This window comes from Cibotium barometz, chromosome 26, assembly GCF_041138505.1.
Source record: "Cibotium barometz isolate CiBa-2024 chromosome 26, ASM4113850v1, whole genome shotgun sequence".
Taxonomy (NCBI): Eukaryota; Viridiplantae; Streptophyta; class Polypodiopsida; order Cyatheales; family Cibotiaceae; genus Cibotium; species Cibotium barometz.
In genome coordinates this window covers 15,482,876-15,589,395 of record NC_141071.1, presented here as the reverse complement: position 1 = coordinate 15,589,395, position 106,520 = coordinate 15,482,876, and the positions used below count along the sequence as shown (strand labels likewise).

General features: G+C 42.1%; 1 protein-coding gene across 1 annotated transcript; it reads left to right on the top strand.

The window, feature by feature from the left end:
• Positions 1 to 31,998: 31,998 nt before the first annotated feature.
• On the top strand, positions 31,999 to 91,704 carry GLY2 (Metallo-hydrolase/oxidoreductase superfamily protein). The gene is made up of 7 exons (XM_086820324.1): positions 31,999 to 32,161; positions 65,932 to 66,054; positions 69,852 to 70,013; positions 90,556 to 90,634; positions 90,768 to 90,881; positions 91,094 to 91,270; positions 91,380 to 91,704. The coding sequence occupies exons 1-7, from the start codon at positions 32,115 to 32,117 to the stop codon at positions 91,452 to 91,454; spliced, it is 777 nt and encodes a 258-aa protein (XP_086676450.1). The 5' UTR covers positions 31,999 to 32,114; the 3' UTR covers positions 91,455 to 91,704.
• Positions 91,705 to 106,520: the final 14,816 nt, after the last annotated feature.

Below are 106,520 nucleotides of genomic sequence, written 5' to 3'. Positions count from 1 at the left end.
TCAGGGTAATGGTAACTTTGGCTTGTGTAAACAAAGACAGAAGCAGGAACTTGGGGCTGTTGGGTTTTGGGAGTGTGTTGTGACTCATGCGATGTGGATGTACAGAGTGGATGTATAGACGGGTTGTACTCCAGTTTTGGACATGGGAGTTGAATTTTCTAGGGTTAAAAGTTGGCCTTTGGGTAGATATATGGTTTTCTTCATGGCTATGTGGTGCAGAGCATGTGTAAGGCGAGAGAAAGTGTAGAAGGTCGCAGGCAAAGGGTTATGGCTTGGTGCAAGAAGGGGTTCTGCATGCAAACAGGTAGATACACCAAGATTAGTTGGATTTTGGGGGGGGGGTTAAAAGAGTGAGACTGCGTCATGTTGCTCTCAGCACTTGAGATGAATCTTTCATGATTGTTTGGAGAGGGGCGATGCTATGATGGTGATGGATGCTCAGGTAGTGGATTGGTGGTTCTATCGCCTGAATGAAGGGATTCGATGGCATTGATGCGTGGTAGGGTTGCAGGCGGTAGCCTTTGACTGGCTTCTAGAACCGTTTGCTGTTAAGTGTGCCGAGAAGGAAAGTGCCGTCATAGAACTTTTCGATGATCCAGAACGGTCTTGCCCACTGGGTGGAGCTTCAGTTTTCCGGGATGTAGACCCATGAGAGATTGAAATAAGAGTCTGGATCTTCTTCCTTGAACATCCGAAACTTGGAATGATGATTGACCCATTTCTTCCTTCTTTTCAGAACAAGTGTGGTGACATAGAAACTCTTGAAGCGTACTTCGTTCAGTGCAAGGAGCTCGTCTAGGCAATGCTGAAGAAGGGACTCTTTCAGGCCTAACTTTTATGCAATGGCCATGCAAAGGCTTGGCACTAGGAATTCCATTGGTTCAACTGCCTTGGTGACATAAACTAGTTTGAACGGGGTCATTCCGATCGAAATCTTGTAGGTTGTGTAGAATGTCCACCATAAAGCTGAATAAAGGTTTTCATCCCAGTCATTTTGATTTTGATTGACCAACTTTGTGAGGATATTCTTGAGGATTTTGTTGGTCGATTCAGCTTGACCACTGGCTTGTGGATAGTACACTGTGGAGCGTTTATTAAATGATGAGATGCTGGGTGACCAGTTCTTTGATTACATCATTGACAAAGTGCTTGCCTTGGTCACTAATCAACTTGAAATGAGATATTTATCATCTCATACAAGAATTTGGCAGTTGATTGTGCTATGTTATCCCAGATAGTGCGGGATTCTACCCATTTGGTGTTGTATTTCTACTAGGATACACTTGTGGTTGGCCGATAAAACGGGCTGGGGGCTTAAATGAGCCTACAAAGTCGAGGCCCCATTTTTAGAATGGTTCTAGGGGGAGGATTGGGTTGTGTGGCATCCTGTCTTCATATCAGTTGGTTGGCTAAGATGTTGGTATACGCCACATTATTTGGCCCATTTGTATGCACCACCAAGTACTGTTGGCCACCAGAGACCTGCTTGGAGGATTTTCCTCCTGCTCTGCTGGTGATATCTCCGACAAAGTGCCCTCCACTGATTCCTTGGTGAGCTTCTCTATAAGGACAACATCTTGCTCATGTGGTGGGATACACCTCCAAAGGATTTGGTCGATCCCTTTCTCGTATAGTTGGCTAGCTATGACTTGGAAGTGCCGGGTGCAAATTGCAATCCGCTTCAACTGATTTCTGGAAAGATTATCCTCCATTAGACCTGTGACAAAAAATGTTAGCATTTCATCATACCATGTCTGGGGGGGATGGGGATGACTATGTCAGTTGTGAATAGCTCAGCATCTAGTAGGTCATCTGCTACTCCGATTGGGGCTTCTCCCGACTCAAGTCGGGATAAATAATCTGCCACTATATGATTGGCACCTGGGGTGTGCACTATTGTGAACTCAAATTCTTGGAGTATTAGTATCCATTTGGCTAGCTTTCTTGCTAGACTCTCCTTATCTACCAAATATAGCAAGGCAGAGTGATTCACACATGAAAGATAAATTTATTACCCACCAATAGGTATTGCCGAAACTCGGTTATTACTGAGTAGATCATGCCAAGGGATTCTCTCTGTGTGGTTGAGTAGTTCCTTTCAGCATTAGAGAGTCTTTAACTAGCGTAGTAGATAGGCTGGAACCATTTCTTCTCGGCCTTTTGCATTAGCAAACTGCCAATTTCGACATCAGAGGCATCCACAAAGACATAAAAGGGCAGGTCCTAGTTTGAGGGTTGGACAATCGATGCTTTTTATAGCATAAGCTTGAGACACCGGAATGCGATGTCACATTCCTCTGTCTAGTTGAAATTTGCCTGCCTTAACTGCTTGGTCAAAGGTGTTTTGATCATGGGGGCTGCTACATGGGCAAGGTATCTGAGCATTCGGCTATGCCATCTGACTTGACCCAAAAATCTTCTCAGCTCTTTCTCATTTGTTAGAGTTGGGGCTTTCCAGATCACCTTGACCTTGGCCAGGTTGACTACTATTCCTTCTTTGGAAATATTGTGGCCTAGTAGCATTTCGCTTTGGACAACAAAGGCACATTTGGTTGGATTCAGGCTTAACGTGGAGAGTTTGCATTTGGCCAAGCATAGCTATAGGTGCATCAAATGTTGAGATGTTTTGGCAAAAACACTGAAGTCATCAATGAATACTCGCATAAAGGTGGTCAGGAAATCAACAAAATTTCTTGGACCATGCATTGAAATGTGGCGGGAGCATGCTTGAGGCCAAAAGTCATGATGTTTGATGCAAAAGCTCCCCATTCTGTGATGAAAGCTATTTTCTCCCGATCTTTATGGGCCATTTGAACTTGACTATATCCATTAAACCCATCTAGGAATGAATACAACTCCTAGCTTGCTATAGCATCAAGCAAGGAATCTGTGGAGGGATGGCAAGGGAAAAGGATCTAAGATGATTGCTACATTTAGCTTCCGATAATCCCAAGGCATTACTACCTCAAGTCCATACACCATCTTAAATGGTGTGCAACCAATTGTAACTTTGTATGATGTGTGATAGGACAATAAAGTTGCTGTGAGTTTAGACTCCCAATCAATGTATCGAGCCTCGATAGTCTTTGCCAATATCGAAATAAGAACCTTTGCTTTCTGCTTGGCTGTTTGCATGTGGGTAATATGGCATTGACTTATGGGTGAGTGATCATGAATGTGTTAGTGAGATTTTTTATTACATCATTGATGAAATGCTTACCTTGATCACTCACTAGCTCAAATGGACATCTAAAGTAGGTAATGATTTCGTATAGAGAAACTTAGTAGTCATCATGGCATCCTCTTTTCGTGAAGCTCTTGCTTCAGCCCATTTGGTTACATAATCTGTGGTGGCAACAATGATGAAGCGTGCTTGTGTGCCATGTGTAGCATGACTAATAGGGCTAATGAAATCTAAGTCCCATTTAAAAAAAAATGGTTGACTTTGATAGGATATAGTGGCATTATGTCCTTCCTATGTGGCTTTACACAATGTTGGCACTCGTCACATCCCTTGACAACAACTAGTGCACAATCTTTGAAGAGCGTGGGCCACCAACACCCCAATTGGACTATTTTTCTTATTGTAACGTTGCCTACGAAGTGTCCACCAGCTACCCCTTGGTGTGCTTATTTGATGATGTATAAGTATTCATCCTCCCTGGGGCAGCATCTTAATATATCATCCTTATCTCATCTATATAAAGAGTTCTGCAATAGCTTGGTAAGGTGCACTCTCTTTTAGCAACTTTCTTGCTAAATCTTTTCTCAGTTTCTTTTCTTTTGGAAAACCATTAGCTAAAAAGTTAACGATTCTCTCACTCCATTCCAGAATAGTCTCAACCTTGAATAGTGTAGCATCCTGTAACTCGTCATCAACCCCGCTTGGTGCTTCGTCATTAGGTATGTAGGATAGATGATCCGCCAAGACATGTTTCCAGTCCTTACAACCAGTGTAAAATTAAACTCAAGAAGAATCAATAACCACCTTGTGATCCTTCTTGTTTGTTTACTAGATACAACAAAGCTCGATCAATATAGAAAAAATTTTGTTAGCATGAAGATAATGCCGAAATTTCTTTACAGCATAAACCATTACTAACTCTTCACGCTTAGTGGTGGTGTAATTGATTTCAGCTTCATCTAGTTTCCGACTTGCAAAACTAATAGGATAGTCCAATTTGTGCTAGAACGCATCCAGTTACGAGGTTAGAGGCATCAATGTGTACATGAAAGATGAGATCCCAATTAGGTGTTCGCAAGATTGGAGCACTGGCCAAGGCTTACTTCAATGCATCATAAGCTTGTTGACACTCCTCGGTCCATATAAATACAATCAAAAGCTTGTACCAAGAACAAGCTATTTCTGCATAGAAAAGAATAAACCGACGGCAGTTGTAGGCTGTAGCCGACATGGCCCATGAATCTTTATACTCCCTTGTAGTTTGTTGGTGGGGCTAATTCCAAGATGACCTTGATTTTTCTCTCATCAGTGAAAATCCCATTTTTGGACACTATATGCCCAAGAATAACTCTGTGTTTCACCCAAAATTGGCATTTGTAAGGGTTTAAGGATATGCGATAAAATTGACATCTTTCAAACACCCTTTTTAGTAAGCATGCTCAGTACTCTTTCCAAGACGAATGAATTCACAAATCATCCAAGAAAGCTTCGAGAAAATTTCTAAAGAATTACTTAAAAGAAATATTCATAAGTCTTTGGAACATGGCTGGTGGGGTGGTTAGACCGAATGGCATAACTCTATAAGTATATACACCATGCTAAGTGACAAAGGCTGTTTTTGCTTGGTCCTCACGTGCGATCAAAATTTTATTATAGCCAGAGTATCCATCCAAAAAGCTATACGCCTCCTTGCCCGGCAACTCGTTTGAGCACATGTTCTTAATATGGAAAGGGGTAGTGATCCTTGCGCGTGGCACGGATCATTCGTAGGGCACAACCTTAGGGAGCTCCTCACCACCATCTGGTGTAACCCATGTAGATCCTCTAACTCCCCAGCTATCACTTGTAGCCATTATATGTATCCAATTTAGATCATCTTCAAAATTAATAGCTTGTTTTTTAACATCTTTGTAGGGTGGGTCCTTCCCTACATTGGTCTCTTCTCTACAAGTATAGCAGTATTGGAAATGGGTTGAATGGATGGTAGTATTAGATCTCTGGTCAAATGGTCCACCACTACCCATTGGATGTACGTGACTAGTCACTAGGTCTCCCTGAGTCTACTCTAAGGATTGAGTCATCAAATTGTAGGTAGACATGGTTTTTAGACCAATCATGGGTGGACGATTTTAGCTTCATGCCTAAATGGTCTTCCTAAGATCATTTCATAAGAATCGGGCTGCTTGGAAAAGTCCATCATAATGAACGTATGCCTCACTCGATGTTTCAACACCTTGATCTTAAGATTCCGTAACATCCCCATTGGTTTGGTATCATCAGCCATTTTAAGCACAATATTTGAGAGTTCAAGCCTAGGTTTGGCCAATTTTTCCCAGCATTTTTTGGTGATTATACTGACTCCCACACCACCATCAAGGACTCCCATTACTATAATGTCCTTGGTGGTGCAGTGCATATTCATCACGTGTATTCATCACCTTAAAGTATTAATCCAATTTATTCAATGGAATTTTGACCATTGATTTGGTGTACTCATCCTCTACTTGGGTTCTTGGATTCGCTATGACTTGAGTCGGTGAAATTCCATAGTAGGGTTGAGTCTTGTGGGTTTCTACAAATGGTGGTAGTCTTATGTTAAGTTCTCCACTTAAAAGAGCTTTTAATGATCTGAAGAGTTCGGGATCTCCACAAAGGCACTAGTCATCGTGGTCTTTGTTTCAGAAGCCATGAACTCCAACAATTTAGGGATGTTCAAGGGAGTACCCATCACCTCTCTATTGCTCTGCTGATAATGAAATTTCTACCTCTTGAACGGGTTCAGGGTTTTCATACTTAAACATTTTCCTAAAGAGTTGAGAATCTATGCTTGGAACAGGTGAGTTCTCACTGACCTCAAGGTATATTTAAGGGTTTGTGGGTTACGACGATCATCTTTAGGTTATTTGGATGCACAGTGTTTGAGATGTTTACTTGTTTTGTTCTTGGTTCTAACTCCTCCTGTTTATGTGTGACCATATTCCCGAGCTCATGAAGTTGTTCTAATTATTTTACAGGGTCGGGATATGAACCAAGTTTCTCTTTGTTTAGTTTCTTGGGGTTTTTAATCCCTTTCTTTTTTGGTCTCCTTAAGTGTTGTTTGAGTGTCTCTAGTTTGCTCAAAACTAGCACGTGTCCACTTAATCGGAATCCTCATTAATATCATTCATGTAGGTTAGTTTGTCAGGTGTTCCCAAGTTCACTCATTTTGTTTTCTTCGTTTCCTCTCCTTTTATAGATTTCTTTCTTCTATGGCCCCTCTTCTTTTTGGATCTTGCTCTACTGAAGTAGTTTGGTTTTCTACTTTCTTTTCTACAACATGTGTGTTTTGAGCCATGAGTCTCATTATTGCATTCATGGATGGGTTAGGATTTCTCAAAATTGATCTTTGAGTTTGCCCACCCACTCCAATCATGTTGAGAGGTGTGATGGTAGGACCATTCTGCTGATTTATAACCACCACTTTCATTGGGAAATCTTTGATCCAATGATCCATGCCGCAATGGTTCCTATGGTTATAGGTGGCAGGTTGGAAGATGCAACTTGGGTGATTGGTTGGTTTCTAATGGGACACTTATTAGAGATTTGGTGTGGTCCCTGAAAATGATAGCATTGAAGAGGCATACTCTTAAGAGTAGAGTTGATGTCTCGACCTCTTCCTTTTGCGGCTAATTAGCCTAGATAAAGCTTTGTGGAGTCCTCAACGACATGTGAGGCATTGTCCAAGTCAAACTTATAGTCTAGACACTCAAAAGGTTCCTCAAAGACCTATTTGATTCAATGGTGTGATCCTCAGGGTTAGAGGTTGAGGTCCCAAAACTGGTGGAGGTAACGACACATTTTGGGCATTGTAAATCCCCCTTGAAATAAGTTCTTGTGTCGTTTGATCAGCATTGGGTTGAGATGCTACATAAGCGCGCACACACACACACACACATATACATACATATACATACATATATATACATATGTATAGATATACATACATATATATACATATATATATATACATATGTATAGATATGTATAGATATATATATGTATATATATATATATATATACATATATATATCTATACATATATATGTATAGATATATATGTATATATATCTATACATATATATATCTATATATATACATATATATGTATAGATATATATATGTATAGATATATATGTATATATATCTATACATTGTATATATATCTATACATATATATATCTATATATATACATATATATGTATAGATATATATATGTATAGATATATATGTATATATATCTATACATATATATGTATAGATATATATACATATATATCTATACATATATATATCTATACATATATATGTATAGATATGTATAGATATATATATGTATAGATATATATGTATATATATCTATACATATATATGTATAGATATATATGTATATATATCTATACATATATATGTATCTATACATATATATGTATAGATATATATATGTATAGATATATATGTATATATATCTATACATATATATGTATAGATATATATGTATATATATCTATACATATATATATCTATACATATATATGTATCTATACATATATATGTATAGATATATATATGTATAGATATATATGTATATATATCTATACATATATATGTATAGATATATATACATATATATCTATACATATATATATCTATACATATATATGTATAGATACATATATATGTATAGATATATATATGTATAGATATATATGTATATATCTATACATATATATGTATAGATATATATATATGTATAGATATATATACATATATATGTATAGATACATATATATGTATAGATATATATATGTATAGATATATATGTATATATATCTATACATATATATATCTATACATATATATGTATATATACATATATATGTATAGATATATATATGTATAGATATATATACATATATATCTATACATATATATGTATAGATATATATACATATATACATATATATGTATAGATATATATATGTATAGATATATATACATATATATCTATACATATATATATCTATACATATATATGTATATATGTATATATATATATGTATAGATATATATATGTATAGATATATATATGTATATATATATATATATATACATATATATATCTATACATATCTATACATATGTATATATATATATATATATCTTGGAGCTCTCTCTCTTTTTGGCTGTGGAGTTGAACGTGGGCTCTCAGCACCCTCAGAAGAAGATGTGCAACTCTTTGGGGGGTATCATAGCATGGAATCCTCAACACGTGAAACGCTACGAATTATGGTGGATAAGCGAGGAGCAGATTGCCAGTCCGATTGCGCTCAACCAAGAGTAATTGCTCGTCTATCAACGTCGCTTCAACCATCATCAAGGGCGTTGGCGGGCAGGCCATAACGTGTGTGGCCCAACACCGCCAAGCATAGCCAAATTGGCGTCAGCGCAGCTAGCCAACTATACCGGCATCACAATCGCATGTGACTTTTGATGAAGCGCAGCCAGCCAGTAAGTCGCATGTCGCCTGAGAGTCGCCAATCGACTTTGGGCACGTAGAACAACGTGCAGCACAGGTTGCCTTTACCAGTCGACCAGCCATCCTCAACCATCATCGGTTGGTCGTTTTCTTGAGAGTTGGATTGAAGGATGCGTTCAACACTTTCTTACAAAAGTGGCAGGACTTGCATCGATCGCATCATACTCTAGAGGATATATGTATGCTTGAAGTGAGCTTAATTCTAGGAGGTAAAGTGGTGGATGAGCTTGGAGTTCGAAAATCGGCCTACTACATGGGCTGAATTTGAAAATGCATTCATGAAATAATTTCTTCCAGAAAATGAGATTGATCGTAATTGGGAAGCATGGGCCAATTATGAGATGAGAAATCTCACATTGACTCAGTACATCTCCAATTATAGAGAAATTATTCTCAAGTTGAAAGGAATGGATGACACTATTGAAAAAATCGTGGATTAGTTTTAGACTATAAGAATTAAGTTAAACAAAATGAGCCGAAAACTTTAGAAGAAGCAATTAAGTTTGCTCAAATTTTTGACGATGCTATCGAAAAGAAAAAGCGTGCACAAAATGCACAATGGACATCTAATGTGTTCGAAGATTCCAAGCATCAAAATCAAAATAAACGAAAGGGACCTAACCAAAAGAATGACCAATTTAAGAAGACTAAAGGACCACAAAAGTTTCTAAAGCATGAAGATTTCGAAAGAGCTAAAAAAAAAAATCTATGTTTTCATTACATTGAAAAGGGTCATAGTAAACTATAGTGTCCCAAGCTAAAAGAAAATGAGAAAAATCAGCGTGATCAAAGTAAAGAAAAGCAAGTGCACACTATTCAAGTGCTTCCTCTACAGACTTCTCGTAAGTTTAAAGAGATTCAAGTTTATCATGCTAACATAGGGTAACTCCAAAAATAGAAGGGACCATGAATGACATATTTATGTAAATGGCTTCTTCCTATTAGCCCTTACTTAATCCTCCCTAACCAAAGAGATTTAAACCTTGGCCTATATTGAGCCAGTTTTGGCCCTAATGTCTAGGATACGCTCAAGTGGGGTGAGTAGTATGTATTTGACCATTTTCTCAAGAATAAGCTCTTATTTATCCTACACCTTCCTCACAAGCTCTTAGTCTTGTTTCATTTTCTCCTCCTCTAACATGGGGTTAGGGTACTCTTTGAGTTTCTTAGGAAGTTTTGTGTAGTCAATGTAGTCAAACGGCTCCTTTTCTTTGGAAAGAGGTGGTTTGAGCGAGAGATCACTCATTGTTTCCACAAGGAATATAGCTTTGGAGCTCTCATCCGAACCACTTTCAATAGTCACAACATCTTGTCCTTAACAAGACAATTGATGGTGTGTTACATTTCCACATGTTTTCTCCTTAACAAGACAATTGATGAACCCATGATAATAGAGATGAAGAGATTGAGGGGGTATAGAGTACTTGAGAGGGTGAGAGGGAGAGAGTGGAAAGAGTTTGAGGGAGAGAGGGTGGTAATTATGTTTGAGAGAGGAGAGGGGAGTGGAGGGTGAGAGGAGGGTTTGCGATGGGGAGAGGGTGACGATTAGAAGGGGGGCGAGAATAGCCTTTGAGAGGGTAAGAGGGGAGAGGTGGGGTTTCTAGGGGGCCGTTTGAATGGTGCCTGCTACATGGTGGCAAGCACCACATGGATTGCATGCATAACACATGTATATGTAACACACATGGCAACGCCAACATGTATTGTTGGAACACGGGCAATACACGTGGCACACCATGTGTATTGCTCGAACGTAGGCAATACATGCCACGTGTATTGCCCAAACTCGAGCAATACACGTGGCATAGACATGATGGCACTGCCACTTGTATTGCTTGCACATGGGCAATACACGTGGCATGCCACATGTATTGCCAGGGTGATGACAGTACACGTGGCAACGCCATGTCTACATCATGTGTACTACCCATGTTCGGGCAATACACATGGCCTTTGCCACATGTAATTATCCACATGGCAAATGCATAATCCTCGTGGTGGCCACAGGTGATGGTACGCATCATCCATCGATAATAATATCCTACTTAGAAATACCCTAAAAGGAAATATAACGATGGAAAAGTAGGTAAAACCTCCACCTAGACAAGTGCACTCAATGAAAAAATTACCACTAAATGGTGTTTGGAAAATCAAGGAGGTAGAGGTTTACCATGAGGATATCATACATTGTATGTTGTTTGTATCATTAGCTATGTGGTAACCCACTTTCGGGCCTCGTGACTAAATGAAAATGCATAATAAAGATAAGAGCTCAAGATATCAAAAAATGTAACCTCAGTGGAAGCAACCTCATTGTGCGTTCACTTCAGAGAGGACAAGAAAATCCCATGGAAGTCATGTCTCTCTCTCCCTCTCTTTCGCACACTCTCCCTCCCTCTCTCTCTTGATGGAGGGAGGGAATCTTTTTGGAATTCGCTCGCCCGATTCCAAAAAAGTGCTTACTAGAAAATGTTCACCAAATAAATCCCTTGGCTCAACCCTTCTCTCTAGAACGATGTTAGGTGGCTCAAATTGTCATACTATAAATTCTTAAAAGCAATCAGATAACTAGCTACAGCTCCCACATGGAGAACTCATTAACTCTTATCATACATTAGGCCAAGAAATTCTAGTGTGAGTAATAACTAATATGACAGTATGTATATTATCCCACATCATAGGAGAAGAGCAGACCTAAAAATGTGCGAAAGTAGATAAGGCCTAAGAATCATGCCTCCTTCCATCAACCTTCCTACAGTCTCTTGGTTAAGGAGCTACTGTTTTTCCTTAATTGTTTAGCCTATAAGTGATAGAGCCCTAACTTCAACTTCTAAGTGTTTAGAATTGTAAGGCTTATTAAAGCCGTCAATTTAAACCTCTTAAGTATAATTTTTGTTCTTTTGGTGCAGATAGGACCTTTGAAAGTTTATAGGTAGTCTCCAATGTTACACAAAGAATTAAAGCATAGATCATCTTCCAATGTTATACATGTACTATTATTGTACATATACTATTATAATAGCAGTACGTATGTGGGAATAAATTATCAACACGTACAAAAATCTAGAGTGGTCAAGTACATACCATTATTGTACCCATACCATTAGAACATTATCATTACATGTTCTAATAGCCATTGGTATATTCATGGCAATAGGAATTTACTGAGTATTCGTTTGCAATGTTACTTAAATCTAAACACCCCCTCTTAGGTTGAAATTAATGGGGGGGTGTTCCAAGTTGTACTTACGTCAATCTAATAATGAACGAAATATACCAATATTTTTAGGGTTAATTTTCCAAGTATTGAAGTAGTATTCGACCTGTAAACTATGAGCCTAATGTAGTCTGACCTTTAAATTGTGTATTTGACAAGCTTTTACCAATTTTGACCAACTTTGACCATGAATATCTTTCAACTTTCACATTGGTTTTTGAAGCAAAAATGTTGGCTTAAAAATGTAAGCTATCTAATATATCTCCCTTCATGGTGTATGGGTTATTTTAGTCCTTTCCATTCTTTGAAGATTACATGGATCCAACCAAATGAGACCATGAAATTCTAACAATGAAGTCCAAGGTGGAGGAAGTAAGAGGTGTTGGCAAAGGGGGTGGGTGTGTGTGTACATGTGCACATGCGAGAGAGAGAGAGAGAGAGAGAGAGAGAGAGAGAGAGAGAGAGAGAGAGAGAGAGAGAGAGATAGGTTCTTTTTTGCCTCACAATCAATCAAAGTCATAAGAAAAATTTTGAGTTTTTTTTAAATTAGCTTTTGTTTTTTGAAAAAAGATCATGTCAGCAAAACAACCATGAGGCTTTATATTTTTATAATATTAAAGTTTGTTTGCCTTATTTTATCTTGAAAATTTTTGAAAAAAGATCATGTCAGCAAAACAACCATGAGGCTTTATATTTTTATAATATTAAAGTTTGTTTGCCTTAATTTATCTTGAAAATTTGAGAATTAGCCTTGAGTTATTATTAAGATGAACCACTTCAATGGATCATTTACAAGACTACTATTAGCAAATCATAAAAGAATTACTACATTGTTATGTATTACATGGCTCTTTAAAACACTGATTATATTAATAATAAGTGTTCACAAGGCTTCTTTTTAATGTGTGTTTTTTTTAAAAATAATGGAGGAGGAGGAGGCAGTAGAGCATATATCCAAGAACACGACCCCCCGACCACCAAGCCCCCCAACGATGAGCAGCAAATAAGGCAACTGTTTGGATTGTGCCAACACATGCGGGGGATCAGATCCGGAAAGAGAAGACACGTGTCACTGATTCGTCGAAAATAGCGCGGCCCATAATTAATCAATCCTTGAAAAATGTTTTGGGTGCATATATGAACTCTCGTTTAATAAAATTTTGAAGGTGTAAAACTAATTACATTTGGGTTTCTTTATTTTATTAATTTATCCTACAACATTTACCTTTATTCTCTTAAGCTTATTTACACGTATTAATTAATTAATACCGAGATAATTACCATGGGCATTAATTACCTTTACCTTAGGTTAGTCTAAGGTTTTCAAACCATAACCTAGGGTATTGAAATCTTTAAAAATATAAAGCTTTAAAAAAAATGCTAAGGCATTGAAACATTAGAAATGAGCGTTAATGAAATCCAAAAAAACATGGCCATTAATTACCTTTACCTTAGGTTATTGTAAGGTTTTCAAACCATAACCTAGGGTATTAAAACCTTTATAATTATAAAGCTCAAAAAAATGCTAAGGAATTGAAACATTAGAAATGAACGTTAATGAAATCCAAAAAAAAACAAGCGCACTTAATAAAAATAAGCCACACACATTAAAAAATACGCCACCACAAAGAGATTTGACCTACAAAATTCTAAGGAATTGAAACATTAGAACTGAACATTAATGAAATCTACAAAATTTGTTTAGTTAATAAAAATTAGGCATACATATTTAGAAAATTCACCACCTCAAAGAGATTGACCTACAACCAAAATAGATAAGTACATAATTTATAAAACTAAAAAATTAACGAATGAAGGTGAGAAGGTTGTTGAAATTCAAATACTATTAATTGGAGTTAAGATAAGAGACAATATATATAGTTGGTGATCCCAAAAACACAAAGATAATATATATAGAAGTGACAGTATTTATTGCCAACACCTGTAGAAAGTATAAAGTAATTTCAAACACTAGCAACTTGTAAATTTCATCATTCTCTTGATGTTTATTTTAAGACTTTCCTCGGAGCATGAGGACACACATTACATAGAGTGAACATAAAAAACTAGCTCTCAAATAAACATGCATCCTTTGGTGAAAATGTTTTTCAGGCAATGATAGTGGAACATAAGCATCCCCCTCGAGTATTGCTCTTTTAAAGTTAGTGGTTTTTTGACACACTTGTCAGAGTAATCTTCGTGTTGAGGAAAATCTTCATCATCATCCACATTGATTACTTCCCAAGTGACCACTATCATCTTTGTGGTCATTGACTTCATTTAGTTGTTCGACATCTTATTCCCCAAAATGCTTGATAATTGTGGTGTCCATAAAGAATATTTGATCAATATCTACACTAATATGCAAAACTTTCATGACCTTCCAAACCTTTAAAGGCCTTCTCTTATGTATTCCATTTTGTATGTTGGAAATGATCCAAGAGGCTACTAGGTAGTACTTGCAAATTAGTGTTGAACCCAAAGTAGCACTGTCATGCCCCGCCTAGTTTCCCTCTCTTAAGACTGCCTTCATGGTTTTAACTGGGTGCCTCCCGCTTGGGATCCGGATGGTCCTTGCCTCAAAACCCAAAAGGATCTACCAAAATTAAGGTCAATTTTAAAATGAAATTTTAAAGCTTACCGATTCTAATAGTAGGGAATTAGAGGAGGAGACTCGAACCTGGATCCAACCTTCCTATAATCCAGCCACCACCCTACCACGGTCCTTAGGGATGGATTTAAATAGGTTTTTGAAAGCTTATACTTTTTTTCAAGAGTCAATAATTAGTAATTTTCAATTCCAAACTAAAAATTATTCATGATAAACTTTCTTGCACTTGATACTAGTCCTCATAACTATGTAAGTTCATTGGTTGCCTAACATCGGAGTACTACTCTAGATACCTTAGATCCTTGACCATGGTATGTTCGTGAGTTCAATACCTAAATGATCCCTAGGATTTCTAATTACTCCACTTTTGGACTCTTCCAGAGTCCTAGGCCATGGTCTCTCCTAGGACCGCATCATTAGACCTCATCATGTCAGTGGTCACCTAGTGGGGACCTGAGGAGGGGGTGGGATCAAAGCCCCATAACTCATCATCAATTCCTTCATTAGACATGTCAATGGTATCTCTGGATCACTGCCCCATACACAGAGATCAGCATCTATCCCCACCCAACATTTCCTTCAAGACAATGAATATTAAACATCATTCCAAGTTTCTTTGTTTCTTCCCATATCTTAGATGTTTTTATGTAGCTCCATCCCTAGGATTACGTACCCAAGAATATTTAAATGGGGGTTTTTTAAGTCCCTAAGTTTTAATTCCATTGCATGCATACCAAAAAATATATACCGTTAAATGAGTAACTTAGATTTTCGTGTATAATGTTCCAAGGACTAGGAGTATTGCACATACATAAGTCTTGTTCTCTAATCCACTTCTAGCACATAGTCTAACACACGAATCTTACATTGCAAGGGGTTAGAATCCTCATAAATTGTGCATTCAAAAGATCCTAGACATGCATGCTTTGAGTGTTAGTCCATGGAATCCATTCATGAAACTGTAAGTTTGGCTCGCTTATACAACACCATAGCTCATATGTCATGAGAATATGTTGCCTGTAAGGATAGATTTGAGATTGGATGAATGGTTTGGACTCCAAAGCTCATTTAAAAGCCAATTTCTATTCTCGAAATCCATTGGAATGGCTCGGGTTCTAGAGTCTTAGGTTCTAAAGCTTCAAGTTGTTTGCTGAGCTTTCAGCTAAGTTTGACTTTGACAAGAGGTGTTCAGACTCTACAGTCTCACTTTCAGAGACAAGGGTTCATACGGTTGTAGAAGCAATGTGAAAAATGTTTCAGGGGTCTCCACCAAGAGGATATTTTGCTTTCATTAATGGAGTACCAGGTGTTGGCCAACCATTCACCACCAAAGGACAATCTCCTCTAACTCCTCAGGGGTAACTTCAAATTCACATTCAATGCTCTCATCCTGAGTAAGAATTGTGTGTGAGAAATAACCCTAGACTCGAGATCTTGGCCTTCATCATATTTAGCACATTCATTTTTCTAGAAGTGAGCATGGGTTGAACTAAAGGTGCCCAAATTCTTCCTAAAACAGTGTTTTGAGTAGCATTGAGGCTAATTATTGCTTGTTTTCATTGAATGTTTTTGCCCACTCGAAAATCTAGCCAAATGTTGATTAGAGCATGAGGAGCTAGCATAGATGTTTCGATTACTGACTCCCATTCACTTTCTAATTCATTCATTTGATCTTCAGCCCTTAGCTCATATTCTCCTAAAGCACTTTCAGTTCTACCTTTATTCATCAAAGGAGGTTGATCAAGAGTTCGAAGGTCAATGTTAGGGTCCACCACACTAATTGTGTACAAATATGTATATTGTTTACCCCTTTCGAGTGGTTGTGTTAAAGTTTGTGTCGTCTCATTTACATGGACACTATCGGTTTCTTTTGCTTCTAGCTTATCATTGCAATAAGCTATCTGAGCATTGATAGCTAGGTTTTATTTTCTTAGTCTATACTTAATCTCAAAGTCATACTTGTGTAAAATTTGAATCCATGTTCTTTGTCTTATACTTAATTGAGGTCGAGTAAAGATCCATTTTAGGATTTTACGATCAGTGTGACCAACTGAAATTTGTTCCCCAATAGCTAAAGTCTCCAAAGTTTGAAAGCACAAATGACAGCTAGCAGCTCCAAATCATGGGTCATGTAGTTCATATCATAGGGTAGGAGTTTCTTGGATTCATAAGCGATGGGATGACCTTCTTATATTAAGACTCTACCAATGGACCGTTGTCTCATTGACGTTTAAAACCTCATCACACATGAGAGAGATAGAAATGAATAAACACTCCAGGAATCAATAAGAAGGGTAAATAGATCCTTCAGCTTCTATTACTAAACTTTGCATATGTCAACATGAATTTGTCTTCTTCATCCAAAAGAGAGCAACGGCATGAGCAGTGCTGACTGCTTGGGTTTCTTTATTGGATTTGCACCTCCAGAGGGAATAGGTATGGTAGTTCTGGCGACAAATAAGAGCCCTTGGTTTCTCTGGTTGACGAAAGATCCTTAGGGAGGGCCACCACCCTTGCAGCTGTTATCACAACTAAGGGGGGAAGCTTCCTTCTTCAGGTGACGAAAAAAATGACAAGCTTTAAAAAAAAACTAAGCATCTTTTGATTTTCCTCTTTTTTTTTCTTTTTTTTTTTGGGCAATTCCTAGAATGACATGGGGGATTGCCAAGTTTTTAAAAAAAATTTAGAAAGGGCATGTCCATAACCCATAGGGAATAAATTATTATCCACGAATATTTTTTAAGTTAAAATTTGTTTATTAACCCTTTTCCTAGAAACCTTTATCAACGAAATTAATCAAAACCTCTAATGCTTAACTCGGGGGTGATAATGACGTCCAAGAATTTCTCTCTCTCTCTCTCTCTCTCTCTCTCTCTCGTGCACACAAATAATATATTGGCACCAAAATTATTCTGTATTTTGTGAGATTTTCAAGAATAAGAGTGTTTTTCTAAGGTTTCATTTTAGTATGTAACGATTAATGCTTGAAAAAGTCAATGAAATGATGACCCTCTAAGGCAATGAAATGATGACCCCCATATGCTTTCTATTTGCATGTATTCACCCATATCCTTTCTATTTAAGGTCTCACAATTCTCTATAAAAAGCCTCAAAGGGCATTCAACCAATAGAGGGAGGGAGGGAGAGAGAGAGAGAAGGAGGAGAGGGAGGGGGTGGGGTGGGGGGTGGAGTGGGGTGGGGGGGACTCATGTAACTAAGGTTGTATTAATTAAATGCCAGTGGCATTTAATTAATACACCTACAAATAAAGTTGTGAATATACACTACATAACTTTGTCAAATCATAACTTTTATTTCTAAGTGTTAATTATAGCAAATAAATACTTTGGATGACGTTGGTTATAGCCAACACAAATCCTAAACAATTCTTACCATTCTACCCTAATATGGATGCCCAATTTTGGGAACTATTAATTAATTACGTGAATTGATGGAACCTTAGACATGGGACAATAGAAGGCGTAGACGTTAGAGCAATTACATTTTTTTTTTATTTTTTAAAAAATAAGAAATTCGAGTATCTTGATTGTTCGGAGCACTGACTTTCTCAAGTGTTCGCTAAAGGGTTTAAAAGCGAGGTGTGCCTCATATTCAAGCTGGGGCAAAGCCCCCACGTGAGTGTTGTATATATCGAGAGAGAGAGAGAGAACGTTGCATAATGAGAGAGAGGAAGAGGGATCCCTTAATGCTTGCGAGAGAGGAAGAGGGATCCCTTATTCTTGCGAGAGATAGAGAGGGAGAGAGGCGAATCGCCCTGTGGTGGAGACGAACGAGAAAAATAAAAAATAATCACCCCTAAGTGTTAAACCTTAGCCTGTTTCATTAATTGGTATTTGATCTCGCAGGCACTAATTAATGAAACAGGTAGTAGCCCGAATATGGTGAATATGTAGAGTGCCACAAATCAAAGAGTTAACTACATATAAACAAGCCCACCTTATTCAAAATTCACACAAGTCCAACACCATGTGGGTCAAGGGCCCTATCCTCTTGAAGGAGATCCTCTTGCATATGAAAAGATTGGTCAACAACACCAATTGGTTGCAAACTTGGGCTAGACCTTGATATAAGTGCAATTTTTTTAAATTTATTTCTTTCACCAACCCGAGCATACAATGAAAAAACTACAAAGGAAAAGGCATGCCACTTCAAACTAATGTTGAACCTTACAAACCCAAAGCTAGATTTTTGGTGGCTTAGTCTGTACATCTTTATCTCATGTATCTATTCACTCTTTATCTCATGGGCATTACTTTGATAAAATGCCACTGACATGGCATTTTATCAAGTAATGCCCTTAAGATTAAGGTATTACCCCGCCGACCTTCCATCTACTACAACGCCCTATACCCTTCCTCTCACATGAGATTATAGTGCAGCCCCCCACCCCCTTCCTCTCACGTGAGGTTACAGCGCAGCCCCTCTCACCCAAGCGACCCTCAGTCTCTTTCACAAATAGGTGCGGGACCCTATGGCAATTGGTTGCCATCAATACATATGTATATATATATATATGTGTATATATGTGTGTATATATATATATATATATATATATATATATATAGAGAGAGAGAGAGAGAGAGAGAGAGAGAGAGAGAGAGAGAGAGAGAGGGAGCCCTTATTGCACCCTTCTCTGCATGCCGCCATGGCAAAGAGAGAGAGAGAGAGAGAGAGAGAGAGAGAGCCTACATCAAATAAAGTAGGAAGAGGTATCCCACCTCTGCGACAAAAAGAATGACACACACATAATAATAATGCAACACAAATCTCTAAGAGAAGGAGACCATGACGAGAGAGGCCAGCTATGTGGAGAGAGAAAACTGACATGGGGGACATGCATAATGACACATGCACACCTTCTATCTATATATATTATAAAACGAGGAAGGTTTTTGACTTTTTCTCCTTACCAGGTGGTGAATTTTTTAGCTCGTCCATGTATCTTTCACATCGCATGCAGGTTCGCGCCGTCTTCGAATAAAAGCATGCGGCTCCCCATTGTCGTCACATATAGGTTCGCACAGGCAAAACCCTGCAGCTGCATCCTTATGCCTTCATGCAGCCGTTGTAGCAATCAAGGGGGTGTGGCACAGCGTTGTCTTCGACTTGGACTTCGTATACTTTTTGGCTTTGACTTCATCTCGGTTTGCATCTTCTCCTTCTTGCGTTCAACTTTGTCTACTGGTCGACCAGGTGGTGAGGCCTCTCTCTCTCTCTCTCTCTCTCTCTCTCTCTCTCTCTCTCTCTCTCTCTCTCTCTCTCTCTCTCTCTCTCTCTCTCTCTCTCTCTCTTTCTCTCTCTCTCTCGTTTTGTAATGTGGTGTTGTAGACTTACATGTTGCCCTCTACATTGGTGGTGGGCGCCGCAAAAACTTGCATGTTGTTGTCTACATTGGGGATGAGGGGGAGGCGACATGCGCGTGAAGCTCTGCCTAGAACTGTTAATGAAACTCTAAAGGTGTCCAAGGCCATCTTTATATGGGCACGGTCTCTATGGTCAGATGTGGGAGGCTATAAGCCCAGGGAGTATGAGAGAGGTGGGCATACTACTGTCTGCATCAGTGGTGGGCGCCGCCATGATGTGTCTACTCTATGCCGCCGGGTGATCTCTCTCGCTCTCTCTCTCTCTCTCTCTCTCTCTCTCTCTCTCTCTCTCTCTCTCTCTCTCTCTCTCTCTCTTTGTTGTTTTGTAATGTGGTGTTGTCTTACATGTCATTTGCATTGGTGGGCACCACCATGATCTCTCTACTCTGTGCTGGGTGATCTGATGGGGATGAGGGGGAGGCGACAGGTCTGATCAAGCTCAGCCAACACATCAAAATGATAGCCTGGAACTCTAGAGGTGTCCAAGGCCATCTTTGTATGGGCATGGTCTCTATGGTCATATATGGGATGCTGTAAGCCCAATGGGGAGTATGAGAGAGGTGGGCCATGTACTATCACTTAGAAAGGTGCTCCACCCGTGCTGCAAAAAGTGGCGCTCAACATGGTAGATGAAGACAACCCACTATAAATTTTCCTTTTGGGCTGCTGTGCAGCAAGCTCATTACCACGCAGCCCCTCTCTCTCTCTATACGCTACGACGAGACTACTATGCAGTGCCCAACCTAATTTGCGTTAGGTGTGCCTACATAAGTGGGAAATAAATGACAACCAAGGGCTAAAAATGACCGAAAAATATGTGTTGCATGATGGGAACAAAATGGCACCCTTGACACCACAAGCCCAAGAAGCTAGAATGAATCGGTTCCCAAGGCTCTCTAAGAAGACACTGGGTGTCACGGTGTGTTCGTTTTTTTTTTTTGGCTCTGGAGTTTGTCATAATGGCTTTTAATGAGGATGGGCCCTTTTATTCCAAGCTTGCTATTACCACACACACACACACACACATGTAGAGCACACATGGATGCATGTACTGTATAGTGTAATGTATTTCAAATAGAGAGCAGGTTCAAGATGTATGATGCCCATGTTATGTTTTTTGAATATAGCTATGGGAACTTCTATTTTATGTACCGTGAATCCTAAATTAGTTATGAGGAGCATGTGAATCATAAAAAGAGAGAGAGAGTGTGTGCCTACATGTTTGTGTGCCTACATGTATACACATATGGTGACACTCACACCCACACACCCACAAACACTCCCACACACACACGCATGTAGAGCACACATGGATGCATGTACATATTACAAAAGTTGTATAGTATAATGTATTTTTTTCCTGAGAGAGAGAGAGAGAGAGAGAGAGAGAGAGAGAGAGAGAGAGCCTACATGCATATACACATATGGTGACACTCACACACACACACCCACACACAGACACACCCACAAACACTCCCACATACACACATGTAGAGCACACATGGATGCACGTGCATATTACAAAAGTTGTATAGTATAATGTATTTTTTATTTTTTATTTTAAGAGAGAGAGAGAGAGAGAGAGCCTACATGCATATACACATATGGTGACACTCACACACACACCCACACACAGACACACCCACACACACACATGTAGAGCACACATGGATGCACGTACATATTACAAAAATTGTATAGTATAATGCATTTTTATTTTATTTTAACACACACACACATACACACACACACATGTAGAGCACACATGGATACACGTATATATATGTATAATGCAAGTTAAAGATGAGCAACACCACACACATATGTAGAGCACACATGGATGCACGTACATATTACAAAAAGTTGTATAGTGTAATGGATTTTAAATAGAGAGCAGGTTCAAGATGTATAATGCCCATGTTATGTTTTTTCAATATAGCTATGGGAACTTCTATTTTATGTACCGTGAATTATAAATTAGTTATGAGGAGCATGTGAATAATTAAAAGAGAGAGTAAGAGAGAGAGAGAGAGAGAGAGAGAGAGAGAGAGAGAGAGAGAGAGTGTGTGTGTGTGCCTACATGTATATACACATATGGTGACGCTCACACACACCTACACACACACACACCCACACACACACATGTAGAGCACACATGGATGCACATACATATTACAAAAGTTGTATAGTATAATGTATTTTTTATTTTAAGAGAGAGAGAGAGAGAGAGAGAGAGAGAGAGAGAGAGAGAGAGAGAGAGAGAGAGTAAATACATGTGTGTGTGCCCTTGATTATGGTGATCACACACACCAGCGGACACACACACACACATGTAGATACATGTGTGTGTGTGTGCCCATGTTTGTTGCTTTCGAATATTGTGTAAGAATTCCACAATAGCTTGAAGAGAGTATATTGTAAAGTATGTGATGCACCCACACACACACACACCCACAAGAGTTTGAAGAGAGTATATATGTGTATACATACATACATATACATACCTACATACATATATATACAAATGTAAAAATATTTCTTTCTTTGTTACACTCTTCATTGTTAGAGGACCCTTCTTTAAAATATTCATGTTTTTTGTGCAATATGTTTTTTAATTTTCATGTTTTTTTTGTGATTACATGTGTTTATTTACATGTCACATCTTTGTTTATGTTACACATCTATATACCTATGTCTTACTCTTACTATTTATGTATGTATGTATGATAAGTATGCCAATGTGTGTCTCTTTGAAGAGACACACTAAGTTCTCTTTTTTTCTAATTTTGCCTTTCATGTTTTTGGTATGTGAGTGTGTGTGTGTGTGTGTGTGTGTGTCTATAAGAGTGCATGTATCTGAGAGTGTATGTATCTATAAGAGTGCATGTATGTATGTATGTGTGTACATACATACTCTTATAGACAAATCAAAAAATTATCCTTTTCAAGTTACACCATTCATTGTTAGAGGAGGACTCTTCTTTTTTGTATATATGCTTTGTAATTTCATGTTATACATCCATATACATATGTCTTACATCTTTCTACATATGTATGTATGTATGGCTTACCAGATGGAAGAGGTGACTCGCATTTTTTTTAGCACCCTTTCCTTTGAGGAAAGGGTGAATCTAGGTACAGAGTTTGAGCATCGCTGGGTTGGTAGGGGATGGGATGGGCCATGGCAGGTTGAATTAGGTGGATGGAATGATGTTTTTAAGATTATTATACGTTTATGTCCAAAAAAATTAGAGGAGAATATAGCCCTCATGTATATAAAAGAAAATATAGGCTTGATAAATCTTTATTAAGATTATTATACGTTTATGTCCAAAAAAATTAGAGGAGAATATAGCCCTCATGTATATAACAGAAAATATAGGCTTGATAAATCTTTATCGAATAAACTATATGGGCTTTTGTGACAAAGATGAAAGACGACACGTATTTGATAAAGTTATCAAATGTATTCAGAAGCGCAAATTAACTAAATAGTAAATACGGGTATGTTTTTTATTTTGTGATCATTGGTGTTACGAGGTTTTTTTAAGTATTTTAATTGTTTCTCAACCCTTTTCTTTTACTCTTCCTCTTTTGCTCACTGAAAAAAAGATCATGATTGTTATTTAATGTAAAGTTTGTTTATGTTTTTTGTAGAGATATGTCATTAGACATATTAAAGTTGGTGTATGAAAATAATAAATTGTCGGATACGCTCTTCTTTGAAGAGGTTCCACAATTGGGTTTTATTGGGTGCAAACCTAGCCCAAAATGGGAACTTCTTGGGTTTGATGGATAGGATGATGTTAACCCATGTTATATTTATATAGTCTTGGACCCTTGTAGGCATTGGGTTACTAGATGACTTTTACTTTGTGGGTGGCAGATGTAGGAGCCTTTATTAGGAAAATATTGAAGTGCATTCTAAGAAGGAAATTAATGAAGTTAATGATGTAATTATCTTTGAGGTTATTGTTCATTCTCTCTCTCTTTCTTCGTGCACGTGCACACACACACACACACACACACACACACACACACACACACACACACTTAGACACATGTAACACACAAATAGTTACCCTTGCCTTTGAGAAATCGAGAGAGAGGGAGCAAAAGAGAGAGATGGTAGGTTTTTTGTTGTTTTGGTTTGTGTTTGTGATTTTGTAGAGGCAAGGCACAAGGTTGCTAGCCAGCAAAGCTGGTGGTTCGAATATCATTCTCTCTTCAACTTGAGGTAGGTCTTATTGTTTCCCTTTGTTCTCTATCTATTTGTGTGTTTGCAATTGAGAGAGAGAGAGAGAGAGAGAGAGAGAGAGAGAGAGAGAGAAGACACCGCACATTAAAATACTTTGTATATCTCTTACTATCTCATTGAATGTTTCAAAATTGAAAATTGGAATGGCAAATGTGAATGTTGTGATGCTTTTTTGTGTGTGCATATAAATAGTATTTAATACCTTAGTGGCAAGGCTGGCTACACTAGAAACTTTTCAATTCCATGACATTGCATTGTAGAGTAAGCTCTAGAGAGAGAATAGATGACCTAAGAGAATATTCAAATGTAAATTACTTTAGTACTTTGACTATATTAGCTTTAAATAACAGGAAAATGTGGTTGAAAAAATAAAGAACTTTGCTAGTATTAGGCTCTTAGAGAGGAAATTATAGGACTCGCTAAGAGTATACTCTATTTTCTCGAAGTCTTTATATCTCCCTTTCCTTTTTATTCTATTGCTCTTACTTTCTTTATCTCTCAACATGTTCTACGTTTGTTATATTTTTTTTTGATGGTAGAGTAAGCTCTATAGACAGAATATATGACCTAAGAGAATAATCAAACGAATATTATTTTAGTACTTTGACTATATTAACTATCAAACAGTAGAGAAATGTGCTTGTTGAAAGAACTTCCCAATGGTTGCTAATATCAGGCTTTTAGATAAGAAATAATAGGGCTCGCTAAGAGTATACATTGTTTTCTCTTTGTAATCTACATGTTTATAGCGGTGGTATACAGGGTTATAAAACATGCTGACTAAGATATAATAAGATTTTGCAAAGTTTAAAGATTTTCAATTTGGATTTTAGCAAATGGAGATATCTATTGGTGGCAACAATGGATCAAAAGCCATAGTGGAGGCATGTTGAACTTCTAATTCTAATGTGGCTTTATCTACCACGCCAGAGCTGATGAACGTTCGTGTTACAAAAACACTTGCTCAGTCAAGGTTTCCATTAGAAAAGCGCTAAACGTCTACAGACAATTGTGGACAATAGCGAGCGCACCGAGAAAAATCAGGTTGCTCGCAAAGGAGTTCTTAGATGCCATTTGGGATGAGGTCCATGGAAGTGGCACTCAAAGGGGAGATATGATGAGAGATGAGTTGACACATCATCTTCACCGTGTTATGGATAGCAGTGCTTGCATGGAGGCCAACCAATTAGACACGATTTCCTTTATGGAAAATTTGCATGTTGAAATTGGGAAGTGTCTAGGTGGATGTACTAGGAAATGTAAAGAACAAGTCGACTCATTAAAAGAGCAAGTATAGACATTAGGTTCGGAGGTATTGAGTCTAAAGATATCCTTTAATTGACTTAATGCTATTATGAAGAAGATGAGCCATATGTTGGAAAGCAGGACAGTTACTTAGTGATTCTGTGAGAGCATGATGTTTTTGTCTTGGAGAAAATTGTACTCAACTTTCTTGCTTTGACTCTCCGGGTGATATTAATGAATTTTCTATTTTCTCGAAGTCTTTATATCTCACTTTCTATTTTATTCTTTGCTCTTTCTTTCTTTATGTCTCAACATGTTTTATAGTTCTATGTTTTTTTCTTGGTCTCTCTCCCTCTCCTCTCTCTCTCTCTCTCTCTCTCTCTCTCTCTCTCTCTCTCTCTGAAGTAATGCTTTTGTTGGCAAATAAAGGTGAGAGACAGAGAGGGGCTATCACTTATTTGTGCAAATTGATTGTATTTGTCTCTCTAATTCTCTCACTTATTTGTGCAAACTGATTGTATTTGTCTCTCTAATAATTACACAATGTTTGCTAATGCGCGGAGTCTATCCTTGAGAGTAGGGTCATATGTGTGATATACATGCGAAGATCATACGTGAGGATAATGGCACTTAAAGTAGAATCAATTTAATAAGACAATAAACGTTTAAAAAAATTAGTAGTTGCTTTTTTCTTTTTCAAAGCAGTTTGAAGATGGCTAGGAGCTCTATATACCTAAGCTCGAACTAAGTCCGTCGGCTTAAAATTTTGGATGTAACATGCGCATCTCGCCGTAATCGTTCGCGAACAACAGATAGCATTCAAGAACAAATTCATGCTAATTTAATGGAGTACTTCAATGTAAATGAGATCGAAACATTTGGAAGGGTTAAAGATGAGGAGCATAGAGAATTATATGCTAGAATTCACTTGGATTCGGGTAGTAACAGAGCAGCTTCTATTGTTACGGTTCTTTAAGAACTTGGCAATGAAAATTTAAATGTTCGGGCACATAGAGATATGGCAGGAGGCCCTATTTCTTTCGATTTAAATGAGCCACCTATAGATGAGATTGGTCGTGTTGTTGAAGATTTTCAACCTATTTCCTATTTTTTGGTAATGTAAAAGGTATTAAATTCGGATGTAATTCTATAAGGTATTAAATTTGGATGTAATTCTATGCATGCGGCAAGCCTCTCTTTTGAAATTCGATAACAGAAACAAATCCCACTACCCTTCCAAATAATGCTTTTTTCACCAATAAGTGCAACATATCCTTATGTTTCTCATCGCTAGCAAGTCAGGTTGATCTTGGGCACCTTGACACCCGACAATAAAGCATTGCATATTTCATCCCACTTTGGATTACAAGTAAAGGTAATAAATAGGTCAGGTTTGCCTATCTTCCTAACAATTGCCATTGAATCCTGATACAATCGATGCATATATCAAGGCCTCCTAGTATATGTAGATGGTAGAACTATGCAGCGTCCAGCAATGTCCCCAAAGACTCTATTGACCCCATCATTGACATTAACCATATCTACAAGTCCTTGGTATACTTTAGCATGCAATGCTTTCTGGTTATTGCATATCCATACTAATCTTGATTCGTACATGTTGCTGTATGCATCAACAATGTATTGTTGCAAAAGTCGACCACTACGCAGAAGGGAAGCATTTGTATCTTCCCTTATTTGTAATCTATATGCATAATATTGCCATTGAGTTACAGTCTTTGTCTGCTCAATTGAACCTTGTTTACTCATGTAGTGGAATTCCAACATGCCAACCATTCTCTCCTCGAGGAAATAGAAGAACATATAATAGAGGCATATATGAACGATGCAAATTAGATATTCTTTTTATAGCACCTATGCGAGACATTATTTGAATATCTCTATGACCTACATGAAAATCATCTCCTTGATCTGGCATGATAGCAGCTACCTCACTACCCATAGGAACCAAGTCTTGCCTTGAGGTTGATCGAACTTCACTGATGACCATTCTCAAATCTGCATGTGGACTAGACTGTAACATTTCTCTCATTGTACAAAATGCACCAGCATATGGAGTGTGTTCATACATCATTGTTTGTAACCTTTCAAGCACGTTGTGATTTAAATAAGGCATCCCATTAAGTCTATTCTCCAATTCATGCTCTGTATCATATATATACGATTGGGCAAATTGAGGAGCTGTATCTCGTGTTTCATTGGGTATTACAGAGCCAACACGATGATAGGTAGTACCATGGATTTAAAAATTAAATAGACCTCCTCCCCTAGTAAACTGATTGTCCAAGTGAGCACCCAATGAAATGAATGCTAATGCATTGTTATAAGAGCGTATATTCTTCTTGTATTCCTTACTTAAATTATTATTACCAAGTAACAGATCAGCTAATGTAGGAGGAGGATTTTTCAAAGGAAATAAAGAGATATTCCCACTTACACAACAATGTTTTCCCACATATTGTCGAAGCTTTCTTAATGCCTCACATTTCCAAATTAGTGCCTCACAAAAATGGCACTTGTAGGAAAGGGTCCCTAAAGAGTGAAGAGTACATTATTGATATTGGAGGGTACATGTAAACCTACTAAGATTGCTCACTATGATAAGTTGGTGTGTCCTGAACTTCCAGATAAGGCGATGTTTCCCGAGTTGCACAAGATAACTAGTCAGTGTAATGTTCATAGACTATGCGGGGAACTAAATATGTACTCTCCTTGCATGGTTAACGGGAGTTGCAAACATCATTATCCTCGCAAGTTTTCTAAGACTACTATTGTGTTGATGACAATGGGTATCCAACTTACATGCGGCGAGATGATGGTAGTTTCATCCAAGTAAAGAATCATAGGGTGGATAGTCAATGGGTTGTTCCATATAACCCTTTTCTCTCTATGAGATACAAAGCCGAAATTAACATAGAAGTATGCTCTACCATTACAACAGTGAAATATTTGTATAAGTATGTATATAAGGGATATAATAGAGCTACTATAGAGTTACAAGATACACATGGGGTTATTGATGAGGTTAGTCAATATCTAGATGCACGGTACGTGTCTGCATTAGAGGCAAGGTTGGCGCATATACCACTATGATCTGCATGATGAAAGTAAGATACACAAAGGTTGCATGTTCATCTCCCCTTGCAAAATCATGTTATATTTAATGACTATGATAATTTGTGTGACGTAATTGGTTGTGATAGAAATCGAAGAACTACTCTCACTGAATGGTTCAGAGCCAATCAATTCAATGTAGAAGTAAATATCTTGCTATATGTTGATTTCCCTCATAAGTGGGTTTGGAATTCTTCTCTTCGGTCATGGACTAAAAGAAAAAAGGGAAATGTGATTGGACATATGTATAATGTTAGCCCGAGTGCAAGTGAGTAATACTATCTATGCATGCTACTCATCATAGTGTGTAAAGGCTACAAATCTTTTGATGAAGTACGTACAGAAGTACGTACAGTGAATGGGCAGTTGTATCCCTGTTTTAAGGCTGCATGTGAAGCGAGAGGAATGCTGGAGAGTGATGATGATTGGTATATGTGAGTTCAAAAAGCTACATTTCAGAAAATAGGGTTCTAGCTGCATCAACTTTTTGTCATCATTTTGGTTTTTTGTGAGCCTATATCTCTTGGAATGCTTTGGGTCACAGTTTGTGCCGAACTTTCAGCTGATTTTTTCTACAGAGAAGGTGTGTTGACATTGGTGTTCGTCAATCTATAGCTAAGAATTAAGATCTGTTACACTTGCAAGACCTCTTACAACAATATGGAAAATGTCTACATGATTTTGAAGGGTTGCCTCTTCCTGATAGATCAACTGTTGCTACTATCAACAATGGGTTGTTGATGGAAGAGATGATGTTCAATAGGCTTATTTGGCTCTTTCCATGGAAAGGAGTCTTAATAGTTGTCAATCTAGAGCATTCAATACCATCCTTGAGGCCGTGGTGTTTTTTTTCTCAATGGACGGCGGATCAGGCAAAACATATCTATATAATGCCTTGCTATCTCGATTATGCGGAGATAATCAAGTTGCTTTGGCATGTGCATCTTCAAGAATAGCTGCATTGTTACTTTGAAATGGATGTAGTGCACACTCACATTTCGAAATCCCATTGGTTTTGAATGCTTCTAGGACATGTAATATGAAAGCTAGTAGCCCATTGGCCGAGATGTTGAAGCTTGCAAGATTGATCATTTGGGATGAGGCTCCAATGATGCATAGGTATGCATATGAAGCATTGGAGAGGACATTAAAAGATATCATGCAAAGTGATATAGTGTTTGGCAAGATTATGCTCTTTAGTGGTGACTTTAGGGAAATCTTACCTGTTGTTTTGTAAAGGAATCACATGAGGATATTGTTGATGCAACATTGTGCCAGTCATATGTTTGGAGATATGTGAATGTTTTAAAGCTCACCCAAAACATGCGGGTCATTCATAGTGGTTATGATTTTATAGAACTAGAATTTATCAATTGGACCTTATAAATTGAGCATGGCTCTATAGACCATCCAAACAATGAATGTAGAGGGGTAATTCCACTACGAATGTTAATCCATGGGAACTCCTTGCTGAGTTTGGTAGAATGGGTATACAAAGATCTTCAAAGAGTGGAGGATTATTCATCAAAGACTGCGCTATGCTTGCACCACGAAATCAAGAGGTGGATGAGATTAATGAACTAGCCTTGGTTGCATTACCTGGTCTTGAAAGAGAATACCTCAGTGCAGATTTGGTTGTTTCTTTTGAGAGTGACATAATATTGTATGCAGTTTAGTACTTGAATAGTTTGAGTCTGGGTGGTGGTTACTCTCCTCACATCACTGCTTGCTTTTAAAGATGAATGCTCCTATCATGCTCCTCCGTAATCTGGATCCTCGGCTCTACGTGGACTTTGTAATGGTACCATTGATATGTAAGCAATTTCACTTAAAGGTGATAAAAGCAGAAATTATTACATGTACAAACATTGGAGAGAGAGTCTTCATTTCGAGGATAACATTAATTCCATCAATGCTTTAGTTGCCCTTTTGACATGAGAAGGAGACAATTTCCTATGAGGCTAGCTTTTGGTATATCAATAAATAAGTCCCACAAACATTGAGTGTGTTGGGACTTTATTTGGCCACACAAGTATTCACACATGGGCCGTTGTATGTTGCCCATTGCCGATAATACTGAATTGATATATATAAATATACTTACATTGTCTGGAATAAATGGTTGACATTGAGGTAAAGCCACCATGTAGATCCATAAGTATGGAGTGGCGTGGTTTAAAATTTTGAGATGGCTATAGGGGCATGGTGAGTTCTTCTTTGTTAACCTTTGAATAAGAAAATGTTTTGCTTTTGACTTGCTTTTCTTTATTATGGTATCATTAATTTTTCTTTCTTAGTTCGAAATACTTAACGTCCATAGAGAGAGAGAGAGAGAGAGAGAGAGAGAGAGAGAGAGAGAGAGAGAGCTCATAATCATGCATAAATGATTAGTGAAGGTATTGTTGTATTTGATATCACATGTGGCAAGGAGATCATTTTCATTTATTTATGGAGGTATTGGTCCTGACGTTTGCTATAACATAGTCATCATTGTTTACTATAATCTATTTAATTTTCATGGGTCAATTGTAGACTCTCCATCTTGGGAAGGACAAGCTACATCATCTATAATGATCGAACTATTAGAGTGTACATGTGTATTACGGTATAAAAATCTACTTTTTTGGGAGTTTTTTTTGGCATTTTAATGCATATAGAAAATGATATTGATACGCTTTCTTAAAACAGGGAATATCTTTATATTTTGGAACCAAGATTATTGTTAGGTTTGTATGGTCGAGATGCTTATAACGAGAGCTTTGGATTGCTTGGAATTTACAATCTAAGATTGTAAAAGATTGCGGATCAGCTTCACGTACATGTAATATTTGTAGGCTATGAAAAGCCTAACAGGATAGATTTTCGGTGCATAGGCACTGGACATAATTTTTCGATTTGGCGTTTACAAAGCTTGTTCAAACACCATTCGTCTCAAACGTTGATCCACTGAATGAGTTTTATAAGATTCTATCTTTCTGCTTTTTTTTCTTTAAAATTATATCTTGCCATAGCCAATGTTATTGTCTTATATATATATTTTGGACAGATGGCGACGAGGAGCATAGGCTTCAAAGGAGAGATAATCCAATCGCTCGAAGATTGTTTTAATGGTTTGTATACGTGTATTTGGTTGTCACCACTACCCTGGGTAGATACATATGTATGCCAATTTTGGTGCTTCTTCAAAGAAAACTAAGTGTTTTAGGAGCTTTAATATTGTGGCAAGCATGGTATGGATATATATACATGTAGGATGTTAAGTCAACCGAACGTGAGGCCCAAAGTGGCTTTAAATATATGGCCTTTTTCTCCTCTTCCTAACAAGGCTAGAATACTCTTGCTCTTCGAAGACTGGTCATGCCATTGGGGGCCCAAATAGATTCTTAAAAAAAACATGAGAGAAAAAACTGTAAAAAAAGGATTTTGATTATATTTAATGGAAGTGAAAATGCAAAACAACATTTTGGTGGCCTATTGCCTATTCTGTACATTTCCACAGAAGCCGAAATGAAGATCTGGCCGGTTCCGTGTCTTCAAGACAATTATGCGTACCTGTAAGTTTCCTCTGCTACTTCATCTCCTTCATTTTTGTGCTTTTGCTAAACGCAATTGCTCATTGAGAATCATAACGGTTGCTTTTTGGTCGTGTAAGTGAGTCGCACAGGTCGTAGGGTTGTAAGATCACACACTTGCCTTAACCCATCCCCTCCCATACATAGCGAGGGTTTACTTAAAGGTGCACTTTCTACCTCAGCTCCAATCCCCCATGAAGAAACCCCTTCTTGCAGCATCTGGCTTTGATATCTCTGTCTGTTTCAACCCTCCAACAATGTGTAGGACCAAGCCAGGCTTTTCTCCCTCCCAAATCATATCACCAAGCAAGAAGAAAGTCACATGCATGAGAGAAGGCTTGTCCTCGAGAAGATATGAAAAGTCACCTCTACGTTCCAAGTGGTCGCACGTTCATTAGACTTTTCAGTTTAAATATTAATGAAAGGATCCCTAAATAAGGTGCTACCCTATCTATCTCTCTCTTCCTAAACCCCCTCACTTCATCTCCTTCATTTTTGTGCTTAGGCTAAATGCAATGCTGAAATCCTCACAGTTGCCTTTTGGTTGGTTGCACAAGTGAGGATACTCTGGTAGGATCACATATTTGGAAACCCAATTGAGTTATGATAACCCCCATCGAATCCGAGATCAATAACTGCGAAAGATTGTGTAGCGACTGTTATCCCAAGTATAGGCTAGCGTGAGGTTGAGATTGCCATGAGTCAGCTAGGCCCTTGCAGCACGCTTTGGCATCCCATAGCACCAAACCCTCCCAGTGCTTGCCCACCTACAGCTATCCTTGGCCCTGAGGTCTCCCACCTTGATAGACTATCACGTGCACACACGTGGAGATAGTTAACCTCAGAGCTAATCCTTGATTAGACAATAGTCTTAGGGTAGACTAGCAGATTGAGGCAGGGAAGAAGTAGGAAGTCCACAAGCATCACCATGGCTCAACCTATAACCATCCCACACACAAGAGTACTATGGCCATCTCTTTGCTTTTCTAAGCATCGAGGCTGGTCGACAGTAGCTACTCAAGGGTGGGCTGTGGGGGTCTTAAGGCTTTTGTATGTCCTATTTAGCGTGGCTCATGGTGGTGCACTAGCAAAGGCTCATAGGCTGGCCCCAAGGGTTGGCTGAGAGCCTTAATCCCTTTGCTAAATATGCTGCTAAATGCTACTATGCTAGGGTAACCTATATGCTTGACTGTTCTTCGAGTGGGTTAAGTGACAAACTTTGACACCTAAAGCTTGGAAAGACCTACATAGCTCGTGCTTGACATGCCCTTGGACTGGAGCTCACAATGGGGTCATTGCATATGACAAATATTCCTAAAAGGTACTAAAGGCAGTGATGATGAGTGAGTGTCACAGTGCACCTTAGTGCATGGGTGCTTGTGACATTCCCTCCTGCCAAGCTTGGCGGTAGTTGGATGGCCTCCAAGTAGTCTGGGAATATCTGTGGGTGCTCTTGGAAAAATTCCTCGTCGAGCCAAACGACTTTGTGAGTGCCTCGGTCTCTGACCTTGGTGTAGAACTGTCCTAGTCTTTGATCAGAACCATGCTTCCACTTATGGAGGAGAATTTGCTCAGGCTCGATAATTTCTGATTCATCTACCACTTAAGGGTGGTGCTTATCTAGAACCATTTGTAAGGCTGGTTCAACATAAGGCTTTAACCATGAGACGTGGAAGACATCATGCTGAGTCCAACTGTTTGACATCATTGAGCTTCTTTACAATAGGAAATGGGTCAAAGCTTCAAAAAGAGAGCTTGAGACAATGCTTGTTATCCACTTGCTTTAACGGTCGTTTCATGATTCGGATAAATACTCAATCTCTCTCCTTGTGGTTGACGTCTCGTCTAGACTTGTGTTGGCTTGCTTAATGTATGCTTCTTGTGCTTTGGTTAGGTGCTCCTTCATGGACTCAATGATCTCTGAGAACATTTTCTATGGTCTTGTTGGCGACACCATTCTCGTAAGAAGAGACAAGAAATGACGACCAAATGTTGCCTTATATGGAGACTTACTAATGCTAGATGAATAAGTGTTGTTTAGGATAGCCTGCACCAAAAGAAGATACTGTTCCCATTTTGATTGTTTGTTGTGGCAATAAGATATGAGAACATCAAAGGCCAATTGATTGTATATTTTTGTTTGACCATCTGTGTGTGGATACAATGCACTAGATAACTGTAACTTAGTCCCAAAATTGTAAAAAAATGTTCTCCAAAAATGGGAAGTAAACTTGGGATCTTTGTTTGAAGTAATTGTCCGTGGTAAACTACAAATGTGGAATAAACAAGCGAGCGATATCTTCTATTGTGGTCGTTTGCTTGCAAGGAACGAGCATGCAAAACTTACTGAGCCGATCAACAGTAATCAAACACTGTGTATTCCGTGTTTCCATGGTTGCTGGAAGAGGGCCTATGAATTCCATATTAATATCCTGAAAAGGTTCCTTGGGAATAGGCAAAAGCTGTAGCGACCCAGCATGTTTCAAGTGTGGAACCTTCATTTTTTGGCAAATCTGGCATGCCTGGACATACTGGTAGACATTTTTCCTCATCTTTGGTCAATAGAATAACTGCTCTAACTTCTCGTTGATACCTTGATGATCCCCAACAAGAGAATCATAGGCATCATGAAGAAGTGTTTGTCTACTCTTCCTTAGTACACATAGTTGGTTCTTGTAGAATAATCAGCCATCTAGAATTGTATAATGACCCGCTTTTGAACTAAGGGCCAAATTGTATGGAGTCTCGAATTCTATTGAATTCGCATATTGTGCCTTCATACTATCGAAAACTTTGTCTTGAATTTCTAGCAGAGTTGACCCCTGTAATGTCTGAATGGACTTTCATAACCCAACGCATCACTTATATAGTGATAGCTATTGCTATAAATAGCTAACTTGCTATAGATAGCTAGTAGCCCAGTTTATTAATTTTGAATCTTAGCCCATTGCATCTACCTGCGATCTCCTAATCCTAGGGCCCCTAACCTTATTGGATTAGGCTTGCTAATCCGAGGATTAGCTCCGGGTACATAATGGTACCCAAGATTGCTGAAGAGATCAGATCCTAGTGGCTTATTACATCCGCAAGCTGAATGACACCGATAAGAATTATTCAGAGTATGACAAAAGCTTGTAGGGGTGATCACAGCTCTCAAGCATTGGAAACCTTTCCTTTACGGGAGGGAATTCATTGTGAAGACTGATCATTAGGTACTTAAATGGTTTGCAAACCATGCCTAATGTCCAATGGAGTGATTGGCAAGCCCGATGGAGTAAACTCTTCCAACAGTTTGGCACATTTGGAAGGCTAGATGCACTGAGGCCATTGAGGGCAATTTGGTTTATGAGTCTCAGTGTGCAGGATTTGGAGTGATATTATCTGGACCCTTATGGCCACTTGGGCTAGAATTCAAGAATGTTCGAGAGTTGCGGAGAGAAAGTGCAACCAATTAATGAGAGTGGGGTTATACCATCTTTTTCACTCCACTCATATGGGACCTTGTTGGCAGCACACAAGGTATCGGACTGGTTGAGATTTCCACCTTGTTTGGTTTGAAATCTCTCGCTTGTATATTTTTTCATACTTTATAGAAGTCGCTTCTTTGAAATCTTTCAATAGTTTGGAGGTATGATTGAATATGTCCCTGGCAAGAATAACCCTGCTATTGCTGATGCCCTTAATCGATTTAGTAGTCAGTTGTGCGGTGTACTTTTGGTGGATCTATGCTTGGACCAGAGTTTCTACTCCTGTTGTGGACACGACAGATCGCAAATAGTCTTACTGAGGGCCCCTGTGGGCATGCATTGGTTGGGACTCCAGTGTTGAGTGGCATGTATACGTGGAATGGAACCTTAGCTCCGGCTCGGGGGTGGATCAAAGTATCGATTCTATGGTTCTATGGACGGGTGGTGAGCTTGCTTGCACCTTGTTTATTTTTGTTTTCTCTAATCTTGTGTTGGATTATGTTTAGGAGATCTTGGTTAGTCAGGCTTGGGAGGCCTTGTACAGGTACATTCCAATCTAGTATAGCTTGCACCTTTTCGGGGTCGAGGTGAATACCATTCTCGCTAATCACGTCTCCCAGATAATGGACCTCTAATTGGCCAAATGCGCTCTTTTTCTCATTAATGAAGAGCTCACTGTCTCGCAAAAGTTGCAAGACCTTCTCCACATGCTGCTCATGGTGTACTACAGTGGCAGAAAAGATCAGTATATCATCCAAGAAGATGAACACACACTTTCCAATTAGCTCTATGAATATTGGAAGACATCATTTTATTGAACATTGTTGGTGCATTGGTGAGACCAAAAGGCATCACCACATGGTCATGCTTGGTCCGGAAAACTGTCTTTGGAATGTTTACTATAAAAATCTGAACCTGGTGATAGCCACTCTTGAGGTCTATCTTTGAAAAATACTCGGCATCATTAAGATGCTCTAGAATGTACTCAATTCAAAATGTACTCAATGCTGGGTGGGCATTGGGAACTTATTTTTGATGGTGAGCTTATTTAGTGTCTTGTAGTCCACACATAAATGTGCGGTCTTGTCTTTCTTTTGCACAAATAAGATGGGTGTAGGGATTAGTGAGGAGGATGGGCAGATAAATCTAGCCCGGAGTAACTGAGATAACTGCTGTTCTAGTTCCCCCTCCAATGCCTTAGATAGGCGATAGGGGACCTTACTAGGTGGTTGTGTCTGGTGAACTAACTCAATGCAATGATCCTCTGGATGAATGGGTGGGAGCTTGTGTGGGAGGCTGTCCCTCAACATGATGTTTTGGAACTTTGGGAGGAGACCTTTGAACTTTTTTTCTAAGGGTGTTTCTGCTTGAACAACAGACTGTTGGGGCGGACATAAATCAATGCATACTCAGCGCCTTACTTGATAGCTCGCTCGGCCTGGACATGTGAAATTAGTGGGATTCTAGGAATGCTTCTATTCCTGGGAATTATGATGGGCCCCTATCCCCTCGAATGTACTGGTTGGCCAGCCTTGATGATGCCCACCCTTGAGTTGCTGTTGTCGGCTAGCTTCTTGATGCTTAGAAAAGCAAAGAGATGGCCACAGTACTGCTGTGTGTGGGTTGGTTATAGGCTGCGCCATGGTGATGCTTGTGGACTTGCTGCTTGCCTTCCCCTAAACCTACCCTAAGACTGTTACCTAATTAGGGATTAGCTATTGAGGCTAGCTATGCCCATGTGTGTGCACGTAACATAGACACCTCCACTGTCACCATTTACGAGATTTACAAGTATTTATCAATATTTTATCAAATTTACTGGATTGATGGACTTTTGGACAAGCTTTGGGAATGGGACGTTATCGAGATATGGGGTTTGGGCACCCTGGACATCTTGATGGGTGCACGAGAATAGGACACTTGCCTTCGTTTATACGGAACGTGTGCCACTAGGTCTTCAAAATGATTGGATGGATACGTGTGTGAAAACATTTTACTTATGTGTGCATTCACATCATTACTTTTAATGGTGGACATGTTTAGTACCAAAGGTTGGACTTTGTAATATTTTGGGTCCATGCGAGTAAAGACATTCACACACATTAAAGTGTGGGTGCTTGAGAGATCTTGGATGATGCACTTTATTATGGCTTTGACATCAGACTTAAGTTTGGGGAAAAACATAGCATGGCTAAGAAAAGTATGGGAGAAATAAAAACACAAAAGCATGTGCAAAATAAATAAATATATGTGTTGACGGCTAGAATAGAGGCATGCGTGACGTGTGCTTGGAGAAGTGTTGGGTATTTCGTAGCCCATATGTGTGTCCATCTTCTGTGTGTACCCACTTATTTGTGTGTGAAGTGCCCCCAAAAGGGCTATGTATATGTGCGTGTCCACCCTCTGTGTGTGTGTGTGTGTGTGTGAGAGAGAGAGAGAGAGAGAGAGAGAGAGAGAGAGAGACCTTTTTCATATGTATGTGTGTGTGAATAGCTAGTTGCCTAGGTGTGAACACACCCTTATATCTGGATAAGATAAGTGTGTGCTATGTGGCATTGGTCTATTGTAGTGTGTAATTTGATTGAGTCAAAAGTTAAGGTTTGCAACCTATAAAAGCATGTACTTGGTGTACTTCATATTAATTTAATCTACATTGAGTTGTGCAATTGTTACATACTCTCTCTCTCTCTCTCAAGAGTCAAGATGGAGTACTGTCACAAAATTCCTCATTACTTCTGTTTTCTACTGCTCATGTGTGGCATATGGTGACATACATGTATGTCTTGTGGAGCTTGACATGGTGTGTTTGTATGGCATATGGAGCCTGACACGACAGTACATGTATGGTTCATGGAACTTGACTTGACAGCACATGTATGGCTCATGGGACCTGACATGATGTGATTTCTTGGGACTAGCTATCCTGGTGATTATCTGTATTTATGTTTCGGGAAGATTCCGGAAGGATCATGAATCCCTGAACACTTTACTTGATACAACTGAGCAGATGGGTGTTTCTTCCAGTCTACTTGCACTCGTGTGTGCATGAATTTAATTTTATATTTGGATGACTTGTCTTGTTTGCTTGGACAATGCCTGAGATTACTGCTTGTGTTGTCCATGGGACTGGGGACGCCTGGGCACCCTGTGGACGTGTATGTGCACATCTGTTTGGGAGTGATAGGTGGTCTACATGTGTTTTACGGGTGGTAAGTGTCCTTGAAGACTCAATTTATAGCTTTATGATTTCATATACTAATATTTATTGATGCAGTTCACATTCACTTATAAGTGACCGGACAAACTTACACATTGGGCAGGACTATTTTAATACACGTGGCGGCCAAAGACCGGGCATTGGACCAATTATGGGCTGATGGCTTGTAGGTACCCCATCCTGGACCTAAAAAGCACACGCTTGAGATATTCTTGGAGGACAAGCTCTATTATTGGAGGAAAAACTCGTGTTTGGGCTGAGCGCATGCTTTTCTGGTGCATGGAGGAGCTGGCCGACTAGATCTGGAGCCGCCTACCACTAACCACCAAGTCCGGTATCATCCAAGTGGCTGCCGGTCGATTGCTTTGAAGGCTTTTTTGGTGCTGGTCGGCTGCTAACAGCCCTTGAAAAGCTGCTGTCCCACTCATCTGTGGACACCAGAAAGCTGGTCGACTTCTGAGGCTTTTTGAGAGCTGGTCGACTGCTGAAACAGCTCCTTAACACTGGTCGATTTGCTCTGTGCCTTGGCAGGAGGAAGATTGTTTTACAGGGCTGTCCCGTGCTAATGTGGGAATGCTGTGGGCTGTCCATTGTTGTCTTGCATGTGCTCTAAGCCGGGAAAGCTCTCCTGTTTCGTGAACGAACATTGAATTCAGCATATGTCTTGTTTTTGTTTTCATCTATTACTGGAAGAATCAGGTGCTAGCCAGTGGAGAATCCCGAAGCACCCGCAAGGTTGTATCTGAAGCAAACTCCTTTTTGGTAATCTAACCATAAAGAGGGGAGGGGGGGGGGTCCGCCCATCTTGTGGCTCCCAGTGTGGCGTTCTGTGTAGAGTTGTTTACTTCTCTCTTATTTGGCATGTTCATGTGTTTGATCAATTTTCATGATTGATAAGATTTCCGTGTAACAGCTCCCTTCCATTACATTGGTATCAGAGCCTGGCTTTCTACAAAGCTTACGCCATATATGATGTTGGATATGGTTTTAAGGAGTCATTATCTGTGAAAGAAGGTTGGGATTCTGAGGTAGCCCTCATCTTACTGTTGTGCTTCAAAAGAGGTTACCTTTGGTTTAAGCAGCAATGAGTGTGGAAAGACTCCGTGGCCCTCCTATCTGTGTAGGGGCACTGTTGCACCCTTGCAGTCTTTTCAGAATCATTCTTGGAAAGCTGGTAGGGAGCGATTCCGAGGCACGGAAGTTTTTTTCTTTCTGAAGACTGTGGTAAATACATCATGGCATTCTGTTTTTTGTGTTTGGGTCGCATGTGAATGAAAACCCAAAAATGGGCATTCATGCATGTGAAAACCTCTTGCATTGTGGCATTGATCCAGTACTGCCCAAACTCAAAAGATTCTACATTGGTCAAAGAGCACATGTTCTACACCGTTGACAAACCAAGGCCACATTCCTCTTCATGATCCTCTTCAACCCCTTTTCATCTTCTCTCATGGTCCCCTTTTGGCTTGAGAGGGGGTGTGTGAAAACATCCCTTAACCTACCATTTTATCCAGCCCAAAAGGGTAAATTTTTGGCATTTTTTTTGTCTTTGTTGTTGGACGACATCTTACCCTGACCGACCAACAGTCCTACAACATATATAAGAAATTCAACATTATTCACTTCAGTTAGAACATTATAACCCCGAGTCTTGCTGCAGCCGGTGCTCCTTCATCTTCAGGCAGTGCATCGTTACCTTCTGTTGTTGCTGGTGTTGTTGCATCGTCTGGTTGCGCATCCTTTCGTGTTGCTGCTACAGGCTGAGCATCCTCTCCTGCTGCTGCCTGCTACAATCTAGCTTTCCAATAGGTTTACTTTAGCATCTACTACCTCGGGATCGCGGTCCTCTCCACCCTCATTCATCATCACTGGGACAACAGTCTTCTCTGCTCCTTTACCTTGACATCAGGATAGCAGCCCTCTCTGCTTGTTTCTTCAGGACAACAGTCTACCATCTGCCTTGAATTGTGGCCTTCTCCACCCTCTGCATTATCACGGGACAACAGCCCTCTCAGCTCCTTCAGAGTCTCACATGGAGCTCTTGTACTGGATTTCATCATATATACACTCACTCATTTCATGCTGTGTTGATTTGCTCTGATTTCTCATACATTTGGTCCTTTTGTCCTTTTGCCCTCACACTATAATGGAAAGCTAGACACCACTAAGGCACTTGCATTCATGAGGTAATTTGAAATAGCCTTCTGCACTGAGGATTTCATAGAGAAATCTATGCTTAGGCATGTGGGAATGCATCTTAAAGAGACTACGAGTGATTGGTGGATGGCAAAGCTCTTACACAGAACAGGTGCTTGTACATGGAGTACTTTCAAGGAGCAATCCTATGATCAGTTTCTTTCTCCCCACTTTGAAAAAGATGTACGGAAGGAATGGGATTGGTTGACACAGGACGGAGGCGAGTCCGTCTCTTCATGTCTCAAAATTTAGGCGGATTTTTCTCAAGGTCACACCTTTCATGATGATTAGTGAGGACGAGAAGAAAAGAAAATTCGAGTCAGGTTTGCAACGAATCATCGAGAAGAGCCTGGTATTGTACCCTCACAGCACTTTACAGGAGCTGATATATTCAGCCACTATTTCCGAGGAACTGCATAGCAAGGGAGCATCCAAAAGGCAAGAATTCAGCTCATACAAGGGAAAATTCAGAGCTAGAAATGAGCAGAAAAAGGGTGGACAGCCACCTAAGTTTATGCCCAATGAGTCCAAGGATGCAAAAGGGGCCTCTGAAAAGAAGCCAGGGGGTAAGAAGGATGATCCCAAGCTGTCCAGACAGCATATTTTTGATTGCATGAAAGAGGGGAAATGCTTCTTATGTGGCAGTAAGGACCACATGAAATTTCAATGCCCCCCCAGAATGCTAAAAAGAATAATGTGTGGGATGCAAAACCAAGTGTGAATGCTATACCCAATGTACATGGTAACACTGCACATGAACCAAAGAGCAAAATTTTATGCAAGGCTTGGGGCAAGCTGAAGGATCAAAGAGCCTTATTCCTTTTTGATAATGCCTCTACAGATAACTTTATATCCATTCAGATGGCTACTGCTCTTGGGCTAAAGCTCGAGGAACTGGGCATGGATTTTCATGGAGATGCTGCCTTTGAGGGCAAGGAAGTTGGGCAAGGAAGTTAAAGTCACTCCCCATCATTGGGAAGCTTCATATACAGATTTAGGGTTATTTGGATCATGAAGACTTCCTAGTAGCACCGCTTACGGGATGCGATGTGATACTTGGGATGCCTTGGCATTATCGTTTGGATCCCAAGATTTTGCATAAGGAAAAGAAAGTAAATTTCACTCATAGGGGCAGGGAAATTTGTATAGATGCGGGTACCACTGGGAGGACCATACCCTTTGTAAGCCATATTGGGCATGTAAATTTTCGGAGTTTGATGCTTATGCAGAAGCATCATATGGTTGATAATATGCTGCCACTTGAGTCTCCAATAAGACATGTATGTGAGGGGTGTATTTTGGGAAAGATGCAATGAAAACCATTCCCCAAAGATGGAGCTGTTAGAGCTGAAAGTAAATTACAGTTCATACATAGTGATGTATGTGGTCCAATGCGGACACCATCCATAGGGGGGCATCTTTACTTCGTCACATTCATTGATGACTACTCCAGGTTTGCTTGGGTTTACCCTTTGAAAGCGAAAGCAGAGGTGTTTACATGCTTTCAACACTTTGTAGCAATGGCTGAAAATATGTGTGGATGTAAAGTCCAAACACTCCGCTCAGATAGAGGTGGAGAATACATGTCAAATGCATTCAAGGATTATATGGTTCAAAAGGGCATCAAACACCAATGTACTGTCCCTTATACACCGCAGTAGAATGGTGTAGCTGAAAGGAAAAATAGATCTCTTATGGAGATGGCAAGATGCATGGTGAAAGCACAAAAGTTGCCTCACAATTTTTGGATGGAAGCTATAATGTTTGCAACTCATGTGTTGAACAGGTGTCCAACAAAAGCTTTGAAAACCATAACACCATTTGAAGACAAAGCTAGATGACAAAGCAATGAAATGCATTTTTGTGGGCTTCAACAATGAGAGTAAAGGATACCGTCTTTATAATCCAACTACACGAAGGATTTTTGTCAGTAGAGATGTGGTATTTGCTGAAAATTCAGAACAGCCCATGTACAGCTTGTATAAAAGTAATGATACAGGCATACATGACATGTTTGATGGACTATTACCCATTGCAATTAGGGGGGATTCAGATCAGCCAGCCCCTACACAAGAAAATCCTCATGTAGAACATGTGGAACAGCCAGCCATTCAGCCCCCTTCTATGGAAGAAGTGGAAGATCTTGTCAGGGAAGAGCAAACAGCCATAGCTCAGCCAAGTCAGTGCCAAGATGGTTGCTGAAAACTTTGCAAGAAAGCAAACTTGCAGCTCCACTCACAGGTAGAACAGGGGCTAGTTCCAGCCATGCTTTGAATATACATGGTGGAGAGTCTGCATTAGCAATGGGTGGTCTCTTTGATTCAGAAGAGCCTTCTTCTTATGAAGAAGCACATGAGAATGAGCATTTTGTGCAAGCTATGCAGGTGAAATCTCTTCTATCATGAAGAACAATACTTGGGATCTTGTGGAATTGCCTAAAGGCAAGCATGTCATTGGAACAAAATGGGTGTACAAAGTCAAAAGGAAGTCTGATGGTACTATTGACAGGTACAAAGCAAGACTTGCATTTTGTGGCTACCACACTTTTGGCTCTTTCTCATTTCTGTGTGTGAGCTTCTCCATCCTGCACCTAACCCTAATGTGCAGGTTTGTGTGTGTGAGTGTGTGAGTTTAACACCAACAATTTCTATTTCCAAGAAGGCAATAAAGAAATCAGCTTGTTCTTACTTGGTCTTTGTACGTGATAATGTTAAACATGGTTCTATAACTCCCATAGATCAAGATAAGATTGATTTCTTTAGTGATTATGCTGATTGTTTTGCTGGCTCCCTTCCTGGATAGTTATCCCTAGAGAGGCCAAAGGATCATTGTATTGACATAATCCTTGGTAGCTCCCCTCCTAATCGACCTCCTTACAGGGTGAGTGTTGCCCAACAAGAGGAAATTATGACTCAAGTGAATGATCTTCTTGAGAAACGGTTGATTAGACTAACTTTTTTGCCGTGATGCTCTCCAGTATTACTTGTTCAGAAAAAGGATGGTTCGTACAGAATGTGTGTTGATTACAGGGCTCTTAATAAAATCAAGAACAGGTTCCTGATTCCTATAATCAATGATATTCTTGACAAGCTTGAGAAAGTTGCATGTTTCAGTCGCATTGATCTTAAGAGTGGCTACTATCAGATTAGAGTGGTATCCTAGGATGTACACAAGACTGCTTTCAAGACATCCTTTGGGCATGAATATTTGGTGGTGCCATTTGGTCTTACAAATGCTCCCGCCACTTTCAACAGAATGATGGATAGAATTTTTAGACCTCACCGCAAGTTCAGAGGAACTTTCTTTGATGATATTATTATCTTTTCAAAGAGTGAGGCTGAGCATAAGGAACATCTCGCCATTGTTTTTGAAGAGCTTAGGAAACACAAGCTTTTCATTAATGGAAAGAAGAGTGAATTCTTTTTGTCAGAGATCCATTATTCGGGGCATATTGTTTCAAAAGATGGTGTACGCATGGAAGATCTACCAGAGGTGGATGAGCTTGAGGAGGTATTGCAACTTGAGCATGTAGTTTTTCATAAGGAGCGTAAGCATGCGGGAGACAAGCTAGTACGTAGGTATCTTGTGAAATTTAAAAACTATTCGGCTATGCATGCAAAATGGATGGACGAGGATTATTTTCAGGATTATCTGGAACTCTTGGCGACTTATTTGGAAGCTTTTTAGTTGCGGTCAATTGCTTAGAAGCCGGAGGGAACGTCACAAAATTCCTCATTGCTTTTGTTTTCTATTGTTCATGTGTGGCATATGGAGCTTGACATGACATACATGTATGGCTTGTGGAGCCTAACATGGTGTGTTTGAATGGCATATGGAGCTTGACATGACAGTACATGTATGGCTCATGGAACCTGACATGACAACACATTTTGGGCCGTGACATGATGTGATTTCCCGCGACTAGCTATCCTGGTGATTATGATTATCTGTATTTATGTTTTAGGAAGATTCCGGTAGGATCATGAATCCCTGAACACTTTACTTAATACAATTGAGCAGATGGGTGTTCCTTCCATTCTAGTTGCACTCATGTGTGTGCATGAATTTAATTTTATATTTAGATGACTTGTCTTGTTTGCTTGGACAATGCCTGAGATTACTGCTTGTGTTGTCCATGGGGCCGGGGACGCCTGCACACCTGTTTGGGATTGACAGGTGGTCTACATGTGCTCTATAGGTGGTAAGTGTGACATGTGAGGGATTTGACTGTCGTAAACACAACCTTAGTCTTAATGATGCTTAAGAAAAGACAGATAGTGTCAATGCAATGCAATGCAGCTATATTAGATGAATGGGTTACAATGAGATCTAAATAGATCTATGATGCTGTCCTAGATGGAGATCCTTCTCGGGATGAGAGGAATAGGCTGAATGCTGATGCTGAGGACTATTCCTTGCTCCAATGCTGAGGTCCACCCTCCGATGCTGGCTTCCCTCTATGTAGGAGATAGGAATGATGAACTATATGCTGAATATGCTGCCTATGTGCTGAATATGCTGATATACTGAATGAACTGCTGTCCCACTGTCTTTCCCTTGTCCCTTGGGAAGGAAATGCTGAAGGGATGGCTTGGGACTGATGTGATGCTGATCTGATGATGAAATGCAGATGCTCTCCTTGTTGCTTGAGAAGGAAACGCTGAGGAGATGGATGCGTTTGTTGAATTGAACTGGATGATCTATGCGTTGAACTGGGATGCGATGATGGACTGAAAACGCTGATGATTCTGGACTGAATGGATTGGCTTCTATTTATATGTGTGCATGGTGCTGGTCGGCCAGCCTTGCTGCAGTCGGCTAGCCTTACTGAATGCTCACGACTGGCAATAATGCCATAAATGTTGGTCGGCTGGTCATAAAGGCTGTCGGCTGGTGCAAATATGCTGTCGGGGCTGATGTAGCTAAATGCCTTAAAATGCTCATGATGACTAAAGTGCTGATGTTGGTGATGAAACACCCCCATATGATGCTCATACTAATACATGCCTGAATAAATATCCTGATTAATGCTTGATGATGCCATGCCACTTGTACACCTGATGGGTGTGCACGTGACATTCCCCTCTGCTAAACTGTTGCTTACCTGGCAACCTTTCGACTCCTTTGGTGATCCTTCTCCACCGAACCACTGTCCCCTTATGACTTCTTCTGTCGGGATTGAGGTCGTCTGTAGGAGTGGAATCCTTTGAGCCAAAGACTTATCTACTGCGGGAACTGAATGGCAAATGCTGCTAAAACTGCTTGGAAATACCTGAGTCACCCCTGACCTATCTGTGGAAACCTTTTACCTACCATCTCCGTCGTTCCTGAAGCTTTGAACCTCCTGAGGCGATGTTGGAGCAAACTTCCGTCTTCTTCTGTGGAAGAGAACCCCCTGCTGCTACCAGTTGAAGCCCAAAACTTATGTACTCTTTTGGTGATGGATGTCATTCTTCCCTAGAGAATTCATGGGCAAACATGTATGCCTTACTAAAGTGCTGATGTTGGTGATGAAACACCCCCATATGATACTCATACTGATATATGCCTGAATAAATATCCTGATTAATGCTTGATGATGCCATGCCACGTGTACACCTGATGGGGGTGTGTACGTGACAGTAAGTGTCCTTGAAAACTCAATTTACAGCTTTATGATTTCCTATACTAATATTCATTGATGCATGTTCACATTTACTTATAAGTGACCGGACAAACTTATAAGTTGTACACAGTGGGCAGGACTATTTTAATACACGTGGTGGCCAAAGACCGGACACTGGACCAGTTATGGGTTGATGGCTTGTAGGTGCCCCAATCGTGGACCTAAAAAGCACAGGCTTGAGATATTCTTGGAGGACAAGCTCTATTACTAGAGGAAAAACTCGTGTTTGGGCTCAGCGCATGCTTTTCTGGTGCATGGAGGAGTTGGTTGACTAGATCTGGAGCTGCCTACCACTACGCGCCAAGTCGGGTATCATCCAAGTGGCTGGTGGGTGCTAGTCAATTGCTTTGGAGGCTTTTTTGGTGCTAGCTGGCTGCTAACAGCCCTTGAAAAGCTGCTGGCCGACTCATTTGTGGACACCAGAAAGCTGGTCGACTTGTGTGAAGATCTCCCTTTGCTGGCCAGTTGCCTTCTGGCATGTAAACCTCTGCTGGTCGACTTCCTCTGAGGCTTTTTGAGAGCTGGTTGACTGCGAAACAGCCCCTTAAGGCTGGTCGATTTTCTTTGTGGGCTTGGTAGGGGGAAGATGGTTTTATAGGGCTGTCCCGGGCTGATGTGGGAATGCTATGGGTTGTCCTACATGTGCTCTAAGCTGGGAAAGCTCTCTTGTTTTGTGAACGAACATTGAATTCAGCATATGTCTTGTTTTTGTTTTCATCTATTACTGGAAGAATCAGGTGTTAGCCAGTGTAGAATCCTTGGGCACCCGCAAGGTTGTATCTGAAGCAGACTCCTTTTTGGTAATCTAACCATAAAAGGGGGGGGGGGGTGGGGTCGACCCATCTTCTGGCCCCTAGTGTGGTGCACTATGTAGAGTTGTCTACTCTCGGCATGTTCATGTGTTTGATCAGTTTTCATGATTGATAAGATTTCCGTGTTATAGCTGCCCTTCCGTTACAAGTTCCATCCTCCATAGCCAGTTTGTACTAACCCTAGGCCTGACACCTTCAATCGGTATTAGAGCCGTCAATGGTCATTGCTTCGCCAAACTTCCTTGCGCCTAGTTGTCTACAGCATGATTTGTTTTGCAAGTCCTGTGCGTTTAGTCGGCTACAACACGGTGCTTTCCACACTTTGGCTATAGCATGGTGTCTTCCCTTCTTCGCGTCTTCTGCCGGTTGCTGCAGTGTTGGTGCGCCGATAGCTTATTGCTGAGCTCAACTGCTAATGTCATGTGCGTGCTCATTCCACGAGCTAATCTCTAATAGGCAGCAGGAAAAGTGACAGGTTTTGGGCATGAGCCAAGCGCTTTGGTGTGCAGGAGAACCCCGGATTGGAACAAGAGCATGTTGGTTGTAGCTACAATGTGAGGATTATGTTGTTAATCCCTCATATTGTGTACTAATTACTACTTAAGTACTTAACTTATCAACAAGAGACTTCAGGAGAACACTTGAGAGAAGATTGAATTGACTTGAATTGATTAAACTGAGTACAATAGGTCTCTTATATAGGAGATGAAGAGACACATTTGAAGAGGCATGTCCTTTGACGAAAGGACATGACCATAGACGAAAGGATACAACTTTAGGCTAAGGGATGTGTCTATTCGATGTAGAGGCACAACCATTTATCAAGGGATACAACCATTCGTCGAAGGGATGTGGCTATTCGATGAAGAGGTACATCCTTTGGCGAAGAGTCGCAACCAGTCGAGGGTAGGGGTTCCCTTGGCTGGTTACTCTTTGCATCTGCAAACAGGAATCAGCAATGAAGAGAGGATCTATACATACATACGTCACAATCGTGACATTCCCTCCCATTTAAAATAAAACCCATGTGTCAAATGATAGACATCCGTTTGTCAAAGAATTCCTGAAGAAGATTAGGGTATTGCTGCATTTCTTCCTCTGTTTGCCAAGTGGAATCAGACTCATCCAAATCCATCCACTTCACAAGAAATTCTGTAGTCAACTTTCTTCTTGTTTCCTTCTGTCGCACGTCAAGAATTACTTCTGGAACAAGAATATTATGGTCATCTTCAATTTTTGGTACATATGAAGATAAGTCTGGAATAGGCGAATCTCCTTGAACATACTGTTTGAGCCAAGAAATGTGAAAAGTTGGATGAACCTTCCCCCATGAAGGTGGAAGTTTCAACTTGTAACTGACAACTGAATTTTTCTTAAGAATCTTGAAAGGCCCATAGAAGCGAGGTCGAAACTTTGGAAAAACTGACTTCACTGTTTTGTAGCGGTGAGGTGCCACATACAACAAGACCAAATCTCCTTGAAAATCTACATGTCGACGATGCTTGTTGGCCTGTTTTTGATATTTTTGTTGCACATGGACCAATTTATCTCGAACTTGCATAAGCACATCTTGCATCTCCTGAACCAACTGATCTGCCAACGCCACTTTGTGTTGTAAAACAAAGTTTGTAGGCACAAGAGAAGTATGCCCATATACTGCTTGAAATGGAGTTAATCCAATTGCTGAATGATGGAAATTATTATAAGCAAATTCCACGAGTGGCAAATAATCTTCCCATGATGCCAAACGGGATTGAATGTAATGTCGAATCATTTCTTCCAAAATCTGATTGACTCTTTCAATCTGTCCATCTGTTTGAGGATGATAGGCTGAACTGGACAACAAATTCGTGCCAAGAGATTTGAACAAAGACGTCCAAAAATGTCCAGTGAACTTTGGATCTCTGCCAGAGATGATGGTCTTCGGCAAACCATGCAATTTGAAGACATGTTGCACGAACAATGATGCCACATCTGGGGTTGAAGCAGCTTTCTTGCAAGGAATGAAATGCGCCATTTTGGAAAATCGATCAACCACCACAAGAATCTGAGCATTGCCTTTGGATGAACGAGCCAAAGTGGTGATAAAATCCATACTGATACTTTCCCATCTCTCATTGGGAACTGGCAACGGTTGAAGTAACCCTTGAGGAAGTTGTCGAGAGGCTTTCATTATCTGACACGAATGACAAGCTTTGACAAATTTGATAACATCTTGTTGCATCTGAGGCCAGAAGTATGTAAGCAGACAAAAGCCGATATGTTTTGTTGATACCAGGATGAGGAGCATAAGTAACTTCATGATGCTCTTGAATGAGAATCTTCCACAAATGCGATCAGAAAAGAACAGCAATTCATCTATGATGGTGTAGGCTGCAAACTCGTTCATTTCTGTAGGACTGGGATTAGAAGATTTGAGAGCACGGAACGCATCTCCAAAATCTCTATCAGTCAAATACTCATTTTTGAAACAAGCAGGGATTTCCATTTGCACATCTGTTGGCAAAATTAGTGGTGGCATGCGGCTCAAAGCATCTGCAACCACATTCTGAAGACCAGGAACATACTGGATAATCATGTGGAAATTAGCCAAGAATTCAACCCATCGGCCTTGTTGAGAGTTCATAACAGGCTGAGTGAAAATGTACGTCAGAGATTGATGATCTGTACGTACAATTGAATCTGCTGCAAGAAGATAATGTCTCTAAGTCCGATAAGCATGCACGATTGCCAAAAACTCCTTATCATACACAGGATACCTGCTTTGAATGGCTGAAAACTTCTTGCTGTCAAAAGCAATGACACGATCATTCTGCATCAAAACTCCACCAGAAGCACGATTTGAGGCATCTGTCATTACATCAAAGGGCTGGGTGGGATCTGCAATGGCCAAGACCGGGGTTGTCGTCAAGGCATGCTTGAGATCATTGCAAGATTGCTCAGCTTTAGAAGACCACTGAAGTTTATCCAGCTTTGTCAATTCTATCAAAGGGGTAGCAATCTCTGAAAACCTATGCACCTTGTTGTGATAAAAGTTAGTAAGTCCCAAGAAAGATCGAACATCTGAAATGGTGAGAGGCAAAGGCCAATCCACAATCGTCTGAATCTTCTTAGGATCTACTGCAATCCCATTAGCAGAAATGATGTGACCAAGATATTCCACATGGTTCTTGAAAAATTCGCTCTTCTTCTTGTTGATGTATAGCACATTGGTGCGTAGTACTTCAAAGACAATCTGGAAATGCTCTTTGTGATCGACCATAGATCGGCTAAAAACCAGAATATCATCGAGATAAACGATCACAAACTTGTCCAAGTACGGCCCAAAAATTTCATTCATCAGGGTCATGAAAGTGGCCGAGGCATTGGTTAACCCAAAAGGTATGACCAAGAATTCATAATGGCCATATTTTGTCCGAAAGGCTGTCTTGTATTCATCACCATTACTGATACGAATTTGATGATAGCCGGACTTCAAATCAATCTTGGAAAACACCTTTGCACCAAGCAGTTGGTCGAACAACTCATCGATGCGAGGCAGAGGGAATTTGTTCTTGATTGTCAGCTTGTTGAGAGCACGGTAATCAATGCAAAGCCGCATTGATCCATCCTTCTTTTTGACAAGCAAAACCGGGGCTCCGAAGGGACTTTTGCTGGGACGGATGTGACCTTTGTCCAGCAACTCCTGTAATTGCTTTTGTATCTCCTGAGATTCCGAATAAGAAACACGGTATGGAGCTCGGGTTGGAGGAGGTTGACCTGGGATAAGATCAATCAGGTGATCCAGAGGACGACGAAGAGGCAATGTCGTCGGAAGATCATTCGGAAACAGATCTTGAAAAGGCCTGAAGAAGGGTTGCTCCAAGTAAGCAGTTGTTGATGACCAGGCTTGAGATTGCTCACTAGTTTCTGCTTCAATCTCCTGTAACATGACCAAGGATGTTGTACAGTCACGTTTGCGGACGAGGCGTTTGACTTGCAGGGCAGAAACAACAGTGATGGGTTTGGCACTGAAAAGGCCACGAAGTTTCAGCTCTCGACCATCATGGTATAACTGGATTGAATGAGAGATCACTGGATCATATCGATACAGCCAAGATTGTCCCAGTATCATGTCATAATGTGACAACGGCATCATTGAAAAATTAAGGTGATTTTGGTAATCTTGAATCTGGAACTGAAGCTGTTGCATCTTTGTGTTACAATTAAGGAAGGAATCATCAGCAAGCTCTACTTGAAAAGCATCCACAAAATGTCGGGTCTGTGGGCGAAGCTTGTGAACCAAAGAAGTGCCCACAAAATTAGTGGAACAGCCACTGTCCACCAGCACATTGATGGGATGGTCGCCAATGAAACCCAGAAGGCAGTTCCAGACAATGCATGCCTCTCATACTCATCACTCACCATCAACTGCTTTAGGGCACTAGAACACTTGTTAAGGGACCCCAACATGAGGAAGTTGTATCCGAAGTGAGTGTCTGAATACTTGCGCAAATCTCTAAATGACTTCTTCCTGAACTTAGACAGCAAGAAAGTGTGCTCGTAAATGAAGGATACGATGCGGGTGGCTTGCTCTATGATGTGAGAAATCCAGTCCAACTTCCCAATGTCCTTGAGAAGATTGTTGAGGCAGTGCGCCATGCACACAGAAAATGTGATATGAGGAAACTTGTCGGTCAACAATCTACCGTCTGCGCCATGCACACAGAAAATGTGATATGAGGAAACTTGTCGGTCAACAATCTACCCTGTCTCGAACGCATCATGCGATGAGATACAGAAATAGGCAATGACACCATGAATGGATCTAGCCTAAGTGTCGCTCCACCCATCTGCAATAAGTGTGATGCCATTGCTGTCCCAAGAGGACCCAACAATCTTTGTAGCTGCAGCAACTATTCACTTCTCCTTGGCTAGTAAGGTGGTTCTCTATGCCTCTAATGATGGAGTGTAGGTGGATCCATACTCTACAATCTTGCACACCATGTCCTTGAAGTAGAAGCTACGAGTAGCCAGAAAGGCAATGGCGTCATGGTAGAAGCAGTGCGCAACACTACCATCCACCTCCTCCTTCTTTGGGTCCCATCTACTCTGCTGTGTACTTTGTCTCGAGTGAACAGTACCCCTTGCGCCCACTGTTGGTGGTGGTGCTCCAAATGAACTTGTAGTGGGTCCAAAAAATGATGGCATTCTACCAAATGAAGACCTAGTGGTTCTAGAGGTTTGTCTTGAAGTGCCCACATATGTGGAAGGATATACTTCCACCTTTGCTCTCCGAGCTGATGAAGATGGCCGTGTTGCTTCGTCTTTTCGACGAAGCTCCTCTCGTGCTTCACTAGTGATGTTAGTACAGAATGCAATTTCCTGTCCATGCTGATGAAGCAGGTGTGCTCGAATACGAGTTGCACTACCTGACTTCGTAAGGAGACAATATTTGCATGTTTACTTTTTTGCGCCTCTTGTTTTGTAGGCACTCTCCGCCAGTATCTCATCCCACCAAGACCACTCCGTAGATTTGGACTTCTTTGAGGTGGACTCAGACTGATCCATGGAGGCCATGGGTGCAAAGACTGCAAAGAAGGAATGAGGAACATGGGTCACTGCAATGGACAATAAGGACAAGGTGCCACAAGATTTCGAAAAAAGAAAGTACACGATAGAGCGGGCAGAGTTCGAAGAAAAATAAATTCTTTATTCATTCAACATTAGTAATAGTTTTTGGTAATACAAGTTACAACAAGCGACTTTCTACATGGGATTATTGTCCTGATCCTCCCTCAGGTGTGGCAAGTGCCTCAGCATCAACTAGGGCCACAGCAGGTGCTTCTAGAGGGTTCAAGTTTCACCAAATGGGTGCTCGTCTTCGAGTGTATCTTGGGATTCCTTGCAGTAGCAAGCAATCTTCATCATCCCAAAACCACATGGGAGTGCAGTGACATCGTTGAGCCCTCTCAGAGATTGCCTCCTGCAATGTCAGGCTATCTCGAAGAGGCAAAGAGCATCGACAATAAGCTATCGCTTAGCCACTCATGAACGACAATGTGCTACTATTCAATGCAGCACAGTAAGAAGCAGAGAAGGATTCATTGAAAAACAAGGTCCATTTAATCTAAGAAAAAAGAGCTTGTTATATAAGAAAAAAAACCTGCTTCCCATCTATTTTTTATGGACTTGCATCGACTGGGAGCTATGGCATGCAACCAGGTGTGCATGGAGGTATGCGAGGAAGTATGTATGGAACTTATGGTGGCGGTGGTGGAATTGCTTTTGGTATACCTGGTATGGGAGGTGGTATGATGGGAATAGGATCTAATGCTGTGGGCAACTCTCTTCTCAAACCACATCCCTATAATAATCTTGTTCAAGGCGAGAAGCCAAAAGATTATAAAGAGGGTGGTGCTGTAGTAAAGTTTGATACTTTTAGTGGTGCAAAGGACCGTTTGAAGGCTCTCACCTTCATTCAATAGTTTGATGCGGCATTTTCTGGCGGTAACTTCACAGAGGCATCTAAGGTACGAAAGGAAGCTTCTTTCCTAAAGGGTAATGCTCTTCAATGGTGGTCGACACTTCTTCATCAAGGAATAGCACCTAGCACTTGGGTGGAGTTCAAGCAAATCTTCTCTTTCTTATGGTTGACACCGACTTTTGAGGTGGATGTTATGACAGCCTGACATCGATTAGATTCCCGAGATTGTAGTAATATGGAAGAATATAACAAGAAATTTTGGGATGCTTTGCTACTGGTCACATCCTTTAGGCCCGTGTCACTAGTTGAGCAGGTAGAGACATATTGCTGTGGGTTACCCAAGAAGCTTTGAGATTATTCCATCAAAACAAAGGTCATTAATATGACTCATATGATAGAAAATGCTCAGACTGGATATGCCATGCTTACTAGTCAGATGTCATGATTCAAGGATCAACGTCTCTTCTCCAAGAAAGCATCAAAGGAGTCAAAGGAGACCAAAAACACTGAACCATGAGAGAAGGGGCAATCCAAGAAGAGAAAATTTCAGCCCTTACCTCAAAGGACAGATGAAGAAAAGAAAGAGCTTATAGCTGGCAACAAATGTTTCTCTTGTGGAGAAGTGGTTCATCGGTACTATAGGTGTCCGAAGAGAGCACCTAAAAACGATGACTCACAGGAAGAGCCTAAAGCAAAGAAACAGAAACCATCTGCTGCTGGATTAGTACCTGACTTGATAGGGATGAAGCAAGGGGATGCATCTTCAGAGTTATGCAGAGCATGGGGATTACTTCGAGATGAGGAGGTTTTGATCTTTTTTGATCCTGGGGCTCGTGCAAACTTCATCACCCCCGAGCTTGCAGCAAAGTTGGGCATCAAATCAGAGGAGATGGGTGTGTTACATGAGGCTACTTTGGCTTGTCTTGGACATTCGGTTGAGGTTACACCGATCATTGGGAAACTACGTCTCAATGTGCAGACTTACATTGACAGAGAGGATAACTTCTTCATTATGCCTTTGGAGGGTTGTGATGTTTTGTTGGGTATGCCTTGGTGCCATACGGTAGTAGATACTTTCAATAGGAAAATCTCTCTCACTAATAAGAATAAGGAACACACTCTTGATGTAAAGCTTAAAGGGGAATCTATTCTTGTTGTATCGGCCTCGGCCATTTCTCGTCTAATAAAGAAACATCTTTCTATTTACTTATTGTTTGTTAAAGAGAATCAGGATACCACGGATTCTAACTTATCTGAGTTGGATAAGGAAAGATTGGATTTTCTCAAAGGGTTTCAAGATTGTTTTTTAGAGGCTTTGCCAGGGGAATTGCCGCGTGCCAGGCCTGAGGATCATGGGATTGATTTGATTCCTGGAAGTTCACCACCGAATAAGCCACCCTATAGGGTGAGTGCAGCCCAACAAGAAGAGATTATGAGCCAAGTGCGTGATTTGTTGGACAAAGGGTTGATTCAGCCGAGTTCTTCGTCCTATTGTTCACCAATGCTTTTGGTACAAAAGAAAGATGGTTCTTGGCGGATGTGCATTGACTACAGGGCACTGAACAAGATTACCATCAAGAACAGATTCCCTATACCTCGAATTGATGATATTTTGGATCGGTTATAAGGAGCAGCTTACTTCAGTCGCATAGATGTGAAGAGCGGATATCATTAAATTCGCATCAGGCCAGAAGATGTGTACAAGACAGCTTTCAGGACAACTTTTGAACTCTATGAGTTCTTGGTCATGTCTTTTGGTCTTACGAATGCTCCAGCGACTTTTAACAGGATGATGGATTGAATTTTTCGACCCCACCGTGCTTTTGTGGGCACTTTCTTTGATGATATGATTGTGTTTTCTCACTCAGAGAAGGAGCATCGGGAGCATTTGATGAGAGTCTTTGAGGAACTCAGAAAGCATAGGTTGGTTGTCAACGGAAAGAAGAGTGAATTCTTCATGCAAGAGAGTCACTTTCTTGGGCACATAGTGTCTAAGGATGGCGTCAGGATGGATCTAGCAAAAGTCGAAGCGATAAAGAATTGGCCGGATTTGCAGACTATTCATGATGTGAGAAGTTTCTTAGAACTTTGTTCATATTACAGGAGGTTTATCCGATTCTTTGCAGAAATTGCTTCACCTTTACATCACCTGACCAAAAAGGATGTAAAATTCCGATGGACAGTAAATGAAGTGGAAGCTTTCAACAAACTTAAGGAAAAGCTAACAACTGGTCCAGTTTTGGTTTTACCAGATCTTCATAAACCTTTTGTGGTACAGTGTGATGCATGCAGGAATAGCATTGGAGCTGTTCTTATGTAGGAAGGACATGTTATTGCTTATGAGAGTAGAACTTTGTCACCAGCAGAAAGGAATCTACAAGTATATGAGAAGGAGCTTCTTGCGATTATTCATGCTCTTTCTACTTGGAAGCATTATCTTCTTGGGACTGATTTCATTGTTCAGAGTGATCATCAGACTCTTCGATACTTCCTTACTCAAGCAAAGCTCTCAGAGAAGCATATGAGATGGGCAAACATTTTGTCCATGTTTCACTTTCAGATTGTTCATGTAGATGACAAAAAGAATGTGGTAACAGATGCCTTGTCTAGGAAACCACATGTGGCCGCCGTCTCCATTATCTTTCATCATGAACTTGATGATATGCGAGGAGGACAATATGCTAATGACTCAGATTTTGAGCGGATTTTTGATCGTTTGATCGAAGGAGAGCGAGTTGATCATTATTCTCTCAAGGAAGGATTCTTGATGATGCATGACAAATTGTGTGTCACATCTCAGCTGAGGCAGAAGGTTTTGACAGAATGCCATGCTCCGCCTTATGCAGGCCATCGTGGTATTGAGGCTACAGTGAAGGCTTTGGTGGCATTCTTTTATTGGCCTACTATGCGCAGGGATGCTGATGCTTTTGTTCGTGATTGTATCATTTGTCAGAAGGTGAAGTATGACCGTCAAAAGACACCTGGGTTACTTCATTCTTTGCCTATTCTAGATAGACCGTGGGAGAGTATTGCTATGGATTTTATCTTTGACCTTCCTAGAACAAAGAGTGGGAATGATGGCATCTGGACTATCATAGATCGTTTCAGCAAACAGGCTCATTTCATTCCAGTTAGGAAGAAGATTAATGCAGAGCAAATGGTGAGGATATTTTTGACGAATATCTTCAAATACCATGGGATGCCCACATCTATTGTCAGTGATCGAGATCCTCGAATGACGAGTTTATTTTGGAGAGCATTGTTCGAGAACATGAAGACTTCGTTGAAGTTCTCATCGTCTTTTCATCCACAAACAGATGGGCAATCGGAAATTGCCAACTCAGTTGTAATGGATCTTCTAAAGTGTTATGTTACGGATTATAAGGAACAGTGGGAAAAGTATCTTCCTTTGGTGGAGTTTGCTTCCAACAACACCATTCACACTTCGACAGGTAAGGCACCTTTCGAGATTGTGGAAGGCGGGAAGAAAGCACCTCCGATCCTGCATACAAAAGATAAGATCTTCGAGGCAGATCGTTTTGTGGAGAATATGGATGAGGCTTACAAAAAGGTCAAAGTGGCTCTTCAAAGGACTCAAGAGAAACAGAGAAAAGTAGCAAACCTTCACCGTCGATCATTGGTTTTTGATTTGGGTGATTGGGTGCTTTTGAGATTTGAGAAGGCTAGACTCTGGAAAATGAAGGGTAAACAGAGCTTATATCCTAAATTGAGTATGCGGTACTATGGGCCTTTTCAGGTGATTGAGAAGATGAGTGATGTTTCCTATCGTCTTCGGTTACCGGATCTTTGGAAGATTCATAATGCATTCCATGTGAGTCTTCTTAGACCTTTCAGAGGTGCGATGCCTACAGAGCAGGTTGATGAGCCGCAACCAGAGGTGGGAGAACTTGATGAGATTCTTCAACTGGAACAGATTTTGGCACATAAAGAAAGAAAAGTCAGAAGAAAAGTTTCACGTTGATATCTGGTGAAGTTTGTGAACTATTCACCTATGGATTCGAAGTGGATGGAGGTGGGTGACTTGGCAGATTCACCGAGGATACTACAACTTTACCTCGAGGCTTTTGGTTTGGAGCCTACCTTACAAAGTGCTTCAACACATTCAGCTATGGATTCTGGAGTACTGCCCTGATACTCAAGAGGGGGGTGACTCCGCTTCTTTGTCACAGAGTTCATTTAGATGAGATCTGGAAGTCGCTTGGTGTTCTTATAGCACATCGGAGATACTGACCTGACAGTATATCTGCCTATGGGATTTCTATGATATGTGTGTACTAGTCACATGGTTTGATTCATGGATATACGAAAATCTTCAGAGAATGGGGACGCCTATTCTAGACTTTCATTTGATATGCATGAGTGTTTATTCTTGTTCATGATGTACTGCTGATCGTGGGTCCAGTGGGATGGCCATGCAAGAGCAGGTAAAGCATCCAAGGGGACATGATTATTCACGAAGTGGATGCTCTCGATTTATGTATTCCGATGTTCTGTTTCAGTTGGCAGGACATAGCTTTCTTGTTTCTCTCTTGGGTTCTGTTTCAATTGGCAGATCCTTTGAATGAACAATCGAGGACGATTGCTTTGTTTTAAGAGGGGGGTATGTTACAGGACTGAGTATTTTACCTCTTTGTCTTAAGCATTGTAATTATGTTTTAAGCATGTTTAAGCATTCACTAATCATGTTTAATCCAGTAAATGCATGTGTGTAAGTTTGTACACGTGTGTGGATGCATATACATGTTTGGTGTGTGTGTGTGTTCATGTGCATGCTTTTGGTTTTTCTCTTACCTTGTTGCAGGAAACAGCAGCTGAGGCACCTTGTGATTCAGCCCAATCAGCAACCGACACATGGCACAGCTGACGTGGCAGCTGACACGTGTGCAGGTACAACAGGCTGCACAGGCTGGACTGCACGTGTGGCTGGCTGCTGCTCAGGAGCTGAGGCGGCTGCAGGTACTGCCACGTGGGCAGCAGCCAAGCGCCAGCAGGCAGCAGCGAAGCAAGCGCAAGGCGGGCAACAAAAACATTGGTGGCTGGCTGAAGCGATGGCGGCTGGCTGCCACATAAGCGGACAAGCGCACAAGCAAAAGAGAAAAGCGAACGCAAGGAAACGCGCATGGGCATCCAGGCGGCAACTAATCGCACAAGGAAAAGCGAAGAGAAGAAAACGCCGGGCAGCCCAAATTTTAAAAGTTAAAAATTAAAGAAAAAGCAATGTGGGTAAAAAAAAAAAAAAACGCTAGCACTTCTTGTGACCTCTTTAGTAGATTTTTCTAAGGGGAAAAGCATGCTTTTCCCCCAAATTTGTATAAATAGAGGCCAAGGCCCTTGTATTCAACACATCATCTTGGGTGAAAGCTTGAAGGAGATCTCCTCCCCGTGGATCAAGGGGGAATCTTCTCAGGAATTGTGCAAGGAATACGCCGACTTTGAGTTATAAATAAATACCTGCGGGGGCTCCACGCTTTGGGGCCAATTGGTCTTTTGTGCAGGAGCACTCTAGCTCCACTTTTTCTTTTTCATCTTCCTCCAAGTTTATTATTCCAGTTCGTAAATAGTTTTAAGTGTGATTAAGTGTGCTCACCGCCCGTCAAGTTTCTGAAGGCCGGTCTCAGTCCATGTAGCACCCTAGGACAGATAGTGCACGTGCCATTCTGTTCTAACTCAGTAACCAGCTTTGATTGGAGAATTTTGATCAGTTAGTTGCATCCTTGGGGAATGTGAACTGGTTGATATGATTTCTGTGACGAGAGAGCTTGTTCTAGGGAATCTTCATGCATTGTTGAGATTCTACATTCCCACTAATGAGAAAGAGCTTATGAGAGAAGCTTACCTCTAGGATTCGCGTGATTTGACGGGTTAAAAATAACTTAAACCTGACAGATGGGTTCAATCGGAGAGTCGCCTTGTGAGGCCAACACTTGGGTTAGGAACCACACTTGTTACAGGGTTGGTTTGAGCCTCATATAGTTTGTTCACAAGAACACAACTAGCATGCTTTAGTTGGCAAGAAACGCTCTTTTACAGGGTATCACATTTTTAATGTTGGCACTCATTAATTTATAGGAGTGGTCATGTTGATTCGCCATGTGTCGCATATAATGATCCATTGGGAAGATGGATAGTGCTCCAATGCCACGTGAATGGAGACATTTGAATTTGGTGGTGTATATGCATCACACACTTCTTCAATGAGAACTCAAATGTGGGAAAAATTGAGAGCTTACTCTTGGCTTTCAAATGCGTTTTTGTGTGGAGATTTCAACTCTTCTGAATACGACAAATCACTGATTAGTAAAAGAAGAAAGAGGTAGAGTGAAGGATGCAAAACTCATGGCTTAACAACTCACTGAATGTAGTCATCAAAGAACTCTTGATGATTCAGAGCAAAGACAAATGCTTGCTTGCATCAATGCCTCTAAGAAAAACGATGAAAGTGGGAGATCAAGGCGAGACAAAAACCTCTAAAAGACACAGGTTGCTTGTCTAAAGGAATTTTCAAGGGCTTACATGCTTCCAAGACTTTGCAATGCATTCATAGAGTTAAGAATCATGATGGTTGTTGAATTGACAATAGGCTTCAATTAGAAAGGGAAGTTTATGGCTACTTCAGTGGCCTTTTTGTAGCCCCCAATGAACCTACTCAACGAATTATTGATGCGCGGCACCAGCTACTTCACAATGTAAAGCATCTGATTTTGAGGTTGAATTCACCATGGAAGAACTACAACATGCAAACTTCAAGGCTTACTCAATTCAATGTTGTATAATGTTGTGAGTGCGATAGCGTTATATGTTTTACACAAGGCATCTTACGTGAATTTAATTATACGTGAATGTGATAGACAAAGTGTTTACTCACACGAGAAAATTTAGAGCAAGAGTGTGGAGAAATCATGTTAATGCCACGTGTTTGAGGGAGTGTGAAGGAGTTGGAAGGACAATTCGGCTTTTGCAGGGAGCGATGATGATGATGGTGGGGCCAGTAAACTAGAGGATGGTGGGTTTTTGTTGGTTGATTTCTTTAGACTCTTCTTAACTTCCAAAGATCTGTTTGTCGAATTTCATTGGAACTACAACATGCACTACACAATTTGGGCAAATGGAAATCCCCAGGCTGGGATGGCCTGATGGTAGAATATTTCTTGGCATTCTGGAATAATGCTAAAATATGAGTTGCTTTTTATGATTAATCGTTCTTGGCACTCGGTGGTACTCCCTTCTTCTTGGAAAGAGGGATTGTTTTGCTTATTTCCGAAAAAATGTCTTTGTGAAAAGCTATCGGATTGGAGACCAATAACTCTTATGCCTGTGGTTTACAAACTGGTTGCAAAAATGTTGGTTTAGCGTTTGAAGAACATCTTATATGAGGGTTTGCACCCTGCACAATATGGTTTTGTGCCCAGAAGGCAAATAATGGATAACATTGCCAATGCTAGGCATTGAATATGTGAAATATACTTAGCATGATGTACTCATAATGTAGATAGGCATAGAAAATGCATTTGATACAGTACAATGGCAATTTATTGCCAGTGTCGTGGAAAATATGGTGTTTGGGCCTAAGATGAGAAATAGTTTTTACTGGCTCTATGAAGGAGGCACTGCTCAATGTATATTACACAAGGGTCTTTTAGGTATTTGGTCTCTAGGCAAATGGGTGCAACAAAGTTGCTCCCTCAGTGCATTGTTCTATGCAATAGTCACTCATCCCATGCTCTTATTAATGGATTCAAGACTAGCAGACTCTGATGGCTTAAATGAAATGGTCTCTCCCTTCGCAGAGAGAGCATTCATTGGAGTCGTGCATTTGAGCAGCCTCTTGCTCGTTTACAGCCGAGAAAGGCTTAATTCCTTTCTACCAAAGCAGTCAGATATGTTGAGGATGTGGTGAATGATAGGGGCTATGTATTTTCTTTTCCACAAGCTATGGCACTTTACAATCTAGGTCTACATCATAGACCGATATGGCGAACCATAGCTTCTATACTGCATGATTTTCAGCATGTACCTCCTCTAGAATTGAGTCATAGCCTCAAAGATTGGATATTGGTGGGTCAAAATGTAGGCTGCCATGCGGTGCCCTTTCACAATCTGATTGCAACCAGTGCATACAAATTGCTTCTACCTCCACCTTGGATACAGGCTCATAGAAATTTGCTATGGCACATTAACAAGCCTTATGGCTGGTGGAGGGTCTCTCTCTCGAAGATCTGGAAGAGTAAATTACCCGTCAAACAGAAAGTCTTCTTCTGGAGATGCCTCATTGTTGCTTTACCGGGGCAGTTTTTTGGCCAAGAGACGTATTTCGCTTGCATCTTGTAGAAGGTGTTCACATCCACGTGAGACAGTCTATCATCTTCTATGGTCTTGCCCCTATTCCCATGCTCTTCTAGACAGATTGTTAGGACGCCTTCATGTGAGATTTGTGGGTAGATCTTCTGGCAAATTTTTTTTTTTGGCTATTTGGCAGCATTTCCCCCACATTACCAGAATTTTAATACATGTTTTCTATATTTTGATTGTGGGTAACAGGTTTTCTCCTCCACTTGGAGGTTTCCCACTAGTAATATAACGTATTACAAAAAAATAAGTGCGCGCGTGTGAACAGCCCGTTAAACGGTTATTGTTCTAGTAATGTACACACACGCTTATAGATGGATAAGGTAAGTGTGCCCTGTGGCATACACTTATAAGTGTGTGATAGTTGTATGGGTTAAAGATAAAGCTGCACATGGTGAGTGAACATCACTTCTATCAATCTAATCATGTCATTGAGTCATGCACATTTTCCCTTTGAGCTTTGCCACATCTCTCTCTCTCTCCCCCCCCCCCCAGAGAGACTCGCAATGGATATCTTCCAGTCACCTTAACTGCAACTTAGTAGGCCTAAGTAAATCCTAAACCTACAATTGATATGTGAGTTAGGTTTAGGATTCCTCTGATTTTTAGGGTTTCTGATTGTCGGCAACCTTCAGCTCCTGTTACAGCATCTTTCGCCTCGAACACCTGTTTCCATTGCTACCCTTGCCTTGTTGATGTTGCTGCTGACGCCGCCCTTGATGACCTGCAGCAGCCACCTGTTGCCCACGCCATTCTGTGCTGCCCTGTGCTACTCTCTACAGTAGCCACCTATGCGTCGCTACCTTTGAGCAGCGGTAGCAGCGGCTGTCTTTGAGCACACCGTACCACTACTGCTATTGATAACAACCCTGCTGTACATTGCTGCCCTTGAGCACCATCGCCACTGCTGCTACTGTTGGCAGCCGCCTCCATATGCTGCTCCCCCCTGAGTGCTGCCTTCGCTTTGTTGATGTTGTATCTGCACGTACATCTGCTGTGACATGCCTACGAGTATGTAGGGGAAAGCCAAACATCGGATATCAACGACGGGCAGAGAGAGACAGTGCACGTGGCACTACCATGTGGCAGTGATGACGTGGTGGTGGTGATGTGGCATTGTGTTGGACTTCACAGAGCCATGGCAGTGATGACGTGTTGTTGGACTGTTGGTTATGTGGCATAGATGACATGGCAATCTGGTACAGCTGGGCGACAACAATAGTACTTGCTGACTAGGCGTATTGGTGCATATATATATGTGGGTAGCCAGATCATCATATTCATCCGCTTTCCTCAGTGTTGGACTTCTCTATAGGCGAAGTGCTAGTTTAGGAGTGTACAGTGGGTCACACGGCTTTGATTTGGCATCTTCATTCTCAACCACAGCTTGTATTACTTCTTTCTTGTGTGTGCTGTTTGTGCGATTCCACCGCACTTCTCTTCTATCTTTGAAAAACCCTAGCACATAGGTGCAAGTGTTGTACAGTTGGTATCAGAGCCTAGGAAACCTCAAAACTTTTTTTCTTTTCTGACACCCGTGTGTGTTGACTGCTTGGATAGTGTAGAGCACTTAGATTTCAAGAGTGCACAAGTTCGGGCTTGGGGAAAGTGAATATCATTTTATAGCACTACGTGGATACTTTCATGAGACTTACACAGGATGGTTTCATACTCAGGGCCAAGCATCTTGACATATACATGTCACATGCCATGCGGATTGCAGTGGGCCAGTTGCGGGTGTCATCGCACCGCCTGGGGATAGAGACAAGGAGAGCCATGCAGGTACCTCGTGAGGAGCGGATATGCACTATATGCGAGAGGGAGGTCGAGTCAGAGGAGTACTTCATATGCAGGTGCACCGTATATTATGAGATCCAAGGGAGATTCCATTGTCTCTTTAGAGAAGGGTTTGGAACCTTGGATTATCCAGATTAGGGGTGCCTAGGCCTCTTCCCACTAGAGCTTCATCGTCATAGAGACTCGCTGATTAGGGAGTTGAGACCTCGGGGGAGACATCCAACTCGGCCCTAGGCGACCATTACTCAGTTCTTCCGAACACAAGAGGATGCCACACCAGCCATGGATGACATACCCACAGCCTCATTGAGCCACACATTCTAGAGTGCCCGACCTCCGGCTAGACCCATTTCTGGTGTGACTCTAGATTGGGACATGGCACTACAGAGCCCGACATACCAGACTCCGTGGACCTTGCCAGCAAGACAGACATCAGCCCCAGCTTGAGGAGATCTTGGAGAGGCTTTGTTTCTTTTTTGTATCATGATGAGATTACATGGACACTATTGTATCACTTTGGTCTGAAGGATCCATTGGGTCTTTTGAAGACGTTTAATATAACTTGCTTTCTCTCATTCACTTTCTCTGCCTCTCTCATTCGCTTTCGCATGTGTGAAAATATGAATTTTGAATTCTGAGTTCTGCTCTAACCAAGAAAACGAGTCTCTCTCCAAGCTTCCACATGTAACAAAACGATCGGCTTGAAGCCCTCTTCTCAACAAGATAAAGACAGTGAATTTCAGGGTTGGACATGTATTCTCTGTTTTGGGATTTGAGTCCCAGACCCTACCACGAAATCCCAAAACAGAGGATGCCTGTCCAACCCTGAATTTACTGTTTATTGTGTTGAGATCATTTGGAGCTATAGATTGCTACATTCTGACACCTTTATAAAAAGTTACGAACAAAATTGTGCAAGCCAAGGGAGCCTTACTAAGAACATCATGTTTTAAGATATTATTCTAACATAGTGAATCTCCTCCTCCTAAGAAGATCTTACTTTCTCTTCAATTCTACTAGATTATAGACTTCTAAACCTTGTAAAAGATTGAGCTGCCATCAAATTTTGCTATCAAAACTGATTTTTGACGATCACCTTGTTAAAAACTTTGTAGTGCATTCCTTGCACATTACAAGTAAACAAGGGAAAAGCTACTAGGGTGACTAAGGCTCTTGGATAGCAGTCTCACTTGCAGCTTCACAAGCTCCTCGATATTCAGGTAGCTGTGCTGCAGTCAAAGGGGATGCTTGACATAGGGGCAGATACTTTTCATGTTTGTGACATAGGATCTCATCTCCTTTTGCTTCTTGCGGTTATTTCTGGATCAGTCTGATCAGCTGTATATTCTACGCATTTCAACCAGTGTCCAGGACCAAGCACATGTTATGTCCACTCGTGTACCTCAGGCCCAATTTGTGAAGTCTAATTTCTATGGATCAAGTCAATCTCAAAGCTTTGCCTTGACTTTGGAAGTCACAAGTAATTTGTTATAGCAGTTTGTGTTTGTACTTTACCCTTCACTAAATGTTTCAAACGTCATCTATTTTGTGCTTGTCATAGTTTCTAGTTTAACTTGAGCCTTTTTTTTTGTATTTATTTTGTGCACTAACAAGAGAGAGCTGTGGCATCACTTGTCAAAAGTTGTTTTAAATATTTTGCAACTTATCCAGTATGTGTTATAATAAGAAACTGTGGTATCGCTTTATGAGAGCTAAGCCACAGAACTACTATATACTAATAGTTACATAATGCTGGATGATGCAGCCTTGTTGATGATTCATCAGGAGATGCAGCAGTTGTTGATCCTGTAGAGCCTCCTCGAATCATAGAGGCAGCAGAAGCACATGGAGCAAACATAAAGTTTGTGATCACCACCCACCATCATTGGTATGCTGTTGCTAAGACACACTAATACTGCTCTCAACAAAACTAACTATTATTGCTAGTCCTCCTCATGGTGAAGTGCCCTAAGAGAATCCTCTTTGATGGCAAGCATGTCTTAGTTGAAACTGTTGTAAGCTGTAGAGAGTAAGAGGTGTGTTTCTGCATTTGTTCATTGTGCGGGAGGCATTTGTAAGAGGATACAACGTGCGATGTATACCAGAGAACACTCACAAGTAGGATCTTTCACAACACAAAACTTTAAAACTTAAATTGCACAATAACAAAGATAGAGAAGAATACTTTATTGCTGAAGTGATACAATAGATGGCAAAGCCCCACAGTCGTGTGCTCCTGTGAAAGGGAGCTTTGATGGCTGATCCAGAATGCTAAGATGGAGGTTGTATGCTAGTAGAAGCTAGGGAGTAAACTCATAGTGATGACTGATGAATTGTGTGGAGAAGAGGCTGGTTGTGTATCTATATAGGCTTGTATACACCGGATTGCCATGACATGACCGCTAGGTCCACAGTCATGGTGCCACCGTCCCGGTGTAGACTCGGCCCATAAAGATGAACTACCTCCCATGGCCATCCAGGCTCATCTTGGACCCTGCAATGTCAGGACAAGGTGTCCAAGAGTAAAGTCTACCTACTCCGTTATGAGATTATGGTCCAATGTAGCATGCAGCCTATTTGGCAGTGTGCCAAATCTAATCTAAGCTATCTTTAAACCATTTGGCCTCCTAGGCCACCTTCCCGTGTGAATATAGGGATGTTGGGTGCATGGGCTGCTCAGCCATGGCTACTGCTCATAATGGGGGCTGTACAAACATGAGCTAGCCGATTCCTAGACAATACAATATGAGGGTGAAGCATTGATATCCAACACCTTGCCTTCAATGTCCACCCGAAGGTGAAATACCTCTGTGGTCTGATGCCGAGTTGATGAAGATGATACTCCATTTGATCCCTGCTAAGAGCCTTTGTGAAGATGTGTGCTTAATTCTTTGTTGTCGACCAGTAGACCATCTCGATCTCCCTAAACATGATGAGCTCGCGCACAAAGTGCTAACGAATCTCAATGTGTTTTGCAGGAGCATGAAACACAAGATTCGGAGAAATGGCCATGCAACTTTGGTTCTTACATTGCAGCGTTGTAAGCTACTTCTGCAACTCTGGTTCTCACATTGCAGCACTGTAGGTTGTTGCTGCAACACTCCCATATCCTATAGAATCCTTTTCAGTCATAATGCCTCACATGATGCAAAGCATGTAGCTTTGTACTTAGCCTTTGTCGATGAGAGTGCAACAGTTGGTTGTTTCCTACCGATCCAAGAAATGCATCCCAAACCAAGAGAAAAACAATACTGTGTTACCGAGCGCTCAGTGTTTAAATTACCCACCCAATTTGGGTCACAACAGCCACTGAGTGTCTTGCCCGCAGCATAGGTGATGCCGTACCCTTGAGTACCTTGGATGCATCACATACTTACTTTCCAATGATTCTCTCGGGGCTTGTTGGAAAACCTGCTCAAAACACCAACATCAAAAGTGATGTCTGGTCTACTATTACTTAAGAAGATGAGACTACCAACCAGTTTCCTGTATAAGATCACATCCATAAAGTCTGAGGTGTATTCGATGCGGATAGCTTCAGATCAATACATGGGTCTAAGTCTCTGATTGAGTATTAATCGGAATCAATCAATTCATAAACACGCTTCCGTAAGCACCCATGTTACATTGGTATCAGAGTGTCAATTTTTTTTTTCAGAGACTTCTATTAAGTATGATTTTAAAAAAAAAAACAAAAAGGGAGATTTCAGATCAAGCGGGGGTGGGGTGGGGGGGGGGGGGGGGGGTGGAATCTCAACCAATCTGGTGCCTTGTGCTGCCAGCAAGGTCCCATGTGAGAGGTAGTGAAAAAGATGCCATGATCCCACTCTCTCATGAACTAGCCAGGCTTTCTCTTTGCAACCCTTGAAGATCCCTGAATCTTGGCCCAAGTGGTCATAAGCGTGTGGATAATATCACACCAAATCTTGCAAATGCGCTATGTATCATAAACCAAAGTGCCCTTCATGGCCTCAGTGCATCTAGCCTTCCAAATGTGCCAGGCTGTGATGCTAGCAATGATCTCCCATGGAGTGTCCAACCTTTGTGTTGGTGATATGTAGCTTGACTTTGGCAGGTCTTGAAGATGGGCCTTCACTCTCTCTCTCTCTCTCTCTCTCTCTCTCTCTCTCGCACACGATCTGCAGTCACCTCTTCTTCTTCTTCTTCTTCTTCTCCTCCTCCTCCTCTTTCCCCCAATTTCTCACAAATTCCCCAATATTCCCAATTCTCTAAATTCTCAACTGCCCAATTTCTCATAAATCCCCAATTTCTCACAAGTCACAGTTCCACAACTCCCCAATTGCCCAATTGTGACCACAATTGCCTAAGCTTTTACCATATTTTAAGTGCCTAGCTAGCACTAGGTAGGCCTACAAATAATTCTACAAACTACAAGTTCTAAACGATTTTATTGTATTTATATAGAAAAAATTATGATTTTATTGTATTTATTGTATTTATATAGAAAAAATTACGAAACCTCTACGTTTCTTAGCCGAAAGACGAAACGTTTTGTCCCGAAACGTCAAAAACCACACAATGTTTCTGGTGCATCCACACAACTTTTTCTCAATAATAACCCAAGCGTCACTTATATAGTGATAACTATGCCATAAATGGCTAACTTGCTATAAATAGCCTCAATGTGAACTCCAAATCTCCCGGAAAAGAAATTGACAGATCACCCAACCTCAACAAGTCTCACCATTTCCCTTACTCCGAAAGTCTAGTAGCACATGAATCCTTAGAGTCAGTTCCAGCTAATTATTTATCCATATTCAGATGTGGTAATAATCATTGTACCTAGGGGGGATAACATAACATACATCCCTGTCAAACGTAGAACTATCGGGTAAACAAATACATCTGAGTATTCTCATAGAAGGTCGCGATCCCTAAGAATACTCACTCTAACTAGGGTAGCGATCCCTGATAGAACATCCAGCAGAAGCTATCATACCTTTAAGTCCTTCAATGTCAAGGAATTTGGCAAATAGCCATACCAAACGTAACCTACCATCATGCTCAGCATCTCATAGGAAAAATCGACCAATCAAATGGTCTCTTGGGGATATGTAGAAAGCACATCCACCAAGCCCTGATGCATCCTGCTGTTGCCTCACATAATGAGGATAATTAGGAAACTTGACCCAACCGTGCAACCTGACATGCTGCCCAACAACTGTTGTGCTATTTCGGTTGTCTCCATGGTCATATATCACCACCCAGATAGCATCATGCCCTCTACAGCAGGGACGTGGTGGATGATGGTGAGGGAGGGGAGATGCATGCAGGAAGAGGGAGGTGGAGGGCAGCGCAAGGAGGAATGGAGGGAGAGGATGGGAGGACAGGTGCACTGATGCCCCTGGGGAAGGGGGGGGAGGTGCAGGTGCACAGACGACGGGGGGAGCTCTTGCTGTCGACTCAGCTTTGCTTCCAGCTCTGTAATTTGGTCATTTTTGCCTTGGATTTTCTTGCGTGGGCCTTCTAGTTGTTTTTCATGCTGATTTAGAACCCTGTCCAGCATCTTCTTTTGTGCGGACAGAGCCTTTTTAGCATTCTCCTCCACTATTTTAATGTAAGTCTCCAGTTCTTGAAGATTCATTTTGGCAAGAGAGAGAGAGAGAGAGAGAGAGAGAGAGAGAGAGAGAGAGTACCGTTAGTTTGAAGTTGAACAATAAATAGGGATCATGCTGGAGGCAATGATAAAATAAAGAAGCTGATACCGGGCATTAAAGTATATGGAGGTTCCGAAGACAATATTCAAGGCCAAACAGATGCATTACAAGATGGAGAAGAAGTCGCTTTGGGGGATTCCATTAGAATCAAGGCTATACATACACCGTGGTTTGTTGGCTATTTTTAATCTTGTATTTCTATTTCCTTTACTATGGTTTTATTGAAGTGGAAAAGGGAAACCTTAAATCTTTCTTTCTTGTTAACTGTTTATGCATGCATTTTTACAGATGCACACACTTGGTTGTGTCACACACAATGTCATATTTATATAGTTGTCACTTTCTTTTTATCTTTATCAAAGCTAGTGCACTTTAACTGTGGAACAGGAAGACCTTCCTTGTCAATATTAAATTGGCTATTTCACCATGGTAGCGAAAAATTTCCTGTCACCAGTTAATTTACAGGAAACTTGAGGTTCACTTTGAACTCTTGCACTTCATTGGCTTTGATTTAGGTGAAGTTTTTAGGTGCCACCGCCACCTAAAGCTTCCTAACATTGGCCAGAGCATTTATTGTAGAGTGTAATGGTGTTCTTCGGGTTCAAGTGTTTGTACCTTGTCGGTGGTAATTACGATGATTTAGATTGTAGGCACCAGGCACTTTCCAGTTGTATATATATTGCAGGCACTTTTGTCTTTTTTAATTTTGAAAGTGTTTTGTCTTTAGCTTAAAAATAATTTGGCCGACTCCTTTCCTGAGACATTGACTATGCATGGGGTGAACATGATGAACTAACTAAGTTTGTCCACAAAGGTAAACATCATGTGCTGTGCTTCTGCATGTTGGGTGGTGCTTTTGCTTTATGCATTGGCTCACATAATCTATCACCTGCATATGCATTTGGGGCCAAAAGTATTAACACTCTGGCGTCTTCAGTGTACATTGTATACCCCCATGTCCTATGATCTATTTGGTAAGAACATAAAGAATGCTTCACTAAAATCCAAACAACCATAAGCTGAAAGAAAAGACGGTTTAGAATATTCCTTCTTGCTCATTGCATGTGCCACCACATTTACCTTCGCGATATGCATTTGATCATCTTATCAAGTTGTTGAAACACCTAGCTTGAGTAACTCTGATACTCAGTCCAATGCCGGTTGGAGGTTACATGCAGTTATCTGATGCTCCACGGTCTATTTGAGCAAAAATGTGCACCATATTACAAGTGCTCCCATGCCTTAAAGAGCATCGGTCATTGCTAGCAACTATGCCCCCCCCCCCCCCCTCCCCCCCCCACACACACACACACACACAAGTAGATCTTCCGATAGTAGCAGTTTTTCTCTGCCTGTAGGCACCAAGTGAGTGCCCGCCCGTAGGAGGTATTTTGCCGTGGCCAAGGCCACACACCAACGTGAGTTAGATTTCCTTCCTTCAACTTCTTGCTCTTACAAGGATCTTTATGCCCATCTTGTTGTAGTACATCAGTGATTGCACAATTGCATAATAAATCACTCAAAAGGGTATCTGATCGCACTATGAGCAGCCCTTACTCTTGGGAAGCTCTTGCAAGACAAACTCACACACTAATTGGTGAAGTATTGCGTACCTAGTGCTAATCCTCGGGATTAGTAGCCTTATCCGGTAGGGTTAGGGGAGCCTTGGGAACAGGAGAAAGCAGGCTAATACATGCGGCTAAGGTTATTACTAATAAATCCATGTGTACTGGCTATTTATAAAGCTCTTCATAACAGAATGGTTATTTATAGCACCAGTGGGCACTATATAAGTGAAAAATGGGTTATTATTGTCATAACTTCACTATTGGTTAGAGTTCGATCAAGACTCTGGCTACATGTGTGGCATAGAATAGATCGGCATGCCGAAGGACTGGCATTCATCTATGGGAGTCAGAACTTAGCCGCTGGGTTAGGGGTGGATCGAAGTATTGATCCTACAGGTGGGTGGTGAGCTTGCGTGCACCCCTTTTGTTGGTTTTCTGTAATCTTGTGTTGAACTGTGTTTAGAAGATCTTGGTTAGACAAGCTTGGGAAGCCTCTTATGGTTATTATTAATAAGTCCATGTGTACTGGCTACTTATCACAGGATGGTTATTTATAGTAGTAGTGGGCGTTATACAAGTGAAACATAGGTCATTATTGTCATAACCTCACTATTGGTAAGAGTTCGACCAAGACTCCGGCTACGTGTGTGGTAGAGCATAGATTGACATGCCGAAGGACTGGCATGGATCTATGGGAGTCAGACCTTAGCCCCCCGTATTAACCTGCTTTCTCCTAATCCCCATTCCCAAGGTTCCCCTAACCACTAATCTCGAGGATTAGCACTAGGTATGTAACATGAAGTGATTGACTACCCACCTCCCAACCATAGCTCCATTTGGAGCACCCCCAAGCGAGATGTTAGACCAACACCACGACCAAGACAAATTCACATACACAAACCAAATTGGTAAGTGAAACAAATTGGTAAGTCTCTCCTCTCAACCAGAGCTCCATATCCAAAGCACCCTCGAGGGAGAGGCTAGACCAACCTCACAGTCATGCTTGTCACCCCAACTCCAGCGTCCCATACCACTGGAGTCCACTGTCGAAGTGTTTGGCTAGAGTCATGGCCAAGGCCTTGCTCGGGTCTCCATCCTTTAAAGTAGACCCCCCACTCGTTCATCAATAGAGGATTACTAGAAAGAAAGTCAAGAAACACCTCTCAAGAGACTCCACTATTTCCCAAGAACTTTTGACGTCAATACGATCTTTCCACTTGATTAGCATCTCTATAACACTCTTGCTTCAAGTGCTCTCTCACACTAATCTAGAATCGATATTGGCTCGTGGAACATTTTGAGTTAGTTTCTTCAATGAGCAAGTGCACCATCCAAAACAGGACTACCTCCAACCCCCAACATCTCTGTTAGTCTACCAACATGAAAGACGGGATGAGTTCTCACCCTTGGCAGCGTATCAAGTTTGTAGGCTGGTGGGGTGTATGGCATGGCATGAAATGGTGAATGAGAGGTAAGCGTGGTCAGCTTTTATAGGTAGATCGGCTAACGAGATATCCCATTGTATATAATCAGCTCATGCATGACTCCCATCTCTAAGAAATGTCTCTCATATGCTGTAACATGTATTGTATCCTGAGAGGCCCACTGCAAACACATCACATCCAGATCAATCTCTAACAACATGATGGCATCATCCTAGAAATCATACTTCCGGACGTGTTACGTCCCTATAGGCCTATGGTTAGGTCTAGGGACGTAGACTAACTGAGGTTAGGGTTAGGACTTAGGTTGAGGCAATGGGTGTGGGCCAAGGATACTAGCAAGATGAGGTCTAGATTGGCTAAGAGCTTATAATTAATAGCCTAGGGCTAATAATGGCCAAAAGGTTATCAATAAAGCAAGGGCCAATAAGTAAGGGATGGATATCTAAGTGGGAGTGTAACTGGTAAAGTCGCCCACTTGATGGAAATCGGGACAATATTATGGATTTATGGAGACTCGCCTAGTCTCGCCCATTTATTTGAGACATGATTATATCTTGGATACATGCATTAAAGCTGGGGAGGATGTCACGAGCCTGGACATTTCCCAATATGAAAGGTGCCTGTTGGCTATAGAAACTTTAACTGGAAGTATTCTTTTGTATGGCTATGGTTGCATACTAAAGATTAGCACTGGATCAGCTACACTTGAAGAGTATGTTCATGGTATCAGGCTTATACAGTTGTGGACAACTGCTTATAAAGCGGAGGGGATGTCACCATTTGGTCCCTTCACCAGCTTTGATCAATGTTGTGGGGGAAGCCCACACACAAAACAGAACCAAGGTGAGAACGGGGATTTTCCACAAAAGGGGTTAAGTTGAAGCATTCACTAGCATGGATTGGCCTGAAAGATGGTCTCAAAGCATGAGCATCATGGGATTTTAATCGTTTATGTGGACTATATGGTTTATAAGTCAACATGTTCAAACATCATTAAAGTTTGGCTGGACATATTATAATTTGGGTGTGGATTCATAGACATGCTGGACAATTTGTGGCCCACAAAGTCAATAAAAGCCAGGTGCCCACCTTTTATGATATTTTTTTAAAGTCTGGACACTTAAGATGGCAAGTTTTGCCATGTATAGAGTGATTAGCTAAACAAAGCACGAGCTTGGATATTTGTAGCAAGGAGGGCCACTTTTGGCCAAAAGGAAGAACAACTATAATATTTTTAGTTGGTTGACTCTATCAAAAGAAGAGCAAGGAGGAAGGGGATGCTATTGGGGATGTGCACAGGTGGGGCTGATAGCAGACCGTATAGCAGCTAACCACTTTCTCTCTTCAGCAGCCATCTTTTCTCTCTCCCGATTTGTTGCTGCAAAGGCTGTCCGTACAGCAAGAGTGCAAGTTTCTTTCTCTTCTGGCCACTGGTGAACTGGCCGCACATGTTGAAGAATGGTTGGGACTCTTTTGTGGCACTGACTTGGCCTGGCTTTTGTGAAGAGGACTTTGATAGAGTCTCTAGCATGCTATGTGAAAAGCTGACCAGTATACTATGGAAAATCTGGTGTTGTTTGCACCCTCACCTTGGATTCTTTGTAAAACCCTCTACGTAATAAAGAAGTTCCTATGGGGGGCTGGCCATTCCGGCTCAGTGTGTTGTCTATTTATATTATGTGGCCTTCGTGTTGTCATTATCTGTTTGCATATTTGAAGTGTTTCTCTTCTGTTCTGGTCCCCTATCGGTTACATGTAGCCGGTCACCTTTCTGTCATTGCTTTTCTCCAAGTTAGTATGCACGATTAGTGTGTATCAGAGATGTGGGCAGTAATTCCGTGAAGTCATCCGGCATTAATGATGTGGAGTTAGTCGGCGATGATGACTTTAGGCAAGGGAAGCCACCAGGATGGCTAGGATTTTACTCGTCACTAGCAATAATGCTGGAATTGGGCGGAGGTGGGCAGAGCAGCAGGGCAAAATGGGCGGAGAAGCGGCGGCGGCAGATCTCTTAGTAGTAGCACTGCCAAGTAGACGGGCAGCACCGATGACGGGCTAAGTGTTGATGGAGCCCCTTGTACTAGCACTGCCCAGATCTAGTCGCAGAAATGGCGGACATTGGCTCTTGGCTCTAAAACGGCGGCGACAAGCTATAGACAGGAGCGATGAGCTTTGGTCTGAGGTGGGGACAGCAACTTGAGAGCCTAGCTCTGATACCATTTGTAGTTATTAGGGTTAGCACAGGTCAGGAGCTATGGTGGATAGAAGATACTCATAGAGAGAGAGAGAGAGAGAGAGAGAGAGAGAGAGAGAGAGCATATGCACGACTCAATGAATATATTGATTAGTGTTGATAAAAGCTTCGAGTACAGTGCTTTTTATAGGCTTAAAAGCCTTATCTTTTGACACATCACGTTCATTGGGGAAATGACACATGGCTAGGCCTATGACATCATTGCTTATCACATTCACACATTAAACGGTATAAGAGGTGGTTCACAAACATATACACACTAAGCCATTTAAGGGCTGTTTCACACAAATATGAGGCTCTGAATGCAAGAGGGCAACAGGTGGAGAAAGAAGGGCAGTTGCAAAACAATAGGATGGATAGAGGTGGAAGCACGAAGGCCTGGGAGGGGGTAGAGGAAGGGGTAGGTGCAGAAACGTGCGGGCGACCAGCGTGCTCAGGGGTAGGAGCTCCAGTCCCATGCTTGAACAAAAATTTACTAGCAAAAAACCAAATTTGGGTTAGGTTGAAAATATCCCCGATAGGCCTAATGCTGCAGTTGAGCCCTATCCAGACTCGTGAGTCTGCCTCTCACTTTATGAGTGAAATATACCCTTACTTTATAGGAAATAGCCATCTATTATTGAGCGTTGTCATTGTAGGCCCCGTGAATGCTTGTTCATTCTTCTGAGTCGATAGTGAATTATCGATCTGGCTCTTGTAATTATCTGTTTGGATTTATAAATTTCCAAGCGTATTGGACACACAAGATGGTGTAACTCTAGCTTATGATGCAACAGAGTTTCTGAAAAAGAAACAAGATGGATTTTTTCAATGTTTTTAAATTTGGCCTATCCTTTTCTTTGCCTCCGTGCAAAAATGTGGAGCATAAGATAGAGCTTGCGCGTGGTGCAATTGCGATCAATCGACCTTGGTCAAGGAGAAAGAGGCGTTGAAGGTGATCGAGGACTCATTCTTCTTTTTTTTTTTCGGGGAAAAGATCCTTCAATTAGTTAAAGAAAAAACAGCCACGAAGGGCTAAATACAAACTCGCCTCATATAAGGGCGGGGAACAAGTGATCATAAGGGGAAGAGATGCTTCTCCTCCGGCTGGCTGCTGCTCTATGAGGAGAAGGCTATCTCATACAAGGGGAGGAGAGGGGGGGGGACAACCACACATGTCTCTCTAATGCCAAATGGGGTCATCGCCTCTATCTATGAGGAAAGGGCCAGGCCTCCAAAGTCTCAAGAAGGCTTCCCGCCGCTTCCGCATGCGGTCAGAACCTCCCTGCAGCTTCCCCCATTGACCGCGGAGGGTGTGAATGAGGTCGAGACATATGCTCCTGACAGTCTCAGCCGGCGGAGTGTGGGTACCCTCGATGGTCTCGCTACATCTAGCACGCCAGATGTGCCAGGTTGCTATGCTACTGCAAATCTTCCATCATTGGCATGAGCCTGGTCGCCAGACACTTGCTGGTGGGGTTGTGACTGGAACTACTGCAATACGATGGTGGGAGACCTGAAGGGCAAGTCCTCCCCCATCCTCCTCATAAGTCTTGACCACTCTAGCCTCGATGGCCCAAGCGAGAGTACCCCAAGTGATGATCCGGGTCGATGCCCTATCCATAGCGAAGATGCGGAGAATCCGTTGCCAAATCTGCTGAGCCTTCGGGCAATCCCAAAGGCAATGTCACTGAGACTCCTGGGGGTGGCCACACCTCGGGCAAGCTATTGACTGATCTCCGACTGCCAACCAAGTATCCACCGTTAGACTCCTGTGTGCCGTCAGCCAAAGGAAGAGAGTGATCTTTCTCGGTCAAAAGCAATCCCAAAGCCTCTTCCAAAAATCTGAAAGGAAGCGTTCTGATAGGTACTGAGATTGCTAGTGTGCTGCTGTTGCGGGTCCCCCCCCCACTTGCTCGAGCTGCCGCCTGCTCGCACCCCCCCTCCCCGCCCTCGTGATGACTGCCTCTCCCCGCCTGCTCACCCCTCCCCCCCCCCGCGCCCCTGTGCTTCTCGCGTCCCCCCGCCCTCCCTTTCGCGCCCGTCGCCCCCTGCCCGCCTGCTTGGTCTCCTTCATGCCCCCCGCTCCCCCCCCTTCCTCCGCGTCCCGCCCCCCCTGCCCCCGCCCTCCCCCCCCCCATTCGCGCTTTCCCCACCCCCCCTTTCGTTCCCCGCCGCCCCCCCCCCTTTCTTTTTTCCGCCTCTGCCTTTTGTCCCTCCCCCTCTGTTTTTTTTTTTCTGTGCCCCTCTGTCCTCCGCCCCTTCCCCTTTGTCTTCCACCCCTCCCCCTCTGTCTTCCGCCCTTCCCCCTCTTCCCCTCCTTGCTCCGCCTTTTTTTGTGTAGCTCGATTCTTGCAGGGCCCTCCGTTTTTCGCTTCGCCCTCGATTCAGCTTCAGACTCTGATGGAGGCTCCTCCCGCCCCACCTCAGAGGGACTCTTCCGCAGCCCCCTCGCCCGCCCCTGAGGATACCCCCATCAGGCTTTCTCTTTCGCCAGAAGAGGAAGCGAGCCTCGCCGCAAAGGTGGAACGCCTCTAGGCACATTCCCGTTCAGTTACTGGGCCGCGGACACTACCAGATTGAGTTCGAGACAGCCCAGAGCGTGGCCTAGGTCCTAGCCATGAGTTCCCTTGACATTAGGGGCGCTCGGGCCTTCTTCAGACCTTGGCAGCATGGTTTCGACCCAACAGTGGCCGAGCAGGGAGAGTGCCTATTCCATGTCACAGTTTGCTTTCCTGGACTCCGCTGCAAGTACCTTCCGCTCCTTTCTAGGATAGGATCATTGGTGGGCTCGGTGCTTGAGACCGGCCCCACAGCAGCTTCAGTGGTGGCTAGAGCAGCTGGCCTGCCTTCGGTCAGAGTTTTGGTTCCTGACATCTCCTCTCTTCCGAAGGTCATTCAGCTACCTAGGATAGGGGGGGGGATGGATCGATCAGAGAGTGGAGTTTTCGGGGCTCCCGACCCAGTGTTTTATATGCAAGCAGGTCGGCCACCTGGCCAAGGCCTGTCCTCGCAAGAGACCCCGACCTTCACCGCAGTAGCAGACCCCCGATGGCCCGCCCACAGATGCGGCTCGGCAGGCAGCCTCCGGGACACCTGCTCAGCCCACAGAGACCTTGGATTGGCAGCCTGGACAGGGGCGCCGTAGAGGGAGACAGCCACAGTAGCATGCCCAGAGACCGACGCAGCAGCAGTCACGGCCTCAGCATCATTGGGTTCCAATGAGGAACAGCTTTGCTCCCCTCTAGGAGGAGACCCCAGCGCAGACCTGCTCCCGCTTTTTCAGTGGCTCCTTCCCCACCCCCTTCTCCCCCCCCTCCTCCCCCTCCGCTCGCCTCAGCTCCCCGGGAGGCACTGGCAGTACCCTGGCGCTCACCTGCAGTCCGGCGGGCACTGAGCACTGACCTTGCTCGAGCACCGCAGCGGAGACCTACCATGCCGATTCGTGCTTCACGGATATCCTCTATCCGCAGTCGGCTGAGTAGTCTCGACACTAGACAACGCTCGGAGGCTTTCGACTACTCCTTCACACGCCTTTTTGGAGGGGAGGGCCCCCCCAAGCGAGCACCCATCAGAGTTCATGTGGTGATACCTCCGGCCCGAGGGGTGGAGGCTCTTGATTCAGCGGTGGCCTTCTCCTTCCTTCTCTGCGCGGCACTAGCGACCGGGAGTGGACTCTGGATCTCGCTCTTAGTATTTTGAAGGCTCAGGTAGTTGAGTTTTCTCACCATGTTAGCGATCTGGAGATGACAGACGTGATAGGCCGACTCTGGGAGTTGGCACATTTCTTTGATACCGGGAGTGCGAATGCCTCCGGGATTCAACATTTGGTGGTTCGCATAGTGGTAGACCTAGCACGAGACCCTGGCTATGTATGCATCCATGAGGTTTCTCTCTCTGAGCGGGAGGCAGTCGCCATGGGACACAGCCACTGGTGCCTGGTCCGAGACTCTTGCAACACACCGGGTGGGTGTCACAAACCCCTATATTCTAGGGACATGCGGATGCGTGTCAGGCCTAGAAACATGCGGATGCATGTATGTATTATACCTGGGCATGTGTATGGATCATATGAGTGGATGCATATGAGTCCAAGGACATGGCAGGACATTTGTGGACTTTCGGGCGGTGCCCGTGTGGATTCCGGCCATGCACACATGGTGTGTTATGATGGCAGGCGGAATATTTTCAAGTACAAGAATGATGATAGGTGGTTCTCCAAGTTTACATGTGCACAATGCATAAATGATGCATGCCATAACTTTATTTTACTTTGTGTGACATTGTCTTGTTGCCTGGACAATGCTTGTTATTTTGGCTTGTGAAGTCCGAGGGACCGGGGACGCTCGGGCACCTTGTGGACACGTGTGTGCACTCTTGTTTGGGCCTAAAATTGTGGGCTTATGGGTTTTGCAGGTGGTAAGTGCGTCCACACTCAATTTACAGCTTACTTCATTTACTACTAAGGTTTATTGGTTTGCAGGTCCACACTCATTAATAAGTGGCCGGACAACATATAATACGTTCGCATTTGGTTGGACCAAAATTAATGAAGTCCGGAGCACTATGGGCTGGACACCTACCTGGACACCTTATGGGGACACATGTCAGCCAGCATGTGTACCCACCAGGCCCCTGAGGTGGCACCTGAAAAAGGCGCCTCCCTCAAGAGGCCCTTTTGGGCTGTTTTACTCATTATTCAACATATTGGAGAGCTGGTTGGAGCTTTGGGAGTTGCTACAGGGCTGGTTGCTTGCTTCCCGGACTCACACAAGCTTGGACAACGATCCCCACACTCTTCTAAAGGGCTGGTTGGTAAATTTCAGACCTGCAATTTCTGGTTATTGCGAGTTTTGGGCTGGTTACAGGTGTCCAAAGTCAACTTGGACAGTACAGGACAGCTCTAGGGACCTCCACAGGGCTGTAAGACCCTTTACAGGTGGATTTCTCGCGACAGAAAGTTGCTGTTTTGGACTGGTTATTGCACAAAACAGGCCGGACAGCAATTGAATATGTGAGCATGGATGTGTCTCAAGGATTCCTGGTATAGCAGGTGCTTAGGGCAAGCATTCACTTGCTTGCGGAGAACATAGGTTTCTGGATCAGTTTCTCGCGTGGAAACAGGGCCTAAAGATCCATTTACATCTTGTGCAGGGCGGAGTACCTGTGAGGATTGTGACTCTCTTGTGCAGGGCGGATGTACATGTGAAGAGGCTTGTGCAGGGCGGATGGACCTGTGTGTAGGTCGGATGTACCTACAGATTCTCTTGTTTGAAATGTATTCATTCATAATGTATTTGGAAGAATCAGGTGCAGGCTGGTGGTGAATCCCCAGGCACCCGAAATCTTGTACTTTGCAGACTCTTTTGGTAATATAACCTAAAGAGGGGGGTCAGCCTATCATCGGCCCCTTTATGTGGTGTACTGTCATTTTCAGCTTTGTGGTTGTAATGCTCAAGTGTTAAGTGCTCAGAATCTTGTTCACATTTATACGATTCCAATACACGCGTCCGCCTCCCGTTACATTGGTATCAGAGCTCAGTTTTTCCCCTCATTGGAAAACGGTCTGAGGCTTGGAATTATAACTGGTGACCTGATTTGAGTGTCATGGACAGCCACATTTCTGACAGTGTGGAGAACACACAGGACCGTGAATTTCATGGTACAAGGGATGCAAGAGATGCTGCAGGCAATGATGTCTATGGAGATGGAGGTACTCATGACACTATGCATTCTGATTTGGAATCTTTGAGGCGTCAAGTCCGACGCTGTTGTATGCAGTGGTGGGGACTGTCAAGGTCTGATTTTCACTCATTTGGACAGCCAGGAGAGCATTTATTGCTACTGTACTTGCTGGTACAGATTTGGTACAACTTTGTACAATTTTTGGCATGGCTGTACATTGATTTAAGTGAGGAAAAGGCTCATTTTCAGCTGATGTACTTGTTGGTACAGATTTGGTACATCATTGGTGAGCACTTAGTACTGTTGTACAGTATTTTGGAAGGGGAACAGAGCACATCTAAGGTGCTATCATAAATCTGCAGCAACCAGATTTTGGTGATTTTATCACATCCCATAAGTCCCATAGCCTCAGATCAAGGAAAAGACTTGCACTTGGATCATAGAGACCAATGCTTTTTTCCTCATTGAGAGGCAGGGCTGAAACCGAAGAGCTCAGGTCATTGAAAAATGACCCGGATGTACAAAGGGTGTTGGCTGCGAAGGCAAAGGCTTCGGTCCATGAAGTCACTTTTGAAGCAATTGCAAAGGAAATGGATGTTGAGAAACCCCGAGAGCTTGCACTTGCATACCTAATGGTTAAGGGTGATGTATACACCGAAGCTGATGGTAGATTGGCTTTCAAGAAGCCACCCCTCATGGCTGCCCGTGATGGTGCACATGATGCACAACAAGCAGGAAGAGCACAGCAAGTGCCAAATGCTGAAAGGACAAGAGTCCCTAGTGCTAGGCTTGATGCAGGTCAAGAGAAGAGTAAGGATGAGGGATCCTCTACTCATTCCCGCTTTGCTCCAAGAAGACATATCCGTTCTCGTGTTGAGCTTTCCACTCATTCGGAGAGTGTGGCTCAAGAGAGAACGAAGAGGGATCGTGAATCTTCATCGCGGCATCATCACCATGGAGATGAACAGGATGTACATAGGGATGCACATAGAAGGAAGAAGCCTCGAGAGTTCAAGTCCGGTGACAAGGATGTAAAGTTTGAAAACTTTCAGGGACGGATGGACTCTACCAAAGCACTTGTTTTCATTAGACAGTTTGAGATAGCTTTTTGCAATGAAGACTTTTCGGAAAAGTCTATGCTCAGGCATGTGGGAATGCATCTCAAGGATACGGCAAGTGATTGGTGGCTTGCAAAAATACTCGATGGAAGTGCTGCCCCAACTTGGTCCTCTTTCAAAATTCAGTTTTATGATCAATTCTTACCACCAAACTTTGCAAAGGATGTACGCAAGGAGTGGGATTGGCTGTCCCAAGATGAGGGAGAGTCCGTTGCTTCATACATAGCAAAGTTTTGGAAAGTCCTTCTCAAGGTTACTCCCTTCATGAAGATTGGAGAGGACGAGAAGAAGAGAAAGTTTGAATCGGGGCTCCATCACATCATCCAACAAAGCTTGGGAGTGTACCCAAATAAGACCATACAAGAGCTTATACACTCAGCCATGATTGCGGAGAACTTGCACATGAAAGCACCCACAAATAAGCCATTTGCAGGTCAAAACAAGAGCAAATTCAGGGCTGGTTATGACCAGAAAAAGGGTGGACAGCCACCTAAGAATGCTCCCAAAGGTGGCCGAGATGCAAAGGATGACTCCGAAAAGAAGCCGGGGGATAAACGCCACAATTTTGGGGTCTCAAAACAGCAATTGGAAGAGTACAGGAAGGCTGGAAAATGCTTCAAGTGTGGCAGTAAAGATTATATATATCCTAAATGCCAACAGAATCCTAAGAATGTTGAGCCTAATGTGGAAAAGCCTCTTGTGAATGTTGTACCCGATGTGCAGGGTAATACAGGGCATGAGCCCAAGAGTAGAGTCATATGCAAGGCTTGGGGCAAATTGAAGGATCAGCCCGCTTTGTTTCTTTTTGATGATGCTTCCACAGACAACTTTATATCCGTACAGATGGCTGCCGCCATAGGTCTCAATGTGGAAGACATGGAAATGCAAATGAATGCAGATGCCGCCTTTGAGGGCAAACAGGTTGATGTAACTCCGGTCATTGGTAAGCTCCGTGTACATATACAGGACTACCTCGACCATGAGAGCTTTTTAGTGGCTCCTCTTACAGGTTGTGATGTTTTGTTGGGGATGCCCTGGCATCACCGTTTAGAGCCTATTAAGGCTTACAAAGAGAAGAAAATCAACTTTGTACATAGAGGCCATGAACACTCTATAGATGCTGGTACTACTGGAAGTACCATACCTCTTGTAAGCCATGTACAAATTAATAAGGCAATAAAGAAATCAGCTTGTTCTTACTTGGTTTTTGTACGTGATACCATTGAACATTCTAGTGTTGATGTTAGTACATTAGATCAAGACAAGCTTAACTCTTTGAATGAGTTCAAAGATTGTTTTGCGAATGCTTTGCCAGCAAGGTTGCCACCCGAGAGGTCGGAAGATCATTGCATAGATCTAATTCCCGGTAGCTCTCCACCTAATAGGCCACCATACAGGGTGAGTGCTAGTCAACAAGAAGAGATTATGGCACAGGTGAATGAACTTTTGGAAAAGGGTTTGATTCGGCCTAGTTCCTCGCCATATTGCTCGCCGGTACTTCTTGTTCAAAAGAAGGATGGTACTTACAGGATGTGTGTTGATTACCGTGCCCTCAATAAGATAACCATCAAGAATCGATTTCCGATTCCGCGCATTGATGACATCTTGGACAAGCTTGAAGGTTCGGCATGTTTCAGCCGAATAGACCTCAAGAGTGGGTATCATCAAGTGAGAGTGGCACCTCAAGATGTACACAAGACTGCATTTAGGACAGCCTTGGTCTTTATGAGTTTTTGGTGGTGCCTTTTGGCCTTACAAATGCACCCGCTACCTTCAACAGGATGATGGACAGGGTGTTCAGAAAGCATAGAAAGTTCACGGGTATATTCTTTGATGACATTATTGTATTCTCAAAGAATGAAGCCCAACATCGTGAGCACTTGGCTATTGTGTTTAAAGAGCTGAAGGAAAATCAGCTCTACATAAATGCAAAAAAGAGTGAATTCTTCCTCCCAGAGATTCACTATCTTGGTCACATTGTATCAAAGGATGGTGTGCGCATGGATCCCGCAAAGATACAAGCCATGCAAGAATGGCCAGAGCTGAAATCAGTCCATGAAGTGAGGAGCTTCCTTGGTTTATGTGCTTACTACAGGAGATTCGTCAAGCATTTTGCTTTCATTGCCGCTCCGTTACATGAGTTAACGAAGAAGAAAGCAATCTTTAAATGGACACAAGAAGAGAGAGATGCCTTTCAAAAGTTGAAGAGTGCAATCATCTCGGGACCGGTACTCATTATTCCGGATTTGCACAAACCTTTTGTGGTGGAATGTGATGCATGTGGGGACTGCATAGGGGCTGTTTTGAACCAAGAAGGACATGCCATTGCCTATGAGAGCAGACGCTTGCAACATGCAGAGCTTCACTTACAGGTTTATGAGAAGGAGTTGTTGGCTGTAATTCATGCCCTTACTATTTGGAAACACTATCTTTTAGGGGCTGATTTTATGGTCAAAACTGATCATCAAAGTTTGAGATACTTTTTGACTCAAAGTAAGCTCTCAGGGAAGCATATGAGATGGGCAAATTTCCTCTCAATGTTTCATTTTCAGATTTTACACACTCCAGGGAAAAAGAATGTGGTGGCAGATGCCTTATCTAGACGACCACAGGTTCATGCTATTACAGTTGCATACCATGAGGACTTATCGGATATGCGTAATACTTATCATCTGGATGAGGATTTTGCACATGTATGGGTTGATTTACAAGAGGGTATTGCTGTCCCATCGTATGTCATAAGAGATGGATATCTCATGATGCAAAATCGTATGTGTGTGGTAAAGAACCTTCGCCATAAGGTTATGGATGAGTGCCATGCTCCTCCATATGCAGGTCATAGAGGCATTTTGGCCACAGCTTAAGCTTTGGGGAGAGGTGTTTCTTTTGGCCAGATATTCGCAAGGATATTGAAGCATATGTACGTGAATGTATGGTATGTCAAAAGGTCAAGTTTGACCGACATAAAGCACCTGGATTGCTTCAGCCTTTGCCTATACCAAATGAACCATGGGAAAGCATTGCTATGGATTTCATTATGGATTTGCCAAGGACGCCACAGGGAAATGATGCTATTTGGACCATCATTGACAGGTTTAGCAAGCAGGCACATTTCATTCCCGTGCGCAAGACAATAAAGCCAGATCATATGGCTAGGATGTTTTTGGCACAGATATTCAAACACCATGGCATGCCTAAATCTATTGTGGGGGATAGAGATCCTAGAACCACAAGCTTATTTTGGCGCGCATTGTTTGACAATATGGGTACAAAGCTGAACTTCTCATCAGCTTACCATCCACAGACAGATGGGCAAAGTGAAATAGCAAATTCAGCCGTCCTCGACTTGCTGAAATCTTATGTATCCGACCGCAAATCGGATTGGGAGAAGTATTTACCACTTGTGGAGTTTGCCTAAAATCAGCCTGGGGCAGGGCATATCGGACAGTGCTCCAAAAGATAGCCTACCTCCAGCTGCATTCAAGGCATAAATATTAAGGAAGCCAACACTATCCTCTCCAATCAGAATGGTAACCCACTGAGCACATCCTAGAACTATGACTCCTGACCCTGTAGGCTGTCACAGATGGCAGAAGCTGCTCACTAACAGAGAGACACACTCCTCCCTGCATCCCTGAAGGACCGAATGATGGAGATCAGAAGGTATGACTCCTACATGGTAGAATCTTCCCGCAGTGGTGAGTACGCCCCTCGGTAAGATGGTGCTCCTGGAGGAAAATAATGTCGATAGATCCCCCCACCATAGCTCGATGCAGCTTTGCTCTAAGGACACCTCGTCTTTGAAAGCACTGAGCCCCCCCTAAGCCTTGAATGTTCCATGAGACAATCCTCATATCAATCTCTGTGTGACGCAGAACTACTGGAACTGCCCTCCACTCGAAGAGTCTTGGGCGTGGGCTTCGTGGGCTTAGACGGGGAATAGTCACAATCTGTCCTAGTGTGGAGTCGCGCCAAGTGGGCGTGGATCTTGCCCTCCATGTACTGCCACTCTGCCCCAGGACAGGAGTATGCATACTCCGTGTTCCATCGATCACAATGGAGATATCTGTAAGAAGGGGGGAGGGGTACTGCGAGAGAGGTATGCATGAACACAAACAGCAGCACCTCCAAGTTGGAGGTCACCATCTCCCCTCCCTGGTCTGTGTGGGCTGATCCACCAAGCTCCATCCTGGCCAAAGGCCATAGATGAGTAAGAACGCCGGTGATGCGGAGATCTTGCAGATGATGCGATAGCTCAACTGCTTGATCCTGAATGGTAGTGGCCACCAACTCTTGATCCCACTTTGTCTTGGGAGTTGCGCTCTAAGGGGAAAGAGAAGATCATCACGCCATTCTCTGGCATAGAGGGTCCGGAGTGGTGGAAGACCACACATACCTGAATAGGGGAAAGTGAAGATCATCACGCCATTCTCTGGGCATAGAGGGTCCGGAGTGGTGGAAGACCACACATACCCGAATAGGGGCTACGGTCTCCTCGAACCTGGCTGTCCCTTCCGTCGGAAGACATCGGAAGAAACTATAATCCACATGTTACCCCAAGATCCTGGGGGGGCCGCCTAGAGACGCAGGTGGGAGAGCCCTCATCGGTGAGGCCGCAATGGCCTTCTCCACCGGCTCTAAGAAACGATGAATCAGGCGACGAACATTACTTGTCGGCTGTCTCCTCTCCGGATCAGGGGTTGCAGGGGGGCAATGGGAATGGTTTGGAGAGGGGGGGGGGATGGTGGGCACGGAGGAAGAAGAAGGGGCAAATGGAGCGACTGCGGTAGTGTTGGAGGCGAGGGTGGGAGAGGGGGGAGACGACGAGCGGGAGCGGGAAGGCGTAGAGGCTGGAGAGGCTAGAGAGAGGTATCCATCAGAGAGGGATACTGTTGGAAGAAGCTCGATGAAGAGAGGGTGGGGTCAACCTGCCCCACTGGGCACTGAGGACCAGAGGAGAAGTTGCGACGAGGAATCAGCCACCACATCAGCGGGAAGGAGGAGGGGGAACCACCGGGGGTGGTCGCCTAGTCTAACGCCGAGGACAAGCTCTGGCCAGATGACCCATCTGTCTGCAAATAAAGCATTGACCTGGAAGGCCGGAATACTCCACTCGTTGCATAATGGGGTTGCCTCGAAGATTGGGAATAGATATCATGTGAGGCACAGAATCCGGCGAAGCAACGCAGATGCGAAGAGGTGGAATCCCAGCTGTTCGTGCGAGGGCCGAGGCAGCCGGGGGGGGGGGGGGATTCCATCACTCTCCCGATGGCACCACCAATCACCGGGAGAAGAGGAAGGTATTCCTGCCTGAGGTCTGGAAAGCAGACTATCACGGGAAAGCCTGAAACTCCAACTAATGGGTCGGATACCGGGTCGAAGCCGTGCTGCCACCGTGAAAAAAAGGCCTGGGCGGTACGCAATGCAACGGGGCTCAGTTGCATGACAAGATTAGACGCTGCTGGTGAATCGAACTAAACCTGGTAGTAGCCACGCTCCAATGTATGAATATTTGTGATCTTTGCAGGTGAAAAGAAGGCCTGGGCCGTACGCAGTGCAACGGGGCTCAGCTGTTGCATGACAAGATCAGAAGTTGCTGCTAAATAAAACTCAACCTGGTAGTAGCCACGCCCCAATGTATGAATATTTGCGATCTTTGCAGGTGCACCTAAGATGCTAGCCTGAAGGAGATGTCTGAGTTGGCCACATGTGGGGCGGCTACCAACAATCTTGTATACCAGAGTGGAGGCCTCTAGGGATGCAATAGTCGTTAGCGAGAAGCTGCAGGTCCGCTTCAGAAAACGAAAGGCAGGTAACGGCGGCCTCGGTCGGGGGAGAGGGAGCGGCTGCCATGGAGTCCTCTTGGGGCGAAGACCAGAAGAGGCCGAAACTTGCCAATAATAGAAACAAGCCCTCAAGTTGAAAATGTTGCCGACGACCAAGGAAGAAGGAAGAAGGGGGGCAACAAGACTGCTGCACTAACAGAGGGAAGGGGAGGGGGGTGAAGGCGACGCGAGCGACCGAAGGGGGGAGGGGGGGGAGGGGGGAGGGTAGGGCTGGTGGGTAGGAGCAGAGCGAGGAGCACAGGCGTGAGAGGGGGTCGGGGCACTGTCGAAAACAAGGAAGGGGCGAATGCGGGGGCCGGTAGCAGGCAGGGCGTGAATAGGAGCAGGAGGGGGGGCGGCACGAGAAGCAGGGGGGCGAAGGGAGGCGCAGGCGGACATGAAAGAGGAGCGGGGCGGGGACTAGCAGGGCGGCGACGAGGGGGGAACTCAGGTAGCACGACAGCAGGGGGGGAGCGCAGCTCACTCGCTTTCCTTTGCTTTGCCTATGCATGAGCTTTTATGCATAGGCTTCTTGCAAAGTCTCTTGAGGACTCATTCTTCTTAGTTTCACACCATTCATTTTTCCACTTTTGTTTGTTAAAAAGAAACATGTATAGACTAAAGAGATTTAAACAACATCAAAGTCAAACATTGATACTCTTATGTAAAAAATCGATGTTTTGTTGGATGCTTTACGTGAGCATCGTTTTTTACTAAAGTAGAACTTAAAAGTGAATACAACCAAATTTATACTAAGACAAAGATGTATCCAAGATAGCTTTTCATACTCGTTTTCGTCATTATGAGTAGCTTGTAATGCCGTTTGGGCTTCGTAATGCTCTGACCACATTTATGATGCTTATGAATGATGTTTTTGGACCGTTTATAGGGAAATTTGTGGTTGATTTTATTGATGAAATCTTGGTCTGCAATGGTATTGTAGAAGAGCATAACTTGTTTCCAATGTTTGGTGTCTTATGTGAGAATGTGTTATTTGACAGTAGAGATAAGACTTTGTTATGTCAAGAGGAAGTTATATATTTTGGGCACATAATCTCTGTGCAAGGAGTAAAAATAGATTCAAAGGAAACTGCTATAATATTGGTTTGACCAGTCCCACAGGCTTTTATGAGAATTTTATTCTCATGTACTTTGAGATTATTGTGACGTTCACTTGGTTATTGCAAATCGCGGTTGTCTATGTTTAGACAGACACAAACAACAAGAAAGCTTTGAAAAATTGAAACATGCATTAGCAATTGCGGTAGTGTTGAAGATCATGGATCCAAAATTACCTTTTGTGGTTGAAGCTGATGCGAGTGGTATCAGGACAGGTGTTATGTTGAGCTAGAAAGTTCAACTGGTTGCTTTTGAAAGCAAAAAGATGAGTAACTCACAACGTAGGTAACCTACCTATACGAGATTGAGTTGTATGTGTTAATTTATGCACTCAAGGTTTGGAGGCATATCTGTATGAAGCTGAGTTTAAATTGTACAATGACCATGTATTTTTGCAACCAACCAGAGAGACTGCCAATAAGATGGACTGAATTAATTCAGGGGTTTCATATGGTATTGACGTGGCAAAGAGAATGTTGTTACGAATGCATTATCGTGGATAACGTATTAAATTAGCTTTGTATAATAATGAATGGAACATTTGATGAGCTATGTGAAGCTCAAAAGATGGATGCATATATAGAGTCTTTGTGGATTCTATCATCCAAAAATCATAAATTTACCATTGAGGATGTATGCCTCAAGAGGAATGGTAAGATTTGCGCTTCCGACTAAGATGATTCGAGAGTATGTGTGATATGTGGTTGTCACGGCAGTCCATGTAGTATTAGACACTAACAGGGTCAAAAAGACCATGGAGCTCATTAAACGTAGTGGCCACACGTTGAAAAACTATGTGCATCACTATGTGACACTTTGTTTTCAGTGTTAAATTTCAAAATTCGAGTGTGTTAAATCACGGAGATTGTTGAATCCGTTGCATACTCCGGAAAGGAAATGACAGAGGATGCCCATGGATTTTATAATGGGATTGCTGAGGACCCAAGGAGGTCATAATGATGTCTTGGTAATAGGCCGTCGTTCAGCTAAAATGGCACACTTTGTTCCTTATATGAAAAAGGTGGAAGCACTGCAAGTGGCTGAATTGTTTATTTTTCATGTGTTTCGATTACATGGCTTGCCAAGACCCACAATTTACATATAGTTTTTGACATCATGTTTTTAGTAATCTTAGAATGAAACTCTGCATGAGATCATCCTGAGACTGAGATAGTCAACGAGGTCTGGGAGGATATGTTGAGACTTGAGAGCTTATATGGGTGAGTGACATTGCCTTGGAGTTTGCGTATAGTTCATGCAAGTATAATTAAATTACTTTTAAAAAACCTGAGTGCCGATGAATTTATATCAGTTTCAATCAATAATGGATAGTGCTATGGATCAAGCCATTCACTTTGCTAACGCTAAAAGGACCAAACACTCTTTGAAGAAAGAGGGGAAGAAAGTGCTTTTACTCATCTTACTGAAATTAAAGGTGGAAAATCCATCAAGTTGTCACCCAAATATTGTGGGCCTTGTTAAAATGAGTTGGACATGTGGTTTATAAGTTGGACTTATCACATGACTATTAAATCCACCTGATGTTAGTTGTCTGAATCAATATCGTTACAATGCGGGTGGTACCAGGAAGAGGCTGATAATTAACTTGGCTTTTCCAGGAACACAAATTTATAAAACTTCTTAATTAGCTGTTCTGTACAAAGCATATCAAGTGGCTCTAAAACTCAATTTATCATTGTGTTTTTTATGGTTCTCAGTCACACGAAGGGTCACATCTGCTACAATGTAATTGATGTCCGTGGAGATGATCCAGCTGTGTTTACTGGGGATACCTTGGTGAGATGGGATGGCAACTGTTGATTTAGTTTTTTTGAAAGCTAATCATGCATGCTGTACTCCTAAATTTGAAGGTAGAGGCCACAGCTAGAGAGCCATGACACTTGGCTTCTGCGTCTTTTTTTTTGTGCAGTTTATTGGAGGTTGTGGAAGGTTCTTTGAAGGGACAGCTGAGCAGATGCAGTACTCTCTTTGTGAGAAGTTGGCTGTGTTGCCTCCAAGCACTCGAGTTTTCTGTGGACATGAGGTGCACTAACAAGATGCTTCTCTATGTTTGGTTTTCTCAGATGCTATTTATCAGCTTTCAATATAATCTATCTTCATACATGAAAATGCTGTGTATTGTATAGATCCTCCTAGCACCCATTCTGATGTGTGTAAACAATGTCCAGAAGGGCTGGATGCATGTAATATGTCTGATGGTAACTGCCCTTTGTATCCTGGTTTTGATTTGGGCAGTATACTGTAAAAAATCTATGCTTTGCTTTGGAGGTTGAACCAGAGAACCTTGCAATTAAAAGAAAGCTAGCTTGGTCAGAGCAGCAACGGATGGAGAACAAGCCCACGGTGCCATCCACTATTGGTGAAGAATTGGAGATTAACCCATTCATGCGTGCTCAAGAGAAGTCGATTCAGGTATACCTTGTGAGGGCATGTTTTTGTCATAGATAGAACCACAGTCAGGCTGGTTTGTACTTTTGTTAAGAGTGCAAGGCTGCTGCTGATTATGTGTGCTGGGTAACAGGATGCTACTGGCTTCACCAATCCCATTGAGGTAATGGGAGCCCTGAGACACTGGAAGGATGGATGGAAAGGTTAAATGCCAGGATTATATTGTTATTGTAAAGATGTAGAAAAGCTGGTTTCAATCCTTACTGGGAGGTTGGTCTCTGGGATTGTTGTATATGTAATAAAATCAGGAATGTCAGTACAACTAGGAAGATCTTTTTTTACTTGGAACTTTGAAAATTTCCTTTGTTCTGTCACACTAGCCATTGCGTGCTTGTACGCATGCACACATGCACGTGCGCATATGCGGGTGAGCTAAATCATCTAGTGTTTTGTAGCTACATTATTATTGTTTGGGTATTTTTCTGGTCATATAATCCCCCCCCCCCCCCCTTGCCGATATGATTTCCCTGTCAATTCCAGCATGCTACCTTTGTTTTACAGCCAATGCTTGAGAGTGGAAAGCTCCAAAGATCAATGACAGTACCTAAGATCAATGCTAGGCACCCAATTTGTCTTCTACCTGAGAAGATGGTCTGTAAACTCAAACGGAGTTTGTATGGGCTGAAACAAGCACCGCGGGAATGGTATCATAAGTTTGATACTTTCATGCAGTCTCAGGTCTATCAGAGGAGTCAAGTTGATCACTGCTTGTACACCAAGAAGGCAGCAGATGGAAGCCTGATTATCTTGGTTTTGTATGTTGATGACATGCTGATTGTTGCTGGCAGCAGGGATACTCATGCCTTGGATTCATTGAAACAGAATCTACACGGCAGCTTTAACATGAAGGATCTTGGTGATGCAAATCACATTCTTGGAATGTGGATACTCAGAGATAGGTCGAGGGGTTACTCTATTTATCTCAGCAGGAGTATGTATCCAAGATTTTGCAGCGTTTCAATATGGAAGGGGGGAAAGCAATCGGAGTTCCATTGCCTCCATATGTGAAACTCAGTGCAGAGGACAACCCTACTTCTGATCATGAGAAGGCTGAAATGGCCAAGATTCCGTATGCTTCAGCTGTTGGTAGTTTGATGTATGCCATGGTTGCTACATGTCCTGATATTGCCTTTGCAGTGGGAGTGGTTAGCAGGTACATGGCAAACCCTGGTGGCAAGAAGCATTGGAAAGCAGTGAAAGGTATTATGAGATACCTCAAGGGCACAAGGAATTTGTTCATCTGCTTTGGTAAGCAAAAGGCATCTGTCGTTGGCTTTACGGATGCAGACTATGCTAGACATGCGGACTGTAGGACGTCCACTTCAGGGTTTGTGTTTACCTTCACAGGGGGATCTATCTCTTGGATATCCAGGCTGGAGAAGTGTGTTGCACTGTCTACTATAAAGGCAGAGTATGTGGCTGCCACACTGAGGCATGCAAAGAGGCCTTATGGTTGTCACGTTTGGTTGCTGAGCTTGGTATCACTGAGGTTCATGTCCTCCACTATGATAGTCAGAGTGCTATCATGTTAGCACGGAACCCTGTCTTTCATGCAAAGACAAAACACATACAGGTGAAGTATCATTTCATCAGGGAAGTACTTGACAGCAAGAGCATTGAGCTAGTCAAGGTACATACTGATGATAACCCTGCAGACCTTCTCACAAAGGGTCTTTCAGCAGAGCGGTTTGCCCAATTGCCGGCAGATGTTGCCGGCAGATGATGGGAGTTGGATAGGTATAGATTTTCAGCTCTGTACATACTTAGACTTAGCTGATTCTTTCTCTCTTTCTTTAGGCACGTTGCCTTTAGGGGGGAGGAGGTTGGGAATAAAGGGCCACCGTGCCCGCCTCGTGTCCGGGCACCCTTTGGGGTTGTACCATTATTCATATACCTATCTGAAAAACCTGAGTGGTACACCATCATTGTACCCACATACTGTCTCTCTCTCTCTCTCTCTCCCCCTCTACCTGCATTGCTGCATCCATTGAAGCTCCGCACTCCGTGGTCCATGCACTTCATCAAATGTTAGAGAATTTATACCATGGTTTATGTGATGATTTGCCTCATTTTTGCATGCAAAAAATGGTCTCTTATATTACAAAGATTGAGTGTATCTTGTGCCTATAACATCATTCAAGCAAAAGGTGCTTGAAGAAATGCATTCAATGCCATTGGTGGGTCACTTGGTTCTCTTAAAGACTTATGATAACGTGAGAAAGTGCTTTCATTGGAAAGGAATTTGGAGGGATGTGTATATGATTTTGTCCCAAGATGTTTAAAATGCCAAATGGATAAGGATCCAACTCACAAGATAAGTGGTTTGCTTCATCCCTTACCTATTTCGGAGGGTAAATGCACACACATAAGCATGGATTTCATCATAGGACTTCCTCATACAAAGAGGGGATGGGATTGACAAAATTAGCCCACTTCATACCCACAAAGTGAAGTTTCGGCTTCCATGGTGGCACCACAATTCATGGAGAATGTCTGCAAGTCGCATGGAATGCCTCAAGTCATTGTGAGTGATCAAGATGCCAAGTATATGAGTTTATTTTAGAAGACATTGTTTAAATGTATTGATACGGTTACGACTCTACCGCATACCATCCCGATATTGACGAGCAAACGAAGAGGGTAAATAGTGGGTGGAGACATACTTAAGACACTATTTCCATGACATACAACATGATTTGGATGATTGGGTACACTTAGCTAAATTTGCATACAATAGCACTCACTATGTGAGCATTGCAATGTATGTCTCCTTTTGAGGCTATGTATGTTTAGAAGGTTAACATGCGAATGGTCATTTTTAAGTAGGAAGGGTTGCAAAAAGAGGAGGTGGAAGGAATTCATGCTCTCTTCTTACAAGGATACAAAGAGAATATGAAGAAGGCTCAAGAAAACATGAAGCACTATGCCGATGCACATTGGAGGTCGGTTGAGTTTTTGGGCATTATGTTTTCCTAAGAATTCCCAAATCAAGATTTTCCTCTCTCAAGCGCAACACCAACACTAAGCTTGCTCCGGTACTATGGATCATATAAGATTTTGAGGCGAGTTGGAGAAGTAGCATAGAAATTGTTGCTTCTTTCAACTACAAGAATAAATGATGTGTTTTATGTATCACATTTGAAAGGGTATATGGGTTCGAAGCTGCAAGTTTGTGAGGAGCTCCCTACCATGTATAAAGAAGGCATGATTGAATATGTACTGGGAAAGATTATGGGCAAGGACTAACCCTATGGGTGGGTGTTATGGCCTACTGCACGTCCTAAGGGAACTCCATACATTCACCAAATGGACAAGCAATAGACTACAACCGTCATAAGGTACTTACCAATGCTTTGAGCTCAAGTCCCTTAAGGCTCTTCAAGCTCGCTTTGGGAAGCTCCAACCTCCAATCTCCACCTCCACACTGTCAACATGGAGTCACATGCAAGGCAATCTCTTCCTCCCACTCTCTCACACACAAACATGAAAGAGGCACATAGTGCTCTCTCTCTCTGTCTCTCTCTCTCTCTCTCATACACAAGACAAGGGAAGAGTTCTCATAGCACAAAGAGGGATTGTGTTCTTTCATTATGAGAAATTACCTTTTATACATATAGCCCTTATTCACACTTGGGCGCCTAAAACTTACTAACCTAAAGCCTTGGCTGGCCAGTATCCCATAATGTACAATGTTTATAGTGCCATTATATAACACTTATTAATGTCCTCAAATGGAGGAGGATATTTGTTAATACATATAGTGGGATTAGCATCTCCCCTATTTGAAGTAGGTTATGTCCTCAGAACCTTTCACCGAGGTCGGAAGACTCGATTACGAAATTCATGTCTGTAGAAATTGCGGCGTGATTGAAGCTTTTTTAGGGTTCTTTAGAATGCAAATTGTGATGTTTTGAACCCAATGTCGATCATGTTCTTGCTCATCATATGGCCCTTTTTCATGTCGAAGAAAAGGCGTTTTGCATTGTATCCATCATGTGTTTCTGTTGGCTGGTCAATGAGTACTACAATTAATTTCAGGAACCTGACCGTAGCCACTATGTTTGGATCTAGTATTCTCTGCCACGAGCGAATCCAAGTGATAATTTGGTTCTTTTGACTTGCTATATCCGGAAACTTTGATGGCGAAAACTTTACCTAACTGATAAAGTTGCAACAGCTCACCGAGAGTCAACGGAGGACGTCTCGCGTAGCAAGCGCGCGTAGCAAGCGGCCGAGGTCTTCACCAGCCTCGGTTCGATTTAAATGGTGAGCTTCCGCGACTCGTTTGTTAGGGGTTGAGGCTTTATATTTCCAACAGTACTCTGGAATGATCAGGTATTCCTTACGGTATTCCTTACGCCATTTCAGTTGAATGCCGAAATCCTCCAAGTGGGGGTTGTCTCCATCTATTTTTCGATTGCATAAAAACCACCCCGTGTGTGCACTGGATGCTGGCATCGCCATCTGCGAAAATAGTAATTAATCATAAAAGTAACTACCTTGATCTCTAGCAGAGCTACAAGGTGTAGGCTTGCTATCTTTGTATGCTTTGCCACATTGTCCCCACAATGTACCTTCTCCTCGACTTGGAACATTAACTTGGGCTTTAGTAGAGGATTCCCATCTTTGATCATGCTCTCATATTCTGCAATTGAAACTGTATGAAAAACATTATGATTAGTGATAGGCAATACATCATCATTGGGATTGGGAGCATATACCTCATCAAGTGGACGTTGAGGTTGATGCCGGCAACTCCTTGCGGTCTAGAGGGTTAGTGGGAAGATCCACAAAGGGTAAAGAGAAGCATGAAAATATGCAATCAGCCTCAGTTTTGTTAGAAGGAGTGACACTTGGATAAGGATTTAAGAGCTTACTCAAGAGGGATGTTGGATGGAAAAACAAGATAAGTGATAGATTGGGATGATCCTGGGGCTTCTTCTAGTGTTTGTCCTGAACTGGGTGGTGGGTGTGGAGGTTTAACCGTTCTAATAAACTTATGGAGTTTTGTGATTTCATCTGTGGCTATATTTGAATATTCAATGTGAGCTAGATCAAAATCATAAAGAACACTCGTTAACATGGCCTCCAAATGTCTATGGATGTTTCTATAAAGTTTTATGATACCTAAAGGATGATACATTGTGGATTCAAAAAGGTTTAAGTGCTGATGTGTATCATAAACTTCCACCCACCCTCCTTGGCTTATTATCTATTGATAGCTGTGGGCTATAACCTCATAGTTGGTCGGTGTGGATGGCATTGCATCTGGCATGAATAGGTTGAGTTTATCAACACTGTCATCCAAGATAGCCGATTGTTGTAACACCCGATACCAACTACGTAGGTTTAGCACGATAGGATGTAATTGAAAAAAGAAGATATTAGATAAGTTAGTTAACACTATATCTCCCCTTAGGATTCCCATGATGATTTTGGGGTCCGCATATCCCTCTTCGTGTTTTGATGTATTAGGGTAACATCTCCTAAACTGAGGTCTTTTGTTAATTTAATTTCATATTGAAGTAAAGAGAGGGTCAGTGTAGACAAAAACAGAGTTAGTGCCTGAGGAGTCACCCGAAAGGATCCTATCTCCGAAAAAGTCTCGATGAGTCGCCGTAACTCGTCAGTTTGGTCTTGCCGACTGAGGACGTTCTTGGAGAGCGAGTGTTTGTTCCAAATCCTGGATTCTTTAATCATTTTCGTTGAGGAGGGAGGAGATTGATGCTTCTCGTACATCCCAAGCAGTGCCAGTTCTGTGTATCTTCTCTCGGCCTTTTCTTTTGCAATGCTGTTGGCACTGGCTTAGGTTTGAGCCTCTTCTAATTGCATGAGTCATTCTTGTGCCAATGTTGTTCTTGTGCCAATGTTTGTCTTGTGTTGAGTTGTTTGTGGACATGCTCAAGGACCTGTTGGTGGCTCATTAGCATCTAATCCATTTGCGTTGATTTGGCATTAACGGGTCATTGAGATCCCTGATCTTTTTTGCATGTGCCTTGTTTAGCCACTAGGTCTCTAGGTCTCTAGTTTTGCTTGCTGCTTACATGGGCTAATGTGGCTTCTTTTCTCGCCTCTCTTACATCCTCTTTTGGTAAGGCTGCTTCTCTTCTTGTGGTGCACCTCTTTCAGTTGAGGTTGGCACATCTGAGATCACTGGATTGTTTAAAGGGGATAGGCTCTTGAATACCAAGGTGGTTGGGCTTGAAGGGGGTGTTGGGAGTACGGAATCTGGTACCTGTGTATCTGATGGTGGTGACTTCTCTGTTATGCTTTCAATCCCCAAACCTGGATCCTAGGTGGTGGTTACCTATGATTGCTTTTTTGCCAGGGCTGCTTGAAAAGACGCAATATCTTTCGTGATCTCTTCCTCCAGCTGCTTGGTTTCCACGTCCACCTAGATGCTGCCTCTCATCTTCTTTGACCTTTTCTTCTTACATTCCTTTCCTTTGGTCAGTTTCCACGTCCACCTAGATGCTGCCTCTCATCTTCTTTGACCTTTTCTTCTTACATTCCTTTCCTTTGGTCAGTTCCTTCATAAGCTCTTTTTTATCCTTGAGTATAGCTTGACCTTGCTATAGGTTCTTTGTGAGTTGGCTTGGAATCTCTAGGTCTCCTTGTTGCGGTTGGGCATGCAGCACTTTCTATTCGTGAGGTCCCTGGGGTATTGGTATGTGGCTTGCATGGCTAAGTATTTTGGTTAAGAGGTAATGGTGCACACCTTGGATTTGTGGAAAAAAAGTGTTAGTATACACTCAATGCCTGCCTCTCAACATGTATCTCACTTTGATGTATAATGCACATTTTTGTTAGGCCCCCATTGTGATGAGGAGTAGCCATGGTGCATATGTCTTTAGTGGCAACTCGAACTTAAACGCCGATGGGGTCATTATTGTGACAATTGATGATTAGGATGTGGTCAGGGGTATGAGCATTAGCTGTGGCTCGAGGAATATTCCCTTGGATACGAGGTCCATCATTAGTGGGGCGGTGGTTTGGGGCCCGCGTTCTTGATACACGGGTGGTGACCGTGTCTATGGAGTGTAACTGTCCCGTTGTATATACATCTACCACACCGCCTACAGTACTATATATGGACATGGTTGCCATGAGCTAAGGCATCCAATACTTGTGAGTATCCACCCCCTTCTACACTTCGTATATCCTCCATCTAGAGTCTTTCTAGATCGCCATCTAAGCTCTACTTGATAGCGTGCGGGTGGACACGTGCGGGTGGACAGCACCATCACTTGTACCTCTTTGGTATAATCAAAATTTTTGAATTCTCTCCATTGTGTATCTATTGCATTATCTATTGTGCTTTGTCTTTCTATCTCTTTCCACTATGCCATATTCTTATACAAAGGTAATGCTCCATCTCTTTGTGGGTGGATAAACCAAGCCCAATCCTCTTCCTTCTCTTCATGGTCCTTGGCTATTCTGTGTAGAGGTGTTTTGTTGTATTTGTTCACTGGCTTTACCTGCATGAGCATGGATATAGCTCGAGATGCTCTTTCGTCAACTTCTTCCTTGATGTTCTCATACTCAGCTCCATTAGAATTGTATGCAACCTTCTTTGACATATTTTCCACTGGCATCTTGTCAATGTGAAGTGAATGTGATGAAACGGAAGATGGCTCGCGACAGGCTCTTTTGTCAACTTCTTCCTTGATGTTCTCATACTCGGCTCCATTAGAATTGTATGCAACCTTCTTTAACATATTTTCCACTGTCATCTTGTCAAATCTATTTACACTAAAAAGTGCCATTTGGTCTTAATTCTACATGCCATGCTTGGGGATATTTTTATCTAATCCATTGCTTTCATTACTATTAAAATTTTTAGGCAATGAATTTTGGTAGGTTACATGACCAAATTTTGACTCCAAAAAGTTATTTTCTAACATTTTCATCGTCTAGGCTTTACTTTGTCTTACACCCATAACTAACTTATTTCTTAAAAATATCACTCGTATAGAATCCAAATTGAGTTCTATTTTCATATATGGGTTCCTATGATTAATTAGAATTTTTCTACAAAGATAGATTTTCAAGACATAACTTTCTCTCTCTAGATTTTGACTGAGCAAATAAAGAGATTCGGTCACACTAATTTAGGGTCATTAAGGAGGGATCTTACCAACTAGACACTTCACGATACTATACATAAATGACCTTTTCAAGAACAAATGTGGATGAAAAAAGCAAGGGACCACTAGCTTAGATAAAAATAGATGTTAGAATATCAATAATTCCCAAGTGTTGAAAAGCCTAATCTAGAAACTTACGAAACATAAACTAAAATAATCATGGTGGTTAATGGCTTGTATATATTCTCTAGATGCGAAATAAAATACATAGTGGATTATTTATTATCGAGAATCAAAACACCAGCCATGTGCCTCTTTGGGGGGGTAGGTAGAAATGCGGCGACAATTCAGGCAGGAGTACTTTCTTAATGTTTATCAAAGTCAGCATGTGTGTGCTAGTGCACAAGGTAAGCTTAGTTTTTTTGGAAGAAAAACACAAATCTCCTCTAGTTTCTTCGCCACTCATACATGCTCCTATATAATCACCCAATGGGTAAGCACAAGCCTAGGCCCACCTCTTCAACCCTCAAAATTAAGAAAATCCCACCTTAGCAAACTGTAACTTTGCAATTTGCACAATCACAAGGACGACGATCGCCCATTGTCTGGTGACTGCAGAATCGTAAAACAAGAAAGAAAACATAATCATAGAAATTAACCATTTTTTTATTACCATTCAAGGTGCCAATGGCCCTCTTTGAGAGAAAATTTATCTCAACTCTCATTTTGTGATTTTTTAGTCTATGCAATCGCGCCCATGATTAACACATCATTAATCACCGATGACACGTCACCAATTACGATTGTAGATCATGCTATTCTTGACATGTCATCAATCACATCGTGATTAACATGTCATTAGTCACACATCTACAAAATCGTGCCAAACTTGTGGTGTGATATGGCAATCACATCGTGATTAACATGTCATTAGTCACACATCTGCAAAATCGTGCCAAACTTGTGGTGTGATATGGCAGCGGTTGCTTGACCTCCATAAAACCATTAAAGTCATGGGCCATAACATCTTCCCATGCTAGGCCATGAAAACTCAACCATCAAATCAAGTGTCACACTGTGATTTTGCAGTCTGTAAAGTCACGGCTAGAAATGCCATGTCACCAAGAATCACAAAAGTAATGCCCTTATCAAAACATCAATTAATAACTCCCAAGTATTAAGAAGTGTCTAGGAGCCTGTTCCAAGATTAATCTCCACAAAAACTCTCACCCATGATTCTACAGCTTACGAAATCACAATCGTGGATTGACTCATCATCATCAATCACAGTGCCACATCGTCCTTGCACAATCATGTTATTACACACTATGATTGCATAATCATGGGTGACGCCATCATCATACACAAATAAATTTTTTAAATCCTTGATTCTTCCCTAGTGTTCTATTGCACACAAAAGTGTTATCCGTAGGGCGTTTTAATCTGCGATTCTACAGTCTGTAGAATCATAGTGTGAGTATTCTAGAGAAGCTATAAAACACCCTCTAAGGCCCTCAACCACCCCTGTACTAATACCCATATCAAAAAGAAGAAGAAGAAAAAAATCACTAAAATAGGGAAGAAGGTGCTCTTCCATTTGACTGATTAATTTTCTATTTTTCAGTATCATGAGGACAGGTAAAGAAGTAAACCCGACCCCTTATATAAAGACCGAGGTCACCACTGGCTCGAGAGAAGAAGATAGAACCCCAAAGAAGAAGACCAAGGGCAAAGTCACCAAGCTGGTCCACCAAAAGGCTAGCTATCTAGGGCCACTGATGGGGTGGACAAATTCCATGGGACCATCCTCAATCACACAAAGACAATGGACAACAAGAAGGTTTATTCTCAATATCATCATCCACGCTACATGGACTTGGTCAATGATGCTAAGATGAAAGAGAAGTTTGTCTAGATAGGGTAGGGAGTCGATGAAGCAGTCAAGTGCAAGGTGAACACTAAGTTGTGCACATAGTTTTTGGCTTCCTATACCAACATGGCACAAAAAGGGGTACATTCACCTAATGGATCAAAGAATTCAATTCTAATCTCACAAAAATCTAATCAAAGAAGCCCTCCACTTGCCAGGTAAAACAAAGCCAACACCGTTCTCAAGAAGTTGGATTTATCTAAGATCTGCTCAACTAAAAAGGTGAACAATAATGGCACGTAATTCTCTTCTCTCTAGGATCCCAAGCTAGTGGAGAAAGCCTGCTAGTTGGCATCCATGATTATCCAGGTAAATCTTATTAGACAAGTATAATAGGATGGACATACATAAGTTATACATGCTACAAAAGGAAGAAAAGGACATTGGGCTAGCGTGCTGCATAGAGATTTCATCCACTATCTTAGTAAGCATAGTGACAAGGTGGTGAACCTATATATTCTGACTCTCGTACTTAGACATGTAGTAGGAATTCCTTTACTAGTGGAAAGACACTCACAAGAGCTTGAAGAGTTTCCCATGGACACAATAGCTTTGTAGAGGGAAATAGAGAAGCACTCAATAGTTTTAGCAGAGACTAAAGACTTGATGGCCAAGTTAGGACTAAGATACCCCCCCATCGACAGAACAAGTAAAAAATCCAAGAGTGAAGACAACCCAAGGAGACCTCTAATAACTATTCCTCTAATAACATCAGCACACCAACTCATACTGAAGAGCAAGAGTGTGTAGGACATGAGGTACCAGAAAGACTGCCACTTACTATGCTACATCATGAATCTCCAAAAGAACCCACCACAATTGATCTACTTGAAGTTTCATAGCTACTCACCCAAGCACAGTGCCAACGGTGGAACTAGAGATCTTAAGCACAATCTCCCAAGCCCCACTCAAGGACTCACAAGTGAACCTTTTAAACTAGCTAGATTGATTTCCAGCTGTATCACAAATCTCCAAAAGAACCCACCATAATCAATCTACCTAAAGTTGTAGTTGCTCACCCAAGGATAATGTCGATGGTGGAACTAGAGATCTAAAGCATAGTCCTGAGCCCTATCAATAAAACCCCACCAATGCCCCAAGCACAAGGCCCAATAGCTAACTCAGGGACTCACAAGTGAACCTTTTGAACTAGCTAGATTGATTGCTAGAGTCCACAACATCAGAGAAGCTAGATTCTCTACTTCTAAGAAGAAGCATGAAAGCCAAGAGAGTATTCAAGTAAGCTCTAAAGATAAGGTGGAGTTAGCAGTGAAGCAACTAAGGTAGGAGGGAGAGGAAGATGTCAACATGCATGGTAGCTATGCATGAGTTGGAAAAGGGGATTCTCCACTACCTCCACCCAAAGTACAATAGGGTAGAAGAGTACCTACAACAACAGAGACAAGAAAGATTATGAAAAGGAAGCTTATGTCTCCGACTTGAGCATTCTATCGGCCCAGATGATGGAAAGGAACTATCATATACAAGGCACTGCCAAAACAGGATCCTCAAAAGAAATACTTGTAGCCTAGAGAGGGAGAACGAAAAAGCCAAGGCATAGGTGGACTAGGCCAACAAGGAATCAACGGATATAAGAATAAGGACTTGGAGGACACCAAATAAAAACTCAACATAAAGATCCAAGCCCTCCTCCAGTAGTTGGAAAACCAAAAGAAAAAACTTATGCAAGAAAGGGATCATTAGACAACTAAAAATCAAAGTTAAAGGCATCAAAGAGAAACATGTGGTAGAGATAATTGATATGAAATCCAAAGCAAGAATGGCCCTACTTGAGGTGAAGAACAAGCTCAGTAATTGTTACAGGAGGTTGCACCACCCCTCCCCTAATGTAAAGGATAATGCTCACCTTAACTTGTCGTGGGGTACTTGTTGCCGGTGTCCAAACTCATATCTATGTAGACTCCAAGCTTTACTAGTGGTAGCTATTACCACTCTCTTGCCTCCTCCTCAAGCTATCCCCATGAGGTTTCCATGCCTCTCACAAAAGGACATTCACTCCTCTCACAAGGACATTCACTCCTCAAGCTATCCCCATGAGGTTTCCATGCCTCTCACAAGGACATTCACTCCTCTCAACTCTCACACTCAAGAGCACAAGCATGAAAGGAACATGTACCAAGAATATAGCTCTCTCCTCTCAACTCTCTCACACCATAGACAAGCAAGAAAGCAAGGAGATAAGAATAAGCTCAATTGGCACAAAGGGGGATTATGTCTTTCATTATAATAGTGTTATTTATACATCTAGCCCTTATTCACAATTGGGTGCCCAAAACTTAATTAAAGATGGACTCAATGGTTAAAAATTACATGGTTTTGTGTCATATTTAGATATTCTCATAATCACAACATTTAGAGTGCTGTTACATGATGGGCATGTATAGGGGGTCCACTCATGTGGAGATGCCATGTAGATGCCAACATATTCTTTGATGGTGAGGAAAGGCAATATCCAAGTTGGCTAGATACCAAAGTTGGCAAGGTCAACCTAGCCGGCCGCCATTAGCCTCCACTTGAATTTCTTCATAGCCTCCCCCATGACTCGATGGAATGATTACACCTCCATCACTTATATGCTTGGGAGATTATGTAAGTGACAATTTGTATCTCAAAAAGATCCACCAACTTGGTCAGCAAGTCTTGAGATAGGCGACATTAGACCATAGGGTCTCTGGTGTTGCACCATATGCCCCAGCTCTCTATCCTCTAGTCTATCACCCACTAAAGGGTACGAAGGCTTCCAATCCCATTGCATACGCTTCAACTTAGAGAGGTGTTGTTGGGTAAATGGGTGTTATTTGCATGAGGGCCAAGTGCATTAGGTGAGGTTTCAGAAGTGGATTCCCAACCAAAATGGTTTGCTCATATTCTGAGGAGATCCAAGATGGGATCTAGAGTAGAACCCGAGTGCTTGGTCTTGGGGCAAGGGATCGACTTCCACCTCTAGTTGGTCGTCCAATGGTTCGTCGAAGGGCGAGAGGGTTAATGGGAAAATTGAAAGAGTTGTCAGGAAAATCTCTCTTAGTTAGAGGTGTTTTGGGGTCCACTGTCTTTTTATTTTCATGTAGAATAGATAGATAAGAAGTCATAGGACTAAACATTGGGTAGGTGTTATCTTTTACATCATCCCTCTTATCCCCATCTCCATCATTTTTGGAAGGTGGTGGTGGCTTCTTGGTGAATAAATCATGTAAATTGTGTAGATCTTCTTCCTCAAGGAATGTGGATATTCTATGTGCACTTGTGCAAAATCATAGGTTAATCTTGTTAATGAAGTTTGTAAATGCACACACATTATATCAAAAAGGCAAAGAATCCCATATGGATTATATATTTTACTATTATGTAAGAGGAGGTGTTGGTGGTGGGTGTCCCAAGCCTCTACCCATCCGTTAGTTAGCACCCATGTTAAACTTTCTTGTAATTTAGGAAGGTGAGCTACATAAGAGTTAGGAAGAGATGATAGCATTAGATCAATAGGTTCCTCCCCTTCATGAAAGTTTCTTGTAATTTAGGAAGGGAAGCTACATAAGAGTTAGGAAGAGATGGTAGCATTAGATCAATACATTCCTCCCCTTCATGAAAGTTAGTAGACTTAATTAGCACCTTACAAAATTAAAACAGTCTCTCAAAACCTCATTTGGAGGAATGCTCTTCTCTCATGGGGGTGAATCCAGCATTACATCAGCACTTGCACCCTTAAAGGGCTCCACATGAGTTATACCAAGTCATAAAGAGCTCCATATAATAGGACTCGAGGATTCGCAAGTTTCCAAATAGACCTCATTTAGAATTGTTAGAGGACCAAGTGTGCTAGTGTACACATTATTGGTGGGTACTCTTGAAAAAGCTGAGAGCCAAAAAGAGAATGAAAGTGAATGGGAATATGAAATGGAAATGGAATCTAAATCTGAAACGAATACTAAAACATGAATGGTTCCTCTTGAAGATTCTATCATGGTATGGTTAGACCTCCCTACTACTACAGGCAATGATGTTAAGCGTAGACGCGCATTGATTAGTCCTCGAGCTAGTCATAACATCATGATAATAGAAACTTGGGTGTCATTGGGACAACCTAAACTCATCCCTACGGACAATGGTCTTACAAGAGTAGCTTATGGACAAAACAATTAAGTTCCTAGTTCTTTTAGCTATGCTACTCAAACAATCGGTGGAGATGTGGAATTTACATTCCATGCTATCCTAGATTCCCTTGAGTATGATGTCCTCCTTGGTGGAACTTGGATACGTGACTCGTTGTATTCCATATGAGTCTACGCAAATAGTCACCTTGAACACTCTTGTACACAAGCATTGCACAATTACTATTACAGGAGGACAAGACCTTGGAGGAGCTGGAACTTCCAACATATCTTACTGAAAAGATCCCTTGGATTCTGGTTGGATTGGAAATTTCAAATAAAATCACCACAGCTCAATCAAGCACAGCTTTATCCACCAACACGAGAACACAATCTCATGACCCTCGAGTTATGAGATTTGGTAGGTCAACCAACATTCACGGCTCATCCTAAAAGCATTCCCTTTACACAAACCTTAAACATGCCATGTTTGGGGTACTTTGAACATACAATGTATATTGAAACTAATCCCCTTACTTGTTTGCAAGTTTTTTGTGGTTGAGTATGTGTTGGAAGAAGATTTGATCTTGGGGCATAAATGGACTTTTGCGCCCAAGCACCACGATGCTTTGCTCTAGTGATAAAGTCATCATGATGGTCAACGACAAAAAGTTGACAATACCATACTAGAAGGAAGAAGATCCAAATTTAATGGATGTCTATGATGTTGAACGCAAAAGGTTACAAGCCTCTTCTACAAAATCCCCTCTACACAATGACCTACCATCGTCTCAACAACCAACTCCGTTAGAGCATCTACTCCTTCAACCCCATCCTCACCAACGAAGTTCGATTCTAAAACCTCGCAATCAACAGCTATTCATGAAGAAGTTCCCATAGCGCTACCATCTATCTCTAACAAGGAACTCAAAGGAAAAGCCTCGGAGCCTATGCCTCTTCATCGACAAACCCCACCGAAGGAGACAACCGCATGCTCGAAAGCCTCGTCTCATTGATAGCCACTCCACAAGAGACTCTAGCCTCATCATCATGTTAACAATGCACAAGAGTCCCAAACCTATAGCCTTAGC

Bases quoted from the DNA above. Each gene is read 5' to 3' on its own strand.
- GLY2 (XM_086820324.1), top strand. From the start codon at position 32,115: ATGAAGATCTGGCCGGTTCCGTGTCTTCAAGACAATTATGCGTACCT. The intron at 66,055-69,851 runs GTATGCTGTTGC...AACAATAAATAG, and splicing joins ATCACCACCCACCATCATTG to GGATCATGCTGGAGGCAATG. The intron at 90,635-90,767 runs GTGAGATGGGAT...TTTTTTGTGCAG, and splicing joins TGTTTACTGGGGATACCTTG to TTTATTGGAGGTTGTGGAAG.